This window comes from Anarhichas minor, unplaced genomic scaffold (genome assembly GCF_050575085.1).
Source record: "Anarhichas minor isolate MPS153535 unplaced genomic scaffold, ASM5057508v1 ptg000032l, whole genome shotgun sequence".
NCBI classification, from domain to species: Eukaryota; Metazoa; Chordata; class Actinopteri; order Perciformes; family Anarhichadidae; genus Anarhichas; species Anarhichas minor.
Genome location: NW_027466478.1, coordinates 829,288 through 973,466, shown reverse-complemented (window position 1 = coordinate 973,466; position 144,179 = coordinate 829,288). Strand labels below are relative to the sequence as shown.

Here is a 144,179-nt window from a genome sequence, read left to right as displayed (position 1 = left end):
TACTTGTGAAAATGGTACTCCTGAAATTGACATGCCACCATCTGATAGAGAGAAGACCTATCACTCTGTTGGATATGTTGGAACTACAGAAACACTCAGTTGTATGGTGGTGTTACAGAGTGAAGCCTCACAACACATCAGCTCAGACATCTGCTGCAGGGAGCACTTTGACTGCACAACACACAGGTTTCATTTTGATCCGTCATCAAGTCTCTTATTGAATCACAACACAGTACAGTAAAAATGTTCCCTTTATTAAACCCATACCAACCATTAACATATAACAGGTGTAATTAGGGGTTCAAAGTGAACCCCTAATTATCCCGATGGTTGGCCGTGGTAGCTTGCTGCCGCCGGTGTGTAAGTCTGTGTGCAAATGGATGAAAGAACTGGCAAAGGTCTTTGAATTCAGGCGCTATAAATGCAGACTAGTTTGATAATACATCAACAGGTTAATGTGGCCGAAGAAAATGCTAATGAATGTGCTTTTGCTTCCACAACTGTCATGTGAATGAATATAAGGAGTGTTTATCGAGATAAACAGCTGGTGGTGCTAATTCTCCTGTCGTCTGGCATTAAAACGTTGCAGGAGAAGAGGAGGATGGAAAAGAAAACCGTTGGAGGGAATCACGTTTCAAAGTATTCTAAAGATTGAATTTGCCACTGTGGTGCACGACTTTTCTTTGCTGCAAAAGTTGAGCCAGTTTCATTTTTTTGCCCGAACGTTCTGCCATGGCACCCCAACCCTAAAGTCAGTGAGCCAGTGTTTTACAACCCAGTGTTACCGCTGGTGAGCTACAGTATGTGAGCAATTGCAGAGTAGTCCAAGAGTCACTGTCTGTAATGGAGTGAAAAGATCACATTGACTTTGCCCCAGCATCTCGCCTCTAGCTGTGGTGAGGCCGGATGTTTTCATGTTTGTCAGCCTACAGGGTGTGTGGGGTGACACTGAACATTTATGAAATAGTGTTGACGTATATTTAGCCCCTACATTTAGGCTTGTTTTGATGGAGAGTAAATTGCTTCATTAAAAGCACATTAATTAAAAATATATTTAATTTGTTTTGCCATTTGAGGGCAGTAGGACTGTAAACATTATAACACTGTTATTACCCTGTGGAGTTCAGATGGGAAAGGTTTATAGAAATGAGCTAATCAAACACTAAGACTTGGTCAGTGGTTTTCTGAATTCTTGTTATTAGCATGCTGACTGATGGCAGCTGTGACATTTCACGGTTGAAAAGTGCCAGTGGGTCTGTTGAAAGAAGTCCTGTTGTTGATAGGGTAAAGGATTAGAACTTTAAGTAGACACAGTGTCAGCATGCTGTTTAATATGGACTGGCATCAGGTCTTGCAGCTCCTCAGGGCAGCAGAGAAACACACCTTTGGATGCTCTGACTTTCTGCAGAGCAGAGTATCAGGCTGTTTGATACAGAGCCATTGTTTTGCTCTGGCTCGGGGTCAAAGAGAGCGCAGTGGACGCAAACTGACAACAGGCAAATACCAAATCAAGTGTCACTTGTCCCACCTCCCCCTCCCTGTTGTCTAATGAAGAAGCTAAACGTGTTGGAAGCCATTGTGGCTGTTGGCCTTTAATTCACTCTCCCCACCAGCTGCCCTTTCTGGAACCTCTCAAAGCTTTCATCTCTGCCTGTAGCTGGAAGAACAGATTAGATTCTTTGTTGATGAAGTTTGAGTTTCTGCAGCTGGCACTGTTTTCATTGTCTGCTCTGCCACTGCTTATGCTAACTACCCAAGTCTTTTTTTTGTCCTTCTATTTCATCCAAAGAAATGTGGAAACATCACGCTTTGCTGGCTGTGCACCCGAGGATTTTTCTTGGTAAAGACTTCGCAGTGAAAATGTTCAAACTTTCATGAACAAGCTAAACTTTTGCTTCCATCAGTGGGAGAGCAGGAAAAACAGGCATTAATGGAAATGAAAAGGCCACGGCCCATTACTTTAATGTAGGGTTACTCAGTGGAAATACAATGTGGATCAAAATATCTGTTTTTGAAAAAGAGCAGAACGTTTGGGAAGAGACCGAATGTATAGTGGCTAAGGGGGGGCAACCATAGGCTTTTTTCTCTCTTTACGATCAAAATTGAACTGTCACGTAATATAATGAGTGAAAAGGGCCAGGTGAGTAAATTACAACACTTTATTTCTAAACCTCATACACTGATGTACAGCGGTATTAAGACCCAAAGGTGGATTTTTCTTATCAAGACATTTTATAGATGATTGCTTTTCTCTCACCGTCAGTCTTAATCCTCATACGCCGAGTTGTTAAAAACGGTGTGCATGGCCCCGTACAGGAAATGCATATATGCTTTAGGACAGCTTTGGTTGAATAAGTCAGAATGAGTTATGAACATATGGGTGCAGTGAAGAGAAATGCTCTCAGGTTGTGTATGTATATTTGGCCAGCGGCTCCATATGGAGAGGGGGATATCATAAATCCATTACTCAGGGGAGTATAGGGAGGTGCTGTGTTGGCTCCATGGCCACTTCCCTCAGGGAATGATTGTAGAGGAACCACAGTAATAGTGGCTGGCATTGGGTAATTGTGCCCTAAAGGCACATCATGTGTTTTTTTTATTATTTGATTTTTTTACTTCTGCACAGAGGAATCACACCAACACCCCACAGGCGTTGAAAATGAGCGTGGCATAGATGGCAATTGCAGCGAGATAGGATAGAGAAAAGGAGATGACACTGATAGAAAAGAGAATCTTGTCATGTCAGGTTTACAGTTTACAGGGAGACTTGAGGAGCCAACTGAGGAGCATTCATTCACCCCCTAGTGGTTATTAGAAGTAGTACATGTGTGGGTACTTGAGCTCTAAAGTCTGCTGTTTTAAGACATAAATATATGTCTTTCATTTAAAAAAAAGGTGCAGTGATTTTCTATGAAACAGCTGGTCACAGTAGTTTTTATCAAACAGAAGGAAATAGGGCATTTTTTCCGGACTATTTTCAGCAGCAGATTAATCCACAATTGGTGCTAAAGTGAGCAGTCAGCAGGACGGTGTATATGGACAGAGGATACGAGATATATCAGGCTGTGATATGTGTTCATAGATTCATTCTTTCTCTGCGTTGTTCTGCACATGTGTTGGCAATAAGGCCATAAACCTTGTTATCTAAATATGTGAACATTAAAACAGGCACAGTTTGCAATGGAAACAAATACGCTTTGGCAAGATCAGTGCAATAATAAAATAGAAATGTATCCCACATTTGTTTTTCATTTTCTCGCTAAAGACTAAGTTCATTTGAATGTGTACTTGGCCAGGTTCATATGAATAAATTCACAACCTCTGAACCCTCGCTATCATTGCTGCATGTCCGCTGGTGGCCGTCCGCGGACATAAACTAAATAAAACAGGAATAAAAACACCGCATCAACAACCAGGAAGAGAGCCTTATTTGTGTAAGAAGTTCATTGCCAGGCGTATGGCAAAATACTATGATAGACTGGAAAACACACAGATCAAATCCATCCATGCCATTTATTCTTTTGTGCGTATGCGGGCTGTCCACAATCTTGAGTCCACAGGTGCCAGCCATAAATTCCCCCCATTGATTTGTAGTATATATGGATTTTTGCTCCCCGCCCTACAGCCCCGGACTAAAATAAGCTTTGTTTGGCAGCTTATGCACTTGTAAATCTCCCTGTGACATTTTGATAGCGGGTGACACACTGAGGGAAGAGCAAATATCATTAGAATGGGACAGGATTAAAATCTGTCACTCAAAGAGTCTATTATCGGCGAAACCAGTGTAAGATGCTCGGAGCCAGCACTGGTTCAGGTTTAAGAGCGATGGGAGACGGAGAACTGGAGGGATGCAGTTTTAGGTAAAGAAAAGGAGGATCTCTGGTGGTGGTGGGTGGGGGGGTAAGGACTGTCAGTCAGGACGTCCCCGGTAAACAGAGTGGTAAATATTTCAGCCGTCACGGCCGAGTGTGGGCAGCTGGTCCCTTTTTGCATGGCAATGAGAGGAAAAGAGGAGAGTCCGTCTCAATGGAGCCCTTCAACCCTGGGAGCCCTCCACACACACAGGACAGTGCAGGTCTGTGCTGCCTCGCTGGCCTCTGTCTTATTCCCACACTCAGACTCCAACGCAGCTCCTCATCAAACCCTTTACAACCAGATTTCCAACTCAGTTTCAACGCAGCTGTCAATTCTAAAGTCAAAGTTATACTTTCGGTCAGTCCACGAGGGTCCATAAATCAGATGGCGTACGTGTAGGCTTGGCGTCTGTTTACCGGCAATGTGTGTTGGCCTACAAGTATTAGCGTAGCAATCTACTGCGTACGTATTGAACGCATCCTCCAAGCCGCACAAGTAATTCGGTGGTTAATAAAGGCCAAAATTACATCCTGAACCATGGAGGTTGTAAATCGTTAAGCTCATCGTCAGAAATGAGCTTTTGAGTCGTGAAAATTTGTGTCCGTCAAATTACATTACATGATTGCAAATGAGGCAACAGTTCGAGCTTGACAATGTTTCTCAACCTATTCAACAACTTATTTTGTCAACCATCTGGGTCACCAGGCTGAGGTCAGCGTAACCATATAAGCTGTATGACAAAGGTTTCTTACAGGAACAGGACATAGATCAAAGATTTAGTGGCCCTGTTAACAAATAAAAGCATTACAGTCCTACCTCAAGCACCCTGCAGACCAGTAGCCTGCAAAGAAGAAATCAAATAGAACATGAATACATGTCAAATGTTGTCCTGGTAGCTCATTGTGTTTTTCACATTAGAATTATTGTTTGGACCCAGTGTGCAACAAGGGACATTGAAGTTCACGGTCACCACCAAGGCGTCACGGGACATAATGAGGACTCAAATGCAGACAGTCAGAGTAGTGAACAAAAGGGTTTTAATAACTCACGAAACAAAAACAGGTAATGCAAGGACGAGACAAGGGGGGAAATCCAGCAGGACAAGGCAGGGCAAAAACAGGGCAGACAGACTGGGAAACCGGGAACAGGAAGATCAAAACGGGCGAGTAGGTAGGAAACAAAACAATGATCTGGCAGTGAGTGAGTGAAAGACAGGGGTTTAAATAGTGACTAGAACAGGTGAGGAGAGTTGTGCTGATGAGGGAGAGTGTGACTGGCAGGTGCACTGAATGAACTGATTAGGGACAGGTGAAGGAAGTGAGGAGCTACAGAAAACCACACAAAACACCCAAGGCAAAGCCTGATTGTGACACAAGGTGCATCATATGTGACAGCATTCATGCAGCATTTAGGAAACAACAATACCTTTGTCAGTAACACAGTATCTTATTAACAGTTGATTTAAATACAGTTTGACAGCAGCCTTTTTTATCCATTTGTAAGATCCTTTGTTCTGTTTGTACACAATTTATATAGCATGCTATTGTTTTTTTTCATGAGAGTAAAAGCGCACAAAGTTGCTGTATATTACTTTCACTCTGATGTCTTCTCTCCCAGTGAGTGGTTGAGGTTATGCTGTCTTTTACAAACAAAAGCTGCTAGAGTTTAACAACTAAATGTACAGCTCACACACTCATACCAATGTCCCATACACTAACTGTACATCCTCAAATGGTTAGGAACTTTATATGAAACATGTTACATTATCGACTTATCGCCCAATATGATGGTAATTATTAAGGTGATGCACATTACCGTGATCATTGTTTACATAGCGACTTATCATACGGTATATAGACATGACATTGATCATTTTGGGCTATTATTGTACTCTTAACTGTATTACTTGGTTATGTTTCACACAGTATTCCTCAAGGTGTTTTAAGAAAATGTATTGTCCAAAACTGTAGTATTAAATATAAAAGAATGCAAAACCTTTTTGTCAAGTAACTTCCATATCTGAAAAATAACAAATAGAATAAAACCAAGCTGCACAAAGCAAAAATAAAAAGGGACCTCAAGTTCAGCCGGACAGGAGGTTTGTTTACCCCAGCCGACTCAAACACAATCAAACGCTCAAAAATACAAATTCATTCAAAGCGATTACTCTTCAGTTACAGTATTGCAGGAATTGGCGTGATTACTTGTGCAAAGACTAGTCCAATATAATGTCTTGTGGCAGCATCTGAGTGTGCATGTTTACTTGGCCTTATTGCTTGTACTGTTAATACAATTCATTCTGGCAGCCAATAAATTGCATTGAAAAGTAAATTCAATAACAGCAGGACAAGACCTTTTCCCCCGATCCAATATACACAATAAATCACTCAAATCAGAAAATTACAAAATAAGTAGCTGCTCTTTAGTTACAGTATTTCAGGATTTGGTATAGTGCAAAAACATTACACTCAAATTACAAAAGTGCAACTGTAATAGCTCTTTTAGTCCAAAAACAAATGTCAACGTTACTGTTTGTGTTGTTGACTTACTAATAATTTATAAGCCAGGAAACCGAGTCTGTCAACTGTCTTCAGGGCAGATCTGCGGCAGGTCACAATGTTGCCACTAGAGCTGAAGGCCTTCTCTGAAGGGCCGCTAGGAACAAACACAAAGGTACTTCCTTGGCAAGCTGCATGTCTAGCAGGGTTATTATTTCTTAACTGTTACTCAAACTGGTTGTGTAAGCACATACAAAAACATACACTGTAAGATAATGTTACACATGGCCCATTTTGACCTACCGATGGCGAGGTGAAGCCTTTAGCCGAATCACTGCGGTCTTGAGGAGTCGTTCAGTGCCGGTGCTTTGACAGTGTTGGCACCATTGTTTGTGGTTGGACATACTTGCGAGTTTTCTTCAAGTCCCCGTGATTCCAGCGTCCCCTCGAACCGTGGTGAGGTAGTCAGGGAAAGATGAAGTCCCACTGGTGGATGACAAAGTGGACGGTCAGACTAATGAATGGCTCCATGGTACGACTTGACCACAAGTCAGCGGTAGTTGCATTGTGTGAGTTACTTATCCACTTGCTCACGGACCACTTGACTAAAGTGTTTGCTGCCAGGTACCACACATCTTGGATCCAGTGCCTTGATCATGTCTTTAAAGACCTTTCCATACACCGTTGGAAAAGGAACCATGCCCTTACACGAGCACACGGTGAGTGAATTTGTTGTTTCACCGCTGACTTGTTCTTGTAAGGAAAATGTGAATGTGATTCGCATTTTCTTCATATTCCACAACGTGTTTTGATTTTAGGTGATTGACTGAGTGATTGCTTGCATTAGCACCCCATGCAACCGCAGTCTTCCGAAATAATTTGCAGATTACCGTTTTCTGCTCTTAAACACAAACTGTCTGTAATGGAAGTTGCTACCAACTCCTCCTCCTCTTTGTTATGTGCCATTCATACGCAGTGTACTCTCTATACCCTTTATACCTTTTAGCCCTACTTACAACTGAGGCTGGTACTTTAAACACGTTTGCCTGTGTGCATGATGGCGTATCCAGCGTTCCCTCTGATTGTTCATTGTGCATGTTTCTAGAAATCAATGCTGTGACTGCAAGATGTAATTCAGCCCATTATAAAGGGAGCAGTGTATCAGTATGTAAAGTCAAAAGCAGACGGAACAAACAGCGGGAGGTTTTGCTGCTTCATCAACAATATATAGTAACTTCTTCAAGTTTCAACAGGTTGAGTTATGTTTACTTCGTGCTAAACCACACGTTTTAAAAGAAGGTATTCTGGATTCTGCCCTGATAGTAGTTAGTCGTTTTAATCATCCATATGCAGGCATGTATGCGAAGCAAAGTTACTCATGTTGTTGGTATGAATCAAGTATATTAAGTGTCAGGTTCCCCAAAAAACATGGTGCTGTCTTTATTCTCCAGCGATCAACAGCAACATGTTGTGGGTACAATATGATCCCCTCAGACCTGGAGCAGCAGTTATCTTGTCCCCTCCACTATGAAGGATTTGCAGGCAGAGGGTGAACATAGTGTAGCTGGCAGTGTAGCTAAGTGAACATACTGTTGTGTGCAATGCCTACTGGTACACATGAAGCCACTTTCTCATTGCTTTTTGCATCAGTCTTTTTTTTCAAGACAGCTGCTCATAATGTTGCTGTTTCATCCGCCACGAAGGAAAACGCTAAATGCTTCTTTAACTCATTCAATATTTAACCTTTTTCCAGTTTTCTTTTTCACAATGTTTCTCACGTGTAGTTTTACATTTTTTTCCAGAGCTTTTAGGTTATTTCTTTCCATTGGTACAGGAGCCTGCTTCCAACAGCAGGCTTCGTCAGCGCTACAAGTCTCACCGCCACATCATCGATGATCAATGGAGCTCTTTTTCTCAAGCACCACTACACCGGCTCCTTGTTTGTTTGGTCCGTGTTTGGTCTTACAGTAATAGCCTGGATTCAGGGTCTTTATCGCTGTGCTCCAGCAGAGCTGCTTGGCGTTGGTGCTCGCTGCACTCACACACACAGGCGCTTCACCGTATTCACTGTCGATACTGCGGTGCGGGACGCTGAAGTAGATCATAATGAGCTTGTATGTCAAACTAGCATGACTCTTGAGACCAGTAACATTTTGTGTACATGTTTCTGGCCATTATTTACATTAAGCTATGGGACATTGGATGCGTATGTTACGGTCTTGACTTGATGTCTAGTGGAAGGAGTGACTCAAAAGAAAATTGAGCCCACTTTTGCAAAAAAGATGGGACCAACACAGCAAGATAAGGATGCCGGAGCATCTTAAGTGGAACACTGGTTCTGAGAGAAGATAAGCAGCTTCACTGATTGACACATTCACTGGGTTCCAAATCACATTTTCACAGTCACTTTGTTCTTTTTTTCTTTAAGTACGTACTGTTGCATGCAGTTTGCATACAATTGGGACAATTTAACTTTGACCGTCTTGCTCACATAAATCTGGTGCGCAAAGGATTGTTGGTCAGAATAGACAGAAAAGCATGCTGGCTTGGAAACTACAAAATGTGACCGGATGAAGTAGGACATCATGGTATTTATGCCATACTGCATTTGACATACTATGTTCTGGCACATACTACATCTTTTTCTTGCATACTAAATAGTATGGTAGTATGGGTAATACAAGGCACTGTCTCAAAGTCAAGGAGTCTTCCTTGGTAGGACGGGTCCTTCCTAGAGAGTCTAGGCGGAACATAGATTTTGGTTTCCATTTAAAATCACGGTATTTTTCTCTCTCGTCAATTGTGAAACACACTTCATTTAAACTCGACAGAAACAAAATAAAGCTCACCAAACTGTCCTGGTTAGTTCGGTCTTTCACCCACTCTGGCATATTGAAATAAAGCCTTAATTCAGCAAGTTAGATGTTTAATTGCTGGCTCTACCCCGCTGGCTCTCTCTGCCGTTATCGGCCTCAGGGTTATTAATAGCTCGCCTCGCAGCGAAAGTCAGAGCAATCTTATGAATCAGGCTTTGTAGATGTAACATGAGTGAAGATTAGGTAACTGGATTGCCATGTCTTGCCACAAATTTGTTCAGAAACACAATTTGCTGAGGTGAAATAACTGAAAGTTTATTAGCATGTTCTCCGTTTCCAAATCAGGGGACAGGAAACGTGAAACGCATCATGCGCAGAAGGAAGAGGGTGTTTTAGGAGTGCAGAGGATACATACATGCATCCTTGTAAATGATCTGAACTTAGTACTGATTCCTCAGTAGAATTCGAGGGATCCTCAACATTGGAACAGTCGGCGGGATTCAATGACACTGCATCCTTGAAATTCAGTCGTCAAAGCCTGTATCATCTGCTTGATTCCGCGTAAATCCAGCATCAAACATGGAGAATTGTGTTTCACTGTAAAAATACATGTTTACACACAACTTATGTACATGGTCAGTAGCCAGGAAGTTGCTCTGGGACAGTTTTATTATATAGTTACAGTCATTAAGTTGATGTTAAATTTGGGGTAAATTTTGGGGTAAATGTTCAGGGAAAGGGTCTAGTGTGTGTGTGTGTGTGTGTGTGTGTGTGTGTGTGTGTGTGCACATGGCTACTGAACAAGTGCAGTCACATAAACTGATTCCCAGACGTTTTACGAGTGTGTGACAGGCTTCCTCCATCGTGTACCAGTGAATTACAGTGATTCATCCCCCCAACCCCAAAATAGAAGAGCGTTCGAAAAAAAAACAGGAACACAACCCGTGAAATCAGATTCCAGCACTGGAAATAGTTGAGTGTCTGCTCGCTCAACACACGGTTTTGTTCTCACGAGCTCTTTCGTCCTGCTATGAGCGTTTCAACGCGTAACGGTGTGAATCCCACACTCTCACTCAGTCTGCTGATTCCACTGTTAGTTTCTTCTCTAACTCTCACTGGCGTTTCCTTCTGCTTCTCCTTGCAGAGATGCACATTGAACGGGCCCTTTGAACGGCACACGCTTCTGGAATGACACTGCTAATATTTCAAAGGTTTTACGTTCATTCAAAATGTGTCAAAATTGTATAATTTCAAAGACTACTACTGCACATATTGAGTCTTTACACCACTTGGTAATTCTGCTATAAGCACTGAAACAACTTTTAACAATATTCATAGAGTTTAAAATGTGTAATATTGATCACTTAAAACAAAAAACAGTAACCTATCAAACAGAAACATTATTAATTCATTCACTCATTTGCTTACCCTGCATATTCATGAGGTGGTTTGTATTTGTGTAGACTGTTAGAGTTCATAGGGCTGGGATCCCACACGTTATGTGGTGCTGAAGTCTAATTCACTTTGTCAATGTTCATACTTTACCTCAACTGCTCCTGTCAACTGACTCTCTAATAAGTGCCAATGGTTGAAAATGATTTATTCCTACAATATCTGAGCAGGGTAACTAGTGTTGGCTCGAAGAAAAATTGTGCTTAATCCTAAGAAACTATAATTATAGATCTAGGTTATAATTATGGTTTAACACGACTAATGGCCCTCTTATGATTGCGCAGAGTCGCCGGTCTTAATAAGATAACAACAATGATAATAATAATAATAAACTCTGTTTACACAGCACTTTTCTGAACAATGTTACAAAGGTCTTGGGTGCAGGGACTGTGTGGGCGTCTCCCAGCACATCTGCTGTTTTGGTTGATACATGTGCAACAGCGCAAAAAGCATCATGGCTGTGTGAAAGTAAATATAGATCAGACGGAGTGGTGATTGATAAATACACTCATCTCATCTGAAACAGCTGAGCAAATCACAATGAAGTATGAAGACAACAGCATGCAGCCAGATGCAGATGGTGTGGTTGAATTAGTACAATCAAATCAAAATCAATATTTCAATACAAATGTCATCAATGTGCATTAATTTGATGCTACTTCAGTCATAATTCTCCTGTATTTCCTGTAAATGGTGACATATCTCAAAATGTGACACAGAGGGTCTCCCCTTAATGCTGACCCTGGTATGGTCTCCAGACCATATCATATGTTCTTAACATATGATTTAATGAACATCATCACAGTGAATACAACAAACTTGAAAATTGTCACCATCAAATCGTCCACGATAACAATGATAAATGTGTGAGATTTATTTTCGATTATGTTTTTTTTGCGTTAATTAGTTTCCTCTATCCACAAAAACACGATGTGAACATCCAGTACAGCGTCGGCTCTGCCGTAGACTACTCCAACGCGACTGTTGGGAGCGTAGAACAGGGAATAAATGGTTTTGAGTGTCAAACCTCGCAAAATGAGACCAGAAGAAGTCCAGAAAAGCTGCACCATTGAATTATTGTATCCTCATTTATGACAGTATAAACTGGAAGTTAGTCAGAAGTCTCTGGTGCGCATCCTCAAAAATAGCATGCAACAGTGAGATATATATATAGTAATCAGTAAATACAATAAACAACAATAAACAATACAACTATAACCTGGTGGTTTCTTTAGGGGGCTGGCCTGAGGAGATACTCTTAACTGTTGATCAAAAAATTGTATTTCATCCCATGTCACTATGTGAATGTCAATATAATATTTATGTATTTGTTATTATTATTATTAACATTCTTTTTATTACTATTATTATTATTAAATGATATCTCTAAAGCTATAATAAATAGCTGTGAACAATGGAGACACCAGAAACTGTTTGACATTTTTGGTTGAGGAGGTAAAAGGATGACTAATGGATTACTCAACACAATAGTTCCAGCACACAACATAATAACTACCAGGAAATACAGTTTAAAATGAGCAGACTAATGATGACGAAACTATAATGCATTAGCTCCATAGAGCGGCAGCGTAGAGCTGAGGTGTGCAGGATTACAGACACTGTGCGAGTCTTTATCGGACTGTGAGGTCATGTGTGGATGAAGAGTTGCCACGTCATCCTCTGAGGTCATTTTCACAAATGGCTGCTCCACTGAGTCATCGCTGCCCTTTGTGTGTGTGTGTGTCACACCCACGAACAGCATTGCTTTGGACAAATAAATATGTATCGTTTTGCACTCACTCACACATTGTTCATGAATGCATCTGTGTGTATGTGTGTGTGTGTGTGTGTGTGTGTGCGTGTGTGTGTGTGTCATTGTGCATATGTCTGCATCGGGAAGCATTTAACAACATGCATTTGGCACAAACAGGTTTGTCTCCCAAACATGGTGAATGACGGTGTAATGGACAGAAGGGTGTTCATGCTGCTTCTCCACTCGACAACACTTAACATTCAGCTTACCAGGAATCAGCTCTATTGACGTGACACAGACACATCCCCTATGGCAACGTCACAGGTGGTTGTACAACTGAAGGCTTTACAATGGAATTACAAACAATAAATGAATAAAGTGAATGTGGCAAAAATATCTTAAATAGAAGAAAGTATTTCAGCTGAGGCTGAGTTATTTTTTAAGAAATTAGAAATCAAAGAGTGTCCCATATATCATTTTAGGTGACTGCCGATTGGAGCATTCCCATCTATTTGATAAATACGACATTCTCCTGATTGAATCATCCATGCAAACAATGAGCAACTGCATCAAAAAATGTATTTCATTTAAACTCAAGTTTGGATTATGAATCAATTATGGTCCAATTTAGCCACTCTGGTGCAGTGTTTTGTTCCTCATCACCACACAGCTCCTTGTATGTTAGAACTTAGACACAAAGTCAACTCGTGGTCATGACGTGCAGATGGTAGACAAATACAACAAAAGAGAGTAAAGTATTTGATCAAGGTGTGGAGCCTTGTCTGAGATTCTCAGGTGGACGTCAGATTGACTTGACATATTGACATTGTGTTCATCTAACAATCCTCCCCTCCTGAATTAAATGTCAGTTTTGTCCCGACCAATCAATAGTGAGTGACATAATTATTCCACTGATGTCACTTTCAGCTTCAGAAGCGGTTGATCTGTTTCTTTCTCGATCAAAGAAATTTGCTGGTTCCGTCCACTCTCCTAAAAGTTGCATCTATATATTAAACTACAGATGTGCAACACATTTTAAAACAGACATCAGGGCTCAACAATAATGAGCCTGACATGCCCGACTGCCAAGGGCAAGTAAAATGCCACGTTGGACAAATACAGCTAGCGACTCATGTGTCCAGTCGGGCCAGTGTTAAAAAAGAACTGAACATATTGTGTCTTTTTTCCGGAGCTGATGATTGAAGTTGCTAAGGAGTGAGCCATCTCGCTCCCTGCTCATCTCTGTTGAGAGTTGCACATGGGCTGCATAGAATCACTGAAATGCAAATAAAATGGAGTTGTAGGCATCAATTCAGACCTCTGGCCCCAGACTCCGCTCACATTCTGCAACAAAAACAAATCCAGTGGGCAGTATGTTTTCCTTAAATTGTATTTGCTGTTGCAATATGTAGTTGTAGATGACGAATAATATAGATGATCCTCTGTGGGCAGGAACCCTAAGCCTCTCCTTGCAGACGTCAGGTCAACAGTAGAATTAAGTTCACACGGTCCGTCTGCAAGCCTATCTTTAATTTGTGGTAGCCAGTATTATGCCTGTCCGTATCTTGTTTTCTCTTTCTTTCTTGAGTCAAATTAAACAGATGTCATCACTTGTGTCGTCTTCCCTGCTCTGTTTACCCTTGAGCCGGACAAAGAATTCTAAGGGGACAGATTTGAGATTCTTCCATTGGTGAAACTCTCCAAAAGGGATGAACGACATTCTTCTGAAATATATTCCCATATTTAGTGTTGAGATGATGATCGAGAACAGTCTGTTCAATCTGGGCGGACTACAGCGTATAATTCACATCGTTGAGTGAACCCTGTCAGCTGGAAACACTCATTTCTGCCTGTAGTATGTATGTATCCCCATACAGTTGTATAGAACATAGCCAATTAAGGCTGTATTAAACTCTGGATCCACTTAAATGCAGCTGTCGCCTGTTGTGTGTTAAATACTTGTGGGGCTGCAGAAACTAATTGATTATTAAAAATAGTTGGCAAGGAATTTGGCCATCGTTTAGTTGGGTCTATGTTATGATGCAGGACATGCAGCATGGCAATGTCTCAGTGACCAGCCAATGGATGTCTCTCCTTTTTCTCTGGAGGAGGCGGCAACCTCTGAGAAATGAAGCCAATGTGGCAGTACCTTAAACCTGCCACCAGTCGATCGCGGAGGTAGTGCGAGTGGATCGCATGCCATTCAAAAAAAAATTTGATGTCCTCATGGCATTTGCCACTTGATTTTCTAACACACGGGTCACCACGTATGCGCGGTCAACCGCGCGAGCTACTGCAAAACCCCAGCGAGCTAATTAGTTAGCCTTCCAATTTATTTCTACTAAAGAAGCAGCGCCATGATTTGGGAAACGGAAGGCGTGTGCGTAACTTGACAGTGCGCGCTACACAGAGCAGATTGACAAGTGTCTGTCAGAGTTTGACAAACGCTTTCAAGACTTTGCTTTACATTACATTACATTACAGTCATTTAGCAGATGCTTTTATCCAAAGCGACTTACAATTCAGAGTCTATCACATTTCTACACCGTAGGCACAGCTACGGGAGCAATTTACTCAAGCCAGTCGCTACACTTATGTGCTGCACATTTGGGGAAGATATTGAGGTTGATTTACTCGCATCAAAAATTGCAACGCTGTTTCACCTGAACTCGTCTGGAGTGGAGGATGAGATTTTGACACTGCAAGCTGACATTCAGCTGAAGTCCAGGGCTCATGGACAGTTTTCTCACAGAGGAAAAGTACCCAAACATGAGGACATGTGATACCTTCTTGACTGCATTATTCGGCTCTACATATTTATGTGAGTCAGCCTTTTCCCACATGAAGAACATTAAGTCCAAACACCGTTCCACCATAACTGATGATCATTTGGAAGTGTGCTTGAGGCGGGCTACCAGCAGCTACTGTCCGGATTATGCAACTCTGGCCAATTCCATTCAGTGCAAGTCATCAGAATAAGGTAATGACCAAAAATGTACAGAATTGTATTGTGCCATAAGGGTTCATGCAGTTATGCAAGGTATGCCAACATATATTGTAAATATAAAGTATACTCAGTATATTTATATATAAATAAATAGATATTCAGCATTTTTAATGTAGGTAGATCATTTTGACTTGGTCATTTTAAAAGTAGCTCGCAAGCCGAAAAAGTGTGGGCACCCCTGGTATAGATGTCTATGAGAAAATGACTCTACTTCTCTCTTGATTTATTACCTCAGTAAACATTGTAAACATGAGTTTATGGTCTCAATCTCTAGTTTCAAGTCTTCTTCAATACAGCATGATGTTCATTTAGTAAATGATGGTCCATTTAGAGTCAAACAGACCATAAAGCAGAGTATGCTTTAGGGCGGGCTTACTGTGATTGACAGGTTGCTACCATACCCTATACGGCGTCTTCACGTCACTCCACAGCAGTCCTAATATGGTCACTTCCGTTCACTGGTTGCCAAAAAGTCAAGATGCAGAAGGCCAAAACGCCAAACTCAAGGCTTCAAAACGGCAGTCCACGAACCAATGGATCTTTTATACAGTCTACGCTCTGGAGTGAGCATTTGAAAAGTTTCAGAGGCAGACACTAACGATAAAGCGTACTGCAATGCAAACTCCTGATTACAGGTTCTAATTTGTTAACAAACTTAACAGACCTGACGTCTGTTTTCTTTCCGTTTAGTGATGGATCAACAGGGCCGGTTATTCTAAAGCTAACGTTCAATAAAGCCAATATCCGGCTACGCTGATCCATCACAAATTGGAAAAAAAACAGACGGGTGGTATTTCTGTCAGTAACGTTTTTTTTTAATTCACCTTTAATCTTAATCTTGCATTTGTCGGTCAAAACGGACACGAATTGGCCGGAGACAGCAGATTTAAGAAATAAGTTCAGAGAGACGCTGCTGTAATTCAACAATCACAATTGTTAACTTAACATTCCAAATATGTCCCAGCTGCAGTGTATGTGATCAGCTGACAGGGAGTAAACATGGACATGCTTTTGCTTTGAAATGCAATTATGTAGAAACAGTCTATGACGTAACATGTTGGATTTTTTGGAATATTTCATGCCATCAGTCAGAGACAGTCTGAAGTGAATCCTTTCAATCTGATCAAATATAATAATGAAAATAGTAACAATAAACTGTATTTATAGCGCACTTTTTACTGCTCAAAATGCTCGGCAAAAATAATGCAACAAATTTTAATGAGGGCAAATATATAATAAAAAGAAAAAATAACTATTTTTATCCGATTAATAATCAATTAATCTATGTAATTATCAACAGATTAACCCGCTTAAAAACAGTGGTTGGTTGCAGCCCTAAATAATTTCTCAATGTGTCCCTGTGTCTGTTTTCATCTCACTCTGGGCCGAGCAGCGTGCAGCTGGAGCTCTTCTCCTCCAGTCTACACACAGTCTGTACAGTAAACCTAATAATAGACATGTTCAATTACACTCATGGTGCTTTAGTGGCTCGAGTGTTACGGCGCTGTAAACAATGCCGACGTCTGTTTGCTGTCTGCACCCCTCACTGTGGGCTTTGACTGATGCACACCAGCAGCACAGCAGTGTTTCAGCTCCACTAGCGTTAGCATGACAGTGTCAGTCTGTCAGTGTCTCTGTCTGTCCAACACAGTCTGAAGCGAGACGACAGGACGACAGACGACCAGATTGTCATGAAATCAACTGTGGAAATTCAAGGGTTCTGGATTTCATTCACTGAATGGTGTCTTCGGGGATCGGTTTGGTTCGAGTTGCACCTTCGTTAGGAAAACACAAGACTCATCTCAATTTATTGTGCATACGCCATGATATTTACTGAACTCATTATTTGCTCACAAGGGAATGAATCTTTTCCATTTTGACTCCACCTTCAGGACCAAATGTCAACCGAATGGACAGGTTTCCATAAGATTTGCTGAGTCCCAGACCCTATGGCTCTTTCTCTACCACCATTATTTACAATCGTGTGTTTTCAAGCCTGCTTTGTTTCATGTTGGCCTAGACTAGCACTCCTTTTATCTGCCTTTTAGTGGTACAGTGCCTTATTTCTTCATGTATTATCACCATCAGTGGAATAGCACAAAACTGGGGGATTTCATGGAGCCCATTCCTTTCTACATAGGCCTCCTCCACTTCTTCCACTTAGCTGATTGACAGTTTTGGAGTTCAAATATTATTATGGAATGGAATGGCAGTCTATGGGCAATAATTTGTAGGCAATTGAGTCCGGCAGGGATGATGTTTTTTTCTTTTTTTAGAGCAACCAGGAAGTTACCATAGTATTGGTTACCTTGACAAAAATCCAATGGGATTTTGTCATTGGAAGTTGTACAATTGCTCTGTGGTAAACAAACGTTTCGGATACTTACGTGTTTTGTTCAGCAAGGTAATCGTCACAAAATAATACCACTTTTGTGTCTTTTGAACCTAGAATACAATCAGCAGTAGTAAAAAGCTAACGCTAGGCTAGCAAGGAAGTAAACATGGACATGACTTGACATAAGTAAAGTGCTTTTCACAGACATAAAGGGAAAGGCAAAGTTCTTAACAAGGGCATTATGACACACAAAATCATGGAAGATGAAGTGACCAAGCCAAAGCAAAATACATAGTGATACAAAAACACAATATACAATGCACAATAGATACATACAATGCAGACCTGGTGCATACAGGTTACCCAAATGCCTGTCTAAACAGGGATCCTGTGTTTAGCCGACTTTTAAAAGAATCCACAGAATGAGTGGACCGTAAGGATGTGTGCAGAGAATTCTAGTTATATAGTAGTTAACTGAACTAAGGCTAAGCTAGTGTTCTCATTTAGACACAATTCTAGATTCACAAGTGGGATATTTAGTGATACTTCAAAGTATCATTCCTGCAGCACTCTATAGGGGACTAAACTAAATGTTTATTCATTCTCATGCACATTTGAATTAAATACAGAAGGTTTGTTAGGAAAGATAAATAAAATAACTATTTACGGTTCGGCAAACACAGATAAAAATAATATATATTCAGATAGAGAGGAATCTAAAGAAACAGATGTTAGTTTTGCCCAAATGTGCCACTAAATGAGCACAGCACCTTATCACATACTGTAGGTAATCTGAAATAAGAAAATCACAGGAGCCCATTACTTTAACAATATGTCTGGCTTTACATGTTTGCTGTAATTTTGTCCACTGAGTACACGCCCATGTCTTACCATTGATGTAGTGTGGGTGGCAGTAGTTAGAGCCAAAATAGAATTATCATTATATGCAGCCAGTAAGCTGTTCTCTATTCTATAGCGCCATCAGGCATTTCTCCTGTCATATAATACATCAAGTCTAGTAGTAAATCAATGTTCAACAAGTCAGGTATTTCTGTATGAATCCTCTCCCGGTATGACTTCAATTTTGGACAACCCCCCCAAAAACGGTGTGAGTTTGATCTCCAACCTGTTGACAATCCCTCCAGCACTGATTTGCTTTACTCCTGTCATGTTTTGATACAATGAAATGAGGTCATAAATACAGCATTGTTAATATCCAGTTGAATGAATTATTTTCACAGTGGGCTATTTGTTACTTCATGTCCCCCTTCACACACTTCTACCATTGTTCCGTCATTGATATGACGGATTTCACTTTTTAATGGTGTTAAAATCCCCCTTCCTTTGATAAACATGGCCAGACTTTTCCAGTTAACATATACCTCCTCTGCATCTTGTTTCGTCTGGTCGTCTTCTTCTTCTCTTATATTATGTGTTCCTGTTTGCATGCACCACCCATTGGCTTTACCATCCTTTGCAGTTGGCAGGAATTTGCATCGCGTCAAGAAAAATGTTGCTCTGTAGTGTCAGCAGTGGTCAAAAATCCCTTCAGGATATGTTTGTCACTTTTACTCAGTCATCATGGGCAATAATAAACTTGGCATCTTTGGAGGCACTTTTAACACTCTGTCTACCGATAAGCTGTATTTTGTGCTGATGTTCAGTGCAATTGCTGTAAATGAATTGTTTTCATTTAAAAATCTCTACCGGTGTTCCTCTGAATGCTGCATTGCTCTAACGGTGGAAAGGCCTGTGAAAGAGCATATTAACCATCACTGGATGGTTGGAGGCCAGTTGAATGTTGTTTACGGTGGCTTATTGCCTCCTTCAAGACATGTTGCATTGCAGAATGTTGCGCTGTAATGTAAATTCCTCCCACACATTGCTGGTATGGCTTCTTTTCTCACTATGTAAAGCCTATGGGCTCTGTTTCCACAGAAGAAGCTTTGGCATTTTGAATTGTGCATGGCTTCATTCCTTTTACAGTTCTTTACTGTTTATTACTGTATTCTGAGTCGGTTCTCATCAATTAAACATTCCCCACTTTCACTCTTCCCATTGAGCTCTGTGGGACGTGTAATGCAACTTGTATCCAAGTGTGTGTGTGTTTTGTCTTTCCTCTGCCTATTAAAGAGGCTTTGACATTTACCGCGGTAAACACATTCATCAGCAGAGACAGATGATTATCTGTTTAAGTTTGGAGCCTTGCAAGACATCGCAGGCTTTGTTGTTGCAGCCAGGGTGCAGCCGTAGAGACCCAGCAGCAGTTTGTGGAGAGGAGACCCTGCTGTGTTTCCTCCAGCTTGTTTCTCCACTAACCCCCCCCGCTCAGGTCAGTCCACGATTCCATTTGTGTGTTCTGGGTGGAAGACAATTGTCATGCAAGAGGAATAACACTTCATAATAACCATCATCAATTATCAATTTGCCATTAATTAAAGTTAAGGTAGTTATTTTACTGTTAACAAATAACAAAATGATAATTAATAATGTTGACTTATTATCATTACTGGTATAATATTCTTTTTTTCATTAGCTTTTGTAATATGAAAAAAATATAAGATATAAGAAACAATAACGATTACATTCTGATGACATTAGAAAACTATCTAAACATCGAACAAAAAGTTCGGAAATTAGTGTTTGGTAGATTATTTCTCTGTTGTAACAATGCTTCTTGGCAATAAATGTTATACCGTTGGAAAGCCTGTTTATTTACCTTTCAAACGGTGCCCCAATTGTAAGGAACATGCATTTGTGGGATGAGCAGCACAGCTGAGTATGTAGGTTGCGCCCATGAAAAATTTGTGTTGGTCACTCTGGCACAAACAGCTGGTCCCACAAGTGTTCACTTGGGTTGAGGTCAGGAACATGGGCTCATCGCTGAACATAACGTTCCTCCACATGTTCAGGTTCCAGTGCAGGTGTTGCGGACACCAGCGCCAACGGGCCTGACGGTCAATAGCAACAGCAGAATAAGCTGTTTGGCATTGGCAGAGAAGATTTGGCAAATTTTTCATGGGCGCAACCCACATACTCAGCTGTGCTGCTCATCCCAGAAATGCATGATCCTTACAAATGGGGCATCGTTTAAAAGGTAACTAAACAGGCTTTCCAACGGTATAACATTTATTGTCAAGAAGCATCGTTACAACAGAAATAATCTACCAAACACTAATTTCTGAACTTTTTGTTCGATGTTTATTAACAGTTTATTGTTGCACCCATTATACAATTTGAAATACTATAACTAGTATTTGCTAATAATTATGAAATAATTTGTGAACTTTTAATTAATTATTTGTAAAAAATCTATAAACATTACACAGATAGATGGACTGTAAACCAATTGACAACGTTTAAACTATCTAAACAGGTTCTTCTTTCCTAGGTCCTTATGAATTCTCCTTCAGATCTTTCGTTGACCTCATGACGTTTTCCCATCAAAGTCTAGGACGTGGTTGAATGAGACATAGGACATGATTTTTTTTTACTATTGGACAGCAGCCTATATTTAATTACTCTCTCCTCCTAATATTTTAGAAGCTTCTATTAAATGAGCATATTTAGTGTTCTATTGGCCGGTTAGACGTACTGAACCTACATTTTCAATATTGTTGTTTTCATTGCTGTATCAGCTAATGTCCTTATTTGGCTTGAAAGGTGGCTGAAATGTTTGTAGGTTTCTCATTTATACCATACTCATTTTATTTTGTATTGTTTTTTTATAGCATAGTCCTTACATTTGTAATACAAACCTTTCCACTCATCTAAAATTGAATACATTTGTCTAGCTTTCATAGACACATTTTGACCCTTGATAACATCTAGTTTTGTGAATATTACACAATTTATAGTAAAAATAAAATATAAATTGCAAAAACTATATGATGATGCATTTGTGACTCTAACCAGGGACTATTGTGGCTTACCACATCTCTGTCTCCTCTCAGCCCACGTTTTCTACATGCCTCTACATTGTTACTATTTAATAGAGGCAAAATACAGAACATATCTTCAAGAAATGCTTTGCCTTCAATTCAATTTTACACAACGTTACAAACAAATGTAAAAACATCCCATTGATATTAGATGGACATACCCATTGAGTTTTTGTGCTACATGTGTCAAGGTATTGGTTTTTGTTTAGTCGGTTTCCTGTTTTATTTTGAAGGTCACTCCTCATTTATCATGTTTGGTTTTACGAGCTGTTGTGAGTTTCCCTGCCCTTTTTGATTGTCTGCTCTGCCCTGATCAGTTTCACCTGTTCTGCACTCACCTCACCTCCTGATCACCTGTTCTCACTTCACCAGTCAGTCACTGTGTTTGCCACCTCAGCTCCTTTGTTCTTTGTCAGTTCATCCTTTGTTATCACATGGAGTTTAGTTTGTTACCTGCCTGCTGATTGTAAGATCATTCTTCATGTGGTGCCTGCATGTTTCATCATATGCACCGACCGTGTAGCCTCCTCGATCAACACCGCAAACTGCTCGAACTGATGTCTCCGCTAAATGATTTTTGAAAGAATTTTGATGACGCAGAGGGGCAATTTTATGCAATTTGTACTTCAGAGAAGAAGGAATCCGTGTGCGTCTCACAGCCCCGTGGCTTTGTGCCTTGTAGTTCAATCCGGCAGAGTGTGGCAGCGGGTCCCTGTGTTACTCTGCTAATCAGCCTGTAATGCCTGTGCTGCCGATGTGAGAAGTGATGCTCCGTGTGACTCTATCATTTTCTCATCAGTGCGTTCTTTGTCTCCGTCTCTATCTCTCGCTCCCTCTACATCTCTGTCTGAGGGCCTGTTGCTTCTCTGTGATTGGGCCATTGTTCTGACTCACTCACAGAGCCAGCCTATTGGCCGTGTTTACATGGATCCATGCTTCTAGGCTGCTGGCTAATGCAACACCTTTGTTCTTTTAATTGCTTGCTGTTCCCGCCACGGGCTAAAAGGAATGAATAATGCCAAAGCTACAGAATACTAAAATTTCCACCCAGTGAAGAACTTCCTTACTCGGAATATGAATGTGCACAGGCAGCCTGTTATATGCTGCAGCTCCATATACAGATATATGAAAACTACCTGTACATCTTGTCAATTCATTATATACACAGGAATGTTTCTCTCAGAGAACTGAATTAAATAAATAGATTGGTCAGCTTTGGTTGGATTAACAGCTTGATGACAAAAATAACTTCAAAGAGCATCGGAGATCCCTTAAAGCTGCATTCATTTTTTTCCACTTGGGGGCATCCGGCATAATATCACCTTATGTTGTTGTGGCTAACACCTTACCAAGCAGTTGCCTATTATACATACAGCACAGAGCAACATTTGCACTGAATTGGAGTTGTGTTTCTGGCCACTTGGTAAATGAGGTGAATGAAGGTCCAATATACAGTCTCCTTTAGCTCTGTTTGGGTCTCCACCAACCCTTGAAAAACTATCTGACACCAGCAGTAGATGCTAACTTTGTGACGGGCACTTAGTGTACACAGTGGCTTTGTCAGAGCTTTTTTCACTAAGAACAGCTGCTGCTGCCGGAAACCAGGTTTGATTGTGAGAGCTTGTGTGCTGGAAAAACCCAAACAATGAACTACAAGAGTGCGTGCCTCCACTTGAAAAGTTCTTGAGCTGTTTGAATTCACATCTTGAATGCACTTGTTATCAATAAACAAAAAAGCTCTTGTTGACAAGGCCAGATGCACAGTTTGATTAAAGTTTGCTTAATTAACTTTGTTTGCAGAGGAAACTTCATTCTGTAGAGGCAATGCAGTGCAGTTTCCCTTAAAGGCCTGCTTTGGAAGGATTTCCTGTTCGATGGTGTTTCACTGTTTGTGACGAATTATCTTTAACTCCATCCATACCCACAGAAGTATACTGTTTCTGTCAGGCCTGCAGATCATTGTGATTGATCAGTGGGAGGCTTGACTATGCTGATGTCCTTGGCGACAATGCACACTCCGGCCATCATGCTCACTCCATCTGGAATCTATATCAAGGAACGAGACAGGGATCCACTGCTGTTTGTTGTCAAAGGTTCTGCCACATTTGCCTTGTTGTCATTTGAATTTGAGTTCAGCTGGAGCTAATCTTAGGAGTTGTTTCAGCCTGAAGAACTGGCTGAAAGACTGCTCATATTTTTGGAACAAAGAAGCCAAATGTCTTCAAGAAATTTACATCTTATACCCTTGGGCATTTTTTGTAGCTTTTTAAAATTATATTTCATTTAGTTTTGTCAACAACTCTGAATAATTGTTGGCTACCTTGTGTGATGTATTGGTTAGACGGGGCCACCACTCTGCCACGAGCAATCATATTTAACTATTATAGAGTGCTGTATGGATGATGTATTTTGTAGGATTGAGCCTCATGAGTGACCTCTTTCATTTGGAGTTATTGATTGATCAATGCAGCTTTTCATGAAATAAAAACATGGTATTTTAATATCAAAGGAAAGAGTATTTTCAAGTAATCAAACTCATTTGTATCACTTTCCGAAAACTTTAACTATCAATTTAGCTGTGGTGTACAATTACAACCTGTGTTTCATATTATTCTGTTCCTTTTCATTTTAAACCTGCACAAACCTTCTGCTGACAGACGTAAGCACCTTTTGTTTTTCTAACAACAACACACGACAATGTCCCTAAAAGCACCCATTCAAATCAATCAGCGCACTCGGCTGAAAACGGCTGAAAACTATTTTCCACATCATAGCTTTTCAACAAAGACACATTGATAATAACAACTTAAAACAGCAGAGCTACTCACGGGGAAGTAGCCCTGCATATAATGTAAAATAAAAAAGAGATGTGTTTAGTTTTGGCTTTAATATGCCAAAACTAAAAGGACTGTTGATCATGGCTTTCCTGTCTGGGTCTCATCTCTGATAAAGTGGAGTAATGAATGGCTGCAGGTGTTGCCTTTTGTAATTAATAGTCTTATGATTGGATAAATGAATGAGCTGGCAGATGAAATATGGGATCAGACATGTGAGGAACGCTGTTGTCTCTCAGTAAAAGACCAGTCTGAACTTGTGCAATGAAGAAAGACTCAACTAAACCACTGGCACCCTCACTCCATCGGATTCTGTCCGACTTGACTGCAGTCACTCTCAGTTTACAGAGCAAAAGAAAACAGCCGATAGATTGATTTCTCAATGTGGAGATGAATAGAATCTGTATAATTCCATTCCGTTGTCTGATGCAATATAAAGTCTAATTCATATCTTGTCTCCATTCCACAGGTTCTTGTGAATCTCGGGGTCGACTGATGCAGCCATGGGCCAATCGCTGGATCTTTGAGAGCAACCTTCCTCCCCCTCCACGTCCTTATCGTCTTCCCCCTACTCCTCCATCTTCTCTTCCTTTGCCCCACACTGCTGGAAGTTGAGTCCTCCAAAGCAAGAAACTAGCCATCGACCTATGATACCTTCTCCCTCCCTTCATCTGTGCACCATGACAAGCATTGTTCCTTGGAATCCTGGCCAATCACGGTGGCCTCTCTCAGTGCTGCTCTTGTATTTTGCCCCTCTGCTGCTGATGGAGGGCTGTTGCCACGCAGCCCCCTCGGGCCCAGAGTCTGACTCCTGCTCTACCTTAGTCCAGAGCCGCTTTTTCGGCTTCTTCCTGTCATCATCGGTGTTCCCCACCATGCCTTGCTCCTGGACCCTGCAGAACCCCGATCCGCGGCGCTACACCATCTTCATCAAGATCACAAAACCCACCGAGGACTGTGTGCCGTCCCAGCTCCGCACCTTCCAGTATGACTCCTTCCTCGAGACCACGCGCACCTACCTGGGCATGGAGAGCTTCGATGAGGTGGTGAGGCTGTGTGACACCTCTGCCCCAGTGGCCTTCCTGGAGGCCGGGAAGCAGTTCCTCCAAATGAGGAAGGGACCACCCCGGGCGGGAAAGGCCATCTCGGATGGCGACGGGGATTTCAAAACTGAGTACCTGGTGGTGGGGAAGCGCAATCCCAGCATGGCGGCCTGTCAGATGCTGTGCCAGTGGCTGGAGGATTGTCTGGCCTCCAGTACGTCCAACAGGCCCTGTGGCATTATGCAGACTCCATGTATGTGCTGGGAGCCTCCGCCTCAGCTCAGCGAGGGGGATAGCTGTTATCACAATGGAGTTTACCTGGAAAACTGTTTACCCAGCGTGAAAGAGAGTGGAAAAAAGGTTGAGATAAATGGTGAGTAGGAACGCTTTTACCAACATTTACCTCAAAATAGTATTTGCTAAGGCGATATAAACTGCACAGTTTCCAAAAGCATTGAAGTGCTGAGATTGACAATTATCTCTGCTTCTCTGTAAAACTAAGGAAAGACAAGCCTTGCCTTCAAAAAACTATGGGAAAAATTGAATTATTATTTTTTAGAAGGTCACCCTTGGCATTTAGCATGCTCTCAGCAAGATGACAGATAAATGGCATCTTTAGTAGCAAACAAGCCGGTGAAAATGTGTATGATTTGTGAAAAGTGAGGATAATTGTGTGACATTGGCTCGAAAGCAAGTGGAGTGATTTGGCTGAAGTAGGGGAGAAAAGGGGGGACGGAGGAAGGCAAGTGGAAGGTTTCGGGTTTCTTCTGATGGAAGCGAGATCTGTGACCTTGCGAGGTCGGCACCGTCTTCCATCCCTCCGCGGTCCAGGGAGGGACACTCGATCGGCTTCCGGGAAGCCTGTGGAGAAAGAGGAGAATCGAGTGCTGATATTGGATAGCTCTAGGGATAATCAGAGCAGGAGGGGGGGGGGATGTAAAGAGAGACAAAACAGGAAGGGAGAAGGTGAGATGCAGAAATGCAATGGAAGAAGGGCCTGTGGCTTGGGGTCTAATTGTCTGCTGCTTGATCCCCGGCTCCCCTCCCCTCTCCTCGGCAGACAGGATGTGGCCTGACATCTCTATCCTGGCTTCGTCAGGACTATGGCCAAAGGGGATGGAACATTTCTCGGCTCCCTTTTCCTCCCCCTAACCTTTCCACCATCTAACTCTCCCTCCTTCCTCTGCCTCTCTCAGTCAGCCTGTGGTCTCATACTCTCAGTCGTCCTCCTCTTCCAAGCCACCATCTCTGCCTCCCCCATCTCTCCCTCCCCAGGCTCATAGTGGGCTGACACTGAGCCAGTCGTGGGAAGCCAACCAAGCAGAGGAGATGTTGCGGTGGGTATCTCCTGCCTTATCCTCCTCCAGTCTCCAGAGCGGCTAATATCCCCTCGCCGTCCCAGCCTCCTCTCCGCTAGTTATGACGCTTATGTAATCCCACTTACGGTGCTCAACAGCAGGGTGTGGGCTGTTTGTGCCTTAAGGTGGAAGAAAAAATGTAAAGGAATATACCATCACTGTTGGCTTGTGTAGAGATGGAAAGAGAAGGACACACTATAGCTTTTCTTCTCCCTCTGTGTGCCTCAACCCACACGGGCAAAACGTCTCTCAGATGATAATCCTGCTTTCAGAGTGAACAAGCAACCCTGTGATGAGCTCAAATGGAAGAGGCAAGCCGCCAGTGAATATATGGCTGGATAGGTGACTGGGTGGATTGAATTGGTGGATGAAGATAAAAAAGAGGATGGGGAGGCGTAATGGATCCTCTGTGGAAATAGGTCGGTGGGAGACCGGCAGTTTTGGCCCACAGTGCAGTGATGAGAGGAAAAGAGGGGTGATGGTTGTGAGGGATGAGTGGAGGGAAAACAATACAGAGATGAGGTAGACAGAGTGGGGGAGTAGATTAAAGGAGAGCGAAGAGGGGGAGTTGTGTCGGGTGAACCGGGTTTGATAAGGATGGATAGTTGTTCATAGATTACAGTCTGTCTTACACTCCCTCTCTGCAGAGGGACTGAGGGTCCCGCCCAGTAGTGGGGGAGTAGACGGAGGGGCGAGACCTGCTGTCAGGACTCTAGCTCTGCTCGTGTCCAGCTGTTTGGGGTTAGACGTTGTCTTGTCCTCCTTATAGGCAGTATGGGAGCTTTGCGTTGTGCTCAATCTCATGGTCCCGTGTACCCGAATCATAAAAGTTAATGGAAATTTAACTTAAAAAAGGCAAATTTCTTCGTCCAAGCAGCTTATCACTGAGAGGGCATAAAAGAAAGTTTTGAATAGGAACTTTTTATCAAAACCACTATGTGCAGAATTTGACAGCTTTTCTCTGGTGCTCCTCAGAAGTAGCTCGATAATCAGAATGAATTGGCACTTTGTTTTATGCTGTCTGACATCATTTTAGCCAATTTCTCGGCCCAACAATCCAAGTTATAAGTCTGTATTGGAGGATCCGCTCATCAAAATGTACATTCAGTGCCAATGTTCTGTGGCACTGCAGGAAGTATCGTGCTCTTTATTTGGCGAGATTGATGGTTGAGAATGTTGAAGTCGGATGTGGATGGACGTGTACTGCTGAAAAGTCCAGATCCTGTCACAGACTTCCAATAACCATCATATTCATATCAACCATAATATCCTTGACCATACCATGCACATTATTTGACAAAAAAGGGATGCCCAGTTAACACAAGTACAAGTAAACATACTAACACTTGCCGATACCAAGGACCCATATGAGTAATACATAATACCATTACTGGGTTAACAGTGATTTCGATTTTTTTTTTAGATGACTAACAAATGAAATATACAACACAATGCTTTTGCTGACATATTAGCATTTTATTTTGTATTTTCCCGATACAAATGGAGCATAGTTTGCAGTTAGGATATTATTAATTACTTGTTAAACGACAATAATACTTTTGACCGATAAATGCCATGAGTTTAACATTTAAAAAGACATTAAAAATGAAAGAAAAGATGAGCAATACTCAGAGAAGCAGCTTGTCACTTAAAGGAGGACAGCTGGTCCGACTTAAAGGTCAGCCTGGACCATTGTTCTTGCTAGCTTCGGGCTAACCTCCTTCCCTTTAAATGAGCAGTGTGTAGGATTAAGTGACACCCCGTGGTGAGGTGGTAAATTGCCTCCAACTGAATACCCCTCCGTTCACCCCTCCCTTTCCAAGCGTGGCAGAGAACTACAGTGGCCTTAAGGTAAAACCTTAAAGTCTCTCTCTAGAGCCAGTGTTTGGTTTGTCTGTTCAGAGGTACTGTAGAAACATGGCAGTGGCAACATTGCAGACTCTGTGAAGAGGACCCGGTCCCTATGTAGATATGAAGGGCCAATACGTCCCCCTAAATCCTACACTGGTGCTTCAATCAGCAGGCAGCAAGCAAGACACAACACTTGGCTTAGGTCCTGGGGAGTTGTAGCATGTATTCACCGACAAATGAAACTGTTCTCACCCTGCACTGCTACGCTCACAGCTATAACGTTACTGCTGACTTCCTGCTCATCATCGCACAGACACTCTCTCTTGACTGACCACTCACTAATGTTGCACCGGGTTGCCAATAGACTTAAACCCTGACAGAGAAAGCCAGACTGACACAAAGCTGACAACCGCACGGCTTAACTAATTGATAGTAGCTGCATGTGTCCATGACAATGCATGCAGTGGTGTCGGGTGCAGTTGTATCGGAGTAGTAATTACGAGTACATGAGCACAGTATTGTACCAATACCCAATACAGGTAATCGCTGCATCCCTGAAAATGTCTTTTGTTTTGTAACATATCCAGGGTTTTGCAGAATTGTCCAATGTTGCCGTTCTAATCTGGTAATTGTTATGGGATATCGTTTTTTTTTCTTTTCTTCCTAACCAATCAGTAGTGATGTATCCGCCCCACTTACAATATTTTCGGTCGACATGGAAGTAAAGTTGGTAAAGCAACGAGCATTTAACGTTTTCCATGATGATTTAGAATTTTTTTTTAATTTTTTTGTCATTTTTTGTCAGTTCCTAGTAGGCATGGTGCTGATTAGTCAATCATTTTTTAAACAAAAATGATGAACCAACAATGTACGAAGATGAAATGGCAGTATTAGTGCGTTGCCGTTAATAATAAATGACACCCCCATAAGGGCAGGCTCTGTGTGCGTATGGGGTAAATGGTTAGATTAATGTATTGACATTCAGACTGATGCGCTCAGTGTTACCCTACTATGAGTAATACAACATCCGATGTTGCCGGGTGACCTCTGGTATGACAGATATGGTACAGCTTGATTAACTGTTCTCCTGTGTCAATCGGATGATCAATAGGACGCACTTAACCTACACTGATTCTATGTGACCTTTTGATCAAATTTAAAGGGGCACCAAGTGTTTTGTTGCGTTTTTTATCAATAACACTCTGGTTTCAATTAAGAGTCTCGGTGTCCCTGAATAGCAAGGAGGAAATAAAATCAAATATCCTAGAAAATGAATTTTATTACAAAAGATTTGCAAAGAGAAGCTTCATTGAAATGTCATAAAAATGAATAAAGAATTCTGCCTTAATATGGTGATTACAGTTGAGCAGTCTGTGTTTTATACCTCCATGGCTCGCTGTGTGAACGCAGGGAGAAATCTTTAACCTTTAAGATGAAGAGGACTGGTGATTTCAGGGCTATTTTTGGAATGTTCTGACATTCAAATGGTCAAAGTTAAAGGTTTTGGGGAAAAAAATATTGGCTGTTGGTAGCTTCAGTCCAGAGATATTGGCTATGGAAATCCATTTCGGTAGATCTCCGATGTGGGCTTGTGCATGTGTTGAAGGGTGTGATTTGTGTCACGAAATGTGGTGTGGCACGGAGCGGGAAAGGACTCATTTGTTAGCCGTCAGTGGACAGCAGGGGAGGCAGTGAGTGATTAAAGGATGGATGAGAGAGATGCGGGGAGATGAGAGAGCACATGACTCAATCTGAACAAAAGGGACATGTTTGTGATAGCTTTGAGAAAGGGCCGGAGATAACCAGCAAAGTGAAGTGTAGGTGAAGGGGACAGATACAACTTGCCCACAAAGCCGTGGGAGATCTGGGTGGGTGACCTTGGTTGCACATCCTGCACTCTCAAGTTTGGCTCAAGTTTGGCTCTGCAGTCATTCTCAAGTGTGAAATATTTAATAAAGCTTGGAAAATCACCACGCAAGGACGCAGTGTCACAGTCTAAAAGCACTCTGCACACAGACAAAAAGGCTCAGTTGTTCGCAGCTTCACGCCAAAAAAAGAAAAAAAAAGAAGAAAACTCAGGTTTGAAAAAACAACTTTGCTGTTCTTTACATATTTGTGTTTGAAAACCCCAAATTAGGCGTCGATGTGAAGGTGCATGTAACATTCTTTATGTGAATCTTTTGCCTTTCCAGACTGCATACACTATGAAACACCGACACGGTCTGGCCCATTTCAATAGCTCCTCCAAACGTGGTCAAGAAACACAGCTTCCTTTGGCCTGAGTTTGTATACAGGTATACTGGTCCAGTTGTCCATCATGTGTTCAAGTAAAACTTGATTGTGAGGCTGAGGATAATTCCTGAAATGCAGCTTGTGCTTAAAATGCACATTGTGGCAGTCTCTAGCATTTTGACCATGTGCTTTAATTCTGTATTGTCTCAATGTAGTGTGGGCACATATATGCAGCGATAAACACTCTCCAGCATTAGTTATTTGGCACTGTGAATCTGCAGTGGGAGGCTGCCTGAAGGTGCAGGTCAAGGTACAGCAGCAAACGGCATTCATAAGTAGTCAGAAGTGCTTATGAAGGAAACCCTGTACACCTGTATGAACATGATTGGGCGTTGCCAGTCAGCTTGTAGACAAGCACCGGAATACTGACCCAGTAATTGTGAGGCATGAATTAATGAAATGCAACATGAAACATTCACCAAATATATATTCATACTTTGTCAGCATTATGGTCATACAATCTGATATATGTCACTTTTGTTGTCTTCTTTGGAGAGAAAGTACAAATTCAGTCTTTAAGGCTTTAAGATCCTCTAAATCAGGGGTGCCCACACTTTTTCGGCTTGCAAGCTACTTTTAAAATTACCAACTCAAAATGATCTACCTACATTAAAAATGCTAAATATCTATTTATTTATATATATATATATATATATACTGAGTATACTTTATATTTACAATATATGTTGGCGTACCTTGCATAACTGCATGAACCCCTATGTCAATACAATTCCGTACATCTTTGGTCATTACCTTACTCTGATGACTTGCACTGAATGGAATCAGCATAGTCCGGACAATAGCTGCTGGTAGCCAGCCTCAAGCACACTTCCAAATGATCATCAGTCATGGTGGAACGGTATTTGGACTTAATATTCTTCATGTGGGAAAAGGCTGACTCGCATAAATAAGTAGAGCCGAATAATGCAGTCAAGAAGGTGGCACATTTCCTCATGTTTGGATACTTTTCCTCTGAGTAAGTTCCATAACTGTCCATGAGCCCTGGACTTCAGCTGAATGTCAGCCTGTAGTGTCAAAATCTCATCCTCTACTCCAGACGAGTTCAGGTGAAACAGCGGTTAACCGTGCATACGTGGTGACCCATGTGTTAGAAAAGACGTGATCTCAAACTGGCTGCCCTGTACGTCAATCAAGTGGCAAATGCCATAGGGAGGATGGATGATAGGCTAACATCTAATCTTTTTTGAATGGCATGCGATCTACCCGCACTACCTTTGCGATCGACGTATTGGGCACCCCTGCGCTAAATGGACCCACCATCATGAAGTGCATGCTTTTCATTTACACATGGCTTATGTGTTTGTTTAGGCGCACTAGTCCTGTGAAAGACTGTACGGTGGTACCCATAGATTGTATATAAGGTGTGGACGTGACATCACCCTTTGGTTTGTGGATGACAGTTTTGAAGCCTCGAGTTCGCCATCTTGGTTTTTGCCTGTTGCCATCTTGGTTTTTTGCAACCAGAAGTGACTCGAGAGGGTGGAACTAAGTACAACCGGATGACTACTGCCAATATGTTACAATTAATGAAGTGAAAACACACTGTGAAAGGGTTCAAGTTCAAAGAAGACAACACAAACAACTCCCAGACCGGACAACACCGTGTTAGTGACTTGTCAATCATAAGGTTCACATGTTCTATTTGACTCTTAATGGGACAATAATTTACTAAATGAACATCATGTTGTACTGAAGAAGACTTGAAACTAGAGATTGAGACCATAAACTCATGTTTACAATGTTTACTGAGGGAATAAATCAAGAGAGAAGTAGAGTCATTTTCTCATAGACTTCTATACAACCAGAGGAGTCGCCCCCTGATGGACATTAAAGAGAATGCAGGTTTAAGGTACTGCCACATTGGCTTTATTTCTCAGAGGTTGCCGCCTGCTCCAGAGACAAAGGAGAGACATCCATTGGCTGGTCAGTTAGACATTGCCATGCCGCATGTCCCGCATCATAACATAGACCCAACTAATCGATGGCCAAATTCCTTGCCAACTATTTTTAATAATCAATTCGTTTCTGCAGCCCACACAACAGGCGACAGCTGCATTTAAGTGGATCCAGAGTTTAATACAGCCTTAATTGGCTTTTACCAAGATGAGGGTTTATGATTATGTGTGATTTCAGATTACAGTCTTGCCACATATGGAGTCTATGAGACAGGCGTCGCCCCCTGGTGGACATTTGAGAGCATGCAAGTTTAAAACACTTCGGCATTGGCTTCACTTTTCAGAATCGAAGGTCGCCACCTGGGTGACTCTGGCCCAATGCACCCTGGGACAGGATTCAGGGGAAGTGGATAAAGAAAATTGAGGGTTGGAGAGAACTGTCTCTGCTGTCTGTCTGTTTTGTCGATTCGTTGTTTGCTATTGTTACTGATGCTTGAACAAACAAAGATGATCTTGTCTGGTCCTTTGACAAGAAATGCCAACTCGCCACAAAGTATATATATATATATATATATATATATATATATATATATATATATGCTTTCAGTTTTCTCAAATCCTGATTCCTGGCAGAAACTGTAGTGTGGGACTCGTGACAGTGATGCAGCTGTCAACAAGATATGACTAGTTGCTGTGTGTGTGCGTGTTGTAAAGGTCTCTGTCATGGGGAGATGTGTGTCAGATGTGTGTTTTCACCACTGACACAATCAGTGAGTGTTAGTATCCAACATGTAGAGTGTGACAGTATATATATATATATATATATTTACAGTCAGGGCCATAAGTATTTGGACTGTGGCACAATTTTTCTAATTTTGCCTCTTTACACGACTCCAAGGGATTTGAAATGAAGCAATAAATATGTGGTTGAAGTGTAGACTTTCAGCTTTAATTCAAAAGATAAAACTAAAATATCACATTAACCGTTTAGGAATTACAGCCATTTTTACACATCCCACTCGGAAATTAAAATATGGGCGAAACTGTTGTGGTTCTGGTAAACAGCTGATTTAGTGGCAAGCAGACGGGTAGTTCTCGTGTCATGTCTGACTTGTCAGTTTATTTCTACCCGCAAAACAGATCTTTCAAATAGATAATGCAACACTTTCAGCTCTTTGTTCACATTCCAAGACAAACTGATAGATGTATCTTTTCCTCCCTGTTACATTAACTGTCCAACGAATGAAATCCAAATAATCCAACCACTTATCTTTCCATTGATGAAATGAAATTGCACACTTTAGGATACTCCTTACCGGTTTATTACATATGAACATTAAAGGTTTGTTAGGGTGAAACTAACAATGTAAAGGGAAGAAGTAATGATAACGCCTTTCGGCTTTTTCCTGCTCAAAAATATTGTTATTATATACGCCATTAAAAATCCACTATTGTTCAACCTCTAACGTGTACAGTTTATACATTGTTTTTGTCATTTTTATTTAGGGATAACTGCATGGTCCAATGCCACATTCCCAAGGTTACTACCTTTATACATATAAACACAACTTCTTTGTCACATAGTTCGTCCACCAGAGAGCACTGACAAGTTACATTTTTCACTGGCAAATGTCTTAAACTGCATACTCAGCTGGTAGATATGTGTGTGTGTGTGTCTGTCTGTCTGTCTGTCTGTCTGTCTGTCTGTCTGTCTGTCTGTCTGTCTGTCTGTCTGTGTGTGTGTGTGTGTGTGTGTGTGTGTGTGTGTGTGTAATAAACAGACAGCAAGTGAAATAGCACTTGAAACTTGTTTTCCTTTTGTGCTTCAACTGCACTGCCTCCACTGGTCCAGTCAGTTCTGTAAATGTCAAAACAGCGTTGAGATACATCATTTCACAACTTTGATCACAGCCTACTCAGAGCTGTCTGACACACTGCTTGTGATGGAGGGGTAAAGACATGACAAAAGACCAGACGAAAGAAGGAGGAAATGCTCATAACCCCCCCCCCCTGACTTGCACTTTTTCCTCCAGTTTGCTGGCAGCCGGTTGCGGTTTAGGAAGATGAATGTGAGCGCCGAGTCTCTCCCTGCGAGCCCGGCCGGACCACATTGGTGCTAAACTAAGGGATTTCCAACCCGCCTCCATAAGGGAGCGCTGAGGAATCCTAAAGCAGGTCGAATGCATTAGCTCCTCTCCACACACTGTGCACAGCACTGGCGTACACACACATGGAGAAATATCCCACTAGAAAACAGCACACACTCACCGGTGCAACCATGCACTGGTCCCTCGTGACCGAGTGTGGGTGGCTGACCGAGGGAGAGAATAAAGCTGATTTTGTGTGTGAGCATGAGGAGGGAGCGAGGCGTGGTGCTCGCCACATGGGGCGCCGTGTGGGCAGGAGTGAACCGCAGAGAGTGTGTAGCGGTTGCTCCAACTGCAGGGAGCCGCTCAGCCTGTTTGAGGAGTTTTCACATGGAGCTTGGTTCTTTGGAACGGAAGCAGGGAAAACAATTATGAAACGCATGGACCTCTTTGTGGTGATGGGATGTCCAACCTGCCAATGATCGGTGTGATTATTAGACATCGGTGGCTGTGATTAAAAGCATTGTAGTTATTTTTACCCAAGTCAAATCAATTGTCACTGATGTATTTGAGTCAGAGCTGAATAGATCATGGGAGAATGATTCTGACATGTGCAATATACCGAGTCCAGCACTGCACCATGGGTCAACTTTTAAAAGGATGGAGCTGTGCTGAGCATTTGGCATCATTACTGTTGCTTTACTGCTGTGCTTCCTGTTAAAGGAACTGCTTGATGAGAATGTGCTGCGGCTGTAGTTGTTGTACAGAAGAAGGTGGCCGGTTGTAAACATGAAAACATGAAAAGGTACAGCATCCAGCCTGTAGCCACAGATCTGGGGTCAGCCATCAGCAGTAGATACTGATAGGCCTACATTCTTAAGCCCTAATCAGGCAGTGGGGTGGCTTGTTGTCATCATTTTCAACCAGACTGAAGCGTTTCGCTCGCTACTGCTGCGTTGATGAGTGCCTTTTTTTATTTTATTTAACCTTTATTTAACCAGGTAAAATCAATTGAGAACCAATTCTCATTTTCAATGATGGCCTTGTGTTCTTGCAGGAGCGGCTTGAGTGGAAAAAACTGAAACTCAGAGCAATAATGTCATTCTCGTTTTTTTCTTCTTCTCATTATTGGAACTGTTGCTTGATATGACTGTCAAAAAGTCATGACTGTCTGACTTTACCAACCGTAGTTACCATGATCCGATCAGTAAACAGCAGGACGCAAAGTAGTGCAGCACTTGAGATGTTTTTTAGCTTCTCATAGCTCATACAATTTGTTCTACTTTCATTGAAATGTTTCACCGTGTGTCTGTGTTTTTAAAGCCCTGCTGCTTCACTGTTGCTCTCCTGCTGCTTGTTGGCTACTGCATACAACAGCTTACAGGGTTGAAGTAGCAATTTCCTGACTCTTGAGCCAATCAGCAGCTTGTGAAATGTTCAAACAAGATGAAGTCAGATGTTTAAATGGCTAACTTCATGCCTTGTTTTTCCTTGTCATTTCTCTCATAAGCTTTTTTTAGTGTCTTATTATTATTATTATTATTATAAGGACAAATCTCTCTGTATTTATTTGTTTATTTGGCTCCTGAAATGATCTGCCGCCTTCATTTCTTCTATGGAAACACTGAAGACATACGTAGAGCATCACTGTATATTCAGCAATGGGCTGTATTAGAAAGTGATTCATTATGTTTCATGATAATACGGTGATTTAGCTACAGCTATAAGTCTGTTTCAAGCACCACTTGAAAGTAGCACAATAGCTACGGTAACATAACAGCTAACAGACGGGGCTGCTTGGGCTGATAAGACAAGCACATAAATCAGCTCTGTAGCGTAACGTTGACATTGATATGCGCCGCAGAATAATGCACATTATTTTCCTTGTGGTATAACCACTTCAAATCTCTCAAGAGTATTGAGATATGTTCTCACTGTACTTTATTTGTGTTAATAATGCAGTTTGAAGCATAAATTGCAACTCTGCTTATCAAACCAGAGCAGACAGACATCATATGATGCTGGACTCTTTTAAGTAATAGCTGTATATCTGATATCCATTAATGATCAATTAAGTTTCAGGGATAAATGTTTTAAATCAGAATCGCACCTTGGATCAGTTTATCATTGTCATAATGAACTATTTGGGACAATTTGGGACATTTCCAGTCGTGGTTCTTTCTAGCAGTTTGGTATAATTCTCTTAACAGCTGACCAATCCGATTTCTCAATGAGGTATTACTTACATAGTCATTTAGTGGTGTCGGTCAGTGTGAATTTGCAAGCATTCTCACCTCCGGGCTGCAGCAAAGGTCTGCCTCACATAATCCCAAATGGAAAGAAAAAATAAAGAGAATCAATAGGAGTTGCAAAATCCATGAAAAAGTCAGATTGTATAGAAGTCTATGAGACTCTCTGGAGCAGGCGGCAACCTCTGAGAAATTAAGCCAATGTGGCAGTACGTTAAACTTGCATTCTCTCCAATGTCCATCAGGGGGCGACTCCTCTGGTTGTATGGAAGTCTATGAGAAAATGACTCTACTTCTCTCTTGATTTATTCCCTCAGTAAACATTGTAAACATGAGTTTATGGTCTCAATCTCTAGTTTCAAGTCTTCTTCAATACAGCATGATGTTCATTTAGTAAATGATGGTCCATTTAGAGTCAAACAGACCATAAAGCAGAGTATGCTTTAGGGCGGGGCTACACAGTGATTAACAGGTTGCTACCACGGCGTTGTCCGGTCTGGGAGTTGTCTATGTTTTTGTCGGAGAAAGTTAATTATAAAACAAGATAGTGAATGCCAAAAGGCTGAACAACATGTCCACTATGGTTTCACATGGGACACAAAGAGCGTTCTCCTGGGTGGAAGTCCTGTGTGCAAAAAACCCAACCAACTTAAAAATGTGTTACTTACAACTGTTAGCCTTGCAGAGATAGTAATGCTGGGTGGTCAGGCAGTCCACTACTTGGTCCTTATTGACTCAAAATTCTCACTAGGATGAGTGGAATGACTTGTTCTCTCGTGCCACCATCAGGTCACAGTGAACCTATCCAGTGAAATATCTCAAACATCTTCCGAAATGGATTTCCATGTCATTTTGTACAGACGTGTGGTTTCCATACACTTAATCCTAAGGGTTTTGCTGATTTCTTGACCTTTAGCGCTAACATGACGTTGACATTTGTAGTTATGATCCAAATGCCTTCTCTATTGGATGGATTGTCATTTAATCTGGTGTTGTGATGTTCACCTCAGGATGAACCGTATTAACTTTGATGAGCCCTTAACTTTTCCTCTAGCTACCATCATGAGGTCAGAATTGCAATTTGTCAAAAACGTGAACATGGTGAACATTATACCTTCAAACCTCAACAGTCAGTTGATGTCATTTTTGGTAGCCTACAGGACAGAATATGGTGTGCCTAGTAGGGTTAGGCTGTCGATGATTGGCGTACATGGCTGGTTGTTTTTGTTTTGAGGGGACATTTTTTGTCATTTTGTTAAGCTATTTTAATAGGCTGTCTGTCTGTCTCTCTGTGTCTCTCTCTCTCTCTGTCTCTGTCTCTCTCTCTGTCTCTGTCTCTGTCTCTGTCTCTCTCTCTGTCTCTGTCTCTCTCTCTGTCTCTCTCTGTCTCTGTCTGTCTCTCTCTCTGTCTCTGTCTCTCTCTCTGTCTCTCTCTGTCTCTGTCTGTCTCTCTCTCTCTCTGTCTCTCTCTCTCTCAAAGTTAATATCAGAGGGTGTGTGGTTGTACTTTTTCCTATTTAATGAAGGTAGGTGTAAGAACATTTCCTTTTTTGTCATTTTGGCTGAAAGAGGCTGGTTGAAAAAAATGTAACATATCATCCAACCCTAGCGCCTATAATACATTTAGTGATGAGTCTGTATATAAAAGCAATCAAGCGAAAGCAGCCTGGGGTTAAGGTCACTGCATCAGCTCAGGAGCTGACACTCCCAGCCACTACAGAAGAGAACAACTTAACATTTGAAAACAGTCGGTCGCTCATGAAGTCTCTGGCCTTTACCAGCTCCACCTGTTCTCTGTCAAAGGACTCACTTGAACTTAAGAGTCAGTGCGAAGAAGTCGAGGAATTGTCCGTCCCCTTCCTCGAGGCTGCCTTGTCAATGGTCGGCCTATCTCAGGTCCCTCTCCACGCCGCCTGAGGGTTTATTAAACATTCATGCTTTAATTAAGCAATTTTACCGTCGCTACTTACGGCGGATGATAAAAAGCACCGCTCCGGGATGAGCACGGCGAACAGACAAATGTGTGTGTGTGTGTGTGTGTGTGTGTGTGTGTGTGTGTGTGTGTGTGTGTGTGTGTGTGTGTGTGTGTGTGTGTGTGTGTGTGTGTGTGTGTGTGTGTGTGTGTGTGTAAAAGTGTCCTACGCGAGAGGCCATTAATTTCCTGCCATAAAGAAAAGTGTGAGGATTAGAGAAAAGACAAGTTCAACTTTTTTTACCTCCCTCATCAGTCATGTGTGACTGCAGGAGAATGGTCGGCGGATGATGTTACGGCACGATAAGGATCCCTGTGTCTTCTGACAGGCGGCCCGTCACCATTCGCCTGCTCGCTGCTACTCTTTCTCTCTTTCTCTATTTTACACTTCATCACACTTTTTCTTTTTTTTGAGAAATCCAGAAGAGCCTAGGAGAATCTAATCCCTTTTCCACCTCTCAGAAAAGTGCTCTATTATGAAAGACTGCGTTGTGTCTCGGAAGGGTGAAGGTGTGTGTGTGTGTGTGTGTGTGTGTGTGTGTGTGTGTGTGTGTGTGTGTGTGTGTGTGTGTGTGTGTCAGTGAGACAACAGTGTGTGTTCATGTTGCCAGTCTCTTGGGTGACTGTCTCACTGTCGTTCTTCAGATTTGATGACTTGGACAATGAAGATGAATTACTTGGAGCACACTGGAATGTATGAGGTTATTGCTGCTGTGCATCAGAGCTGGATGGCAAACCACTCTATATATACATGTGTATGCGTGTGTGTGTGTGTGTGTGTTGTTGCATCTGCGTGCCTCTGTGTCCTTGTTAAGAGCAGGCGGTAGCTCTGTGGGACGGCTGTAAAGGCTGCTCTCCTTGGTGGTATCACCTGGAATGACACCCAGAGGTGACACACTGTCAGAACACACACCCACTCAAGACGTAGGACACACACACACACACACACACACACACACACACACACACACACACACACACTAGGCTGAGCAGATCTTGGCCATAACCCTGCCAGGTCCAAGAAAATAACTCATTATTGCAGACATGTTCCATGCGCTCTTGTAACAACACACACAAAATACACGGTCCAACACACACCCATCAGACCTTCCTCCTGAACTGTCACTGTCTAAATGTACTGTAAGGGATGCATCCTGATTGTTGGGATAATTGTCCGACCACAGACAGTTGCTTCTATCTAAAGCCTTGGCAGACGTTGCTTTGCAGAGTCAAACCTTGTAAACTGGAGCTTCTTGTGAGGGTCACCTCCTAATGTGTGTTCAGACCAAACAGATTTTTACCACCAGCTCCAAACAAGCAAGGCAATGAATGTGCAGAAGTTGGCTCCACTTGATTTCCTGCATTCTGGTGAATTTTTCAGCATCAATTCATGGAGGAAATGTCCTTATTCATGTAGAGAAAAACACCAAATGCAGGCGCCAGCGATTGAAAGTATAATGTAATATGATGCAGTAAGGATCTCAGGAGTTCAGAATCAGAAGTACGTTATTGATCTCTAGGGGGAAATTGTGTTACGTTATTTTTTTTCTATTTTATAACGCACAAATATTTAAATATAGAGAAGTTATCATATATATTGTTATTATATTTTTTCTCCTGTGGATCAACTTCTCAAATGTAATGTTATCTTTGCTGAGTCAGCACAGATGTGTTTATGCATGACTTACTCTCCCCTACTCTGTTGTGTCTGGTTTATGTGGCACCTGATCAATGATATCTCAGAAGTCATAGTATTTTGAGAAAAACGTCGTAATAATCTGAGAACGATGTCGCAGTTTGACAAGAATAAAAGTCGTAAAATGAAGGTTTCATGGTTTCACAGCCACCGGTTTCACCAACAAGCACCTGATCCTGTTATGAGAGAAAATTGAAACCATTTCCAGGATGAGGCAGCAGCTGGAGTCCAGCAGGGACCTGGTTCTGTCCAGACAGCTGAGACCAGGGCTCAGTCCTGATGATGTGAAAGCCAGCTGGACTCTAACAGAGCAGAGGTTTCTGCAAGGGGAAAGTCGAACTAACTGGAGGCTACAGTAGCTGGACTGTCAGGAAATGCTAAAACATGGACATACAACGGTCTATTCTATTATGACTTTTATTCTTGAAATGTCACGTTTTCTCTCTTTATATTGTATTTTAATTCTCACAACCTCTGATTGTTTACAGTACCACTAATACCTCCTTTTCGTGAAAACTCTTTCTCAAATGTGCGTCTGTATCGGAGGAGCTCACGCAGAGCTCCATACTCCTCCAATCTGTCCAAGAGCAACACCGCTTCTTCTTGTTTCCATTTAATGGCAACCATTGCTTTTGAGGTTGCACACTGCCCCCTACTTCACCGGAGGCATTGTTGCATTTATGAGTCGCATTCTAGTAGTTCTTGAAAAATAGAAGTACTCTGCTACTTTTGTGTTGTTATTTAGGGAGACAGATGCACATATTCCAATAATGAAGGGGGTGTGCCCACTGTCCACTGCACCTGACCAAACGCCTATGTGTACTACAGGGAGCTAACACAGCGTGTGTCTGTGGTCAGCTTGTGACTGATTTCAAAATTCACCTGGGCCCCGTTCTTCTTACGTGGATCACCAAGTTATCCAGACTAGAATGTTGATGACGCTGTATTTTCTGGTTCTTTGAGGCTGGTTTAATATTGATATGAGACTGTCAGAGCAACACGTCCTTAAACCCAAACGCATTTACAGTTAGCTGGATTAAGACAGAGATGTTTTAGGGTGAACCCCAGTGGCGGCTGGTGGAACATGTTCTCTGTAGGGCTGTGCCACATCCAATCAATTTCAGCAAACATCCCAGAATGATTTAATGCAAAAAAATTAAGGTATCATTACTACTTTGCAGTTAAATATTTAACATTTATTCCAACATGAAAAAAAGCAGTAAATAACACTTTGATAAACACGTCAGGTTAAACCAATGTATGAATTCCTGTGCAGATACAAGTGGCTCGCTTTCTTTGCTTTAGAATTAAATAATGAATCATAATAAAGAACCAATCCAAATGTCGTTTAAGATTAAAATAAATAAACTTAAGTCAAAGGCATGCCATTCACTTAACATGGAGAAGGGTCATTGGTAGACGTAAATGTACAAAATAATTAGCTGCAGAACTAATGATCAAAATTGCTGATGCTATTAAAGCTGCTTTTTGAGAAATGTTTAGTAAGGTTTCATTTCATTTCCATTTTCATTTCCACTCCTATAACTAAAAATGAAAAGTCTCTTGACCCTAACCCCAACCATGCACGCACTGCTCACATCTACCTGTTTCACAGTGATGGGAGCTGGAAACATCGCTGAACACACATTTTGGGACCTATGTCGATAAATCTATTTCCCCAGTGCGTGACTACTCAAGTTGCCACTATTTCAAATTAGGAGTAAATGTTTTCCAAGAAGTTTTCATCTTAGTTTCACAAATCAACCCATAGAACCACGTTAGCTGGATGAGAACTAACAGGGTTAGTTTGGCCTGGAAGTAGCCTGATAGCCTGAATTCAGGCCTTTTGAGTTTTCTGTTTAATTTGCACGTCAATGTGTATTTTTTTGAACTGACCCCGAATATTTTGCAGAAAAAAGGCAACATACTTTTTTCGGAACAATATTGATACTTCTTTGCAACGTGAACAAAAGCATCAACCAATCACGTTGTGCGTTTATTTCTATCGAACAACAACAAGGAGGATCCGTAGTTGGAACCAAAACTTGATTTCTCCTTTCAACCTTGACAAAGACGGCGTAGATCCACTCCTACTCTTCTTACCTTTCACAATAAAAGCTTTGTGCATAAAATATTCGTAGCTGAGTATTTTGTATTTCTGTGTTGTTTATTCGTCAAGGCCATTGGAGACTCATAGTCATTATTTCTACATCGAACCGAACCATGCCTCAGTCACACCAGTCAAACGTAATCACACATAACAGGAGAACAATGTTAGAAATGTCATGTCTGCATCTCAACTCTCTGTGCAATGCAGAGAGTTTATAATCGACTTCCAGGAGCTGCTCCTCTTTCCTCAGTCTTAGTTTGGATTGATTTATTTACTCTCATTTATTTCTCATCAAAGCATCACAACGTGATTAGGTTGTGCCTTTTCACAGTTTCTCATTCATGTGCTTGATAGACTTCATATCTTATCATTGCTTTCATGTCCGCTAAAGATTATATTGCGCAATCTAATCTCAAATGAAAATTACAATTCATTATTTTTGTCTGTTCCAACGAACACATTCTATTACTGCAGCTCAGACGCCCAGAGGCTCCACTGATGGTACATCTTTTTTCAGTCTGTTTCAGCGAGATCTAATTCTCCCTCCCCTCCAGATTGGAGCTCTTCTCTCAGCGTACTGTGGCAGAAAGATCACTGATGAATTATCTTTGTCTGAGGTGTTAGCGCCGCCGTGTTGTGCTAATGCTTCTGCTTTCAATTTAGGAGATAAATTAGCTTTTAATGTCGTGATAGTTTGATTGCTGAAGGTTAAAAACTATCCTTGGACTCTGCGGCTGCTGACATCAGCCAAATTCTGTCTGTTCTCTGTTCATCTCAGTGGAGGAGGTCTAGAAAAGGAGGGGGAATTATAAGATGATCACTTGACGCATCTTACTTTAAAAAGTAAAAATCTGTATAGTTTGAGGAGAGCATAAATGATTCGATAAACATATGTCAGTTGTTAAAGTGGGATTTGGCAGGTGGGGGAACTCTACCAGACAGTCCACACAGAATATTTTTAGAAGCCATTTTGACAACCGTCACTCGCACGTCTCTGTTAACAGATTAATTTCCATTGTATCACACGCATCACCACAGTTAGAGGGGTCACCAAACACATCCGCAAACGTATTGAGCCTTTATCAGACAATGCAAGTAAGAAAATAAACTGCTGTCAACATACAGTTAGTTAAAGCATGCTTTTATTGAAATATCATCACACCTAAATACTCATTTTCAACATTTCCCATCAGACAAAATCATATCTTGGTGTTTCGGATTCCCTTCATGGGTTTTCAAAACCCATTGTCACAAGAGTACGTGCAGACGGTTCTGTTGACTTTCACCATCTGATGCCAAACATCTAGAGATGATTCCGTGCTTGCTTTTCATTTTCTTTTGGGTAACATTTTATTTCAGCCCCTGAAAAAAGATAAAGCACTATTTGAAGAATGAAAACTGAAATAGAATACAAACACTCAAAGGGCCATCTAGGATGAGCTTAGACTTCTGAGCTAATACACTGAAATGTATTTATTTTATGTATCTATTATTTCTGTATAATCACTGTTCATGCAGAAATGTTATCGTGCAGACCACCGTTTGCCTCTAAAATAAAAACTTAAATGCAGACACCCTGTTTTTTTTTCAGCCTTCAGCGTGCTAAAAGTAGAAATGAATATCCATCCACTGTGGTGGGTCCCTATGTGGCACTAGAGCGTCTAGTACCAGAAGGCAGCGTAGCACTTCATCTGTTTTTAAATGCTCTTTAATAGCATGCAAAGGCCTGGCTGCTCCTGCTGCTGCTAGCAGAATTATACTTAATGACACAATGCAACACAGAGACAGGAGGGGTTCATCCAGGTGCTTCTACATACAACCAAAATGTCTCCAGACGCAAAACAGGTCAATCAGCATAAAGAACCAAGTGCGTGCCTGACTCCTCTAATAGCCCGCTCATTTCATACCTTTTAAAGGCTTACGCTCTGTGCCATCACAGGTTTCGACTGTGGCACATTCTGGCAGGAGACTTGTGCAGATATTAAAATTCCTTAGCAATGAAAAGAAATGTTACACATGCAGAGGATACAAAGCGTTGCATGCCAGCCTCCATTTACAACTAAATAGATGCACATAAATATAATTGGAGTGTTCCAAGCTTTTCGTTGCCTCTTTGGGGTATAGCAGGCTGCTTTCTTTTGCTATTTTTATTGAACACTGGTGACTTTTTTAAAAAGCCTATTCTCACGGTGCAAATGTTTCAAAATTTTTAAGCCACAAAAGCACTAGTGAGGTCCAGCACTGATGTTGGGTGATCAGGTGATCAGGTCTTTCATTAAACACACTGTGAAAAGGTTAAAGTTCTAAGATGATCATTCACGAGGTAGCCCCGCCCTAAAGCATACTCTGCTTTATGGTCTGTTTGACTCTAAATGGACCATCATTTACTAAATGAACATCATGCTGTATTGAAGAAGACTTGAAACTAGAGATTGAGACCATAAACACATGTTTACAATGTTTACTGAGGTAATAAATCAAGAGAGAAGTAGAGTCATTTTCTCATAGACTTCTATACAACCAGAGGAGTCGCCCCCTGGTGGACACTAGAGAGAATGCAGCTTTAAGACACTTCCTCATTGGCTTCACTTTTCAGAACTGAAGGTTGCCGTCTGGGTGTGAGTCATGTAGAAATAGTATTTCTCCACGTAACAATTGCAATACCTTAATTTGGAGTGTAACCAAAATCAACCTAAAACAACATGATGATAGGGAACTTGAATCCCAACAGCTGCCTGTGCAAGTCGCTGCCCAGTAAGTTATTCATGGCCGTCTTTCTTTAGCAAGATTTTTTTTTTTTTTGTCCAAACCATTCTTTCTTTATTTCTCTCATGGCGTTAACACTAGTCATCATTTGTTTGGGTCTCCCACTGTACTACCACTACTGATACTGCCAAATCGGTTTCTGTTTGCTGGACTTGATTTCACAATATAATCCTTTTTTTCTTAGTCTTTAAAGGACAGTTAAAACTGTTAAAATACAGTTCAATTAATGATGCGCCATAAAGCGGAACCGGCAGCTGCATGTGGACATTTCGGAGGCTCAACTCTGCTCATGATCAAATATCATGATTCTAATCCCGATCAGGTGACATGAACCAGGTTGAAAAGTTTGTGCAGTGAAGACAGTTGAAGGTTAATCCAATTTGGAACACTTGGAACCTAATGGAAAATACAGAGAGGTTTAGGAGTTTACTGCTCTGGAACTTAGAGATCTAGAACCCAAACCATGAAAAACACTCATGTGGACAAGGGGGTTATATACCTTTGGCCATATGTATACTGGAATGTGTTCAGCACACTTGGAACTACATGAAACTAATTTTGCCAAAGTGGAGGTGGGAGCTGAGAACTTCCATCAACACATCTACGGCTGTATGTCCATCACCCACCGTGACCTGCGAGGCTCTTCCTGCGTAGCCCACCAGGATGAACCCCCAGCGCCTCCCTGCCACCTCCTCATCCATCTCTCATCTCTGTTTCGCTCAGTCGCTGCCTCTGTCTCTGAGTCACAATGCAGTCCCATCCTACACTGTGTGGGGAGATGAGGGCTTCTGATGTATGAGAGTGTTCTAAAGCGTGGGAAGGGTAAACCGCATTGCTCAGAGATATGTGTGTGTGTGTGTGTGAGCTTGCATCTGTTTGTGTGTGTGTGTGCGCGAGTGGATGCGAGGCTTACAGGTTAGCGATCCCTGGACGCCTCTGAATATATTTCACATACCGTAGCATGCCGTATGGGTTTTAAATGGAGCAGTTAACTGTGTTTACCAAAGTAACTTGGAGAAACACTGAAAAGAAAAAAACAATGACGCATTCATCAACTGTGGAGTGAATGAAAAAAAGCTGGAGAGAGTTAAGGACACACCAGAGCACAGCGGGGGCGATTTTCAGTCTTAATAGCTGTGTGGGGTGAGGATGAGGGGGTGGGAATCCACTCAAGTCTATGGAGGAAATAGACATGGAGGTTCTAGCAGTTCCCATAGGAACACTGATGGCCAGTGCATCAGGGTTACTGGGAGCAAACAACATTAAGCTGCAGACAAAGTACTTCCCAGCAGCTCTCGGTTCTTAAACTGCTGCGGAAGTCTACATAGACTCAAGAAACTTTGCTGCCTGGCTGACAGAGACTCCCAAAATAATCGCACTTGGAGGTGGCGGCCGCACGCCAAATTGGAGTCAGAGCACGGAGGCTTTATCAGCGGTCGTCTCCTCCAAAGATGGATGTTGTTGAGAGAGACAAAAAAACAGTAAGACGCCTTATTTCTGTGAGCTGTCAGTCAGACTGGAGAAAAAGAAAGAAAAGCATCTGATCCCCATGCTGAGAGACCTTTTGAGCCATTTTCTTATCGCTCCCTCTGAAATGGGGCATTCATCTTCGGAATTGAAATGTCTGGTTGGCTGACCTGCACCTGAAACCAAAGAGCGGACCCATGATATGTATTTATAGACAATGGGGTTTTGGGCAGAGCGTTACGGAGACGGTGGCGCTGTGGAAGGTGTAATGGTTTGTGTCGCCTCGGCTGATCAGGCTAAAGAGGTGACAGATTTAATTTTTTATTTAATTTTTTTTAAATTTATTATACTATATTGATCCCTTTAAGGGGGAAATTTGTCTCTGCATTTGACCCATCCCTGTATATAGGGAGCAGTGGGCTGCCAATGATAGGCGCCCGGGGTTCAGTGTATTGCTGAGGTACACTTCGACACGTGACACGTCCCAGTCGAGTATCGAACCGTTCTCGCTTCCCAGACAACCCTCTTAACCTAGTGAGCCACGGTCACCCCCAATTTAAGCTGATTCGACAATCTTTCTTGTGTTTAGGATTAATAGTTTATATTTTACACGACAAGAATTTGACTGATCAATGGGTTTTAATAAAGCTCCTTCCTTACATACACTTAACTAACATGTTGTATTTGAGTCAGAGTCTGAGTCACATTTCTGTAAAAAATGACCAAACAGCAATCGGACTCAACCGATCCTTTAACACTTTCAACACCACTCAACTTTGAATTGAATGGCCTCATATAGGGATGTCACGTTACCTGGAATTTAGTAAATACCAATACAAATACCCGATGATTCAGGTTTTATTCATTCATTCCTGATGAACCGCCTCAAGTTTCTCGCCAAAACCTAAATTCTACTTGATTACATTTGAACCCAACACAACACATTATGATTTACCTTCACTCAATACTCTTTTTCAATAAATAGAACTTAAAAGCGGCATAAAATAAATTAATGCAACCTCCGTACATTAGCTGTTAGCGCCGTTATTTTATCAACACTTGTTTGTTGTTTACAATAACGCATTATCAGGGACGTTTTATATCTACATCACGTTTCCATTATTTTGGCATCGACTTTGTACCAAAGCATCGCTTCCTGTGACCATCGCTTCTTGTGACCATCGCTTCTTGTGACCATCGCTTCTTGTGACCATCGCTTCCTGTGACCATCGCTTCTTGTGACCATCGCTTCTTGTGACCATCGCTTCCTGTGACCATCGCTTCCTGTGACCATCGCTTCTTGTGACCATCGCTTCCTGTGACCATCGCTTCCTGTGACCATCGCTTCCTGTGACCATCACTTCCTGTGACCATCGCTTCTTGTGACCATCGCTTCTTGTGACCATCGCTTCCTGTGACCATCGCTTCCTGTGACCATCGCTTCTTGTGACCATCGCTTCTTGTGACCATCGCTTCCTGTGACCATCGCTTCTTGTGACCATCGCTTCTTGTGACCATCGCTTCCTGTGACCATCGCTTCTTGTGACCATCGCTTCCTGTGACCATCGCTTCTTGTGACCATCGCTTCTTGTGACCATCGCTTCTTGTGACCATCGCGTCCTGTGACCATCGCTTCCTGAATACATTTGAGCTATCCGAGGAAAACATCAGTAGCCGCAGTACCACGAGCTAAGGGGGTCCATCCGTCACTGATGCAGCTTGTATAGCTGAGTACACGCTCCTGGTATTTAGTCTTTGCTTTCCAAGTCATCACGGTGCCATTACTCCTTCTGTGTACCAGGTGCCAAATACTTTAATAAAACCATTGGGTCTCCAAAAGCCATTCGTTCTACGGCTTGATGAAGCCAACACTGTTGGGTATTCCATGTCTGAGAAGGGCTTATATGTTTTGATATTCAGTTATTGTTCCTCCCTGAGTTCAGCTCGTCACTTTGTTTTGATATTAATTGAATATGTCTGACCAGGGAAGTGTTTCCTGTGTGGTGGGAGGACGCTGTGTAAAACCTACAATAGAAGCTGCCTCATCCTGCCTGAAGGAACTGTTAACTCACTTTCAATGGAAGGATTCAGTGTCCCATGATGTAGCTGCTTCACCAGCTCTTTCTAACTGATGAGAATACAATACTGGAGGGAACGGGATAAGAACTTGCCATATTTCTATATTTTGTCATCTTTGATTTGAACAAAGGACACAGCATTTTATTGAAGGTCTTGTATTCATAAATCTGGCCATCGTTCCTATTGGTAATAATAACATTGTGCTCAGCTAAAATAAGTCAGGGGCAGGGGACAGGGCAGGGGACCCTGTAACATGATTCTATTCTATTCTTGCTTTTCAACACGCTTAAGCATAGATATATTTTCACCATTATTATTATTTTATTATGTACACTGTTGTTACATATCATTCTTTTATACATTTCTTATTTCCTTAACAAAACCCAATTTCCCGCATTTTCGTCTGAAGGGACGTGACGAGAACAGATGATTTGGTACCAAGTGAATGGCGACATGTTGATGCTTATTGTTCTATGGCACCGCAGTAGGTACCAGGATCAGGGCTGGAGACGAATGGCGTCTCGTTGTCCTGGGGACGATAGAAAATGTCCCAGATAAAGCTTAGTTGTGAAAGAAAATAAGTCATCGGAATTAGGAATTAGTAAAAAAATAAAGCAAAAACAGTCTGAAAACAGTCATAAAGTATGTTGACGTGCATGGGAGTCATTGTTTTGTTTTTCTTGTTTACATGGTATCGACTACGGTATCGAGGATTGTGGAGTTTCACATCCTTCTTGCCTCTGCAAAGAGCAACTATCCATATTTCAGTATTGCTCATGATAGGTTTGATCTCCAGATAAAGTGGTTTAGTTTGTTTCCCATTCCTCTGCAATTATTTCAGTAACAGCAATTTATGAATATCCAAAATATCAAAGCTTCAATAAAGAAATATATGTACTGGTTAAGAAACTGAGGTTACATCCAGAAGCAGAATGGTGGCGTGATGTGTTGGTGACTGCTTGCTTGAATGTCACCAATGGCCCGGCGGGGGAGCTGATTGGGTGCTGGGTGCTCTGTGGCGGGTTCACCCTCAGGTTAAGCTCCCCGCTCCACAGGAAGAGACTGATCCAGGCCGTTGTGTTGAGGTGCCCTCTTTTTGTATTTATCTATCTATTTATCTATTTACCTGGAATACAGAGAAGAAACTGCAGGGAGCACATTAGACACAGTTGGCATACAATAAAAATACAATTAGTATTTTATCAATATGATTTATATTAACAGGTATAATCATTCAACAGGTTTGTGTGTTTTAATACATACATGTTGTAATGCATCTCTCAGTCAGTCAGTGGTCTCAATCATTTTCCTGAAGAAATATCCCATTTTATCTTTCACTGCTGGAAACATAATAAAATAAATATTCTATATTGAATGAGGACACTACATTGTGATTGATGTAGAATTATAACACTCTGTTCACTTTGGAATAAGCCTACCGTTTATTCCCCTCTTTTCATTTCCCCCTCCTCTTATCTGTCCTAACATTTCTTCCCTCTTTCTGTCCCTGTCTCCCTTCATCTCACCCCCCCCCCCCCCCCCTTCTCTCCTTTCAGCGCCTGTTATCTCCACCATGCAGTTGACTGCTTCTGTCCTCTGGGTGTCAGCACTCGCCTTATCCTTCATTCAGCCATACAGCTCTGTGTGGACTAATCACCCCATTTCTGCCTGCATTTCATGTTTTCATGATTATTTTCTTCAGCGCTCTTGTCTCCGTCTTTATTTCATTTCCCTCACCCTCCTCTGCTCCCTTCCCAGCTGCCTGCGCATTTCCACAATGGTTGTCAACTCTAACATCATATTTCACCCATCCTTTCTTCCCATCACAGCTCTCTCTCTCACACACACAAACACACACACACACACACACACTAAGGTCTTATATATAGGGTTACTGCAGATGTATTGCTTGAGGTGCGTGTATGTGTTGTGGTGACATGAATGTTTTACACAGTGATATTGTGGGGAACTGCCTTCCTTTTGGGGACAAAATGTGAGTCCTCATAACATAAGTCATTACATTTTAGGGTAATAATTTGATTTCTAAGGTTTAAGGTTAGATTTAGGTGAAAGTTAAAGTTAGGTTTAGGTTACAATTAAGTTTAGGTTAAGGGTAAGGGTTAGGTTACAGTTGAGGTTAGGGTAAGGGTTAGGTTACAGTTGAGGTTAGGGTAAGGGTTGGGATTAGGCTGGTAGTAGTTCTGGTTAGGGTTAGAGTAAGTCTCCAGGAAATGAATGTCCTCTAAAGTGATGGAAACACAACTGTGTGTGCTTGATTCAGCGTGTGTGTGTGTGTGTGTGTGTGTGTGTGTGTGTGTCTGTGTGTAAGAGGGGTTAGTGGCAGCTATTGATGATTTCAAAGCTGCAGAAACTGGAGCTGTAACAGGAGATGCCCATCCACTCTGCCCAGCGCTCCAAGGGAAGGTGACTTTCAGGAAGTTCATTACACACACACACACACACACACACACACACACAATATGTAATATACATGCATGCACTCAGTGAACTGCAAAGCCATGCAACGCACACACAGAGTAATTGAAGGGGAAATGTGTATGTGTGTGTTTGTGTGCATGTGCGTGTGTGTGTGTTTGTGTGCCTGCGTGTGTGTTTGTGTGTGTGTGTGTGTGTGTGTTTGTGTGCCTGCGTGCTTTGGAGAAGCTGAAGGTCAAGGTAAAGCAGCTATTTTGGTAGGTGAAGCAGGACAGATGAGTTTAAGGCAGTGGCAGGCCGTGCATTTTATACCTGGGCCTTCTGTGCTGTCCTACTACACTTGAGCCAGCTCCTAATAACCTCATTATGACGCCACAGTTACGGTTATTTGTTTCTAGGGGTGTAGCAATACACGTATTCGTATTAAACCGTTCGGTACGAGGCTTACGAACCGAACAATACGTTTCAATAATACTAGTGCATTTGGAAAATGCAGAAGCTTAAATTGTGGTTTTCGGTGGACTGCGCTCACGTAACAGACAACGGGCTGTGACCTTTGGAACAATAACAAAAAACAGCTGAAGCTCCGCACTTCAGGGAGGCTAAGCTAAACTAGTTTAGCGGGGAAACAACTGCAGCACACAATGTACGAACTCTCCCCACAGCGTTAAGCTGTTCCCTACTGATTCTGACAGGGCTAAAGCAATCGCCACACAATCCTCATTTTTCCAGACAATCATGCTTGCTTTGTAAAAAGAAAACAAAAGCCTGAACAGATTCAATTGTCCGGACAATAACCCCACGCATGATGGGATGCTTCGTAATTAATGGACAATGCATATAGTACAAATCAATGTAATTAACTCAATGACAAGAACAAACTCACAAGAACCAGTCAGATATACTTATACTAGTACCACTGGCACGTCAAAGAATACGGCCACCATGTCAAACTAAAGATCTGATTGGTTGAAGACTATGACAATCAACAATATCGTCCCCATTTACTTAAACTGCAAAGGCTCTCTAGCGGGCATCGGGCCTCTCTCCTTACATAGAGACATAGGGGCTGAATCTGATTGGATAAGTGCTCTCCTTAAAACAAGCTGTGCTGGAAGCAGAGCAACTGAGGAAGACAGGAGCTGTGCAATGAGAAAGTAAACTAATGGGAAAAAAATTAGAATACATGTAGTGTATTTGTGAAAATGATTAAATGATAAAATAGCTATAACTTTGTGATTCTGTTTAGGCCAGCAGAGAAGGCTTAGCTGGCCCTGACGGCCCACCAGTGGTTTAAGGATTATGGAGGTAACTGTGGGTGGACTCGGGGTGCTACCAGCGGTGTTCTGACTAAAGACCCTCTCTGAATTATTGAGAACATAATGTAATGCCCTTGCAGAGAGAGAAAGACAACACTGCGTTATTCTCCTCCCATCATATTTGTTCAATATAAACCCAGAATGATCCCGGAGAGAAGCTGAAGGTTATACGGCAGCATCAGGCTCACTTTAGTCCCAGAAACAATGGAACTGGAGTACAAACAAGATGCACTTGGTTCACAATGGAATGACTGCTCTACGATGGTTGAATGGGAAAGCAAATTGGAGGCTAAGGGGGTGATTGTATTGGTAATAGCTGTGTACAACATTTACTCCACACTACCACAATTATTGAACTTATTGAGAGAAAACAAGTAGTGGTCAGCAGGGTCAAGAACCACAGTCAAGAACCACAAGACACAGAAGAATTGAAATGTGTTTAAGGAGGGCCACTCAAAAGTTCATCAAAGGTCCATATCTGAATTATACATAGGGTTAGAGGTCTGGAACAATGTGGGCTCATTGCAAAGACATGAATAAAGGTCAATAAGTTATATATACTGTATATATAGATTCAGCAGTCCATCATACAACTTAAGGTTAAGACTGGTGTTTTTCTACACATTTTCTTATCGTCAACAAATAACACTTAAAAGACTCAAATCAACAATGCTTCTTCATACTTCCTGACTTCTCTACCCTGTCTGCAGTACCAGGCTCACAAATATGGATTTTCATGAAAGAAAACGGCTCAGTAATGTCCTAGAACTGCTGGCAACTGTAATTATTAGAAGATCTTCCCTGAGTCTGGCTTTTCAGGCTGTCCTTACCCTCCGATAGACCAGGTTCCTCATGTTTTTCCGAGTGAAGCCAATGCAGAACTGTCTTAAAACTTGCATTCTCTCCACTGACCAGCAGGGGGAGACCCCTCCAGTTCCAAAAATAGGTCCGATTGCATGGAAGTCTATGAGAAAATGACTCTACTTCTCTCTTGATTTATTACCTCAGTAAACACTGTAAACATGAGTTTATGGTCTCAATCTCTAGTTCCAAGTCTTCTTCAATACAGCATGATGTTCATTTAGTAAATGATGGTCCATTTAGAGTCAAATAGACCATAAAGCAGGGGATGCTTTAGGGCGGGGCCACACAGTGAGTGGAATAGACATTCCAAATATTGTAACTTCCGTTCATTGTTTGTCAAAAATTCAACACGGCGACGGCGAAATCGCTGAACTAAAAACGTCAGTCCACAAACCAATGGGAGACGTAGCGATGACTACTTCCACGTTTAATTTACATACGTCTATAGGCTGGACACATTCTGATGAGAAACTTTGCTAACACCACTGAGAGCAAGAAAAACCTTCTCTCCCATTTCAGGAAATATGGAAATAAATTCATAGTTTTTATAGTTTTGTAAAAGGCTCCGTTGTCTCCTAAAGCAGCTGGTCATTTTCAGCTGTCGACCAATTCACAGTTGGAGCTCTAGTGAAATTTGAGCTGGCACTCTGTATGCGGGATTAACACTACTGTTTCATGGTCATCAAGGAACATGTAAAGCCAGTGTAACAGTGTGGTGTTTTTTTATATTTTTGAACAATAATGGAGCTTTATCAGATGAATAACATGTCACAGCCATTGCATACACCAAAAGTACTTGTTTGTTGGGGTCCATTGATGGTTTTGGTCTGTTAATGAGATTTGTTGACAGTTAGGAAACCACAGAATACCTCCAGATTTACCACTTAACTGAGACTACACACATTCAACAAGAGCTCACATGTTGAGTCAGGTTGAATGTATTTCTTTGTGCTTTTTTTACTCCCTCCTCTCTTCATTAACTTTAAAAATGACTGTGCATCACTGAATGACGATGACAACTCGTTGCCATGGTAATGGAATCATGCTTCTGGTGACTGGATTGGCATGAATGTGAACAAAGGCACCTCTCTGTAGTCTTGCACTCTAAAATGCGAGTCACCTTCTTTGGACATGATTACACTAGAAAATATGTCCCTCCATAACGTAATAAATCACACATTGAACCGCACATTGGTCCAGATCTTAAGTTTTTTACAATTCACCATATGGAAGTGTTCCACAGAACAGTCAATCACCAAGCACCAGTGAGTTAGCTATCCCTAGAGCCTCAGTAGTACTAAATGTGTAGCGTTTATCATGAAGGAAGTGTTGGAGGTCATTAAAATCTGAATGGTTTATCCCACGGGGGGCATGAATTTGCTCAAGAAATTTTATGGCAATCTGTCTATTGGACTATGAGACATCAAGGTCAAGGTTACTTTTAATGTCCTCCGTAAGGGAAGATGATCTTGGTTTCGAGAAATTGCTGCATGAAACAACAAAAATGTCCATAAAAACACACTTTATAAAAATTCAATAAAAGCACACAAACACAAACAAATCAAACTATCAACAAAAACCTACCCACTGTACCTAAAACATATACATTTCAAATAACTCAGCTTAAAATCTGTTAAAACCAGTTTCCAAATGTAACTGATAGGATAATTCTATGTTTGTGCTTACAGAGTGGGACCCTGAACCAGAATTATTTGAATTAGAACGGTCAGATAAACTAATGTTCTGAAATTGGTTCCATGGAAACCTGGACATTTTATTTTTTATATTTCATCGGGGGAATAATTATATTACAAAATCAGTGTTTATCGATCTAGTAGTTGTGGTATTGGATGGACCGACCAACAAATTTAACCAATGACAAATTGTCCATGAGACCAACAACCTCACACTTATGCCAAGTCGAAAACAATTCTCATCAAGCATTCAGCCCTCGGTAAAGATATGATCTGGGAAAAGTCTTAATCCAGGCCTAAAATAGCATTGTACTTCTGTCAATATGCTTTAATGTGCTTAAGTGCAACAACAAACAGCAACATTTCAAACCATGTCACTGACTCTTCTGACTTAATTGGAGTCAGCACCTAAAATGGAACTTATGTGCAGAGGACAATTATTAGCAAATACAACCACTGTATTTGCAGCAGTATTCTTCCCCCACATCGGTCGACCTGGACATAACCCAACCTGATGTGCACATGTTGCTTGTGTTGGTGGTTGGGCGTCCAGTAGATAATATTGTCCATTTCAGTGTGGTCACAGACGCATGATAAAAAAAACCCATTTCACAGCCATAAGCAAACACTTGGGCCACGGTCTGCTGACAACAAAGAGATATTGACTGTGATCACTGGTGCCTGCTAATTTCATTTCTCTACAGAAAATAATTCACGGACTGGGACTTTCTGTCCAAAGAGAATCTTTCAATCCATAAAGTTTGACTCATCACACTGACATGGTGCGATTACACACAGCTGTAGAGGAATGGTGAATGTGTGTGAGTGCTTGCATATCTGACTCTTGACTGAATCAAGTGCCCTCCCTCATCCCACGCCCTCAACCCCAAATTAAAATGACTTGAGAGTAATTAAAAATGCGTGTGTCTGGATGTCGGCCAACTTCATGTTCTATTCATGCAGATTAATACATATTTGTCGTTGTTCGTGGGGGCTGAAAGGCATCTGTATTTTCTATTAAATATTCATGAGTGAGCGGGACGAAGAGAAAGAGAGCCTTTCAGAGCGGCTCTCTACCTGCTCCTCCTCATACCAGCACACATCTTAATGGAGCGCAGTAAATCAGAATGGCCAAACAGGGAATTTTACAAAGGCAATGTCATTCTCCACACCTCTGTTTTAAAGGACCCTGTTACGGCCTATATAGTGTGCCTAGGGGTACACTGGAAGTAACATAAAAGGTGATGGAAAACCTTGGCAAAAGTTTAACAAAAACCAAGAGGATAAGGCAGCGGCAATTAGACACATTTATTAACAGTATAGATGAACAGGAACAAACCAACCAATAAGGAAGCGTAGCCGTCAGGGTCTCTAAGGCCAACATAATAAACAAAACCCCCACGCTAACTGGACAAGAAGAGGTCAGCTGGCCTATGAACAAACAAACACAATACTGAACTCGCTAACTAGTCACAAAAACAGGAGAAAACTTTTCAAAATAAAAGGCAGAGAACCCCTACAAAGCTTCCATTATTAAGTTTGAACCCCAGTTATGGCAGCACAAATGCTCTATAGCAGCAACAGCAAACCCACAGCACCACAGGCCCAGAGTGAACAAATGGGGGCCGGGAAACACTGGATTCGGGGGTTGATATGCAGCTCCACTGATGAAATGAGGACTCAGGTGTGGGCCCTTCAGTGATCGTCAGGGGGTGTGGCAGACCTGAAAGACAAACAGAGCTCTTACTAGAAAAGAGGCATCGTTAAATCAGGGGGTGTAACAGACCCCCCCACCCCCACCCGCTTGTGTAGCAGGTAAAGTCTGCTTGATTTTCTGCATTAGTTTGTGTTTCTGTCTTTTCTATTTATATAATACATGTTTTAGTCATTTTTGCATTGTTATAATTTTTTTGCAATTGCCAAGTCACAAAAACTGGTTTTAGTGGCACAGTTATTGACAACACTAACTCATGCAGCCTCTCGATTGACCAGGTGTGTTGAACTATAAGCACATTGTCTGCATTGCACTTACACTTATCACCAATTAGATTACTAAGAAATCAGAACTTGAACAATATAAATAGGATCCAGGTTTGCTCTTTGGTGTGAACAACAATGGATGCCAAATTTGGAGAGAGTTGTAAGACTGAAATTGCAATATACTTTGTTGACAATACAATGCAGTAGCTATGGTCATATGTATGCGTGTGTACGTGTGTGTATGTAAAAATCAGATGAAATTCTATTTGGTTTGAAGTATCTTTATGATGCTTTTTTAAAAATGTAATGGGAGTGCAATGGGAGATGGTCCAGGTGAAAATTGAGTCAGTTTGTAGTGAAAAAAACACACTTAAACCTGCATTCTCTCTAATGTCCATCAGGGGGCGACTCCTCTGGTTGTATAGAAGTCTATGAGAAAATGACTCTACTTCTCTCTTGATTTATTCCCTCAGTAAACATTGTAAACATGAGTTTATGGTCTCAATCTCTAGTTTCAAGTCTTCTTCAATACAGCATGATGTTCATTGAGTAAATGATGGTCCATCTAGAGTCAAACAGACCATAAAGCAGAGTATGCTTTAGGGCGGGGCTACACAGTGATAGACGGGCCGCTACCACAGCGTTGTCCCGTCTGGGAGTGGTCCGTGTTTTCGTCTTCGAACTTTAACTCTTTCAGTGTGTTTTCAGTTCATGAAATATGAATAACTTTTAGTGACCTAAACATTTTTCATTCAGCGGTCTGTCGTACTCAGCTGAATGTACTCAGTACTTTATTTAAGTACACTGTAAACTGTTAACAGTTAATATATTGTTCATAGTTTGAAGTTAAAAAGTTTGAAGCTGTAGTTTGGAAGCCAAGTGTTTTGTATTTATTTATATTTATACTATACTTTAAACAGTTAATATATTGTTCAATTTGAAGAAAAAAGTATCGGTTCAGGCACCGTTTAGGCACCGGTATCGTTTTAAAAGTATCGTTTTAGCACCGGTATAGGAAAAAACCCAAACGATACCCATCCCTACTCTCGTGTCACTTCTGGTTAAGATGATTCCAGGAAAAAGAAAGACAAACTATATTTCTGATCACACACATGCGTTTCTTTCACCTGACTATGACATTATAAACCTCTTTGACCCAGTGAGACACGCTCTGATCAGCGCTTGACAATAACGCACTGCTTTATAAATGACCATCTCACATTTGTGTTTGTCTCTAGGAGGCTGGAGTGTGTGGGGTCAGTGGGCACAGTGCAGCAGCGAGTGTGGAGGCGGGATTCAAACCCGGACCCGGACGTGTCAGTCGCCTCCGGAGGAGTCGTACCTGTGTGAGGGTGTGTTGGAGGAGGGCCGGCCCTGCAACTCACAGCCCTGCACCACCGGTGAGCTCCTCATTCTCTGTGTGTGTGGGCTTGTATTCACGTTCCTACACAGCCATGTCTGTCAGCGAGTTCCCTTTTACGCTTGCGGTTAAATATGAGCATCAGGTGTGTGCAAAGTGTTGTGTGTGTGTTTCCAGCTATTTTTTCAATACATATATTTTTTTACATGTTTTTCATCCACTATAAGTCAGTGTTTTGACTTAAGGAGTGCATGTTGGAAAGGGGACTTTGATCGATGACAAATATTAATGAAAAGGACACAGGAAATTTACATCGGTGCACTATTATGTAGAAGTTATTTACCAAGAAGCTGCATTGTTCTCCCACTCAAAGCTTTCTTCATTTGTACATAACTAGCAGTATTTCTCTGTCTGACAAATAACTCAAACAGTAGATTGTCATTACTGCGGATGTGTTTGTGTTTTTTCTCAGTCATGCCATCAGAGGGCATGATTAACATCAAATACAACATTATTATACAACAGCTGAACACATAAAACGAGCATTGCACACATTCACAGCATACTAATACCGACAGCACTACAAAAGTCCCAAGTTTGGCTGATGCTGTTCTGGGTGACCAAGCACGTCACGGTTGTGTCCCAAACATGAGCCATTCATGAAGGACCTCTGGTTGCTAACCCCCCCACCCTCCCTCCTCCCCCCGGCCTTGCCTCACCCTTTTCAGGCAACGGTCGCCATCCCTCCCGCAGCCAATCGCTTCGCTCGGTGGACAGCCGCAAGCGTGACGACGTAGACAAACCCCGAGGCGGACAGCAGAGCCCTCAGACAGGTAAGACAACGGGACGCAGAGGGATCCCATGCATCAGTCACTGTGGCAGCTTGGGTGACCACCACTACACACACGATAACAACAGCAAACAAGACAGTTGCACTCATTTTATTTCATGCACACATCTATCAAAATCTCCCAAAGTAGTGCCTCGTCCACAATGGACAAATTCCAACATGGACCCTGACTGAACATAGTGAAGTTGTATTTTTTTATGTGAGATCATAACAGGCCACTGTGCCCTGTCTGCAAAACACTAAGACAAATGGAGTCCTCCCTCTCTGTTAAAGTGATACTCCACCCAAAATCGTGAGTAGCAAGCAGTCAATCCTCTGTAGGCTGAAAGACGTAGTTCAACACATTGGGACGTATGCTTATTCGTTACTTTATCTCTCCAACAGTTAGATAGCTTTATGTCTCTGCGCTTAAGAAGGAGCTCAAATTCGGGGCCGGTTTTACAAAACACCTTGAGTTAAGATTTTTCTTAAAGTTTGAGTCAAGCATAAAATAATTCGCTCAAAACATTCTGAATGCTTCTTCTTCCGGTTTTCTTCAAATATTCAATTAAGTGTTCAAGGTTTTGTCTTTATTTTGGTTTTTATACTTAACGAATCCCTTAGAATTAGCTAAACTGTTGCAAAAAGACCTTTGCAAGTGGACATCCACCGATAACTATACGGGTATCATACAGCTCGGAATTGAAAATAACAACTCAGTAAATTTACATCTATGTATTTATTTGTTACATTTAGTTTAACAAAGTTAGAAAAGCAATATCTTAGTCAAACCTGATGTTACCTGACACATAGCGAGGCTAATTGTGTCTCAGCCCCAGTTTCGTACTTAACGCACAGACAAGACAGCGGTATCAATCCTAACTATTAACGCAAATCTGCATATTACCCAACATGTTGAACTATTACCGTATAAGGTGTCTGTATGAGGTAACGTCTTCCCAGAGACAAGAGGCTGTGATCAGCATGGATCTGTGTCAATATTTAGCCATATTTAAGATAATATGCAAATGGGTGGACTGAGGAAACGTGGACTATGTTGCGAGAATCGCTATTATGGATATTTTGACATTTGTCCACCACAAGAACTTATCGAATCCATTGTGACTGATATGTATCGAAGCTGACCACACCCAGTGCTCTTTGCAGAGAAGTCAAGTACCAACCTTTCAAGCCTACAAGATGTGTAGCTTTGATACAAAGAATACGTTTTTGTGTGAAGCATCACTTTAATTTGCGAATTGATTCCCCACCTCCTGTTTAGTTCTCTTTTCCCTGCTTACCCCGGCGTTGACTGCTCAATTTTCCCTTATTATGGGTCAAGTGATCCATCAAATCGGCAGTCATGGCCATTGAAGAGATGACTGACATATCCTAAGCCAGTGGCATTCACTTCTCCTGGAAGTGAATGCAAAGGATATGACATGAGAGCCCCACTCAGATGAAGGACAAGCAGAACAGAAGCTGGGGTCCGTTTCAGGGGCCGCCTCCTTTTGAAGGACGCAGTGTATGAAGTTTGACAGAACATTAGATGGGCTGAACCTGCAGCTCTGTTCCAAATGAGATGGTCTGCAGGATTAAGGCCTTCTGGCAAAATCCTATCATTGTCATTTTAAGTGAGCAGTGTGCAATGGTTTGGAATACTGAGGCCCATCAAGGACCACCAGCTATATGTGTCTCTTTTATCAGCCACATTTGGAGGAACCTGTGGAATGGGACAGCATCATCCACCTGATTGGAAATATTAGAGGAGACGGCCCCTAAAATGTGCCATGGCTAGAATCTACCCTTTATCACACCACGACCCTTCCTCTTTTGGCCACAGAGGCTGCATCCTGCATGATAATTAGTTATGGCCCTCTCCTTTTCCCTTCTCCCTCTTTTTTCTCCCTCCTACCCTCCTGTCCTTTACCCACCCCACCCTCCTCAGTAGACTCAGCTTCAGGTGAGGAGTGGTCAGCGTGGAGTGTGTGTTCTGCCACGTGTGGGGAGGGCTGGCAGAGTCGCACTCGTTTCTGTGTGTCCTCCTCCTACAGCACCCAGTGTAGTGGGCCACTGCGCGAGCAGAGACCTTGCAACAACTCTGCCGTTTGTCCAGGTAAGCCCCACCCCCCGCCCCAGCCCCCTTCCCCTCCACCCCCATTGCCAACTTCCTGCGCTCGCCCAGCCCTCTCCTGGACCCTGCCTCACCCATACAAGACCCACCTGACTCCCCTCCTCAGGCACTTAGCAAACCCGTGAGCCCCCCACATTGATTTCCACCCTCACTTTTGCCTGCAAAGGACTCCCACTATCATAAGAGAGATTCCACGGTGTTCTTAGGCTCTCCTACAGAGGGAGACTACAGAGGGAGACTCCTCAACTTCAAAAGCGATATTATCCCAGGACAATGGATCGGCATATATGAACCCAGTAAAGCTAAACATCAGAGTTATTTATACCAGTCAGTCCAGTTCAGAGTCTCAGTTAACTTCTCAGGTGATATTTTGGCATATTAAGGGTGCCCGCTGTCTGTCTTTGAATCATACCCTAGCTGCTCTGATTGCAGTGCACGGAGCTTGGGATGAGTGGTCGCCGTGGAGTTTGTGTTCATCGACCTGTGGCCGAGGTTACAGGTCCCGAACGCGATCCTGCGCCCCCCCACAGTTTGGGGGAGATCCCTGCGACGGCCCAGAAAAACAGACCAAATTCTGCAACATAGCAGTCTGTCCAGGTAAGGAACACATTCATTACTTACTTTAAACTATGACAAAACTAAAACTAAAACTAAAAATGTATTTAAAGTTTCCATGTGGCAGCGAGGGTGCACATGACGTGAATCTCCGCGTGTCCACGAGTGTCTTGCTGTTGTGCAATCCCAAATGTATGAATGTAGGAACTTTACACGCAGGACCGTATATGCTGACAATCTGACACCTAATGTAGAATAAACTGTATCCAGCACTAAGACATGACTGCATAGAAGACGTGGATGTAGTTACCGTGACGTGACCCACTGGTTTGGACCACGGTTTTGAAGCCATGAATTCGCCATCTTGATTTTGGTTCTATCCAGAAGTGACACAAGAGGGTGAAGCTAATTACAACCGAACACTGAAAAATATTTTTTTCAGGCGACCAAAATCTTAGAAAATGTTAAAATTCATCAGGTGAAAACACTGAAAATATTAAAGTTCAAAGTCGAAGACAGACAACACCTAGGGCATACAACGTTGTGGTGGCGACCTGTCCATCACACGGTTGCCTTCTATACAATCAGACTTTTGTCTTATGTGGACAGCCGTGCAAACACCAGGAATGACTTTGACATTTATCTGACTTCGTAAAGGCAATTCGGTTCCAAGCTCTCTGAACCCATAAAGCTGGTCCACACATGTTACTACAACATTCCAAATAAACAAAACACTGAAGCATCTCATGAACATTACACATAAATAAATGGAAGACGATTTGACATGTCCGAGTAGAAATATTCAGCAGTGAGCACCATGTGCATATGGAAAAATTGGTGATAAAATGTCTTTGAATTAGTACATAATGCACCACGTGTACTGTCTGTTGTGTTTGCCTGTTGTTGGTGACCCTGGCCATTCTCAGTGGATGGAGTATGGAATGAGTGGTCCAACTGGAGCTCCTGCTCCACCTCCTGCTCCAATGGGACCACGCAGAGAACCAGGGAGTGTAACGGCCCCTCGTACGGAGGCTCCGAGTGCAGGGGAGAATGGCTGGAGACGGTCGACTGCTTCCTTGGGGAGTGTCCGGGTATGAAAGAGGCTGAGACGCAGCCAGATCAGAAACATTTACTCTGGGCCAAGAATGTATTTCTTGCAGGTTTACACGACCGTTTATAAACTAGGTATTTAATCATACAGAAACTAACTCCGATCTTTTACAATGTATTTCATTGTAACTTACAGCAACAGTAACTTTCTGCTTCTATTGTGTGACATGGCCTGTCACACAAGCAAAACACAAACGATAGATAAGACAGGAATACAACAAAACAATCATTTATTCAGCTGCAGGATGACATTTAGACATTGAAATAATTCAAATGTGAAAAAAACAATGCAGATATTATAGAAATATATAACTCCCACATATGTCATATGTATGTTCTTAACAATAAAACAGTTATATAGAGTATTGCAAAACGTATTAACTACTCAGTATCAGTATTTTTTTTTTTTATATAACAATCAAATGTGTCCAAAGCCCAAAGAGTGGAAAGCTGACATTGACTGTGTATATACTGTATATATATATATATATATATATATATTTTATTTTTTTTTCATTTTACAGTTGTTTTCCAACAAACTCCACATTTACTACAAATCACATTTCTTACTAGTGTTTCATAGTTGTTTAAACTGATGAATGTGTGTTCCAGCCTTTCTTTTATGCACATTTTGAAATATCGCTTTACAGAAGAAAACGGCAAAATTCGATAAAACTCTCGACCTCTCTCATTTTTTCTCTCGTAGATGGTTAGATGGCCGATGTGACTTGCTGTTGTTTCTGGTTTGCTTCTTTTACTCTGTTTACTGGCAGAATAGAGCCATGTGTAGCCTGGAGCGCCAACGTCTTAAGCCGAGTTAATTCCCTCCAAACCAGTTGATAGAAACATGCCTTATTTGCATTTCCTTTCATGCAACATTTCTAAAGTTTGCTTAAAATTACTTTTACAATAGAATGGAAACATGACTACTGAATTGGATTAATCAAGTTTCAAGTATGTGCTAGTTCATTGTAATGCTCGAGGTTAAGTCATTCGCAAAGACTGGGATTTTATTTCATTTATTCCATAGTCTTCTATTTTACATTATTATCTACAGTTTACCTCCGAGCCACACGGGGGAGCCTGAATGTTCGTTATGATGTGATAATTGTAGCTAATTACAACATTGAATATAATAAGGAAGGCTAGCGGACATTCAGGTTATTTAACTGTTGAGAGGAAATAAAACAAATGAGACAGCTTGTGAATTCCTCCTAAAAAAAAGTGTATAATATGTGTATGTATGTTTTCAATAAAACATGCATGACAGGAAGTTATGATTCATCAAATGTGTATCTCTTCTAAATGGCTGGTTCACCTCTTCAAGATCATTTAAGGTGATGTGGAAATGATGGAAATAAAAAAATAAAAAAATGATCGGGGATGTTCATTCACACACATATTTGCTCTTCTCACAACTTACAGAGGCCTGTTGTGAAGTGGGTTGCCATGCTTTGTCATTTTAAAAAAGTAGGAACAAGTTTGGGATACACTGGACTAGAACGTGTAGAAACACTGATATGATCTGCATGTATCACTGGTGTGTGCATGTGCTTCATTGTGCTTGATAGAGTCCATCTAACACTCTCTTACTGTATGCATTCTGTCAGTGGATGGCAAGTGGCAGCCGTGGACTTTGTGGTCGGGCTGCTCTAAAACCTGTGGAGGGGGGAGCCAGCAGAGAAACAGGATTTGTTATGGGCCCTTTTTTGAAGGGCAGGCCTGTCCTGGAGAGCAAGAAGAGGGCCGGGGCTGTAATGAAAAGAGATGCCCAGGTGAGTGGAAGGGAACATAGTTGGCTTTGTCAGCAGGATTTTCATCAGGGATGGAGTCACTTAGACATGTTTGACCCCTACCTTGACAAATTGTACATGATTATACATTACATGACACTCATTTATTCTCCTTCTGTGAACAGAACCTCATGAAATATGTGGCGAGGACAACTTCTCCAATGTCGTATGGAAGATGACCCCATCTGGGGATACAGCAGCAGTACGCTGTCCTCCCAACGCCATGGGTGAGCTCACACCTCAGTGCCCGTAAGACGGGAACATCCACTGGTAGTTTTAGGAGTTGGATTAGAGACACACTTTGGTGACATGGATCCTCTGTGTCCTCACACAGGGCTTATCCTGCGCCGCTGCACCCTGGACGAAGAGGGCGTCGCCTACTGGGAGAATCCCACCTATATGAAGTGCATTTCCAACGACTATCGCAGTATACAAACTTTGGTGAGCATCAAAATGTTATTCTTTTTACACTCCTGGTATCAAAATAACCATACATAGACACTAATGATGATCAAATGTACCTGTCAGGACACAAAGGTGTGAATTTTATTTCATTTCAGGATATTGAGTCGAAAGCGTTGATCGCATACTGTGAAAACTAACAGAATCCGCTTTCTCCGCTAGACTCGGGAACACTTGTCCAAAGCACAGCGCGGCCTTGTGGGAGATGGCGTTTCGGAGGTGATGACCAAGCTGAAGGTGACATCCAGCGACGGGACCAGCTACAGCGGGGACCTGCTGGCCATCGTGGACGTGCTGAAGAACATGACAGAGATCTTCAGGAGGGCATACTACAGTCCCAGCAGTGCAGACATGAGGGTGAATTGACATATTGGTTTACTGGTAGTGTGCTGTTGTTTGTAATGCAGCTTGGGGGGGTTAAAGCCGAGTGCGTAAGTCGATGCACCGATCCGATCACGTTCTCATATAACTTATCAGCTCATTTATAGCTCATTCGCTGTTCGATCCTTACATTCTGCCATCTTGCTTCTTTCTAATCTCTTTTGAGAGAAACTGCCAATCAGGCAGATGCGAGCGGACAGTGTAGCCAACAATTTAAAATGTAAAATCAAAAAAAAGTTATTTGGCATCCATTGTTTTTATTAGGCACATGAATACACTTCCCATAATGCAATTCCATACTGTCTTTGGTTGCCTTGAATGGTAAACACCCATGTCTTAAGCCCCTTAACTGGACACAAACACCACTAACATCTGACTTTTGTCCCCAGTGGGAAAGTTTACGATCAGCATGCATTCCCACGGCAGTGATGGAAACATGACAACCAGGTGGAAATGCTCATTTCTGCCCCTTTTCTGGCGCAAAGCTGTGTGACGCTTTGACGTGAAGTGAATATGTAATACATTAAATTGTCAGGAGTTTGGACATTTATTAAGGTATAAAAAATGCAATTAATATGCTCTCCTCAAAGCCACCAGACTCCATTCAGAAAAAAGGCATTTTATCTCGCTGATTCTCTAGACGCACTTCGTTCAACCTCAACAGAGGTTAGTTGTCAGTTATAATCATCAAAATTAAAAGAAATAAACATTTGAAATATATCAGTCTGTGTAATGAATGAATATAATAGACAAGTTTCACTTTTTGAATGGAATTAGTGAAATAAATCAACTTTTTGATGATATTCTAATTATATGACCAGCACCTGTATATGCTCATATTTCTGCAAAATAATTGCTGAAGTTTGAAGCTGTAGTGTGTGTGTGTGTTTATCTATATTTATTTAAGTATACTGTAAACTGTTAACAGTTAATATATTGTTCATAGTTTGAAGTTAAAAAGTTTGAAGCTGTAGTTTGAAGCCAAGTGTTTTGTATTTATTTATATTTATAGTATACTTTAACAGTTAATATATTGTTCAATTTCAAGAAAAAAGTATCGGTTCAGGCACCGTTTAGGCACCGGTATCGTTTTAAAAGTATCGTTTTAGCACCGGTATCGGAAAAAACCCAAACGATACCCAACCCTAATCATCCTGTAACTACTTCCTCTACTCCTGACTTCAGAATGGAAAGCTAACAGTGTGACGTCATGTCAAACATCTTCTCTTTGTCTTTCCAGAACTTTGTGCAGTCAGTCAGCAATCTGTTGATGGAAGAGAACAGGGAGAGATGGGAGGAAGCACAACTGGTTAGTACCGCCCTCTCTTTGTACAATAAAACGGGATTTACATAGTCACCTCGTCTGTAATTACATCTCCAGTAGAACGGTAATAATAACAACCCTGGAGCTGCAGAATTGACGAGTTGGACACTGTGACAAAGACACAGGTGGACCAACAGCCCACCTGTACCTCTTCAGGCTGACAGAGGTAGAGGAGGAGGAGAGCTGCTGAAGGACAGAAATATCTATAGCTAATGAGTAGCCGAGTCAAAGCACACACCCACTCATCCATCTGCTGCACTCGTCTAAGCTTCCATTCAGCCGTCCAGCTGTCCGTGCTTTTCTCAGCATGCAGGCGCCAGAACAACGACAAACAAACCCACCTGGGCTCCTCAGAACAAGCGCGCCGTCTTAAAATGCAAACAACATGCTTTGTGTACAAGAAGTAGTTCCTTCACTATGAAAGGATTATATGTAGGATATTATTATTATCAACTTCAACTGTGGCAAGCCAAGAACTTTTCACTTTCAGGAAGAGCTTCTCTTATTTACAGTCACATGACTAAAATACAAAGGATCATGGCTGACCATTTCTTAGCGTGGCTGCTATATTTTTCTAACATGTAGCAGCCAGAGGTTTCCATTGTAGTATCTTCAGTAAAATCATTAGTAACTTGCAGTGACTTGAACGTTGGGACAGGGGATTTCCCCCAGTGGGCACCATGTCTGCTTTTAATGTTAGATTTGAAGAAGAAAAGTGTTTTATCAGAAAAGCCAAGCACTCAGTCTTCAGACCTTTATCGGGGCCAAAAGATGGATTATTAACCAGGTATATCTGCCTTCATGGGACCCAGAACCACAAAGGGGGGGTCAGAATTACACTCAGTTTCAGATTGATTTCTTACTTTTACACAACTACAACAGATGTTTAATCTTAAAGGGGAACACCACCTAAATGAAGAATGAAGAGTTATTTCTAGGCCCGAGGCAAGTTCAATCGAGATCTCTCTCTCTCTCTCTCTCTCTCTGTGCTGCCCGCCGGCTGCTAACAGCTAACGTTAACTCTCCTCTTGTTTTAAAACGTTAAACGAATCGGTTTTGATTTCCAAGTAAAAAATGTTCCACTTTTTTACCATCAAAACCATAATTACTTGAAAGTGTAATAAAGTGACTGTGCTTATCATTTACTCATCATTTAGTGTCAATGTACACTTAAAGCTGAGGTGGAGAAAGGACAGGGCGTGGGCCAGCTGCCTGCTTTTAAATGGCTTGCTGTGAATAAGTCTTAATAAATTGCACTGTATGTACGTTGCACATCAGAGTTTAAACACTAGATGTCGACTCATTTTAGTGAAAGTATCTTACTACTTGGGACAGAAATATTTGATCATTTCTGCCCAGTTCTGTTTGTTACATCTTAATATTAATATTAGACTCACACACTTCCACATGTGATTTTGTACATAAGATTTGCATCTTATGTTTACATTTGTGTTGTAATATCTTAAGTGGGCCCTGAGGCCATGTACAGAAACCAATATTTGTGGTTTGGGTTGTCTGGTCTAAACTAAACACAGATCTTCTTACAGTGTAACTGGTAGAAAACTGGACATTTACTACTGTTTGTCCCGTGACTTCTTATACAGTGGGTACGGAAAGTATTCAGACCCCTTTAAAGTTTTCACTCTTTGTTTCATTGCAGCCATTTGCTAAAATCAAAAAAGTTCATTTTATTTCTCATTAATGTACACTCAGCACCCCATCTTGACAGAAAAAAACAGAAATGTAGAAATTTTTGCAAATTTATTAAAAAAGAAAAACTGAAATATCACATGGTCATAAGTATTCAGACCCTTTGCTGTGACACTCATATTTAACTCACATGCTGTCCATTTCTTCTGATCCTCCTTGAGATGGTTCTACTCCTTCATTGGAGTCCAGCTGTGTTGAATTAAACTGATTGGACTTGATTCGGAAAGGCACACACCTGTCTATATAAGACCTTACAGCTCACAGTGCATGTCAGAGCAAATGAGAATCATGAGGTCGAAGGAACTGCCCAAGGAGCTCAGAGACAGAATTGTGGCAAGGCACAGATCTGGCCAAGGTTACAAAAGAATTTCTGCAGCACTCAAGGTTCCTAAGAGCACAGTGGCCTCCATAATCCTTAAATGGAAGAAGTTTGGGACGACCAGAACTCTTCCTAGACCTGGCCGTCCAGCCAAACTGAGCAATCGTGGAAGAAGAGCCTTGGTGAGAGAGGTAAAGAAGAACCCAAAGATCACTGTGGCTGAGCTCCAGAGATGCAGTAGGGAGATGGGAGAAAGTTCCACAAAGTCAACTATCACTGCAGCCCTCCACCAGTCGGGGCTTTATGGCAGAGTGGCCCGACGGAAGCCTCTCCTCAGTGCAAGACATATGAAAGCCCGCATAGAGTTTGCCAAAAAACACATGAAGGGCTCCCAGACTATGAGAAATAAGATTCTCTGGTCTGATGAGACCAAGATTGAACTTTTTGGCATTAATTCTAAGCGGTATGTGTGGAGAAAACCAGGCACTCATCACCTGCCCAATACAATCCCAACAGTGAAACATGGTGGTGGCAGCATCATGCTATGGGGGTGTTTTTCAGCTGCAGGGACAGGACGACTGGTTGCAATTGAAGGAAAGATGAATGCGGCCAAGTACAGAGATATCCTGGAAGAAAACCTCAAAAAACCTTCAAAAAGTTTGGCCAGCCCTGCTTTAAAGCAAACACTTCTTGTTTTAACTGAACCTACACACTTGAACTTGCTTCACTCTGCGAATGCAGCTGATCAATTTGAGGTGTACTCGCTATTGTCGAATAATGCTGTCATGGAGGAGGACAACAGTCTTCACATTATTCAGGTCCACAGCGCTCGTTATGTGTTGCTCACTCCTCTCAGAGTTTCAGAGTGCATCCCCAGAGTTCTAAAACAGAGACAGAGTTAATTGCATATACTGTCGGCATCCAAATGAAGAGTTGACTGTGATGCACCAAATGTAATATTAATGTTGGTCGTAGCTGTGCAGAACAGGAGAAATGGTTGCACTCAACTGGTATGACAATGTTTGCCACAAATACAGATTTTCTATAAAAAGCCATAATTTTGTGTGTCATACATAAATATATATATACACACACACACAGTATTGTATTCACCTGGCATCCATAATCCTTTTTGTTCATTCTACTTTCATGTGTCTCTGTTTTCTCAGCTGGGGCCAAACATCAAAGAGCTGTTTCGTCTGTTGGAGGACTTTGTGGATGTCATTGGCCTGAGGATGAAAGACTTTCAAGACATGTATGAAGTCACCGATAACCTAGGTCAGCCTTATCTCCCTCCAGGGGATCTCCACAGCTATCTCTGCTTCGCAAAACAAATACTCTTATCACAGCTTTGTATTTCTCTGAAGATGAATCTTCATATCTCCAATAGCGACACAAAAAAGAGAGGACAGGGTAGGGTGACCCGTCGGTGACTCTCAAGTTTAGCTATATCTTAGTATAGATAAAGTACAATACCGACAAAGGGAATCATTAGTGATAGTTTGCTACATAGGCTCACCTTTCTTATCCCAATTTGATATATTTTAGTTATATTTGTGTTGTTTTATTTCCAGATATTTTTTTTCAACTGCATCGGTATCTTTGCTGGTTGAGTCACATTAACTGTAGAATATCTTCCTTTATTTGGTCGTGAATGACAACACAAGGGTAACAAATCTTCAGAAGTTGGAACATAATTTCAGTGTGTTTGACAGCCTCCACTTTAATTCAGTGTCTAGAAATACAATAGATGCCCAACTTTACAGAAATACATGAAATGACCATAACTTGCTACCAGCGCACTACGTGATGTTGGCACGGAATGTGTTCAAATTGAGTGCAAGCACCACAGAAACAATGCTAATGGGAAGTCAATTATTTTCATGATGGACACACAAATTCCCAGGTTCAAAAGTAATATTAATCAAACTCCACATAGGGAGGTCCGGATGGATGGATGTGTCAAACACGAGACTTTCACCTTGGAGACCGATGTCTGTGTCTTGTATAATGTCAACATGGCGTCATTTTAGCTTATGTAGGCTACATACGGAGTTATGTAACAAATGCAAATATTTGAACCCTAAACATGATGTTTACTATCCTAAACCTAACAACATAGTTTTGTTAAATCTTAAATCTAAAGTTAAATTGTTTAACCTATCAAGGTAGTTTTGTTGAATGTTGTCTAGATTTTAGGAAGCTAGTCTTTAGTCATGGAGGCTCTGTGTTGACAATGTCTGGACCTGGATTGGTCAGACTGGGTCCTACTTTGGGTCCTTCCTCTGTTTGGGATTTGCCCATCGTCCTTTGTTATGAATTCAGCTAATTTAATATTATTGTAATGAGGCATGGCACAATCTCTAAAGCATTCTATTTCTGTATCCGCACCAAGAGGACGAACCCATGAATATAAGCACTCTCCAGGGCCGCAGGTCCAGCAAATCCACATTCATAACTACCTGCTGCCTCCTTCCAATTCCCAGTGACTATAAACACTCTACTTTTTCTCAAATAGGGGGAAAGAAATGTAGTGTAGTCATCACAGAGACTCTGCTGCTCTCTGTGACCTCCAGATAAAACCGAGGCAGAGCTTGAGTTTAGTCAAGGGAGAGTATGTGGGAATTGGGGCCAGATGAGAGGTCCTGTTTATAGCGGTGCCACCTCGCTGTCTAGAGCCAAATAGCTGCCCACACCAGCAGCGTACCTCCCCCGGGGCAGCTGACCTCCTCTTCCCTCCCACACCTCTAGCATGAGCAAGGCTGCACACATCATCTGCACACATCTAGTTAGATCAGATCTTCTTTCTCCAAACTTATCAAAGTAGTCTGTTGTATAGGATGAGGGAATTCATCCGACTCAAACTTCATCATACTAAGTAGGTATTTTGAATTTTTGTTATTCTATTTTGACTATTTAGCTTTTCTTTAAATTAAACATTTCAATTTTTTGTTTATTTAGGAAATCAAATAGATAATAATAAATAATTAAATAATCTTTTCAGATTTGTTACTTCTCTTTGAAGGTGAACTACTTCGTGGGCATAGAATATAAAATAACCTATAACAGCGCACACATTGGCAGCGGATCACGAGCATCAAAACACCTGCATCCATCATCATCTTTGTCAGCTCACGTGCATGTTATTTGCAGTCAACAATCACTGAACACTAAAACAAATTTAAACAATTTAAACAAATTGTTGGCGTATGAACTGTTATGCGTATGAAATGGGCGATTGTGGCTAAGTGGATAGCAGGGCCGTCTTTCAATCAGAGGGTCGGCGGTTCGAACCCCGGCTCCGGCTCTGCTAGTCGCATATGTCGATGTGTCCTTGAGCAAGACACTTAACCCCAAAATTGCTCCCGGAGTTGTGCCTACGGTGTAGAAATGTGATAGACTCTGAATTGTAAGTCACTTTGGATAAAAGCGTCTGCTAAATGACTGTAATGTAATGTTATGCACAATATCTACTGATATGATTAGGGCTTTAAGATGGGTCCTGTGTTATTGTCTGACGTGGAGGCCTCGTCTTCAGGAGGGTAGAAATCCAGTTTTAACACCCTCATTATATCAGTTCTGTGCTTACATTTTATGCATTCTTTAATGTCTTTTAATTACACTACCACGCAGCTGACCTGGGGCCAGGTATAACGCTAGTGTGGAAGAACAGAACACTGGATAGAAAAAAGTTGGCTTCTAGGGGCCCAGCAGCTAATCTTTACCCTGGGGCCCTTTAGCAGGTTCATCTGGCCATGCTGACATTATAACAGATACACTTGATTAACACTTGATTAACATTTTTCTCTTTGCAGAACTTTTAAATATATTATCTTCCATATGAATGTGAAAACAGGACTTGTGTTTATTCAGTTCAAAAGGAGGACCAAGGCAGGTAAAGGAACAAAAGGCTTTAGTAACAAATAGCCAATCCCTAAAGACAAAAACAGGCAGGACACAAAAACCAAGCAATAGACTGAGGCAAATCCAAGTACAAGGAATTAAACTAAACTGGTGCCATACCGAGGAAGACGTGCAGGAATATTGACAACGGACACAAGCAACCAACGGAAGAAAGAGGGAAAAGACAGAATAATACACAAGAGACCAATTAACTAATGAAACACAAGTGTTGGGAATAACATACGTTAATAACATACACGGGGCACCAATATGTTGGGAACGTAGAGGAGCGTGTTTGGGTTATCAGCATCTAAGAAACTAAATTCTTGACATCAATAGAATTATTAATGTCAGTAACAATTATTAATGATTATTAATAACGGGGCACCACCCTGCGAACAGGGACCAATAACCAAACGATAAACTAAGTCTCATAATTAGTGTTCACTCACAATGTCAATAGTCTGAGTTATATTACACATTCAGAGTGAAAGTGAAGGTTTAAGTTCGAGCACAGACCACATATACAGCTATTATTACAATACATGCACAAAGTAATCACAGACAGCTGCTCTTTAAAATATAACAGTTTATTATGTTCTAATACTAATGATCTAGTCAACTAATATCTAAACTAACAACAACTATACATTTCTGACTATGGACAAGAGGGGGGGGGGGGGGGGGGAGTGTGTGTGTGTGTGTACATGTAGTGCGTATGTGAGTGTGCGTATGTGTGCGTAGGGGGAGGAGCGAGGGAACAGCTCAGCGACGTATGACGTAGTTGTAACGTAGTGACGTCTCTCATGCGCGAGACTCAAAATGGCGGATAGCCCACAGGAGACCCGGCGTCTATATGTGCCGGTAGCCGTTTAGCACGTAGCTACATTAGCTCAAAGCTGTGTGTGTGTGTGTGTGTGTGTGTGTGTGTGTGTGTGTGTGTGTGTGTGTGTGTGTGTGTGTGTGTGTGTGTGTGTGTGTGTGTGTGTGTGTGTGTGTGTGTGTGTGTGTGTGTGTGTGGATTAGTAAAAGAGAAGGGAAAGGAACAAAAGAAAATGAAATAAAACAAAGATTGAGACCCTCCGCGTCGCGCTGGAGTTCGGTAAACTGTTCTCCCAGCCAGAGGAGCAAGAACCGGGCTCTTTGTCACAGACGCGGTTCCGACCTCTGACCTGAGACGCAGTCCCCGACCTCACTGCGGCAGTCTCGACACGAATCACAGTAGCATGGAATACACGGTAACTTCTACACAACACTAGCAATTTCAGGGGCCAGTGTCGGTGATCATAAAGCATACACCACGTTATAAAAATGAACAGTACTTTAAGCACACAAACAAGATAAAATAAACACAAATTAAACTCTCTCTAACTCTGCCCAGAATCTATTTCGCCTTACGGTACGATGCGATCGTGTTGATTGAGGGGGGTTCTTCTGAGCTTCGGTGGGCTCAGGCAGCACGGCTGCGGGCCGCGGGAGGTGTTCTCTCGGTGGGAGAGAATCACTTCGTCTGGATAAGGGACGTTCGCGTCCTTATGACCGGAGCGAGCGAGGCACTTGGTGGACAGTGGAGAGTGGAAGTTCTCTCTCTCTCTTTCTGAAGAAGTCTTGCTTCTTCACTTCTGCAGGAATAGAAGGGTTCGCTTCGTGGATACGAACGAAGATAAAATAGACAGTTTGGTGAATTCGGCCAGCGAATATAAACTGTTAAACTTTCCCTTTTTGGTTAAAAAGGGAAACAACGTTGGTGTGCTCCCTAGCTCGACGGAGGTCGAAGGGAAAAAGCATTGAGGTGGGGGTTGCTGGTTGTTTTGTAGAACGGTGGCTGAACCACAGGGGTCCTGGGGTGTCTTGGCTCTCGGCCAATTAGATTGCAGCTCTGCTTTCAGGTAACTTCAGGAACACATAGTTTTTGGGGGGGAGAAAACTCACACCCTAATGTGAATTTCTTCAGAGTTGGGGGTTTGGTGCTCATCAAACTACAATCAGGATGAAACCTTTGCTTGCAAAAGGGAAGGCCTGACTCTCTTTGTTCCACAGCACATGTCGAAGCCATATAGTCAGATTCCAACACAAGTATGATATGAAACAGGTGGGAGAAGACCAAGGTAGGCTGCACAACAAAACAATTCACGTGAGGAGAGTGAACTTTCAAAATAAAACAGGAAACAAAATCCCAGGACCGTGACATGGGACCACTGGTCAGGTCAAGTTGATTTAATCTATACAGTCTTTACAGCATATGGGTTATGCCTGAAATAAGGACTATGTAACAAACGTTTAAGAGATTTTAGGGTGTTGGTCTACGCTAAGTGGGCCTGTAGAGACCCCTCTGCATTGTGAAGCTTCCAAAGGAAAAATACCATCGTCGAGTCGAGGGAACCAGTCTGTGTCAAGTGAACCACTGCGATGCTAATCATCTCTGCAGCACGCTAACCCCAGGACTGTTATCAGATTATGATTCAAAGGTTGTAAGATTGTGATTGGTGCACAGACACTTGTTTCCAGATGATCTCCGCCCACTTTAGACCAGAGAAAAACACATCTCTCATGTGAAATCACTAACTAACTCTGGCAGAACATTTTGTGTTCACCTGATGCCCATGAATTATAGGAAGAAGCTGATTGAGGAAAAACATTTTCAGGGCTTTTGGTAGGTCGGTAAAATATAGAGCAAAGATCAGTTGCAGTGTTGACAGCAGTAGAATATTGCAAATATGGAGAAAGATAATGTAAATATTGATTAAAGTAGGCGTATTAAGTGAGTTTCAGTCGTCCTTTTTCTATGTTACAGTTTTGAGCGTCCACAAGCGTCCGGTGGTGGGTCACGCAGACATCAGCTTCCCCATGAAGGGCTGGAGGGGCATGGTGGACTGGGCCCGCAGCTCTGAGGACAGAGTCACCATCCCCAAGAACATCCTGTCTACTGGCAAGCCAGGTGAGAGCTGTGACACACCTCTGAAACACATCTCACCTATTCATCCCACTGAGACACTCCTGTGGACACTCATGTAACATCTGACAAAAATGATGAGTCTCTTGGATTATTTATAAATGTGTCCTTTGAGAGCAAAACATGTTCCCAGGAATACTGATTACAGCCGGCCTGTCAACCTTCTGGTTCTGGATTCAAAATGTGTGCACTTGTGTGTGTGTGTGTGTGTGTGTGTGTGTGTGTGTGTGTGTGTGTGTGTGTGTGTGTGTGTGTGTGTGTGTGTGTGTGTGTGTGTGTGTGTGTGTGTGTGTGTGTGTGTGTGTGTGTGTGTGTGTGTGTGTGTGAGAGAGAGAGAGAGAGAGACGGGGCAGTCAAGAAAGAAAAAAGCAGAAATAGTGAACAGGAGTTGATTCATAAAACAGTGTTTACTGACATAAATCTGCAAAGCAAAGCGCCCCGCTCAGACAAAGGCACGCAGAGATGCTGTATTTAATGTTGAGAATAAAACACGCAGGAGAATAACATCATTTTTCATCACGCACTGCTCAGCAGCTTTACAACGAAAAAGGCACGTGGTCTTCCATGAGGCCAGAGTTTGTTTCATAAATTGTTAATACAAAGCCCATCTGCCTTCATAATGTGCTGGCGCTGAATTGCAAACGGGAGCATTTCCATACTTATGTGTTGCTTACAGACAAAGTGAATCACACAACTCTGTGGTCCTACAGCAGGGGCGAACTGAGGAGAACGAGAATGTGTCTGAAAATGTTTCAAGTATAAGGATTTACCGCTCTCTTCCATTTCGTGTCATTGTAAATTGAATATATAGGATTTATTTTAATCACACTCTGGAAACCAGTGCTTAATTGACACTTGAGAGCTCCTTCAAAACCTCAGCAGCAACAACAGTCTCTGGAAATATCTTTGATGATTTATCACTTGGAACAATCACTAAAAAGCTTACGATGTCCAGCCGTATTCATAGTTACAACTGAAAAACATTTATTCACAAATATGAATACAGAAATAAACAAATACTGTTGTGGTGTTTCCCCTTATAGTCCGCGGTTGTTTCTGGCAAGGCTTTCTTTTATTGGTGGCACTGTTGCAAATGTTCCATATAGTGCAAATGCACTCAGCTGCAAAGCTTACTGTTTGCGCTGTAATATCTTCAGCAATGTTTTGGCAATATCCTTTGTGACGGGGCAGGTAGCGGTTGCAAGTGAAGCGCAATTCACGGTGCCCTTATCCATTCTTTGTGAATTTGCCTATCAGTGTTCTCTTTATTAGGTACACCGAGCAGTCTAATGCGATCCAACACAGTGCTTCTGTCATAAAGATTACTTTTATGATGCTGGAAACATTCAGTTTTTGTTCACCCTGTTATAAAGGTTAATCAAATTGTATGTTCCAGCACATAATTAGTGATGGTCTTGCAGTGGACTGCATTAAACTCAGAGGTGTTGTATGTATATATACTGTATGTGTGTCAACGGGAAGGACAACGCATTGGAAACACCTCTCAGCATAATGCAGTCCAGTACCGCATCACCTCTGACTATGACCTCATTAATAAACATCATTGAACTGACACATATCCGACTATTGTCCCCAGAAGCTGAGCATTATAAACGTTATGAAGGTAGAACAGATGACTGATTGTATGTGTGTAAAACAAACAATAGAGAATACTGAAAGAACAATAGTACATTTAAATAAATTCATATTTTATTTGCACAGGCCAGATACTTTGTCTATAGAGAGGATATATGCCTGTGTGTGGTCGCTGCAGAACTTTCCCTCAAGCATTGGTACACCTTTACAACATTGTTTCTCACTCATGTTTAGCTGTATGTAGCCACGTAGCTTCCTTTTAATGGCAAGGTTCTGAGATATCAGTCTGTTTTCACCCTTCCAATATGATGGAGTTTAGTTTCTGGAGCGCAAATAACCGACATACCACATTTAGCCAGATAACATGGACAGCTTTCATTGGACCACTTCCTACCAAAGAAACATTCCCTATTAAATCTGTGGCATGCTGCAGTTTATCCCGGTACGTGCAGTGGCAGCAGGTTAGGCAACGTAGGAGCATTCCACCAGCTTGTCCTGGGAAATCCCTAGACGTTCCACAGGCCAGATGGAATACACAGTGTAATCTCGCCATAGTGTTCCGGGTCTGCCCTAAGGTCTTCTCCCAGGTGGACGTGCCCAGAACAGCTCCAAAGGCAGGGGGGTGCATGACGCGTTCTTATCAGATGCCCAGAGAGTGTCTCTCAGGGTGAGCCGAGCCGTCCTGAAAATGAAACTCATTTCAGCCGCTTGTATCCGAAGCCGTATTTCGATCACTCTCTCAAGCTTGTGGCCATTGGTGAGGGCAGGGATGTAGATTAAGGGCTAAATCCAGAGCTTTACCTTCAGGCTCAGCTCCTTCTTCATCACAACACTCTGGTACAAACGCCTGGATTACAGCTGCCTATATGCTACAGTTAGTTCTTAAATGGTATTTTTCACAATTATTCTTAAATCATACTTCCATTCACATTCACATATATGAGTGGAGGCTGAAGTCCAAGGAGGATGGTCGTGTAATGCCCTCAGATTCAATGCTGGAGAGAAAGAGTTCATGGCATGAAGTTATATTTAAAACATCTTTTATCCAACTTAATTTCTGATCATAACTACAAAACAGGCATTCATTTACAGAATTCAAACCCTTTAAATGCTCATTTCTTTGCAAAATGCAACTTCGGGGGTTGCAGTTCCCGACCTGTCATGGAAGCGTAACACCCAACCTCTGATTCCACCTCAGGTTAACACTGTTAGCGCTGTTAGCACTGTTAGCACCTTTAGCTGCAAGCCGCCGGCTCAGCCATCACCATGTTGAGAGCAGTTGAGATGTAATAGAAATGCTTCCAATCTCATCTATAGCACCTATAGGAATCGGAGGGTCTGTATTTTGGCTATGCAGTTTATTATAGACTTATTATAAAAGCTGATTTTGAACTTCCAAAATAACAAAAAGAAAAGAAAAGAAAAGAAAAAAGCCAAAAATGTCCCCAGTGAGGCACAAGGATTACAAATGATTACAAACTATCGGTGGTACACACACAAAAACATTGTCACTGAATATAATCTGGATTTTCTCCATCAAGTGCATTATGATGTATTAAGAGCTAGTCTTCTGTCTGCATGGCAGGTGTTAGATACACAGTCTTCAGTAGCAGTATGGGTTATTTGTCAGTCGGGATGTTTTCGACCATTAAGACAGTCCTGTACCGCTAGCATGCTAATGAGGCCGTCACTCCTAATCAGGAGTCAACAGGAGCCAATCAAGAGCAATTAGAGGCGATTCCCCCAGCTGGGAGATGTGTCTCTACGGTGGCAATGTCACACTAGCAGCCAGCCCTCTTTATGCATACAGCTTGGACCCGCTTACATGGATTAAAACGGCTCTCTGATGCCTTGTTTGCACTGATTGATTGGTTCCCTTCTCATATCTCCAGAAATGTTGTGAAATACGCATTTTTCTCAGAATAAAACAAAACAAATGGCACGCTTTGTGTGCTACAAGAGAACGGAGATGATTGTGTTTTGTCTAATGCTTCTGAAATTGTAATGAAACAGTGTTACCCAGACCAAATACAATTTGCCTCCTCTTTGCAGTGTGCAGACATGCAACCGAACAACAATCACCTTCAATTCAATTTAGTGAAAGAAAGAAAATGAATTAAACGGGATCAGCTGAAATTGCAGCTTGATTTTTATTGAAAGTCCCGGTGAAACGTACGCTGGACTGCTGGAACGAAATATTTCAGGGATTTAAATCAAATCCTTTGCTTTTGACTGCGGCGATAAAAAGGAGGCGGGCTTAGAGTATTAGAGTATGGTTCAAGTTGCAGATTGATGGACGCATGGATGTCATGATATTATTAGCACTAGCTTACGTAAGTTAACATCATATTTTGTTTTACAAGAAGAAAAGATGATTGGATTTTTATATAAAAATAGGAAGAAATATAATTTTCTTTTAATTTAAACATATATTTGTATGTGTGCACAGTATTACGGGAGATGTGATCTAAAAAGGTTAAAAAGGCTTTTTAGATCTCGACTTTAAAGTACAAAAATATAAACTGTGACTGTGAAAAAAAAGTTTTTTCTCGTAGGCCCCTAATGAACGTTTACATGCAATGAGGCACAAACACCCTCACCTTAACTTAAAGGACCGTACTGATGTGTTTGCAGTGTTCTAGCCCCGTAAACCACACGCAGGACACAACAAACACGTCTCCTGGTGAGGCTTTCTTTTCTTTTTTTACATTCATCCGTAACAGACCAGTGTTAAGTTGTGTCCATTCAATGATTTACTCAATTTTCATTTTTGCTGTTGGTATCCTTATTGTAACCTACACGTTGTGTAGACGTTAGAAAAAACAAAAAACTTCTATTTTCTCTGTTATTTTCCTCCGGTGTCTCTCCACATGGAGTCACACTCACAGAACTAGTATTAAAGGTGCCCTGTGGAGGTCCTTGCAAATAATTGTTGTGTTACTCACCAAAATGCATTGTGGTTATCTTTGAAGTCTGACATTTGTGGAGGACGTGTCCTTTCTCGTAAATCAAACATTGCTTACATCCACGTTTACCAGCTAGCAGTCTTCACAACCCTTGCTGGTGCATTGCAGCATGACTTGTGTTACTGTCACCTGTTGATCAGTAGAATAGTGCGAGACCACCCAAGTGCCTTCCCGTGCAAGTGCACTCGATAAACAAGACGGGGACCCACTCATAGAAAACACACTGAGGAGAGAAGGCTCCTCATTAAACAGGAAGCAGGACACAGCAAGGAGGCCAACAGACACCTCGTCTCCTCGGATGCTGTTTCCCTGCAATAATAAAGCAAACATATGTAATGATACAAGCCAAATGGATTTAGAGACAAAGTGTTTTATCTTCCCCTCCACATTCTGTTTTTGGTTAAAGCCTCCATTAAGAGGCAAGATACCGCAAACGCTGATGATCAAAATAATACCTGACGGGGTGGCGAGAAGCAAGTTAAATTTGCATGATGTTTACCCCGTTCTCTGCACGCGCGTAGCTGTTCGGAGATAATGCAGTATATAAGGCGGGCACGACTGCACGCTCGCTTTTTAAATGAGCTTTTCTAGTCCACTTCCTCTCACCGCTAACTGGCCAAGAGGAGACGCCGCCGCTGCGAACTGAAGCGCGTCGAAGCAGGAATTAGACCGAGCCACGTCATGCGTTTCTGACTTCCTGCTTGTGTCATGAAATGTAGCTTTGCCCGTCGCGTTACACGTGACATGTCATGTGAGTGAAGAAGCCGCATGTGCACACTCACGCACAACAAGTGCAAACAGACAGTCAGCACATACACTGAACGATCAAATGTATATGGACAGATTGTTGGCTCTGAACCGTCTCTCACAGACACATAACGTATCGAATCACTAGTTAAAGTCCCTGCAGGCTTGCTCTTGTTGGGCACAGACAATCTGGCTGAGCATATTGGATGGGCCAGCCAAAGAGTGGATGAGCAGGACACATAATACTCCATCCTCCCCACACACTCACACACACTCACACACATCTTACCCGGTTCCCCCCTGATGCCCATGGGAGCTCAGCTGTTGCCCTGGAGCTAGGCCTCTGCATGCTGCCTGGCACACTGCTTCCGTGCTCTTGTGCTGCCGATGTTGTGTTGCTGGAGCAGAAGAGCCGGATGTCTTCAGATGGCTCGGCAGATGGAGTTGTGCTTTTTTGGACTTTGACACTGCAGCCGGAAAGAGAGAGGCTTCTCGTCGCCCTGGGACTTTATCAGCCTTTATGTAGTCCGGCAATTTTTTGACAAATTTCTTCTGATGTTGGCACCACTCTGTTGCTTCAAGACTGCAGCAGGGGGAGCTCACCCACAGAGAGCTGTCGAGAGCCACAGATCAATATTATCGGATAGATGTCCCACTGTAAGTACGTATGACGTTGGATGACCTGAGGGCAAAATGATGCAGACCCATCTCTCTAACTTATTTCATGTTTGCTCCGGCCAGGAGACAAGCTTCTCCTTGCTGCTCCGCCGGCACCACGCTGCTGGAGGTCCAGGCCGTATTGCTGGGCCCGCTGGAGGGAAGGGAGGCACGGCAGAACCAGAAAAGACTGTTTATTAAAATAAGAGTTTTTCTAAAGGGACTCTGGTGCACGGAAACGCTACCACTTTTGTGAACAGGCACCACCAAAAAATCAACACGAAATGAACTTCAACTAAATGCAGACCATATACACCACACTGCAAGGCAGATCATGGTCATGTCGCCATGGTGGGCCAATGAAGCACCGCGCTCCGATCAGAGACTTCATATCCTTTTCACCGTCCTTCAGCGGGGTTGTGGATGTGATGTCGACTCAGTCGAGTCCATCTCTTTGTCCAGCACTCCCGTCCACATCAAGACACTTTCATTCTACTCGCACCACAAACCAGTGGGTCCAGCAGAGTTTAAAGTCAAACTCAATCGTGTCCTACTCCTCGTACTATGGCTGACATTTAGCCATTTGTTGCATTTGCATTCTGTAATTGCTTCTCTACATTGTACTTTTCGTTGTTACTGGTGACGTTATCACAAAGGATTTAAACTGTGCACCTTTGGATTCACAGGACAAGATGCATGCACATACAGAAGACACCAGTTGTGTGTGTATTTGGATCATGAGTTCAGTACTACCATGTGGCATGTTGACTGCCCTCTTCAGTCTTCATTAAAACAAACATGATGCCAGAATCCTCCAGGGCCACAGTTTGTTTGGCTGTGCTGTAAACCATTACTCAGGTTGATTTTTTCTGTTGTATTTCTGACAGAGTAGTTGTTCAAACTGTGTTTGGCGCCCCTAGCAGTTGATGTATGTGTGATTTTAGCCCAGCACTATACAAAGTGCCCTTTGTTAAGATCGAGAGACCCACAAACAGAGTTTATAGAAGGCAAGCCAAGGTCATTTATTTATAGAGCACTATTGATGCACAAGGCAATTTGAAGTGCTTTACAATGGAATAGAAATACATTAAACATATTCAACTTGACGTTAAAAAAAACTTTAAAACTGCATTTAAAAGACAGTAAAAATAAATAAAAGCAAATAACTATAATTAAGAATTAGGAACAAATTTAATTTTTGAAAAGCAATAAAAAAGTGTCTGTATAAAAGTGAGTGTTATGTTTGACTGCATGTATGGTCCACGTTTCCTGTCCTGCACAGTCCTATATGTCGGGCTGCACACCAACAGACCTCTCGCACATGATGAAGCTAACCACTGGTTTATTTGTTGTTGTTTTTTACTACATCTACAATCATTCCTAAACTTTGTGTGTAAATTGCTTAAGCTTAAACATGCATTAATCTTAGTTTCATATAACTGTGCCATAAATATATATATATTTTTTGCCATAACCATAATGTTTCTCTGACTTTTAAAGTTAAAACATGTTGGCACTGAAAGTAACATAACATAGAACTGTGTATAATCCAATTTTGAAGGTGTAACTTTGTTAAAATGGCGGCTTCTTCATGTTGGATGGTGTCACTACATGCATCTACCAAATCTATTTCCTCCCGCAATATGGTGACAGTTCTAAATAAGGAAATAAACTGAACCAAACAAAACATGCAGACTGTTTCGATGCAGACTTTCCGGGAATACCGAAACACAATTGTGAAACGGAATGAAAGCACAATTCGGGATACATTTTTGGGAGACCCGGCTACAAGCACACAACAGTGATTCTTAAAGGTTGTCATCAATCAACGAGCAAAAGCACTTACAACCAAGTCCTTACTTAATTCCATTATGTTCCATTGGCCCATATAATACGATTTTGAAATAGTAGTTGTTGTCATTGTTTTTGAACATAGGGTAAGAGTGAACCCATCACTGCGATTGTACAGAGCACATACTATGATGTGATGATATATGATGTCACTGTGACATCACGTTCATCCCATCTCCCTGAACACAATACCTCAGGAATGCTTTGTGACCTCAGGCAATAACTCAAGCATACAAATGAAATCAAATGATGACATTTTGCACAGACATGGATGTAAACTAAAACTTTTAGTTCAACTGTTTGGTTGAGGCATACAACCACAAGGCGTTTATTCTAGGGGGGGGGGGGGGTTCTGTCTTGTTTTATTTTTCATTTTTTAGGGAGAAGACAGTGTCAGGCTGTGGTGCTGTCGGTCACTATGGAGATTGTGTGTGTGTGTGTGTGTGTGTGTGTGTGTGTGTGTGTGTGTGTGTGTGTGTGTGACCATAAAGCAGTGTGAGAGAGTCAGCGTTTATAGCTGACTAGTCATGTAGGCCAGCTCCAGTGTAAAGAGCTCTCGGGGGCTGGAGGAGTGGAGGCAGCATGGCTGATCTGCATTCTCTTCTCCAGGCCACCGCACTAACAGAGACTGAAGCATTCAGTCTCTCCAAACACTCCTCTAAAACACCGCTGTCCTATTTTGACTTTGACCTCCCTGCTCTGTGTGTGTGTCTGTTTCTTCTCCAACACAGACGCAGACGAGTCCTCGACGTTTGTAACCGGCATCGTCTTGTACAGAAACCTGGGCAGCATTCTGACTCTGCAGAGGTACGAGCGTTCTACAACCGCAACTGGAAGATTATAGAGGCTTTGTCGATTTTTGCCCATGTTCCCCTCTGGTCATGAAATAAATCCATTACTGTCAACAGAATATAGAAAGGTGTATTCAGATATGAAAATCAGTGAATGAAAATGAATGTAAGAAAATGTATTTAACAGGTTTTTTTATCTAGGGTATTTGGCCATTAGTGGTACAATAAATGTTCCAAGAAAAATGTAAAAGTAATATTGATTAAAAAAAAACACAACAACATGCATACAATATGCAGTTTGTTTAGTTATCATGGTGAATGACACGATAACTAGCAGACCATGACGGAGACGGAAATATCTCAGTTAGAGAAGCACAGAAATAAACACTCAGGATTCAATTCAATATTTTTGTATAGCCCAAAATCACAAATTTGCCTCAGAGGACTTTACAATCTGTACACATACGACACCCTCTGTCCTGGAACCCTCACATCGGAACAGGAAAAACGGGATGAATGTTAGTAGCTTTAGTGACTTCTACTTCTACTTTGGTTTATGAACAGATACCTGCGAAACATCCCCATCAACCTCAGCAGTTATTCTGCGTACTGCTAATTAAAATGCTGACTGATTAGACTAAGATGGGCATGCTAAACATCATCATGTTAGCATCATTAGCATCATTAGCATGTTCACAGCAGCAGGACAGCATGGCTGCTTGTTCTGGTCTCGCTACCTTTTATTGAAGAAAAGCATAAATCATAAACTCATTTTCACATAGATTCTTCACAATAAAAGTCCCCCGTTATTTTGTTATTTAAAAGCTTTAATTTTGAAGCAGCAAAATCACAAAATGTTGGGTTTTCATCAGGCATTGGCATGTTAAGGCCAGGTCTGAACAGGGCCTTTGTCTTCCAAGAATTTCTCCAGTCAAGGATGATACTTGAAAGTTAACTGAGAGGCAGCATCCTTAAACCATAGAGTATAAAATCACTTCAACTAATGCAAAGGAGCCACTTTGGTGATAATTTAAATGAAAACACATCCAATTAGTTTTAGAGTATTCTAGTCACTCGACTACAGTACTTGACAACAATGATTACCCAATATTGGATTGTGTGCATCGCCTTTATTAACCAGCTACACATTGAAATAGTCTCTGATGCTGTGAAACCATGTTCCTGGTTCGACTGCGGCAGAGTCGGGAGCATTTTACATCAGTGCTGCAGCTAATGAAGTAAAAGTCACTGCTGATGATTAACATACATTTTAACATAGCAGTGTGCGTGTAGCTCTGAGTAATTCTGTGTATGTGTGTGCATACTGAATGCATGCTTCTGTGAGCAGTATCTATGACCGCGGTTGTTTTGGTAAGAAGCTCCTCATTATGATAATGTCTTAAAGCACTTAATGAACTGGCAATATACGGAAACAGGGACTTGAAGCAGACCCTCGCCCCACCAGTCCTCCCACTGATTCTTTGGATTGCTGCTACTTTCCATATTTCTCAGCTCCACTTCACTCTCTTTTCTTTTCCTTTTCATCCTTTTTCTGCATTTGAATCCCCCCCTCAAGAAAAAAAGAGATGAGTTTGAAGCAAGAGACTAGACGACACAAACATTTTAGTTGACTGATTGTGTTTTGGAATGGTGAGAGGGCGATTGTGCGTATAGGATACAGTGAGGATGTGAGGAGCCGGAGAACAGAGCATGGGCTGTTGAACATGTTTTGGCCGACTGGAAGCTTTCGGTGTCAGTACTTCCAGGAGCAATTCACTTTTTCCCCGATTGTCTCCTTCCACATGATTGATAGCACCTAAAAAGCAGAAATTGCAATGCATACTAAACAGGCAGGGAGCATGTAAAAATAGAACCCCCCCCAAAATGTTGAAAGATAAGCTATTGAAAGACAATGTGGACTGCTTCAGATGCTACAGAAATCCATAAACTCTCGAGGGTTTACTCGGCAGGTAGGATTATATGTCTGCTCTGGAGCTGAGCACGGCGATTATGACGAGCTCATCCCAAGCAGATGAGTCAGTAATCTGTTCCATATTTTATTTTTTTATTCAGCAATTGAGGTGATATTGATGCTAATTTATAAGCAGACCAGACACAATGCCATATTTTTTGCGCCCTCAAATCCAGGAACTGTAAATTGCTTGATTTGTCCGTGTCAGTTTGACTTTAGCATGTTAATATACTTATAACTGGTATGTTAACTCACATGTTAAACATTGTACCTGCTAAACATCAGCAAGTTAGCATTATCAACGAGATGCCAATGCTAGCATTTAGCTTAAATAGGCACTATGAGAATGTCCAGATTATCCACTGATGTTTTCTGTGTCTCCCTGTAGAAACAGCACAGTCCTAAACTCCAAGGTGTTGTCAGTGACCATCAAGCCCACCCCTGCTTCCCTCTCTGCACCAGTTGTAGTTGAGTTCTCACACCTGTACAACGTAAGTAACTTTCATCTTGAAGCAATTTCAGTTATTTAGCTATTATTATATTATGATGTATAATTGTCACTCTTTCATGGTGATCATGTGTGATTTTTTTCTGCTCCCCATCCATCAGGGCACCACCAACCAGACCTGCTTATCCTGGGACGAGAGCGACAGGTGAGATCTGACCATGATTACACCCTAACCTGCTTATGTGTGGACCTGCAATGACATGACCCTTTGTAAGCTGTTTAGTTTACAATACAGTTGATTGTATGATCGCCATATTAGGGATATTTTAGCCCCTAGTGCACAATTTCAATCTATCTTTTGTGATTAATTAACCTAATTCAGAATTCTACAGTACTCGAATGCTGCCAGTAACTAATATTTGGTTAAAATGACTAACTGCCATCCATCTGACCAATACTAAGGTCCTAAGCCAGATATTGTAGGAAACAAATATCAGATTTCTCTGATATGCACATTCATCTTCCCCAGAGGATGAACATCAATGAATTTGGTAACCTGATTGTCATCCTTTTAGTTTCACTATTAAATCAAAGGTTTCCACAATATTAAAGTCAGATTAACATTAATTTGCTGTCAACATTTATGCTCCTCAGAAGACAAACCTCTCTGACCTCTGTGGCCCTGTGGCCTATCTAGCCCAGATTTTGAGGACTTACAAACACATTTGATCCCTGACACAAACAAAGACTCCAAGAATAGCAACAAAAGTCAGGATGTATGTTTCCGCCCACATGTGTTCATGTGTATTCTCAATATGCGCATTCAGCAAAAACCTGGGTTGAAAATTCGAAAGAAAGAAAATATGACAGAAAATGTTGGACTATAGTGATGAGTTAAACATCCATTGAGCTTCCTCTCCACTAAAAAGCCCAAAAATTGCAGCAGACAAAACCATCATATCTGTATGGATGGATATTTCTTACATTAATACATGAAACAAACATAAAATCATATTTCCATCATGCTTTGTTACTTTGTTTTTCATCATCTACAGTTTACTGGAGCTCTTTTAACTACGTCACATTATTGCGTCCTCTTCTACAATAGTAGTAATGGTACCTGACTGAAGAATTAGGACCTCCAACTCTATTTCTCTGTACGCCAACACGTCATTTTTACAAACACAATAATCTGCAATTTTCTTTGATGATTTTATGGAAATGTGTGTTGAATTTGGATGGGAGATGTTCCATTCAACGTTTTACATCATGTGATGTAGTGAACATAGAAACTTGTGTAGCTATACCTACGAGAAATAATGCACTGTAAATCGCAGATTTCCCATGAAATCAAATCATGTAATGTAATCCACGTAAAGATGAACCAGATCTCTAAAGCCCACACAGGGCGGGCTGGAGGAGCAGTGGATGGGTCAAACATTAACCGATCGTTGACCGCTGTTCGTTCCCTGTGTGAAATGAGAAGTCAACATTGATTTATTTGTCATGTAACTTGTGTACTTGAGTAACGCCACTTCTGTCGTTATTTGAACCCAAACGAAGATCTTTTCCTCAGTATTTCAGGATCTTTTCCTAAACCTAACCAACCTAACTAGGTTGTTTCCTTTGAAGACAAAAGTTTAATTTCAAAAGACCGTATGCATGCTACGAGTGGAAATGAACACGTATTGCTGGTTTTCGTAGGAAAATGATGAATAACTTTTCATAAGATATCATAGAAAGAAGCCTTTTACTAGATATGTGAAACCTTTAAGAGCAACTAGCTGAGCTTCAGACACACTTTAAACATTTGCTATGTTTGGTTTTCTTTGGATGTCAGGGTTAATAAACAGTATCAGTTCAAATGATCTCTCATTCGGTTAACTTCCCCCACAGACAACCAGTCAAACGGCTTGATTCTAGCAAGCAGAGCTGACGGTGGTCCAGATTCCATTTCTAATTATTCAATTTAGTCTACAAAACATAGTTCCTGGTACACCAAGTGGATGTTTTACAGCCACCATGTTCCCTCTGGAAGTTCCATGGCTGGTCACTGTGTTTTTTTTCTTCTACTTTATATCTTGACAAAGCCAGTGCACTGCTCCCCAGTGAACGGTGCTGAGTGTGTTGGACTGCTCCGCAGCTCTTGTCTGGGAAACAGCTAACCCTGCGCTATCACAGCTACGACACTGATGCAGCATGTGGAAAATTAAAAGTGTCGCTCACAGCTTTCCTCCCCCTCTCAGCCCACGCACACACATCAACATGTACGACAGAGAGCAGTTCGGAGTCTACTGAGGGAAAGAGAGAGTGCGGCGAGCATGACACAAAATAAATATTAAACCGTTTAACTGCTTCTGTGGCCACATTCAAAGCGCTGCTCGTTTGCTCCTTGCTCTTAAAGTGCCTTACTTGTTTAAGACAAGAAAATAGTGTGAGCATGTTAGATTGTGAGCGTTGAGCGAGGGAAATAGCTATGGCGAAGGAAAGAGGCAAACATTTGGCCGCCTTATTGCAATGCAGGTTTGGACATTTGCATTTAGATGGGTGCGCACACTTGTGTTGCAGAGACGAAAAGCAGAACATTCCTGGCTGCAGTCAGAGGATTAAAAGAAGTTTGGTTTGGCACATATAGACCTTGAGCAAGACAAAGAGTGAAGCTCACAGATAGAGGCCATTTGGGGATAAAAAAAAAAGGACAGAGTGAATATTGAGAAATGGAACAGATGTTAATGTGGCAGCCTGCCCTAACAACCAAAACGTATGCGTGCAGCTTCAAAGTGACGGTTGAGACCACATGCACCTTTATTTGATTATACTAATTACATTAGTTATATTTGCTCAAATCTTGAGTTGAGTTTAGCAATCATAGATGTAATGATGATAGATTTAAGTATTATATTATTTTACTTTATATTAATATTAAGGCCCATTCTCAACCACAGTAAAAGTCAGCATGTGCTCTGCAGATTTATACTTTTTTTATTTAAAATAAACAGTTTATACAATTAAATATACTCATATGTTAAACATAAATCTGGTAATGTGATCAAATACCCTTCTGCTGCTGTGAGATTATCTCTTAAATTCCAGTCCTTTCTACTTTGCCTTTTTTTTCAATTGGTGTTAACCTTACATCACTGAAACTCATTTCCTGCAGACAATACTCATTAAAAGCTTCACGGGGCCGTAGCTCAGCGAGGACAGTCCCTCCCTTTTCTGGTCGACTTTTATTTTTAAGTAGCTGCAGGAAGTGTTGACATTCATCCAGAGTAGATTAACACGTATGACAAAAGCAGTATAGGGATTGAGAGCAGCGGATTGGTGAGTATCACTAGATAGTGTTGTTGAAAAATACAGGATACAAAATGAACCATGTGAGCCATTACTCCCTTTTGTAATTTCTTTCTGGCATATTATTGAAATCTTGTCTCATTATTTGAATACTAGCTCGAATCAATTCATGGTATATATTTATTATTATTTTAAAACCGTGTAAAATGAGAATGTTGCCATGAAACGTATGTGTTTTTTGGGTATTTTATTTTATTTTATTTGCACACACATAAAATAATGAAAAAACGTTTGTCAGCTGATAGCGCCGTCCCTACCGACAGCGTCTTCACTAAACCCACCCTCTGGTTACCCCTCGAGTAAACACTGTTAGCTCTGTCAGCACTTTAACCCGAAGTTTGCACTGCTAACTTTGTTAGCACCGTTAGCTGTGAGCCATCGGCAATTAACAAAAACTAAGCTAAAATAATCATTTTTAAAAAAGACGCACACAAAACGGGCAGAAAAAAACAGCGTGTCTTGATAGCTTGTACTTTCAATATCTGTACACCACGATACCTGAGGCAGTACACCACGATACCTGAGGCAGTACACCACGATACCTGAGGCAGTACTGGCCATGTTTGGTTTGACAAAAAGGAAGGTGGAGATGATCAACATGTCTAGTATTATATGAATGAATTTGGGAATTGAATTTGAAGAAGTTTCTTTACAGTGATGATAGAGAAAAAGGCAAGAAATATATCTATACATGAGCAATGACTACAAATCTGATGAATATGTATTTCATATACTGGGAGAATATTCATTCAAAGGAAGAGAGGCCTTGTTATAGTTCTTTTAAAAATTATTTTTGCAGCAAAAGAAGTTTCTGAAGATTGGCAGGGCATGCATTTTCCAAAACAATATTACCATAAATCAAATAAATAAATGGAGAAAAATAAAGTGAATAAACAATAAAGCTTTGGAGTCTGCTGACGATCCTCAGTGACTTCGCAGTTTTGTTACAAATGAAATGAATATTTTTTTTCCCCAATTTAATTTCTCATCAACTAATATTTCTAACAGAAATGTATTTTCCATTTAGTCACACTCTCATGAAGCACGCCTCCTTCCTCAATGTCATTGAGACAACACAGCAGCAGAGACAATGACAGAAACAGAGCAACGGCAAAGAATGTAATCTCCTGGTGTTTGGGTGTGGGGTTGGGGGGGTTGTGGGGGGGAGACATGTTCAATGCAAAATTAAAATCCACAGCAGCTATGATTAATGAGTTAATATTTGGGAGAGAAATTGGTATCTGTGGAGGCGTCCTTGTCATGTTGATAAGAGCTGTGAGGCAGCCAGGGCCTTCACTTGCTCCACACTTCAATCTTCTGAAATCAATAAGAAGAACATCTGCAGTGTCTGTCTCTTTGTCACTCTCACTCTCACTCCCACCGACATTATTACTTCGGTTTATTTACAGGACGTCTTACCTGATGCACTATAAATACATGAATACATACCAATCGTGCATGGTCAGGACCCCTCGGTGTCACTTTCTAACACACTCGTCAGCCGAGCGACTATGAAACACACTGTGGATTCAAACAAAAACACTTGCTTAGGTTTAGGCATAGACTGTATATTATAAGTCACCCATTGGTTTGTGGACTGCCGTGTTGAAGCCGCAAGCTCAGCATTTCGCCATCTTGGATTTTTGCAACCAGTGAACGGAAGAGACCATATTTGGAATGCGGAGGAGTGACGTAGAGACACGGTCAGGCTTTGCCTTCTGTGTTCTGTGTGTGTCTTTGTGTAGCTCCTCCCTCCTCACTCTACCTGTCAGTCACTCCCTCAGCACCAGCCTAACTCCCTTCACCTGCCTCTGATCACTAATGAAGCACTCCCTCATCAGCACAACTCCCCTCACCTGTTCAAGCCACTATTTAAACCCCTGCGTCTCAGTCACTCACGGCCAGATCATTGTCATGTCTACCTGCCCGTTTGGCTCGTCCTGTTCCTGGTTTCCCTGTCTGCCTGCCCGCCCTACCTCGTCCTGCTGGATTTCCCCCCTCGTCTCTTGTCTCGTCTGTGAATTCCCTGTGTTCCTGTAAGTGTCCTGTTGTGATTTAAGTTTTCATTAAATTCCACTTCACTCTGCTTCTGGTCTGGTCTGCGTTTGAGTCCTCCATCATGCCCTGTGACAGTATACGGCTCTGGTTGTGGCCTGTCAATTCAATTCAATTCAATTTATTTTTGTATAGCCCAAAATCACAAATTACAAATTTGCCTCAGAGGGCTTTACAATATGTACACATTTGACATCCTCTTGTCCCGGGACCCTCACATCGGAACAGGAAAAACCTCTTTAACGGGGAGAAAAGAGGAAGAAACCTTAGGGAGAGCAACAGAGGAGGGATCCCTCTCCCAGGATGGACAGAAGTGCAATAGATATCATGTGTAGAACAATCACAGAAAGCCCACCCTAAAGCATACTCTGCTCTAAATGGACCATAAGTTACTAAATGAGCATCATGCTGTTTTGAAGAAGACCTAAAACTAGAGATTTAGAACAAAACACAAAGACAAACACGTTGATGGTTTCACACAGGCGCAGAACATTCATTCTGACTGTCTAAGGCCCTGTCCACATTACTCCGTTTCTCCTTGGATGCAGATTTGTCAAATAGAAACGATCTCCGTCCACACGGGAGTTTCAGCATCATTCTCGAGTTGATCTGCGTCCACACGGCAGCCTTCGAAGGCGGACAGCACGTGACCGTTAACGTACACTGGGCATGCGCGTGACGGTGTAAACAGGAAGTGGATTGCTTGCTTAGTTTTAAAAAAAAGAAATACGACAGAGTAATAAAGTAGTCTTTAATAATGAAAGGTTGTATTTGATACTTAAGATCTTCCTCTAAAATCTCCCTCTATAAACTCAAACAGACACAGTTCGTGGAAAGTTTTAGAAGTTTTATTTTTCAGACGTAGTTACAGCGCTGCGGGTCTCTCTCTCTCTCTCTCTCTCTCCAAATTTACTTTAACAACACTTACACATAAACATTTACTAGATTATGGGTCCATCAATGTGGTCGACACACGTCTCTCACTCGTTTCCTCCGTGTTGTTGATGTCTGTTCTCACTAGTAGCTCTGAACATCATGTCCGACTAGCTAGCTTCTAAGCTAATTTTAACATTACCGCCAATGGAGAAATGCTAACCGCGATTAGCATTTAATACAACACAAATGTTATACTAAACACGCGAATAGAATATATCTACGTACATCTTTTCATGCTAGACATAAAGACATAAAGACATACTTACAGACTAAGGTCTCTCAAGGCTACCAAACGGAAGAAGTAAAACGTTAGTGCAGCGTGTCTTCTCATTAGAATCTAAAAACAACGCGCTGCTCCATAGGGCTGATGCTGGTCACGCCGCTCGCTAATCACTCCAATAACAGCTGCTTCCTCCACAGAAATGCAGACTTTTACTGCACAACAGCTGCTAACTGCTGCTAGCTGTTGTGTTAGCAGCAACATCATGTAGCTGTTGTGCTAGCAGAAACGCTTGCAATTAGTTATCCATGTTGAAATGAATCGCTGGTAGCCCAGTTTGTTTTCTTCCGGGTACGGGTCACGTGATAGTGAGTGTGACGAATCAGGGACGGAGACGTCATGGTTGCCAAGAACCAATCCAGTAGCGAACACGGGTGTGGGCTTAATTTTTTCTAAGCACATCCGTATCCGACCGTCCACACGCAAACGCAACCCCGGAGTTCTCAAACACCTCCAACCTCGGCGGAGTTTTCAGATTCCTCCGTTTAGGGTGCTCCAAAACTCCGGCGTAGTGTGGGCGCTCAGTGTAAACGTAGCAAATACGGAGTAAAAACGGAGTAATGTGGACAGGGCCTAATAATCACGTGGATGGCTTTGCATTGTAGCTAGTTGAAAGCCCAATGCGTCTCATACAGGCGCTAAAGCAGAGGTAGCCAACACGGTGCCCGCGGGCACCCTGTCGCCCGCAGGGACCACGTGAGTCGCCCGCGAGACATGTTCTAAAAATAGCACTAGTCACCATTGGAGCTCCGTCTAAAATTGTAGTTGCTGTTCTTTTTTAATCAAAAACGCTTGCATTAGTGTAGATTTTAAAATGACAATATTTCTTGTCATAAGAGAGTTGGGTACCCGGAGGCGCACGGTGGACAGCCAGGACGAGGCCGCCGCACTAGGTTTTCAGGTTCCGAATCGCGGGCGCTTCCCGTTAGCGCCAGACGCACGCCGCGAGCGCACCCCGTCGTCAGGTCTGTAAATCCTCGGAACAGGCCGCGGGGCAACAACTCAGGGGTGGCGGGGGTAGAGGCGAGGAAACACAATCCGACCGAAAAGGCCCAGACTAGAGGTTTGAACGCCGGCGCCCGAAGACGCTCGCACGCCTCGGAGGGTTGGATCCCCCGCTCGGCTATAGACGAGACTAGTTACTAGTTTCTTCGTGGAGAAAAAGGTACCATTGGAAAAGCTGGTGTCGGTGACAACAGACGGTGCTCCCGCGATGACGGGCCGGCATGCAGGCTTCATTGCGCAATGCAAAGGTGACCCAGACTTCCCAACATGTCTACATTACCACTGGATCATAGCAGACGCTATGTGCAAAAGTAACCGGCTTTAATCATGTGATGATACAAAAATATCAGAGATGTGATACCTCTGACTTTCAAATGTTGAAACAGATTAACAGAAATAAAAGTTGCATGTTTAAATATGTATGCGTAGCTATACCATCATTGTTGTGGAAATCATTCTTAATAATTATTGTGAGTAATAATTAACTGACATGTGATCAAACAGTCTCTTCACATATATTATTATTATTAAAAGGTGATCTGTGCAACTTTGTTATTCAGGAAGTTTGTATCAAATAAGTAGCCCTTCGTACTACTCGGTACCCTTGAAGTAGCTCTCAGTTTAAAAAAGGTTGGTGACCCCTGCGCTAAAGGGTGCTGTGTGTGTCGGTATCAGGCGCCGAGGGAGGTGACAAAGCGTCTGGCTTGACAGGAAATAAGGAAAGAGAGAAACATGTAAATATACTGTGAGTCCCCTTTCAGACACCGCAGACGTTTACAATTGGATTGCAATCAGGTTAGACAGACTATATCCGTATTGGGATCAGATTTTAGCAAAGAAAAATATGTAGAGCCCATACAGCAGCATTGATTTGGGAGGCTCTTCAGGGACCTACATGATGACCTCTATGATCATGCACTGCTCTAGACAACATGGGGCCCAGCTTAATAGGACCATTGTGGGTAAAAAAATATATATTACATTCACGGTTTTGCACTCCACTGTTTGTTTGTTTTTATATTATTTATTGTATCTTTGAGTTTTAATTATCACATATTTATGACTTTAGAATCTCCCAAATTTGTGAGTTTTACAACATTGACTTATTTCTAGGAATATTACCCCCCTCCCCCAGGTACTTAATAATTTTTGTTTTTTTACATACAATGCGCCGTTCCATAGTGGGAATCCAATCACAATGCAGGCACAGTCAAGACAACAGGAAGGCTTATTAGTACCAGTTGTAAAATCACACAATATATGTTTTGGGGCCAGTCTTCCAAAAATTTGCCAGACCCCATTAAAATGTCCTTCATTTCTAATCAGTGTTGAAAGCCCATTGACTCTTTGTCATATCCTATTCTTTGTTGCTTCAAGCAAGACTTCTTCGCTGTGGCTGAAAACATTGTTGGATCACCTGCAGTACTATTCTAGCTGAGGCAGCATACTGATACAGAGATGGTTGTGTACTAAAGGGACATTTTGCAGGACAGCATGCACATGCAATTCCATTAATCCCTCTATCTTGTGGTTGGAGATTAACTTTTGAATATTTTCACGACAGCCGTGGCCAGAGGCATTATGTTTTGAAGTTGAGCATCAGTCTGTATGTCCATTGGTTGGTCCGGGACATTCTTGTGAACTTTATCTCAGGAACACCATTCTTATAATTTTGGGCACAAACATTCACTTGCACTCAAGTTTGAACTGATTAGAATTTGGTGGTCAAAGGTCACTGTGACTTCACGAAACACATTTTTCACAAAAGTCAAGAATTGTTCTGGTAATTATGACACATTTACACAAAGGTCTTAAGAGGATAAAATGATAAAGTAATGACATTTTGTACAGATATGGATGTAAACTGGAACATGAATATACGCAAAGCCCCTAAGAAATTCCATTATGCTACCCTGTTTTACAACTTTGCCTCGACATCCGCACAATGCTCAGTGCTGCTTGTAGACAAGAGCCCTGCATTATAGCATTCTGTCAGCGGTGGAAACAGGCCAGCAACTTTGAAAACTTCTAATCCACATTTGGGTGGTTCTATGTAAAACCGAAAACAAACCAAACTTGTGTGACTCCAAACAGTCACCACCGGGCAGATCAAACCAGAGAGAGAGAGAAGTATTCCTGCATAGGCCAGCCATTGTTTACCAGACTGCAGTCACTAACCAGCCTCCCTTCTGATCATGCAAATCAATCTCGCTGTCTCAGTTAATTTACAGAGTCCGTGCTGATGTTGAGGAACTGCCTCAATTCATCAAAGATGTTGGAGCGGACGACTGTGGACTTGAATTTTCATCAATTGCTGTAATACAATTATAGAGGAGGAGGTGGAGTTCAGTGGGCAGGGGGCATGTTTGTTTACAAGTACTCCTGAATAGTAAGTGGCTGCATTACAAGCAACAGACTGCACACTTCCTTCTGTATTTATATTCAAAGCATGCTTAACCATTCTAACTCGTATGCCAGCCAACTCACCAGCTATTGTGAGAGCACAGGGCAGTGATGAATGCCCTGTCATCTGACTGGCTTCAGCCTATGGACAGTTTCACCCAAGTATCTGGTCACAATCCAGCTAAATCCTCTTGTTAAATAAGAGTTATGCTCACCTAGAGTAGGCCATGACATAACCGTACAGTGTTGTGGAATATTTTGGCTTTCTAAATAATTCAACCTATGACGATCTTGGTTCTCCTCTAGGGTCAGTTTTGGACTCGGGGACGGCGTGCCAGTGTCCGCTGGTTACATGCATAGTCTCGCTATAAACTTCCAACGTAGGTTTATTTAGCGTTCAGGTTTAGGAAACAATACCACTTGGTTAGCATGAGGAATCGATCATGGTTTGTGTAAAACAAGAAATGTTTTTTAAGTAACTGGCGTTAGTTAAGTACGTAACAAAACTATCATATAAGTTGACGTTGACATGGTTTCACACTGAACACGAACAAAGGTCTCCTGGGTGAAAGTCCTGTGTTTCTTTGACCCGTCCATTCTCTCCTCACATCCGCCGCAATACGCCTTTCTCACTCTTTTTACTACAGTAGTAACAGTGACGCGGGTTGGTTTACACCCAAGTGTCGGTATTTGACGAGTTTTGATGAGAACGGGTTGAATAATTCGGTTCTTAAAGAGAAAACTTTCTTTTTTCGCTGTACACACGATCTCAGAGATTCTTTTTGGCGTGTGCTGTTGATAGAAAAAAACGCTTTTATTTTGCTCTGGATTATCTTGTGTGTCTGCTTGGATTTAAAAGTCTAACCGTGACCAAGTGGGTAAGACTCTGTGGTCCATGTTGACTGTGGAAGCAGCTGCCACATCAAGTATAGCCCAAGTTTGTGCCACACACATATTTTTGCTGCTGGTTGCATCATTTGAAAGCTGTTTAGCGCTTTGCAGGTAATGTACAGGGGGTGAGACTGGATTAAAACGAACTGCTGCAATCCACAAAACCTTAAGAATGAGCTTAAATATGCTAAAATGCTCCATAGATCTGAGGGGAACTGCAGAGTTGATGATCATTTTCTGTGGGTTTGTTACTCCACATCACACATACTCAATTGATCTCATTTTATAATAGAACATGTATTGTGCTGTAAATTGTACTTACTTTCTAATTCGGCACTAATAAAAACTTAGATTCTAACAGTAAGTCAATATATTCATTTACATTTTTACAGTAAAGATGATAAGCAGTAGGCTGTATGTTCATATATGTTTTATGTTGAAAAGGTATATTTATAGGGCTACTCAAACATTCTGGTTTTACACTTCAATAAAGTTGGGGGACTTCCAATAGAAAGATAAAAAAAAAACTGAATAGTTCAAATTGAAGCAGCAGAGGCAGAGAAATACTGACTGTAAGTCCCTGGTATATGGGTCAAGTTTAAAAAACTCTGGATCCTACAACTCCCATAATGCAACGTGACATGTCCCTATAGTGCATGGTTTCTGTTATAGATGTGTAGTCTCCCAAACTCAAGCTGAGAAAACCCTGTTGACTTCATCAGTCTTGTTTAGCTGTGTCGTGCTCCCCCGACTGTTCAGCTGATAAGTAAAATCAATGGACTGATTTTATAGAGTGCTGCAGGAACGAGTCCTAAAACCAGGAAATGAGTCAGCATTTTTTGCACTTCCGGTCCCCTCGTCTCAAAGTCAATTTAGTGGAGGGAACCAGTGCGAGGCCAACTTTAGCTTTGGCCACAAAAAAAGTCATCCATGCAGCACTCGAAATGGAACATTTGATTAAATATTAAGACTCATATTCAGGGTGCATACTAACATGGCAATCAATAAAGCTACAGCAATGTTAAAACATTATAAGAATTATAAAATAATCCCTGTACATGATCTTATAAACCAAACATCAAGCTGGGCTCCTCCTCGTGTCTTTTGACATATAAGCTTCCTATTATGTCCTCTGTGCTGGCAGACTGCTTTTCATCCATGTGGCCTGTTCTTGGCAGAGGACATTCTTCCATGCAGGGCTGCTGGACCAGCTCCGTAATTATCCAATTAGACGGTGGGGCAAGACTGTCTGCGGGCCACTGTGAGGCTCACAGAGAGGCCTAATCACGTCAGGCGCACAGAGAAACTGCACTGAGTCCTAATATATTGGATTTCTGTTAGAGGTGATGTGCTAATGTCAGCACTGAGTCACCTCCCGGGGCTAACTCTCTCACACCCACACACCCACACAGAAACGCCACACATACACACGCAACCAAACACAGTCTATGAAGATGTGAGACCAGTGGATGTGTGAAGGCTGTGATATATCCTCGCTTATCACTCTTTTATTTAGTCACTGAGGTTGTTGCTGTTGTTGGTGTGGTGCACAGACAGGTGACAAATGAAAGGAAAACGCCTGTGGGAAATTGTGTTTTGTATTAGACGTCATTTAAACACCAAATGAGGTGAAATATGCCGCTCATATCATCAGTTGAGCCCCACTCACTGGGAGAATCTCTGACTGAGGCTGTTCTGGAGGCTCCTGATGGAACTACACTCCGTCACATTTCGGTCGCGATACCATTGTCCGCTGCTAGCATTAGAGAAGCAGAATGTCCTCAAACAGGCTGGTGTTGTGTGTGCGATCATGGACAAACGTGGGCCTGGAGACTCCTAATGTGGCAGCAACTACCACAGAAGAGGTTTTGGGGTGTTTTGCCACGTGTTTATATGTCTCTGGACAGATTTTGTCACAGCGATAGCACCACAACCGTACAAGAAACTTCTTACAGATGTGTAGTTGAGATCAACATGAAATTTTGGAGATGGACGTGAACTGCCCTAAATAAGAGAAAGTGATGATCACATACTGTACCAGCAAATGCTGTGTAAGCGATGTATCATCCTCTATGATATGACATAATTATATGATATGATAAAATCAAAGCACACTTCCCCCAGAACTTTTTTCATAATAGGACATATTCCTATGAAGCCAAAGTTAGAATGAAATGGAATTCCCTGAGTCAGACCCCAACAACTGTGACATAAATAACCGACCCATTGCTTTATCCGTTATTTGATTCGTCTATATGCCTGAATTGAGTCTGTAGATTCCTTTGAGCTTCTTGCGAAACACCATCATGTCTACTTACACTGGAAGAGCTTGCTGTTTGTCAGTGCCTGACATACTCATTTAGGGTTCAGTGGCCGAATGTACAAGTTTGAGTCAGAAACCTTCGCTGCAGCTCAATCAAGTCAATGTAAATTCAAGTTGATCAAGTGGATGTCGATTTGCGCGAGGAGAATTGAAATCTGTCGCCCGCTTCTGTCATTACAATTCACAACACTTGGCTGCTTTTTCATCAATTTTGACTTATTTGCTTAATTTCTCTGTGCACTGAAGCAGAGCAGTGTGAGGCCAGTCTGTGGCAGGGGTCCAGTCAAATGGAGCTTTTCTGCCAAATTGCGAGAGGTGTCAAATTACCAAACCCTGCAGCAACAGTGTGTCAAACCGCTTTGATTCACCAACAAAACATCTGAAAAAACTCTTCACACCACTGACCAACATTTTTGCTTTATTGGGTGCTGAAAGAAAACTCTGTGTCCCTTTTCCATTTAACCCGCTCTACAATATAAGAACTGTGATAGAAAATTGTGTCACTTTAATGTGTAATATTGTTTACTAGAAATAATAATTTGTAATTTGGAAGCTACAGAAGCTCAGTCCACCAGGAGAACAGAAAGAAAAATAGATATTTGGAATGAAAGCAACAAAAATATACTGTTGGCTCAGAATGATGACATCATCAGTCATTGATGAAGTCAAAATCCGGTCAGAATTTGACACTTATTCCTCACCATCCCTAACGTTCCATCATCGCTTTTATTTGTTGTTGGTGTTAAGTAGCCTCCAGTCCAAAACTACATTGTCAATTACATTTCAACTTGGGAAACATATTTTTTTTGACAAAACATAAATGCGTTTCTTATCTTTAAGCGTAAGGAGGATGGATGGGTCAAACAAACACAGGACTTTCAGCCAGGAAACGTTGAACCATTTCCAGCGACCTGAAGTTTTTAAAACACATTTCCTTCGTTAAATGCATCAAAACATTGTGAGCAAATCAGGAATTGAAATTGATCTTTAATAGACCTTTGTGTTGACTTGTAGCATGCGTCCATTCCATTTGAGTGTCTCAGTAAGACATGCCAGTGAACCAGCAAGCATAATACTGTAGGCCTATATTCTGAAACTGGTAATTATTAATTACACCTGTGTTTTTGTTTTATGATATGATCAGATATGGTCAGTTGCCAGCAGGTGTAATTGTTTTTTTCCATGGCAGCACAGCTGTAATGGGGAACATTTGTAAGTTTTCAGGCTTGGTCTTTGTTAACTGCTCTACCTGACAATATAACAGTGATAACCATTGCAGGGACCCTGTTTGTAGCACCCACTCCCAGTGAGCCTACATCATACACTGTAGTGTGCCACTCATTTTTTTTAATAGTTTACAAATAGTGTTATTATTATTATTATTTGATATATATAAATATATATATGGGTATAAAAGTAAAATGTATTCATAAATATATATAGTAGTAATTATTTTTAGTAGCCTATAGCCAATTTACTAATACTTATCACTACTACTATTTAATAATACCACTAATAATAATAATAAGAACAATAATAATACTAATACTAATATGATAATACATATTTGGGGCTGGTGGCAGTGTGTTGGGAGCTCTAATGTATCCGGGCAGAGAGCTGCAGCACGCCGCCTCGCAGCCTCCTCATCACCGCCTTCACTTCGCTCTCTGCGCCTTCACCCGCGACCGGCGGAGATGTAAAGTGGATTAAATAGCCGCAAATGCAACGCGGTGGGATTTAAACCGCTCTCTTTTATTCTTTTATTCCGGGACTGTCTCTTTATTCACCGCATCGCTTCTCTCCCCGTGTGCGTGTACGTGTTGTGTGTGTCCGTCCGTGTGTGTGTGTGTGTGCTTGTGCGTGTGTTTTTTTTCTCCCGTGCAGCTCCTCTCTGCTGGGATCCTGGTCTGCCAGGGGCTGCAAAGCCGTGCTAGTCGACTCATTCAGAACCAAATGCGTGTGTGACAGACTGTCCACCTTCGCCATTTTAGCACGGCTAAATCCAGAAATGGTAAGTCCGACAACCTCCCTTCACTTCGTAGGCGTTAAAAGGTATCGGAGACGTGTGTTTTTTTCTTTTTTGGGGTGGGTTTATACGTGAATGCATCAGCTGTTTTTTGGGGGGGATTTTTTTGCTCCAAAGGGCGTCATTGTCATTACATATCAACAGATCCTCCCTCTCTCCCCCCCCCCCCCCTTACCTTTCTCTGTCTCGACATGCCAAAGCCATGCTGCAAGGTTATTAGGTTATTCTAGCCTCGCCATGGGTGAGGATTTTCTTTTCTATTGTGTGTGTGTGGTGGCGGTGGGGGGTGTGTGTGTGTGTGTGTGGGGGGGGGGGCTCTTTATTCATGTTGCACCTAGAAGGAGATAAACTGCTTGTGTTCCAAGAAGAAATGCACACAGGAGGGGCAGCGCTGTGCTATCCTGTGCATTAAGATGGTGGTCATCACTGTCAGATGCACTGACATGGCGAGTGGGATTTAACATCATGTTATAGCTGGTGCTGATCATACCTGCATGCAGCCCCCCCCCCCCCCCCTCACCTCCACTCTTCCTATTCCATCTGAAACACCAGCAATTGTTGTTCACATATTAGCATATTTTAACATATTACACTGTCAACGGCGTCTCCATGGTTTCCATGCACCCATGGAGAAGGTGCTGCATGACAATCCGTGTGTGTGTGTGTGTGTGTGTGAGAGAATGGCACATGTCTGTTAAAAAACACAGCAGTGTCCCAGTGACTCAAACCTGCCCCAGTTTCTTTGGGGAAAGGGCAGTGTCTTTGTGGGAATTTTCATTCAGCGTGATTAGTTATTATTAGACTGGAAATTGCCTCGGAAGCAGTTTGTTCGCCAGTTGCCCTGGTAACAGCATTGGCACCGAGGCTTTCTTAAAGACACAGGGGGCAGCGCGCTTGCTCGGCCAGAATGAGACAGCTCTGGTTTACCACCTCAAGCCCGAGCATGTTTCATTGTTTGTTGTTCGAGATGGTTGCGGGTTTTGATTGAAGCGTGCGACCAAGAGGGAGGGATGAGAGGGAAGGTGTTGTATTCTTTGCTTGTGGAGGCTGCACTGGTGCGTTCCATTTGTGCTTTGTGCTCTCGGTGCTGAAATGATCGGTTCATCGATGAATTGGTCGACTGAGGAGTCAGTGGCAATTTAAAGGAATAGTTGAGCATTTTGGAAAGTACTGATTAACCTAGCATAGCAGGGGGGGGGGGGGTAGAGTTGTTTGTTTAATGTGCACACAAACGGAAATGTAAACATGTCGATTTGTGGTTTTGGATGAAGTCACATGCTGGAACTAGTTCTTGACAAAACACAGTTTATCCATCTGTCTTTCTGTGCAACATCTCCAGCTATGGCGCGGTTGATTGTGAAAGCCGAGCATAGCATTTTACTACTGGTCCTGATGATACCACACATGGCAACGTCACCGTGACAAGACGACTCTGAAGCTGCACACTGTGCCCGGCTGTTGTTGGCCAAGAAATTGTTCCAGATAGCAGCATCCCCTGAAACCACCAATGTGTAGGCTCTTTAGCTGTTTCTCCCTGCCTCCAGTCTTTATGCTAAGCTAGGCTAACCACGTTTTGTCTCTGGCTTCAGCTTCATGCATACTCTACAGTCATGAGATCAGTATGGTCTTGTCATTAGGCTTTCTTTGAATTGTTACAGCTGGTTAGTTGCTTGTTATCAATGTACAGCGCTACATCGATGATGTGGTGTTTTAATGTTGGGCAGTCATAGTTACTGTAAACAGTGATTTTCAGACACTGCTGCATGTCGAATGTAGGATGTTTGATGTCCTTTTTACATCTTGTGCGCTTAAAGCTACTATGAGGAACTTTCGTTTTGTTTTGATTTTGGCGGTCCACCTGGTTCCCTTCAGTAAACCACTCATTTTACTGCAGCAGGGTCTGGCAGTCTGCCCCCTTCAGTCATGCTTCTGGTTCTTTCATGCCTCCCTTCCCTCCAGCAGGCCCAGCAATACGGCCTGGGTCTCCAGCAGCTAGGTGTAGTTGTTGACTCCCACCAGAGACCAGCGGAGCAGCCAGGCCGGAGGAGGAGTCACTGCTGCTCCCGGACGCAGAGCTCACCACATCCTGCCGGAGCTCCAGCTGCAGGTCCAGGGCGGCAGAGATGCCGGACCTGGGTCTGTCCACTGCGAGCTGGTCGCCGCCGGAAGCCCTGCTGGAGTCTGAGCTGAAGACCTTTATAGTGAATCTGCATGATTGTTGTGTTTAAGTTCAAAGTTCCTCATAGTAACTTTAACTATTAGTAAGATTATTTTGAAATGAATCAATAAATCATTGAATAATGAAGACAGACTTTGGTCACAGTCCCAATGCCCTTCTCCATCCCATGGCTGATGTGCAGTTCAGTTATCCGAGCAGTGCCTTAGTTGAGGCTGAGTTGGAGGCAGGAGGTCACACCTTGGCAAGCTGCAAGCTGACACACTGGACAGCTTCAGCAGCGTCACTGACAGCAGCATGAGCGCCAAGCAAATGGAGTGAAGCATATGCGCCTAATGCAAAGACAATAGAACAACATGCAGCCCCTGATAAACATGTAGTACCAATAAGTTTCATTTTATAATTTAATTCTGGTTGATATTTTAGATTATACTGACATTTCACTGACCAAATCATGAATGAATTATTCAAGAATGTAAGGCTAATAATGAATTAGCTAAACACTAATTTATTAGGAAAAGGGCCGATGCCAATTTTACGGTATAGAGATGAGACGTAATAATGCTGGACCTGATCATGTCATTAGAGCTTGTGCTTATTCCCAAATAAATAGGCCTTGGCTGCTATTGAGGATTATTTAAATGTTCCATTAATCTGTCTATTATATTCTTCTCAAATGTTTGGTCTTTAAAAAGCCATTCATATCAATGATAATTATTTTTTAACCTTTCAGTATTACTTGGTCTAAAAATGTGAGAAAATACTCACCAATGCCCAATACAATTTCTAATAGCCCAGGGTGACTTCAAAGTATATATAAGTAGTTAATTATGACATTAAAAAAGCTGGGCACAGTCAATGTTTGACACAAAATTACTTTGATTATAAGTCAATAAAGTAAAATAGGTAAAATTGTTGGTAACACATTTTCTGTTCATCAGATAATGGGTTAACATGCTAACTATTTTAGCTCTAGTCAAACAAAATGGCCCCAAATGGATGAGTTGCCATCGACTTTTCAACTGACATTCATGGTCCTAGGAGGATGTGCGTGGTGTTCCCTGGCTTTTCATTTAGGGCCACCAGCACATCAATGTCGTCACCTTTCTAAAAATATTTAAATACCTACTAAATGGATTGGCATCATATTTTTGAAGCTGACTGACATTAACGATGTTTGTGGTTTTAAATGAAAACAATTGCATGGATTGCCATGATGGTTGGCTCTTGGGTTATAAATGCAAAATTACTTTTGCGGCGTGGCTACATTATGATGGACAGGTAGGTAACATGGCATTGTCTGTGTATTTTCATTTACAATTTAAACCCTTTTACCGTGTGTTTTTAGTTTATGAAAGTTCATTGTAACCATTTTGGTCACCTAAAAATGCCTTAGCTCCACCCTTTTGTGTCCAAAAAACCAAGATGGCGACAGCCAACATGCTGAATTCTAGGCTTCAAGCCACAACGGTCCACAAACCAATGGGTGACGTGGTCACCCATTGGTTTGGTCACCGTGACTAAGTCCAATTCTTATGTGCAGTCTATGTGTTGAATATCATAAACATTATGCAAGCAGCATTAGCATTGTCGTTTTGAGCATGTTGCCATACTAGCGTTAGCATTTAGCTTAAAGCACTGCTGTGCAGCTTCATAGAGCCACTTGCATGGCTGCAGACTCTTAGTCTTGTTCCGATCCAGATACATCAGTGAAATATGAATACGAGCTAATAGTTATCAGTGGATAATGGGGCGTCCACAGTTTGCTGTCTTCCCTGCAGCCTGCCTCCACCTGTGCAGACGACAGCCTGTTCCCAGCTCAGTTGCAGCCTGGAGGCTTAACAATGCCCCCGAGGAGAAGGCGACTCTTCTCCTTCCTCGTTGTGCTGTCCCCTTTTCCCCATGTCCCGTTATTTTGCGAGACAGCCTCGGATACCATGCTAATTATTCCAACTGCAACACATAGTAGCTTCTAAATGGCCCAGTCGCTCTGTCTGCAGCCCAGCCTCCTACAGCCCCAGCATGATAAACACCCCAACCTCTTTTTCTCCTCACCGCCCCCCCACCCCCTCGCTCCTCTCTCCCTTCTAGCCCTCTCCTCTAATCTCTACCTACTCAGTCATTTCACCACACCATTTTTCACCCTCAGTGGCTGCATTATATTTTAGCTCTCTCCCTCTGCTTAGTACTTCATTTACTCTCTCGCTGCCACCCTTCGTGTCCATCTTGCTCATTCCAACTATGCTGCAGGCTTGTAGAGGGGAAAACGGAGGGGGGTAAAATGCACTGCAGTCAAAGGCAAAAGCTCCAAAAACCTGAGCCCAGTTTACTGCCACTGCTAGATCTGTGGGTGTGTGTTGCGGGGGAAGAGGATGAATGAACGTGCTTGTGCTTGTATCATTTTGGATGTTGTAAGCCTTTTTCTTCAGTTTGAATGTGCTGTCAGGATAGATGCAGTGACAAGCCTCCTGGGCTAATTAGCCCACATTCTAAGAGCAACAAGTAAGTAAACAGGCATGCCTGAGGTTTGCAGGGCGACTGGCCAATGGAGTGTCATCATCATGCTCGGATACCAGGATGTATTCATCTTTGGAGGGTACTCGTAAATATACAATATGGATTCATTTCAAAGCCGAAGCAGATGTTTTATAGAAGAGAAGTATTGGTTGTGGCCTGAATGCTGTATTCAGCGATTTTAGGCCAAGTTTAACATTGTGTGAAATACGCTCATATGCTTTCTTGCTGAGAGTTAGACGAGAAGACTGATACCCCTCTTATGTCTTTGCAGTAAATATGTAGCTGGAACCAGCAGCCGGTTAATGTAGCTTAGCATAAGAACACAGAACACAGGGAAACAGAATCCAGCTAACAGCACCTCTAAAGCTCAATGGTTATAATGCCTCCTTTGTTCACTATGGATCCCGATATGTGGGTTAGCTTGTTGAATAGATACACATATTCACAACTAGAAAATATCTTAATTATTTAAAGTCTATTAGGCCGATGGTTTATCCTGTGAAGGAAAAAAGTTGTACACTTAAAAAAAAAAACCATCACAGTCCTTTAGTGATGCCTGCAAATTGCTCATCTTGTTCTCTGAAACCCAAAGATATTCAGTTAACAATGACATTTAATAGTATTGCAGCACTATTCATACTGTGTGCATATTTGGCATTCATGCTCAAAAAATTACAATCAAACAATTATCAATATAGTTGTCAGAGGCTGCACGGTGGTGACCCTTTTACTGTCACCTCACAGCAAGAGGGCCCGGGGTTCGATTCCCGAGCTGGAACGCCCTTCTGTGTGGAGTTTGCATTTTCCCCACGTGACAGAGTGGGTTCTCTCTGGGTTCTTCCCACTGTCCAAAGACATGCAACTTAGGTTAATTGATGACTCTAAATTGCCCGTAGGTGTGAATGTGAGTGTGAATGGTTGCCTGTCTTTACTGCCCTGCGATAGTCTGGTGACCTGTCCAGGGTGAACCCTGCCTTCGCCTAATGTCAGCTGGGATCGGCTCCAGTCCCCCCGTGGCTAATATACAGTTGTGTGAAAAAGTGTTTGCCCCCTTCCTGATTTCTTATTTTTTTGCATGTTTGTCACACTTAAATGTTTCAGATCATCAAACAAATTTAAATATTAGACAAAGATAACACAAGTAAACACAAAATGCAGTTTTTAAATGAAGGTTTTTATTATTAAGGGTGAAAAAAAATCCAAACCTACATGGCCCTGTGTGAAAAAGTGATTGCCCCCTAAACCTAATAACTGGTTGGGCCACCCTTAGCAGCAACAACTGCAATCAAGCGTTTGCGATAACTGGCAATGAGTCTTTACAGCGCTGTAGAGGAATTTTGGCCCACTCATCTTTGCAGAATTGTTGTAATTCAGCCACATTGGAGGGTTTTCGAGCATGAACCGCCTTTTTAAGGTCATGCCACAGCATCTCAATCGGATTCAGGTCGGGACTTTGACTAGGCCACTCCAAAGTCTTCATTTTGTTTTTCTTAAGCCATTCAGAGGTGGACTTGCTGGTGTGTTTTGGATCATTGTCCTGCTGCAGAACCCAAGTGCGCTTCAGCTTGAGGTCACGAACAGATGGCCGGACATTCTCCTCCAGGATTTTTTGGTAGACAGCAGAATTCATGGTTCCATTTACCACAGCAAGTCTTCCAGGTCCTGAAGCAGCAAAACAGCCCCAGACGATCACACTACCACCACCATATTTTACTGTTGGTATGATGTTCCTTTTCTGAAATGCCGTGTTACTTTTACGCCAGATGTAATGGGACATACACCTTCTAAAAAGTTCAACTTTTGTCTCGTCAGTCCACAGAGTATTTTCCCAAAAGTCTTGGGGATCATCAAGATGTTTTCTGGCAAAACTGAGACGAGCCTTTATGTTCTTTTTGCTCAGCAGTGGTTTTCGTCTTGGAACTCTGCCATGCAGGCCATTTTTGCCCAGTCTCTTTCTTATGGTGGAGTCATGAACACTGACCTTAATTGAGGCAAGTGAGGCCTGCAGTTCTTTGGATGTTGTTCTGGGGTCTTTTGTGACCTCTTGGATGAGTCGTCGCTGCGCTCTTGGGGTAATTTTGGTCGGCCGGCCACTCCTGGGAAGGTTCACCACTGTTCCATGTTTTCGCCATTTGTGGATAATGGCTCTCACTGTGGTTCGCTGGAGTCCCAAAGCTTTAGAAATGGCTTTGTAACCTTTTCCAGACTGATAGATCTCAATTACTTTGTTTCTCATTTGTTCCATAATTTCTTTGGATCGCAGCATGATGTCTAGCTTTTGAGGATCTTTTGGTCTACCTCACTTTGTCAGGCAGGTCCTATTTAAGTGATTTCTTGATTGAGAACAGGTGTGGCAGTAATTAGGCCTGGGTGTGGCTAGAGAAATTGAACTCAGCTTTCCAAAGATGTGATAAACCACAGTTAATTTATGTTTTAACAGGGGGGGGGTAATCACTTTTTCACACAGGGCCATGTAGGTTTGGATTTTTTTCCCCCTTAATAATAAAAACCTTCATTTAAAAACTGCATTTTGTGCTTACTTGTGTTATCTTTGTCTAATATTTAAATTTGTTTGATGATCTGAAACATTTAAGTGACAAACATGCAAAAAAATAAGAAATCAGGAAGGGGGCAAACACTTTTTCACACAACTGTAGTTGTTGGATGACTGGTCACTTAATCGACTAATTATTTCAGCCCTAATATCAGTTAGCCTTCAGAGTTTATCAATAAGCTGTTTGTCTTGGGTAACGATAGAGATTGAGTGTATTTTCTATTTTATTAGCGTCATTCTATTTTAATTGACGGATTAGATTGACAACTAGCCCCACTTAATAAGACGCATGAATCACCTTAGTATTTGGATCAGTAGTTTTATCATCCAGCCTCTCCATTTACGTTTCCATTGTGTGTAATTTATACCAGCACAACTTTTTTAAGCAATCATATTTGTTTACTGCTAATATTGGCAGCAGCTTCATCTGATAGATTGCTGAAGGAAATTACATCCGGTGGACCTCCTCGGTGATGGTAGCTGTGTCTGCTCATGTGGAATAATGCAGTCTGGTCGCTTTATTTTGGATGGGAGTCGCTCTCGTTTGGACGCTGCATGAGGCTTCCAGCCGAGCCCTTTCATTGGCTGAGTAGGAAGGTAAAGTTTGTCTGTCTCAGCAGACGCCTTTCCATTCCACTGCACTCGTAATCTTTTTCTCCCCCCTTTTACTTTTGGAGAAGGAACTCACTGCAGTGCAGATTAATCAGAGGGATTTAATTAACTTGGCCCCGGCACACACATCAAACCTGGAGACAAGACAGGCTATAAACTCAGCCAATTATCTTCTGTTAGAAGGGGAGTGGGGAGGGGGTGAAACCCCCTCATGTCCTGGTCCCTTCATGTTCACCCACCCTCCACCCCAACCACCAAACACAATGCTTATTTCATTAAACTGTCCCCTCACCTCACCTTGGCTCTTTTCACCTGCCCACAACGCCACACACCAGGATGAGGGGAGGTGTGTGGGGCTGATTTTGGTTTTGGACGGTTGGATGAAGGCACATAGTGTTTTGATGATTACCCCTGGAGCTAGCTTGAGTATTGTTGGCCTCCGATTATTTCTTGCTTTCTTTTCAAGTCATTTTTAGCTACTCTATTGGCGCAAAGGATGGCAATGTCAGGTCTACAAATTCCGGACAAGGTCCGGACTGAAATATCTCACTAACTATTTGATGGATTGCCACAAAATTGTTTACAGACATTCATGGTCCCCAAAGGATACATATAACTGACTGTGGTGAACCCCTGACATTTCCTCTAGCGCTACCAAGAGGTTGACATTTGTGATTCAGAGTGAAATGTCTTGATGGATTGTCATGAAATGTGCTACTAATATTCAGATTGCTGTGAAATTTGGTAAACACATTCATGGTCCACACACTGTGGGCAGTATGACCAACAATTTGTATCACGATATTTTTTAAGATTCCTGCGGTTTCACGGTATTTTCTTTTTCCTTGACTGTGTTTTTATATGTGTTTATAGTGGCTTACTCTACTGTCAGAAGTACATAGAATATAAAAACATTTGAATGTCATCATGTATAAAGGCTTTGCTGACTATAGGGTGTGCTCATTTGTTCGTATAATGTTGGGATAGCAGTTTGGCTGAAGTATTTTTGCCCCGGTAAGACATACCTTGAATCCAGTGTTTTAATCATTGCTCTGAGCACGTCTTTCTCGACGTCTGTAGCGGGACCATGTCCTTGCATAGCTGGATCGTTATTGCGTTTGTAATGTCACTCCACCGCTTGCTTTTCTTGTCATATGCAGTGCCTCGAGCAAATGCCTCTTCAAGCGATGTCTGACCCTTTGGCTTCACTGTTTCACTCGCGCTAACGTTACTGGTTGACGACCTCGAATCCGACGGCCGTCATCACATACACTCTTGGTATTCCAACTCGTGTTTTCTGCTGAGGTGATGGAGTAAGTTGCTCGTGTTACCACCAGCGGCAACAACACCTCTCCCAGCTGTTAGCAGACTGTTGTTAGCGAGCTGTACCTAGCATGCCGTTTGGCGGAGTAATTTTATAAATGTACAATTATTAGTGTTACAAATTGTTTATTTGTCACAAACTGTTGTATCGGGGTGTTTTGCCCTGTTAAAGAACGTTAGTTGTGGGTTATTAATTGTTGTGTTATAAAGTTATAACCATGATTAGGGGTCCCTCTCAATACACATAAGAGAACTAGCTCCGACTGTAGCGCTGTTAGCGGCAAACAATATATTTAGCTGCCTGTTGAAGAGTGACAGCAGTTGTTTTGGTATGACGGTGTGTGAAAAATGAATATCATACGGGAAATTAAAACCGGTATCCCGGATACTGCCCAGCACTAGTCCACAGTAAATACATTTTGATGTTATCAATCCCCTGACATGTCCTCTAGGACCATTGTCATTGTTTAGAGGTAATTAGCAAACTGTAGCATGCTAGCACGCTCAACTAATTTGGGGAAACTGGTAAACATTGGACCTGCTAAACATCAACATGTCAGTGGATTTGTGGACTGAAGTGAGTAATAAAATATGGCATGTGCCATACAAGTTAGTAACAATGAAGAGAAAGGACATCATTTAAAACCAAGCAGATGGAAGTCATTCCTTTAGAAAGATGGAAAAGACTAATGGTTGAGCTGGGGCAAAGTTTCTTTGAAGATGAGAATTGTTTTTGGCAATATTTGTTTGTTTGGTTTAATAACAGTAACTTGTAGCTGTAAAAAAAGTTGATTTTGGCAGAATTTCCTCGAAGTTCTCCAGAGAGTTTTGATCATTTTGTTTTCAATAGTGTGAAGCTAACCAATAACAATATAGTGTTGAAACTCAAGCTCCTCATGTCACATTTAGAAAAAGACATTTTATTAAACTAAAGCAGTCAAAGATAGTTAAGTTTGATGGTGATCATTGAAGTAAAGAAAAGTAGAAATCTGAGCAGCCATTTGATGTCTGATTACAGTCATTTCTGCTATGTCTCTAAGAATACATACACATGTATATGTGTGGTTGAATGAAATTGATTGGCCAATGATCATCCAGATGCTAGAAAACGGAGTGCCCAGACCAAGGTTTTGGACACATTACAGTTTTTTTTCGCAATTGCTAAAACACAATTTCTTACACTAGGGCCCTCGCTACACACAAAATATCTATCTCTTGCAAAAGCAAACACTTTATTAATAACTATATAAACTCCACATGAACACTGCACACCGAAGTGATAAGTAACACTGTTGTCAAGAGTCTGGCTTTTTTATTTGTTGCATGCTGTAAATAAGGACTATGCACACTATACACACCTACAATGTGTTTATTGTCAACATTCATATACTCATAACAGTATCAGACACAATTACCATCTAACTCTCCCTCCACAATCGTCTCCACCAAAAAGCAAACACAAATCTTATTCATAGTGTTAAAGCTCTGATTTTTAAGTGATCTAAGTGATTACAAGTACTTTCAAAGGTGCATTCTGGGTACAGGTGATTGATTATTGAGTGTGGTATTTCAATCGCAGTGTTTAGCAAACAACACATAGGCTTTTAGTTTTGAATGATGTTTCTAATGTACCCAACCATGTGTTTGCAAACTGTGCTTTAAAATGTCAAACAGTGTAACACAGACAATGTTAGTATACCTGGTCAATAGATAGACTACATCAGTGAGTGCCTTCAATAACCGTGCCATAAGTACCAATACGAGTAGCAGCGGGGGGCGGGGCTTAGCAAAGGGTCAATTGACAAAAACTGTATGATGCTGTGTTTTACTTTTCTTTTATACCAAAGGAAACATTGTGTCAGGATGCAATGCTGCTGTTGGTATTAAAGGGCTTTAATAAGGCAAGGGATGCCACATCATTTAGCCAAGGTTACATCTTTCCATGCTCCGTGTGTACATTGATCGTTGCTTTCCTTCCCTCTGCTCTATATTTGTTTCATACGACAAAGCTTCATTGATTTTTAATTAGTTAGTGTTGGAGTTTTTCTCCTCCTTGCGAAGCTCTTAAAGAGTGTTGGGATAAAGAGATGTATGAATAAATTCAACTAGAACTTTGAATGTTGTTTTAAATATTGTAAGAAAGACATTTCTTTCATTTAAAAGTACGGGAAAAAAACGTTAATTATTGTGCCTATTTTTAGAGCTCAATATTGGCAAACTCAAATATCCCAAGCAGCACAGGCATAAACACACAGCCTCACACCCTACTGCTGCAGCTGCCATGTTACAGCGTAGCCATGGCAACTAAGACAATGTCTGCTGTAGCATGCAGGGTATTTAGCTGTCATTCTCAAGGATAGTAAAGATTGTCAGTCCTATATCATGTGCATGTTTGTTATGTGAAGACATGCATCACTGTGTGTGTGTGTGTGTGTTTTGGAAGGCAGCATGGTTTATTCATGAATCACCTTGAAGTCACCTTGCTCTGCAACCGGGGCTGCCGACTCCTCGCCAGCCTTGGATCCCAGACACCTGCATGTGCATCGTGTGTGTGTGTGTGTGTGTGCGCATTATTCCCCACATCATTTTATTCATGTCAGCGTGGCACAGCCTCTCACTGAAAGCTATAGCAGTGAAATTATTTTTGTTGAGTTCACAGCTTCCCTGAGGCAGTGCTGGGCTTCCTCTGGTGTGTGAAGTCATCCCGCTAACCTTTACAACTCCACTTACCACCATAAACACTCCACTATACAGCCAGCCAGCTGGGGCCGGCCACTTAAACTCACTGACTCCAATCATCTATCTTTGAGTCTCCAGTCAAATCACAAGTCTTTCAAGTTGAATTATCAAATGGCCATTTTCTATCGTGTTCACACGTCATGAAATCCTCGGCTGACATTGCAGTTTGCCAGCTGAGTGTTTATCACACCAAGTTGTTGGCGCTTTTACTGGCAGTGTCACTTCTGACCTCGCTGCTGTGATGTAACTCGCATCAGCAGGCCGTGACATCTCTGTTGCAACGCAACAGGGCGCACCTGTCAGTGATGCTGGCTGGCTGTGGTCAGAGGTGCAACACGTTTGAAACTGAGCCAATGCCAGAGCAGTGAAATGCTGGGTTTCCATCATCATTTACAGTTATTAGCAGACCCAGCTTTACCTTCAATGATACACATCTCCACCTGGTATGAACACCGGGATATCTTAGGTGGATAGTTGGGGCCTTTGTGTTTACCCCTGGCATTAATAAGCATAGTTGCCCATATTGGATTATGCTAAAAAAAACAACAATGCTGTTTACATGCTAGTAGTTATTCCTTTTTCTATATATATATTTCTATAGCATTATAGCATTATTACAAATGCTGCAGTCATTTTTCTTTTCAAAACATTATTTTAATGCTTTTCATTTTACAATGAGATAAATCAACAAAAAAGTCAAGTAAATTCAGTACATGTCCAGAAGGAAAAGTAAGTAAATAAATTAAAAAGAATAAATAAATAAAATAGAAATAAATAAAACAGTAGAAAAAAAGTCGTACATTGTGCTGTGCTTTAGATCTCGACCAAGGGCCATGAGAAGTTCACCAGGTAAGAAAGAAATAAGTCAGACAGTTGAAAATGTATTAATCGAGTCTTTCCATCTCTATTACTGAAATCATGTCACCCAATTGTCCCTGGAAAGAAGGGGACAAGGGTGATTTCCATGACAATCATTCCCAGCATCAAGGACTTCAGGAAGACACAAGGTGGATTGTTAGCAGTGAGTCCAGCGTCTAAATGGAGGGTTCCATTAGAGTCTTTTGAGTACCAGTTAAACATTTTGGGCCAGTCAGTGAAGGGCTGAACCAGAACGTGTGCATATGTCAAGTAGTGGTGAGACAGAAGGATGCAGTCTGAATTTACAATGGTGGTGATGGTGGACAAACTTGAACTGGATCAGCTGGTGTCTACTGGTGAGCGGGACTGTATTATATGTCGCTGGGTTTTTAAATGAAGTTTTCTTCCTTGAAGTTTAACTGTCTGCAAAAATATTTGCACAAATGTGTGTTTTTCTTGATCTAACTAAGATATTTAGATCACAGATTGCATGCCAGCACAACATTGAAATGGGGTATTGAACTTGTCTTATTAACCTCGAATCCGTTTCAACAAGGAAAAGTCGATTTTGGGTGCAGCCCTGAAGTGAACAAAGTTACTTTGTTGATTTGTTTTTGTTAAATTGTCCCACCGGTGCCAGGATGACTGGTACATATCAGCAGCAGTTAAGATCCGCTCAAAGATGGGTGAGATTAACAAGTAAACCTGAGCTTTTGAGCTACTTGTCTGAGTATGTTGGCCTCCCGAAACGCATCAGAGAGTCTGAAGTGATGGTCAGGAAAATCCAGTCCACTACATTTGAACCGCCAGTGACCCAGTTAGGAGGTGAGCTCTCAACAAATCGAGTCACCGGGGGAATTTTTCTGCGTTTGTATTCATGTGCCGACAGCTCCTGTCAAAGTCTTTACACATATTTCTGCAGGACTCGGCCGAAGTTTCTCTCCCGCTTTGTTTTCAGCTCTGCTTTCGAGCCTTTTCACGACAGTATTTCTATTCATCCTGCAGTCGATAGGCAGCGATCATCTGATGATTCATGATTGCATTAAAGGCTTGGAAACATTCTGTTTTTCTCCTTCTTTTATTTTGCAGAACATGGATAAGACACAGCTGCCATCCGTGACGCTGATCGTGGGCTGTGGAGTGTCTTCGCTGACATTGTTGCTGCTCATCATCATCTATGTGTCTGTCTGGAGGTGAGATGAAGCATCTTGTTTTGTGACACAAAAGAGAATGGCGTTGTTATTAAGAGAAAGTTGGAGATCACTCTCTTAGCATGTGCTTTCAAGAGAGCTTTCAGTTGGAGTTGTTCCGTTACCAGTATCATTGTTAGCAGTTCATCCTGCCATGTGTACTGCGCATGTGAAGTATTACACTCCCATTTTTTGCCCTGACAATGCTACATTGTGAACAGCACATTTATATTGAAAGCAGCAGTGGGCAGCACAGCCCTACTTGCCTGAATAATGGAGCTAACAGCTAAAGCTAAAGGAGGTTGCATTGAGTGACATTATGATGCATTCAAGCCCTATTCAGTAAAAATGATATTATAGAATTATAACTTAACGCTATCATGATATGTTCAATTGTAATCTTGTGAAATGTAGTTTTTGGTGAGTAATCCAGTTCTTTGAAGCAGATGTTTTCACAGCAATATAAAGTAGATATTAGAGAGGGAGCTATGACCCGTTTAACTACTTAACACTAGTTCTCAGCAGCTTATAATACTTAAAACTGATTCGATTTTTCTTTTTAAGATTTTATTTATTATGAATATTTATATTATATTAAGAAATGTTCTTGGAACATCTCTAATTTCAATATAGAAGATATAGATAATGTACCTTCCTTTCATCTGTAATCGTATTTACCTTATCTCTTCAAATTGAACTTGAGCATTCATGTGTGTGGCATGGGAAGTCAAGTACACAGTATGCTGCTGTTTAAGAAGCAGTTCAAAGCCATGCTGCACAAGAGAGGTTAAAAAAGTTAATGACAGTTGCGAATGTTCCTATGCTGGTTAATGCATATGGACCAGTAAACACCAATCTACTTGAAAGCACCATAGGGACATGTACAGTAATAGCTTCATCCCATGATTTATGCACGTGACTCCAGCTGCATGGCTACTAAGAGCTTTCTGAAGGAACAAGACAATATAGACTGCAGATATATGCCCTTAATTGGTGGTATTGTTGTAGTACCAATTTAATAGATAAAGGTCCAACTCGTGTAGCCTGGTTCCAGACCTCAGAATCGCCACTCGTATCTCCTATTTATTCAGCTATTCCAATATCTGTGGTATAGTTCTCATTGATATTGGTGGTGTATAATGAGGGTAAAAACACCCATTGTTTGCCATGTGTCCTGCACCCTGGCTGCATCTTTGACGCTTGCCATTGTGGGTTAACGGATGTGGCTATTGTAAGACACTTAACCCTAAATTGCTCTCGTAGGCTGTGCCTGCGGTGTATGAATGGTTATGAATGATTACATAGTCATGATGGGCAGATGGCCCCTTGCATGGTAGCCCCTGCCATCAGTGTATGAATGGGTGTGAATGGGTGAATGAACATGTAGTGTTAAAGCGCTTTGAGTGGTCGACAGATTAGAAGTCTGTCGAAGCTTTACAAGTACAACTTATTTACCATTTACCATGTAACTTCACTGCTACTTTGGTTGGTAGCTGTTGCCACGGATAACAATATCTGCAAAGCAGCGATGTGCGTTGGACATCATCTTCCTCGCTAATTCGCTACCTCGCTACATCCATTCAATTACGAAGCAAAAATGGCCACATAGACAAGCATAGATGACATCTATGCAGATGTGCAGGTTGCTGAGATCATTTCCGTATTACTTCGATAGTTGTGATGAATCGGAACCTAACTGCTCCCCCTGCAGCATCCTTTTGCACAGCGGAACGGAAACATATTGCTGCTGATTGGAAGTGACGCACTCCCATATGGGGACCATACTCTCTTCCTATTGATTGGGACCATCACAATCTTGTCTATTGGTCTGTTGCGTTAGAATCCCCAAAAGTAAGAATTATGTGAAAACCACAATCAATTTTTTTGTTTTTCTATCTCTGTCCTGTCGTTTTCCTGCAGATACATTCGGTCTGAGCGATCAGTCATCCTCATTAACTTCTGCCTCTCCATCATCTCCTCCAATGCCCTTATTCTCATCGGACAGACTCAGACACGGAATAAGGTGAGAACCGATCCAAAGACCAACATGCCGGTTTATCTCTATTAGTATTTAATTGATAGCATACGATCACAGTGTCCGCCTGATACATTTAGAATCTCACTCGTTATTTGTTTTTCTCCGCTTCTTTTCCTGTCGTTTCAGGTCTTGTGCACCCTGATCGCTGCATTCCTTCATTTCTTCTTCCTGTCCTCGTTCTGCTGGGTTCTGACGGAGGCGTGGCAGTCGTACATGGCGGTGACGGGTCGCCTCAGGAACCGCATCATACGCAAGCGTTTCCTCTGTCTCGGCTGGGGTGGGCCCCTCCGTCCGGTGTTCTTCATGTCATTCATCTGGTCTCTCCCATTTGGCCCATGTTAATTTCCTAATTTCCTCCCTTCCTCCCAGGTCTCCCTGCACTAGTGGTGGCCATCTCAGTGGGATTCACCAAGGCAAAAGGATATGGAACACCAAGCTAGTAAGCATGCATTCCTATACCTCCATAATGTCTATACCCCCCTCTTTAACTATTTATGCAGGGATATTACACATGAAATGGGGGTTTGGGTTTGCAGCATAATTAACCTCTCTCTTTCTCTGTCTCATTCATCTTTTACCATCCTCATTCTTATAATGTTCTCTGCCTTTCACCTCGTGTCTCACGTCCCTCCTCTTTACAACCATTAATGTTTCCATCTCCCTTCCCTGCCTCACTCCTCCATCATTTCTCCTTCTTTTATCATGTCTCTCCACGTCTGTCTTGTCCTGCTCCTCTCTTGTAGCTGCTGGCTGTCTCTGGAAGGAGGTCTTCTCTATGCATTTGTTGGACCCGCTGCAGCTGTTGTCTTGGTATTTCTTCTTTCCTGTTCAGTCCGTCTTTGCCGGTTTGCTGTTAAAACCTCTGCCCTAATTCAAATTTAGACCAATATGTATGAACAATATGCAACATGTAACAAAAACATATTTACTCTGCAGGAATTTATCACAGTAATAATGTTTACGAAAACACAATTATTAAAATGGGAAAAATAAATACATTAAAGCCAGACAGCAGTGATTGTAAATAGAAATCTCAAACAGTAGACAAATGAGATCATTGCAAAGTTAATAACCCATGTCTCCTGCCTTCTCCTTTCCTTTTTAACATCTTCCTTTCCTTTCCTGTCCCGTTTCCTTCTGCTCTTGCTCCTTTGCTTCTCTGCCTCCTCCATCCCTTGTCAATATCCTCCTTTACCTCCTTTCGGCCCTTTTCCTGACTTACTTTCATCTTTTGCTTACCGACCTCCTCCCCTCGTCAACTTCCCCATTTACTTCCCTGCCTTCTCCTTTCCTTTTCAACTTCCCTGCCTTCTCCTTTCCTTTTCAACTTCCCTGCCTTCTCCTTTCCTCTTCAACTTCCCTGCCTTCTCCTTTCCTCTTCAACTTCCCTGCCTTTTCTTTTCCTTGTCAACTTCCCCCTTTACTTCCCTGCCTTCTCCTTTCCTTGTCAACTTCCCCCTTTACTTCCCTGCCTTCTCCTTTCCTTGTTAACTTCCCCCTTTACTTCCCTGCCTTCTCCTTTCCTTGTCAACTTCCCCCTTTACTTCCCTGCCTTCTCCTTTCCTTGTTAACTTCCCCCTTTACTTCCCTGCCTTCTCCTTTCCTTGTCAACTTCCCCCTTTACTTCCCTGCCTCCACCTTTCCTTTTTACTTCCCCCTTCACTTCCCTGCCTTCTCCTTTCCTTGTTTACTTTCCCCTTTACTTCCCTGCCTTCTCCTTTCCTTGTCAACTTCCCCCTTTACTTCCCTGCCTTCTCCTTTCCTTGTCAACTTCCCCCTTTACTTCCCTGCCTTCTCCTTTCCTTGTTTACTTCCCCCTTTACTTCCCTGCCTTCTCCTTTCCTTGTCAACTTCCCACTTTACTTCCCTGCCTTCTCCTTTCCTTTTCAACTTCCCCCTTTACTTCCCTGCCTCCACCTTTCCTTTTTACTTCCCCCTTTACTTTTCTGGCTGCTCCTTTCCTCATTTACTACATCATTTCCTCTCCTGCCTCTTATTATCCTTATTTATCTGCCCTTTTCTTCACACTTAATTATTTATGATTCCTTATTAACATTTCTACTGTGTCAGGTTGCATCTTTGGGCTTTTGCTTAGCTAAAAACATGTACAACAATAATGTAATAGTGGTTTTGGTAAATGTCCACGGTTAATTATTATTATTATTATTATTATATTAATGAAATAATTATTTAATCCTGAAACCAGCAGAGAAGATAATGGAGCTACATGATTGAATATCAGCATTGTTAGGTTTCCATTTTCTCCTTTCTTGCAGCTGCTGTTTAAATTAGAACAAGGGCAGTGTTACATTAACCATCAAAATAATACAGAGACAAGTTTATATATAAACTGTCATCTCAACCCTTCTGGTATTCAACCAACATAATCACTGAAGCAACACAGTGTCCTTGTTTCACTAATCAAATCCATTAGCTTCAGTTTCCTTGATTCACTTCCCAGAGCTTCTCCCCCACCTAGCAGAGAACAGCTTGTGTGGGGTGTCCTTTTAACACAAGCTGCTTCTCCAATAAAGAGCTCCTGCTCCAACTGGCACCAGTAACTGGAGGCCCGGCTGTGAATCCTCAAAGCAGTAACATTATAGGAATCACTGCAGTCCAATACCTTTGATTTCACACAGCTTATATTTAATGTATGACACTATCTACATTGAAAAATGTGTTAATATGTTAGCTATCCATCATTTTAACCATGTTTAACTCTCATGCTTCATTGGGTGGCTGATAGTCTCTGTCACTAACATTTAAGATGCTACAGTCTAGTATTTACAGTGCAAAGCCTAAAGTAAGTACAGATAGTGTGTGTGTGTGTGTGTTTGAAATGATATTAACTTGCATGCTGCCATTATCTTGTTGTGACGAACATCTCCATCATCATCATCATCACAGTAGATCTGCATGTTCTGAAGTGATAAAAAGTGTCTTTGCTCTGCTTTAATCATGTGCCTCTTCTCTTCGGCAGGTTAACATGGTTATTGGGATTCTCGTTTTTAACAAACTGGTGTCCAAAGACGGCATTACAGATATGAAACTAAAGGAGAGGGCGGGGTATGCCTTATACCACACATCCATTTTACACAGTGACCTATAACCAGCCTGGTAGCTCAGCTAAGGGGAGGGACTAGCACAGTTATTGGCTATTTGCCTGAAACTATCCTCGGCCATCATTTCAGACTTTTGATTGAAGATGGCGCCAAATTTTTACACCAGGGGGATGACAAGCAGAAGAAAAAAAAAATTGATAAATGTGACTAATCAAAAATAAGAGACCAAAAGAAAAGTTTTTTTTTTCTCATACGGCTAAGACTGCAATCAATGTTTCTGGAGGATAGAATAACGTTAGAAAGGAGAAGAGAGATGTGGGGAAGGCTGTCTGGTTATTGGTCCTGCACAGACTGAGCAAGATGATGACTCATCTCATTGCTTTCTTTTAAGTTTCAAATGTGTCACATTTTTCTCCAGCTGCTCTATGTTTGCAGGTGTTGCTATTGATGTAAAGTTCTGTAGATCCATCCGTGTCTTTTTTCTCCTGTTTGGTTATTTCTAGTAGAGGGAAGCAGGGCTTTAAAACAGCAAGCTCACACACACAAAAAACACAGTTCATCACAACTTTAGTTTGATTTTGGTAGCTTTGGCCATTGGTTCTGTTGGTTAGGATAACATTGTACTCAACAAAGTGACCGCTGAGATTGCTTTTTTACACTGAACCAAAAGGACCCTGTTTAAAGAGTTCTGACAAGATGACTCAGCACTTACTTTGGTAAATACAATGTTATTATCACCAATGGTATTACCAACAGAGCCAATGGACAGAGTTACAGAAATCAAACGTAATCTTCTTTCTTGCTACCAAGCCAGTGTTTTTTTCACTTTTACCCCATGTAATTGTTAAGTTGAGTTGAGATAGAGTTGAGCTGACAAACCACTATGCTGCTTGAAGGTGTGGGGCTATTATTAGCTATTATTAGCCTTTAATATTAACACTCCAACATTTTGGAAAAAACACTACATTGCTTATGAAACACAAAGCAAACTTTTCATGTGCCACGATTACATTCAAAGTTGATGCAAAGATGTAAGTAAAAGCAAATCGCCTTTGTTGAATCTTAAATGGAGGAAAAAAATGATGTAGCCATCCGTGGGCACCCAGAGCCCTACAATAGCATATCATATTTGTACAGAAACCAGACAGAACTATGAACCAGAGACTGTCACTGTACAATGTTAGCGTAGCCTAGCACTATCCATCCAAACTGCATTCAGAAAACAAGCCTTTCAAAGCTCTCTGCTTGTCATCTTGCAGAAAGACATGACAAACATGACATCAGAGTCTTCTTTTCAGCATCTTTCTGATCTGTTTATTGCAATTAAATCACAGCTAAATATGTTTATTTGGGGTTCACAGCGCTGCAGCACGCAGAAACCAGGTGAGATCAGCCAATGTGGGATTTGCTAGATAGAGATAATATAGTGAAATTCCCCATGTGCGTGTCTGGATGATGTTATGAATGCAGACAGGCCGCCGTTTAGTTTTCTGACATATCTTGGACTTCCACAACATGTACAAAGCAGCAATAGTGGTAATCTCGGCCATAGCAGATGAACGTTTTGTATCCATGGAGGTAAGCCCCTCCTCCTCTCCCATCTGACTGCGGGTTTGGCAGCAACAAGCATATTTTCCAAAATGGTTCCAAAGTGCTCCTTTAAATGTTATATATAAGAAATGTGGCAACAAAAACGTTTCTTTGCACATTGTTAAACTATTTTTTTGTAAACACGAATAGGTAAAGAACACATTAATTTTTTAGCATGAACACTGTCACCAATTGGCGACTTGAGTCTAAAAATGCCATTGGGCTGTTGGTATCATTTTCCAAAAAGCCATTGGTCAAACCACAGAGCACACATGCGCCCTGCTCCACTTTACCCCGCAGGCTGTTCTGTCTCCATTGGCATTGTTGGTGCATTCAGATGTTTTTTTTTTCTTTCTCTCTCTGAAAATGTTTGCTTTCTTCAATGATCTCTCTGTTCAACTGTACTTGTTTTTGCTGTCTGATATGTCATGTTTGAGTTTGCACAGAATCCCCTCTCTCTCACTCAGGGCTCTCCAATCAGGAACACATCAGTCTCAGAAGCCCCCTTCCATGTCATCAGTGATTGGGTAAAAAATACCTGCCCACCCCCCCACCCCTTCTATTAAAAGTATGGCTACCAGCCCTGCCCATCACCAAATCTGCTGAATCCTCTAGCAAGCACCTCTGATTGGCTAACTATTACTTCCTGCCTATTTACCTCACTTTTCCACTATTGACCTTGCATTTGATGCTACCTCCTGTTAGCTGGATAGAACATAACTCATCACTGCCTCAGATTCTGACCATTTCTGGAATGCTTTTAGATAAGCTGTGACTGTTTCAACAATAACTCTTGCTAGTTTTAATGCAGTAATATTAATATTTTCAACTGACTTAAATGGCGTGGGCATGTGTGTGTGCAAGGTTAGTATGGCCATGACGTGATTGCATTTCTTGAGTGTGTGCTCTGCGTCTGATGAAGTAACTTGTAGAAGGGTAGATTGTCTGACAGTAAGGACTGGTCAGGTTTGAGCCTTTCTTCGGTCTCAGACTTCGTCTCGCGATACAAGATACTTGGAGATCGCCGCCTACCGATCATTTGGGGATTTCTAAAAGCAAGTAGTCTCGAAAACGGCCGCTTGCAAACATAAGGCTGACTTTGCAATTCATTTTTGCCAGCAATATATATTGCAATATGAAAAAATGCATGCCTACATTTTGTACAATTTTGAGTGAAATGCGTCTGGTTTGGTGAACTTTGAGAGCCAAGTTAAGAGGTTAGATCTATGAAGAACTTTGTGTTCTTTGTGAATCATAAACGCACTGGTTGCATAGATATAAGTGATGATGACATCAAAATCTCACACCGACAAAGCATGGTAAACAAGACAGGCTCCGTGTTTCAAGAAGTGTCGGGCGGGTTTCTGACAGCGCCGCAGATGCCTCGCACTGAGGACAGTCTGCCCCGGTTGTACCTTGAGTCGCTTCCCTCCGAGGGCCAACACTGGATTAGTCATGGAAAATGAGAACCATGTGAGTTTTTGTTTTGTATCAAGCAGCAAATGTACCCCAATGAAAAGGAAGGCGTTTGAATCCAATAACGTTAGACATATTAAAAAAGAAGGTATCAAAATGGATGCAGCAGAGCAATAGATGCTGTATTTTTCATTCCACCCGTTTTTCTTCCTTGTCAAAAGCGGGCACCTACCTGACAGGTAGAGGGGTGTGTTTTGTTTTGCTAGTAGTGGCTAATGTAGATTTCTTTCATTTTCAAACTTGCTGCATTTAAGCCAGTTTATCAGACTCTACACAGCTCAGAGACAAGGAAAGCTTTCTATGACTTATTTCCCTAAGCACTAGTACTCCCCCTCCAATGTGTTCTCATCCCTACTTCTTTTGGGAAGAAGCTGGGGCAGCCTTTTGCGTAGTATCTTGTTGCTGATGGTTCGGGCTTGGTTAACGTTGATGGTCGGCTCAGTTGGTGAGCACAGTTGTGATGAACAATATTTTTGACTTTCTCCATCCGTATTCCTTTCTATCCTTGCGGAACTGCAACAACCGAATTTGTTTCCCCCTTTGGGGATCGATAAAGTCTTAAATGATCTTTTACATCAAGTCCATCTTTAGCAAATAGTCGCTGCTTTGATCAAATGACATCTCAAAACAAAAACAATTATTTTTAACATAACTAGTTTATCAACTAATTTGTACTTTCATCAACTTTGTACTTCAAATCATGTAATTTAGTGAGGTTCACCACTCACAGTGACCTTGGATCTTATCTTTTCCTCCACATACTATTCATGGTAAGCGATTACGGACTTTTCAATGCGCCATGGGGAGATTTGAGAATGCAAATAGTAATGTTAAGGCAGCTCAGGCTTGTTGGTTAGTGGTTGAGCCATCTGAACGTGATTGGACTGGTTTGAAATGAAGCTTTATCTTTTGTGCTAACCATGTGGTGATTAGCCTGTTTGTAGTTTTTTCTGTCAGAGACAAAAGAAGGAAATGAAGAGGCTCTAATGCTTTGTTGTTGTTTTTCTTTTGGTAACCTCCCACCACCTTTCACCCACTTGCCTGTCCTGCGGGTGGTTCTCAAGGTTCAAATGCAAAACATGTTTAAAGAAGCTAATTCATTTGTGCAGTATCCAATGAAGCGCGCAGCAGCATCTGCACCAGGCAGGTCTGCTCACACCTCAGAGACGAGTCTCCTTTCCCCCGAAAGATAGAAGCTAATTCTCAGAGAAAATTAAAACAGACAGCGGAGGCCCAATTCCAACCAGTTCTGGAGTTTGTTTTGTCCTTAACGAATGCTTAAATGGTCTCAATCATCAAGTCTGTATTTACAGATTGTGATAGAACATTAAGCTTTCAGATGAAAATGTTCTTTTGTAGTTTTAACAAGTTCTTCCAATCCCTAGTTTTCCATTTGATGCAAAGTCTACCCAAAGAAGGTTTACGTTTGACTCGAGGACTCGATCGCACCAGATCCATTTTGTGTTTTTCTATATTGGATATTTATATATTTGCCTCAATGCTTCTGTACCCACCTTACCAACCACCCAACTGTTGCCTCTCAATCCGTAAGTCCTCGGAAATGGTGTTGTATTTCAAAAAGTCTTGATTGCTTTTTAATATCACTGCCCACGGCGTACATTTAGCGGCCGTATTGCCCTTTTACTTTAAATTGAATTTCTTCCATTATGTGATTTTTAATCCAGGTGTCCAGGGGCTACAAAAATCGATTCCCTCGGCTCTTCAGCTTTAATTGTTGTTGTTTAGCAGGAGGCCAAATGGTAACAGATTAGTTTGTTATTACTTGTCAATACCTCCAGTGTGGTAGTCCGTCTTTTTGAAGAACTACACTGGAGATACACAGTTATAAATGGAATTCTGGTGGTTTCAGGAGCTTTTTTAGCTTTGGGTGTTGGAGGGAAATTGAAGTCATGTTCTTGGTGATCATACCTGGAAGTGATCCGTTATTGGCTGTATACTGTTGGGAATGGGTATATAAACTTAATACGAGGTCCTTCAGTAAGCTCATTTAAAGCAAAATGCACACAAACAACAGCTTTCTGCTATGATCATCATTGGATCCATATTTTTCAATTGACAGGGGCAGACAACTTGGCCTCACACTGAGATATGTCTGGTACTGTAGCTATGATTGAATCTGGAGAGATCTGTCCAATCATAAGGGCTTTTGAATTGCCTTCGCAATCTTGAGATTCAATAGTGAACATCAAGTTTTGGTGTCAATGTGCACAACCACAATGTCTTCAGAGTGACATTTAGGGTACTAGAGAATGAATTAGACATGAGAATGATGCATGGTGACAAAAGGTATCTGGAAACACAGTTGTCTCCTGTATAATTCAGTGATGCTACAGGCTTATGGTATGGACATTGATCTTTATTATTTTTACATAGTTTTAGAGAAATCATGTGTTTGGTATGACAAAGGGCTGGAAACATTATTTTGCCCATGAGTGTCTGGCACTTATGCAAAAGAGAAAATGCTAATCAGCTACTTTGTCGTCGCAATTTGATACAAAACATTGCACCATAGTTACCGAATTCAAAATGTACCCAAAAGCCAAAGGGCTATTATAAGAATATTAGGAGAAGGTTTCTATGAAGTGTAATCTTTCTCAGTGTTCGCAGCACTCGCAGTGATAGCTTGTTTTATTTTGGTTTAAACTAACGCCTCTTCAGGTTTGTAGCTGAATTCTCTCCTCAAAGAAAGACTACAGTTGATTACATAGGTTTTATTTCCGTTGCTCTGACCATTGGTTCTTTCTGTTATTTTAACATTATTATGTTAACATTTACTCAGCAAAGTAATTTGCTGATCTGGTGGTGACATTGTTCAGAACAGGTCAGATGGGACCAGCAACAGGAGCGTTCTAACGTCAACAGCAACAAGAGTTACTTCAGCTTATTTGGAGGAGAAAATAAAGAAGAACTGTAAACTCTTTAGCTTCAATCTGACCGTCTGAACACTCATGTCTCTTGCTCTGGTAAAATTATTTTCAGCAATGTTCTCAGATCTCAACAATTACTTTCGTGAGTAATTTGACATTTAATCAAAGAGCCAGATCTCTTTTATAACAAATTGTATGCTGATGATTCAGTGCTGCAACTGTCAGTCACTTAAAGTTGTCTATATAGTAAACGTAAAATGAACTTGACTTTATCTTCCAGGACCCTACATCATACCATCAGCTCCATTGGAGGGGGAATTGCTAGTTGAGGAAACACAGAGAATTTATTAGTAACCTAATTGCTTGTCAGAAATGAACACCTGTTATATACTGAATATATTGATGTTATGTAACTCTTTCATTACAACCTTTGGAAGGATGTTTCCTTTATGAACGGCGACTGAAACGACTGACGGAGCCCGTTGCTTGTGCACGTGTGTTTGAAATGTGTCTGTGTGCGTAAAACCTTTTGCTTTAACTCTTGGCATTGCCCGTAAAAAGCAGTTAGCACAAATTGAGATGTCCATGGGTGAGGCACATCCGGCACATCATCATAATCAGAGCAGCAGAGGTGGAATTCCTCACCCGGCGTGCGGAATGCTCGAAATCAGGCGTTGAGATTAAGCCTTTCAGCAGATCAATGGTTGAGCAGGTTAAACGCCGAGAAGGCAGAGAGGACTCTCGGTTCCTTCAGGCCAATCAAAGCAGTCATCAGAGAATCAGACACCATGTGTCTTGGCCCCACCTCCCCTATCACCAGAGTCACACACAGGTAATCCCCCCCAAAAAAAATAAAACCAAAACAACAAACACTCACACACAGCACCGGTTGGACTGTAGCCCTGAGAGAGAGATTGTGCGAGGAAACACTGTGACTCACTGAATGCGTGACTGTTTGTGCGTGCCCGGCGTGGGTATGCGCATCCGTGCGAGTCTGTGTGTGTGTGTAGGGTGCATTTGTATCTGTTTGTGTTATGTTACAGCGTGTTAATTTGACTTTGCAGTCAGATGACAGTGCCACTGTACAATATGACGCTCAAATGTGCCAAGTGCGGAGTTATCTCTTCGGCTGACGTTTCCACCACAGCTACCAGTAACGCCATGTTAGTCCCGCTAATTATTTTTCCTTAACTCACTCCTTGCCTCTGTTCTCTCCTCTACTGTACACCTCCCTTCTCCTCCCTCACTTCCTCTTGTCATTTTTTCTTCTCTCTGACGCCCTGGCAGGCAGGGTCTCACTCAGAATGAAAGGCTCCTGAAGATGTTGTGCCAGTGTGTTCACTGTATATATGTATATAATAATTATAATTATCTGATGGACGATTTTATAAGAGTGTGTGTGTGTGTTTGATCATCAAAGTCACAAGGCTGATTGGAACACATGTTGTGGAGGCCATGGTCATGTTTGCATAGAGGCAATACATAGCAATACATTTTATTTGTCAGTTTGTGTGTGTGTGTGTGTGTGTGTGTGTGTGTGTGTGTGTGTGTGTGTGTGAGTGTGTGTGTGTGTGTGCGTGTGTGTTACTGTGATCTATGAGTGCCTAGATGGATCATTTACATTACTATCAACCCAGGCCTTTTTTGCTATTGTGCTAATAGAATCATCATTTTTATAGAAATTGATGGTGGATCTGCCTATTTTTTTGTTTTTGTTTGCTCTCCGCTACATTCCACAAAAACAGCCTCTGAATAGCTCCTCTATGTTTTAAATAGCTGTGACTGAACAATACTCATCATTTCACGTCATAATTTGTAATCTGACATTGCTCACACACTTCACACATATTGTTTGTTCTGGCTAGTGGCTGTGACGACTGCAACATAGGAAAGAGTTTAAGGTGTTAACAATGCAGCACATCTTTCACTCTAGAGTTAGTCAGTATATACATATATATTTATATTTATTCTCACTTTTACTCAAAATCAATAGATGGTATCTTTTAACCATTCTAATTATGTGTTTTTTCTGTCCCGATATTGGTTCTATGACCTTTGTTGTTGCCAGCTCATAACTTTTGCTCAATCCATGTATTATCTGTTCTTGATCTACGTCAGTAGGATACCGAACAGTTTTAAATATACTAATCATTCTCCCAGTGCATTATGGTCCTCTATCTTTGTCCAGACCAGATTTCATTATGCTCAGGTTTATTATGTCCGATGATGACTACAGAGTCTTTTACCTGAATTATATAAGAAAAGATGATATTTCTTTAGGTAAATCAACCTTCCAGTACAAACAATTGAATGGCCTTTATTTAAATCATTAGGTCCTAATGGTTGTTAAATGCACTAATAGTTGCATGTGTTGATATGAATGAGCCCAAGACTGAATGTCTGGGAGGTTTAGTTAAAGGAATTTGCTCAATGGCCCGATGGATGCGGAAGTTCGCTGGAAGGTTTATGTCATTTTATCATTACATTTGTTGCTGCATGTGTCACTGAGCAACTTTTACTGGAATTAATGTGGCCTCCAACGCTGTACCCAGTTCTCTTCATACACCCATGGCGGGAACAAGTCTTGTTTCGTTACTCCAAAAGACAAGACTCTTTCCCCCATCTCCTTAATGAAGCCTGCGTATGCGCATATTGCTTAATACTAATGCAAAAAGCTGGATTTAGCGTTGGTACAGGTTGCTGATGTTGGCTACTTATTCATTTGCCAGAACATGTCATTATGCCATATGACCGTCAACACCTAAATCCACCTCCAATCTAAACACAAGTGTTGTCATCACGTTTTTTGTTCGAACTTAATGTTTCCTGTCCAGTGGATTGTATCGGAGAACAGATCTCCCTGCAAATAGAGACGTTTGTTGGGCTACAGTCAAATCATTTTGGTCATAAACGCTGAATATGGAACATAATGTGCGGACCGAAAATAACTTGGATTATCCTTTAGGGAGGATTCAGCCATTCGTTCCATTTTTTACAGCAGTACTGATACGTTGTACCTATTTTCAGCATTTTTAACACTAACCGATTTTATATCAAAACTTTGGCTGAGTATGTCCTCCAGAGTATTACTGTGGGCAGGGTGGAGAAGCCTCTGAAACAGGAGTTACATCATGAGACACATCAAGTAAAGAAAATAATGACCAACATCAGCATTTGTGTAGCCTATCTCATACCAGAGGTGGAAAGTAACTAAGTACGTTAACTAAGTAAGTTTATAGAAATACATTTGTCCAAATCCAATTTTACTTTCCAGAATACCTTATCAATTGCAAATGAGGATGAGTTATAGGAAATGTGATGCATTGATAGCATTTGAACAAGACAATCTGAGAAATAGACTACGGCTGTGTCCAAAATCATTTACTCCCTACTCACTATCCAGGGAGTTCCATGTCGAGTGTGATATAGTGAGCTCATCTACAAAGTGAAAACGCACTGTCGGGCACTACTCAGGTTGTTTCCACTGTGTATGTCATTGATGTCGTGCAGTTACAACGTGCCAGATCAACGTCGACTGATGGACCATCCATGATCAATACAGACATCAATTTTTTGTGATAAATACATAATGAGCTCTTTTGTTAAGTAGCCTTTTATCGAGATGATCTGAGTGAATTTAAGTTCCTCTGATAAACAGTGATGCAGCCTATATGTGTAGGGCTTTTATTGTGAAAGGAAAGAACGAAAGGAGCAAAGCAGTATATGCTGCCATTGTCACTGTGGGGTGAATAAGCATATTCATAAATACAAAGTACTTTGTGGCTGTTTGTGTTGTGGTGCTCGACCCACGTTAAATATATTATGTGTCTCAGTCGCGTTGCTCTCTCGTCTCATCCGTCTGCCTTTTTTACTTCAGCATGATGGTTTATAGGTATATCATTGTCCACTATTTTGCCCCGATGCATTGTGGGATACTTTTATAGGATATGATAATTCTCACTATACATCCAGACAGCACAAACAATAGGGAACTTACTACACAGTGCACTAGATAGCGGCTGAGTAGTCAGTGATTTTGGACACGGCCTATTTCATTCTCATGACAATTACTTCAAAACCTTGAAAGTCTGAGTGGTTGGCTGCAATGGCTTTTTATATTTTATATTTTATTCATAGTATTATATTTTGAAATCTCATCGGCAGCAACATTGTTAAAGTCTCCATTAGTGCCTGATTTGTAGTGATTGTATCATCATGGCTTGATTAGTAATGTCATGAAGGGAACATGTGCTCACCTGTCTCACATATTCGTCATAGTCACTATTTGGATATCTTCATAAATAGTTTAGGTCAGAATGGACATTTGAATGTGACATGAATGCAGCATAAGAGCCGTGTGCCCTTTCAGTTCATTTATTCATTTTAAAGAGTAATTGTGCTCTTAGACCAGCTATGACATTATTTACTTATATACCCATTGATTGATTGATTGAGTTTTTTTGTTCGGTGCTAAGCTGTTGTCAATGAAAATCAACGCGTCCTTCACACATAAACCTTAGAAAGCATTCTAGCAGCTGAAGGGCCAAAACCGCTCTCTTCTCCGGGCTTTTAATGTGAAACTGCTGCATGAGTTGTTATTGACAACAGCTAAACACTGATCGGAAAAAAAGAAACCTAGAAGTAATTGGAAAGAGTGATTGAGAAGAGTATTTGTGTTCCAAAGAGCAAGTCAGAGCAGCAGAGTGGTTGGTATGACGTGGTTCTTGTAATTAATGCTGTGGAAATGTATAATATGCTAAATTGAAAGCAAACTTGTGAATGCATCACTTTTGCTTATGATAATAGTATTATTCCATTGTTGCATGTACCGTAGAATGTTACTTGAGTAAAGTACTTTTATTCCACTAATGGAATATTATCCAACTTCAAATAAATGTTAGCACCCATTGAATAGGTTAGGTCAGGTGATCTGAGTGAGTGTCCATTCCTGATGTGCACATTAGAACATAGAATGACTCAGAGAGAGAAAAAACAAGAACAGCAAAGTGGGAGCAAAACTAGGGGCTCTTCCTCTTCCGTCTCTCTGTCCTCCTCTGCTCTGCCTCTGTTTGTCTTTGCATTCTGTTTCAGCCTCATCACACTTGTTTTCCCCCACTGCTCACCATCCCTCCTCCTTCTCTCTCCTGTGGCACTCTATGGTTTGACTGAACCATCTTAAACATACATGCATGTAATATATGTGAACTATCAACATATATATCTGCAGATAATGGATGTATGTTTTTGTTTGTGATAGTAGCACAATTATTTGTTGTGACGTTATGTATTTACGCATGGTTAGAGCTGAAGGCTGCTGCCAACATGGGCAGTTATCAGGTTATCAAGCAGATTGGTTAAAGATTATGTTAAGATTCTCTGCTGTGCTATTTATTTAAGTTACAAAAGAACAGACATCCAGTTTATCTCCTGGAACTGTTGTATATCAAAAGCCTGCTTTAGATGTTAAACATGTAATTGTCTTAGCTAATGACAAATATGAAATATCTGTTAGAGACATTGTAGGCTTGACTTCTGTGCCATGTTGACCGAGGTTGACACATGCTGTCCTTGACTGCCGTTCCCCTCCCGTCCTGCAGGGCGTCACTGTGGAGCTCCTGTGTGGTTTTGCCCCTACTGGCTCTCACCTGGATGTCAGCCGTCCTCGCTATCACAGACCGGCGCTCTGCGCTCTTCCAGATCCTCTTTGCTGTCTTTGATTCGCTGGAAGGCTTCGTCATTGTCATGGTGCACTGCATCCTGCGCAGAGAGGTACCTCCCATCACCGCAGACTTTATACATGTAGGCTACCGCTTCTTGGTTTAGTTTGAAGCTTTACATCTCCCACCTCCCACTGAGATTATTTGTACAGTGATGTAGAACTCCGTATATGAATGGTTATGTTGCTATGCAAGTTTCTTTGGCCATTCACTCAATCAACACTTTGTGGGGGGGTGCAGTGGCCATGGCATTCCAAAGGGGTGAGCCATTTGGATTTGAATGAACCCCCATGAACTTCAGCTTGTCGTTTCACCATCAGGACACCCCGACTACTTACAAGTGTAGACGAGTAACATATGTTGTTCGCTTGACTTAATACGTCTGTTTTTGTTATATAATGAACATTCGCTTCAAGAGCTGCCCTCTCATTCACAGTAGTGTGTGTTGTGAATTGATGCATCACACCAGTGCAGAGATCATGATCTGTACACTCGTGATTTGCTTCAGGTTCAGGAGGCGGTGAAGTGCCGGGTGGTGGACCGCCAGGAGGACGGCAATGGAGATTCAGGAGGATCTTTCCAGAATGGCCACGCCCAGCTCATGGTATGAATATGCATATGCTATTTTTACCTCTCAGGATTTATTATTCAATATTGGTCAGGGTGTGTACACTGACTGCAATATGTATTGTTTTCTGTCCTCAGACTGACTTTGAGAAAGACGTGGATATGGCCTGCAGACCAGGTAAGCTCCCGGTAGAGCGCGTTTGATTCCGTATGTATGAGTGTGCGGCTTTGGGGACCGCTGCTCGAAAGCTACAGATGTCTCTCTGTGCCTCCTCTTTGTATTTTGACTGCTTATAATTCCTACACGTAGTCGGAACAGATGTGAGGCGTGTTCCCCCCCAGTTCTGCACTTGTGTCTTACAATCAACATCACAGCAGCCTCCGTTTCGCCAAGGAGCCGATTTGACAAGAAATACAGCACATTACTGCTGCATAAGGCAGTTTACACCAGGCTGATGGGAGGGGGGGGTGAACGTGTGCTGAGCAGTTATATGCAGATAAATAGGGCTGTCGGAGTCTCTCCTACACTGCCGCTGTATAATTAAGTCCCGTCCCGACAGTGCCGCATCAGATACCGGCTCTGCTCTGATATCCGCTGGGAGTAGAAATCTGATTATCTCTCGAGACAGGATATCAAGAAAAGCATCTGGAGCAGAAAAGCTATTGAGACGCAGGCACGCCTGATCGAGAAAAGACAGAAGAGAACAGAGAGCGATAATTGTTTGTTGTTCTTTTTATATGTCAAGTAAGAATGGGGGAGCGCAGCAAGAGATTGTGAGACATTTAGTGTTGCAGATAGAGCATTGTCTGATGTTGTTCAGCCATGGTATGGGATACGCATGCTGCCATAAGCCAGCAGTTGTTCTAGTGAAATGAGGTTGGGTCACAGGGTCAAGACAAGCCGGATTCAGCCGTGTTCTCCCTGTAGAGATGATTTAACAAACATTGGTTTTTTCTTGCGGTCTCGTTTTTCCGAACACTCAGCAGGTTTTGACTGAGATGTGTTTGAAGGTTGACACTTTTGATTGTTTTGGTCACAGTTGTAAAATCGACTTGTCAGTGCTCTCTGACAGAGTGACAGTGGCAATGGTGACACTGGCACAGATTTAATGTTGCCTCAAAACATTTGAACTACTAAAGCAGAATCCAGTATGAATCCAGTCCATCCTCTTAAGGCGTCGGAATAGCTTAACTGCTGGAGGACCCCAGATCCCAAGGGCCCCAAAGGTCCCAGTTAACTGTTTGAAGATTTGCAGTAAATAACTAAGAGAATTTCTACATCCGTCATTACCTTGAGACGCTGTCTGGCTGAGAACACCTGCATCAAAATCTAGTTTTACACAGAGTCTTTTATTAAATACATTAGTATTTAATGTGATTACTTGAAGACAACATGAGGCATGTGATATTAATGGATAATGGGAACAGGGGCCCTCAGGGCCCCCAAGCGGGTAAATCCAGCCATGTTCCAACTGTGTCTTTCTTTTGCCTGCAGGCACTACGAAGCGCTCCTCTCTCCAGGGGGAGGAGAAGGCCTCCTCTGCGACCCTCACCCTTCAGAAGGGTTCAAACTTTAACACCATGCCGGCCAGCATGGCGAAGGTTCACCTCCAGAACGTGGCAGACTACACCAGCCACACTCTGACTCTGCGCAGGGAGAAGGGCCCCGCCAAGGGAATCAGCACGGAGCTGCCGGGCGCCAAATCCATCTATATCTGTGATGGCGAGCTCTTCAAGCAGCTAGACGGAGAGCTGCCTCGAGGAAACGGCGAGGGCAGCAGCTCCGAGGGCACCGGCAAAGGTCCGGGCTACGTCATCCTGCCGACCAACAACACAGGCACCCTGAAACTGGCCAAGGGCAAAGAGGAGCAGACGGCCAAGTATAACATCGGCATTGAGCAGCTGCCTCAGACCAGGCTCATTCACCTGGCTAACCCTGCCAACGGAGAGCCAATGCCTGGCTTCGGGCTGAAGAGCCTGCCTGCCGAGCAGATCAGTGTGTCGTGCTCTGACAGAGACTCACCTGCACACAATCTGCAGAACATGCCCAGAGACTCCCAGGTAGCCAACAACATGTGTGACGGGGGAGATTCCGGAAACTCCGGTGTGATGTCCAAGAGTGAGACCGTCTCCACGCTGTCCATGAGTTCACTGGAGGTAAGACCACCAAACTGATCAGCATATTCTTTTTTATCAGCCTCACACTTCATACTTAAAAAAAGACATGCATGTTGTGTTATTACTGCTCACCATACATTCTCAACCAACCAGGCCTTTATTTTGAAACTGCTTTATATCAGAGATGAGTATTTCATTATTTTTAGAAAGAAGCCTCATTGTTCTCTGATCTGCTTTTTATGCAAACTCTACTCTCGTTTACTTGTCTTGATAAATTCACGATACTATTAAAGACAGTACCATTCCTATTACAACAGAATCACATACTGATCCTTCTGCTGATCTCACTTTCTCTTTTTATAGTACTTCTAAACTTCTGTCAAAAAAACGTAACACTTCCTGCACAGATGTTACGCTGCTTTCAGACGACACAGTACCAGCCCCATAATAGCTCAATCTGATAGACGTGGGGAGACGGGAGCAAAAAACGTGCGCCTACCATCGCTTCAACAATCCGACTGTGAAATTAGCGGTCAAAAAAGTAAAAGACGAGTGTTCAGGGTCACCCCTACTAACGTGTGGAATGACACATTCCACGACCTGTTCTGTCGACCAATAAGAACTCTTCTGCTTTAAAACGGCAAAGCGACAGAGGAATGATGTTGTTGGTGCTGCGAGGTAGAACTGTGAAACAGAGGAAAAGTCACAGTTGTCCTTTCTTTCTTGTTTTAGGTTACGTAAGCCCGTATGATACACACCGCTTCGGATGCCATTGTTCGTTTACATTCTTCTTTCTAGAATCCGGTCGCTAGCACTGCCTTCTCGATAGCATCATGTAGTTCATGAAAGACGACAAGCTATGATTGGTTGGGAACAAATGTGTACAACATGTTCTCACTCCCAACTTGTCAAATATGGCAGCTTGGTCAGTGTCCCTAGGCTTCAAACTATCACACTCTAGGTGCCCTTCTAGTGTCGGTTTTGGACGTGTCAGGTACAGCGTTTAAGTTTACACTCCTTACATGCATAGTGTCTTTTTAAAATCAACTTCTGTTTTCACAGGAATACATAGAGTTTACGCTCGTTACGTGTAGACAGTCTGTTTGCATAAAAAATGTCCATGTTTGCTTAGTTTTTACAGTTATTTGCACAGCTAAACTACTTGGTTAGGTTTAGAAAAAGATTGTAATTTGGGTTAAAATAAGTACTTCTAAGTAAGGTACAAAAGGTATGTGACCAAACTCAGGTAAAATTAGTCAACAGTGACACAAACACACGGGACACAAACAGCAGTCTCCTTAGTGACATCCTTTGTTTGTTTGACCACCCATCCACCAAGACCTCCTGCTCGTGACTCCTAATCTTACACTGTGACCATATTAACAGACATGAATGTTGTGTAGTCTCAACCTGGCATTACACAATACATTAAAGGGCACAATCCTGTTCTTTCCTGGAAGGCTTTTAATGTGAAACATTTGCAGGAAGTGGTTAATTTCATTGACAGAATCAAAAAAGCGTCAAGTAGAAGTGAGTGCAATAAACGAGTGAATAAAAACAGTATTCATTTTGAAGGGTTGCTATACTGATTGAAGTAGTACTGTGGACTCAATTCTGATTGTACATGAGATCCATTGTAGTTAGTAATTCCACCCCTCTCTATGTTTACAACTTTAATGCCATTACAACATTTGAATACTGGCCTTTGTTTGAGAAATGGTGGCAGTATCATCATGGTGAACATTCCTTTCTTCTCATCTTTATTATCACTCTCTCAACAGAGGGACATTTGAACTGCTCTGCTTCTTTTGTTATCCATAAATCAATGTGACTGATCCCATATATTATGCCTGCTTATTCCTTGGTTCACCATCTACTATTTTGCAAACTGTATACTGCATACATGTACTGCAGCCATTCATATAGAAACACTATAGCTACCATTGACATTGTATTTATTTTTCTCTAGAATCCTCTATTTGCCATGTAATGTGCCACAGGCTGTGTTTGACCAACACAGCTTTAGCCCACTCTCTGTGTTGGAGGAAATGATTAACACGGATGATCGGCTAGGGAGCCACATGTTAATAAACTGGATATTAATTCACAACAACTAAATAAAAGGAGCATTAGATGAATTAGGTATCCACAGGGCAGCACTGTGCTACATGTCCTGCATGCTTAGGTCTTTCCCTCTCTGATGCTAAAAATACGATAACAGCCCTCTTATTTCATTCATTACAAACACTGCATAACAACAAGTACCCCAGCCTGTTTTTTCTGGCCCTATGTACGGAAAGCATCTTTAAAAAGGTTAGTTTTCACTCAGCTCCTAGTGCAAGATGAGACGACACAGTGGCATTTGCCTGCTGGTGTCTTTTTCACTTCGGAGCCAAAACACACTTCCATGATGCCGAGCGAGGAGGCAGCTGCCACGGCAACCAAGCAGCCTGAAGGTCAGCTTTTCCTTCACCCACTCCGTGACGGAGGACTTAAAGGTCATTCGGTCGCAATCTGTTAACTGCAAACTTGTGCCAACAGGGTCAGAATGACCAGCAGCAAACCTTGTTTCCTCCCTCGTGACACTGCTCTCCTCTGCGTCCCAGAAACACCCGTTTGTTGACTGGCCGACGTGGAGATACACAAAGAAAGAGTTCAAAAACACTCGAGCATTTGCGTGCTCACAAGGCAAACGATATCAAGACACATCTTTAATCTCTCTGTCTCATCTCCCCCCCAGAGACGAAAATCACGCTATGCAGAGCTTGACTTTGAGGTAATTTTAGTGTCTTTGATTCCTACAGAGCTTATTTTAGATTTAGACCAAAAAGCTGATGTCTCTTAGCTATTCAGACCTCTAGATGCTTGCATACATTCATCAGATTTATTTAAAGCTTGGGTGTGACTGTAGTGTTGGGATTCGAGACATCACATGTGAAAGGGGGTGAAGTAGGATTGATGGTAGCCTGTGCTGTTTACCTTGTACGTTAACGTGCAATGTCCCTGTGTAGAAGATTATGCACACCCGGAAACGCCACCAGGACATGTTTCAGGACCTGAACAGGAAGATTCACAGTGCAGACAAGGATAGAGAATCTCCACCTGTTGACGCCAAAGCTGCCAAAAGATGGAGTGTGTCCTCTGCCAGCAGCGACAAGACCAACATGAGTGTAAAGAGTTTAACTTTATTCTGTTTTGCCCCCCCCCCCAACCCTTCCTCTCCTATATCTAATGCTGTTTTCCTTCCATCATTAGCATAAACCGCTACACTCGAGTGGAGTTTCCTGTTTAATTATTAATGCAGCCATTTTAAAGATTGCATTATTCATCTGCTTACAATGTTAATGCCAGGAGAAATTAGCTGTGGGGACATCAAGGGGCGTAGTTGTGGGTGAGCATACAAACTACAACTACAAATTTTGCCAAGTACAAATGAAATAAACAGATATCTGTATAATGAATACAGATTCTTTAGGCAACATGATTTTGGTATCGGATGTGTCTGGTTGCCATTTGTAGTCAGATATTAGTCCGATTAGAATGGACCAATAACATTTGAGCGGGCTTTTGTCGTATGCAGATAAACAGTACGTGTTGAGAGCAGAAGAGGCGGAACACATTGGCCGAATACCCTTCTGGCTCTGACAATAATTGAGCTTTTTATTAGCTTAAAAATGTAATCTTCTATAAACTGGCTACTTGAGAGACAATCCGGTCGTAAACGTCACCTCGTAATTATTAGTAGTAGTGGTCTGAAGTTGCTAATCGGAACACAAACAATGACCGGTGCTCTGAATAGGAAGTTTTGGCCTGGATATCCGCTGCTACACCAGCTCTAGAAACCTAGAATCAGTCAACAGACTGATAGCCGATGGGCTCTAAGATTGCTCCAAATGTGACAAATACTTAAAAGCTCTTCCAAATCATACCTTATTATAGCTTGTTCCATAACAAGGCCTCTCAAAAGACATATAATCTAGCTATGTGTTGGGCTAGCAGCGTAGCCTCTGGATAAGTACAGGCTGAGGTTCTGATACCCGACACAAAGGCTAACTTATTTAGGTTTGATTATTTTCAAAAGTAATATATTAAGAAATGTCTATTCTTTTGACTATCTGCATCTATGTGTCATGTGTTTCAAGTAGATATGCAATATTAATTAATTTAGAAACAAAACCGCTGAGTTAGGTTTCGTAAAAGATCGTGGTACATGGCATTAGTGAAGTCCAGAAGTTAAACAACAATACTGATATTGAATAAGTCCACTTTGACTTGGTTTTACAAGGGACACAGACAGCAGTCTCCTGTGTCAAAGTGCAGGGTTTGTTTGACCCATCCATCCTCATTACCCACCCTCCCTACGCAGACTTTCTACCTCCGTATACCACGTTAGGTGCTCTGAACGTCTGATAATGACATGGATGGGTTTACGTTGGAGTTAGTTGAAAGCCTGGTGCGTCTCATACAGACGCTAAAGGGTGCTTTGTTGAGTCTGTATCAGACACTGAGGACCACTGACCAAGTGGTAGTACTTGGCGAATTGGGAATGAGAACCGGTTTACATATTACCATACCCAACAAACTCAATGACCATTGCTACAGAGATAAAGCCAGCCAACCTTGGGATTGGATTGGCTGGGAACATGTCCCTTAACAAAGTCACCAACAGCAGGTACAAGAGGGGGTTCCATGTTGGCTTTGTAGCTGCGGTCGTTCCATGGCAGCAGATGATTTCTATTTCTTGTTGCTACAAAAGCTCCATTTGTTTCACAGCTTTGGAGGCAGGTCTTCTCTGACATAGCGCCATGTCCAACTTCACAGATCAAGTGCAGCAATTTGACACAGATAGTGTCAGGACCCAATCAAATATTTGTGATAGCTCTGCAGAATCACACAGCATTAGCTTCTACCCAAGGACAAAAAGCCCAAACATTTTGATGTAAGAGGCAGAGAGATTCACTTCTTCAAGATGTGATTTGAGGATGTGCCTTAGCTACGATCATATTTGCATCCCAGTCCTTATTACTCTATGTAGCTTGCTTTTTATGCATATACCCAATAAGAAGTGTTGAAAATTGCTAAGGAAGACAGATAAAAAAAATTCAGAGCAAGGTAAAGTAGGTCCATCAAAATAACTTACAATATAACTTCTAAAATACATCACATATTGTATCGTTCCTGAGAAAACAAGCCTTTTTTCCCTCTGTCCTCTTCCCATCAGGACAAGCAGCAGACCCCCAGTAAGAGGGCATGGGAGGGTATCAGGAAGACCCACTCCCCCCCTTCCTGGGTCAGGAAGGACCTGGAGACAGTGGCAGCATGCCCTCTGGAGCTGCAGACGGTGGAGTGGGAGAAGACCAGCGCCACCATTCCTCTGGTGGGCCAGGAGATCATGGACCTTCAGACGGAGGTGTGACCAAGATTCCGACATCACACCCACAACTTCCTTCGTTTTCCAATCCTCTCAGACGAACATGCTGACACACCACATACACTGCCCTGATCTGGATATCTACTCAAGCCCACTGTGACAACGTGATAAGAGAAGGAGGGAAATTAACTCAACCAATTCTAGCGAGAACGGGAAAATAGCGTGTCTTTCTATGTTGTTTCATTTGATGTTTGGACGGTGTTTCTGTCTGCCAAATTCTGGTCATCTTCTGGTATGTGGTGTCAGACACCACATTGGCTCACATGGTAGACAGATTGCCATGGTAGCAGATTCAGCGACTATATGTGCATCATATAGCCATGTAATAAGCAGCAAAGCATAGGTAATCATGCATTGTTTACCCCTGTATTAAATGAATACAATGTAATAATCATGATTATGTCTCTTTTTTTCCCCACTGTTGAGAGTATCGTTGTGTCACTTTTCCGCTCTCTATTTGTCATGATGGACGCTGTTTAATACGGCTCGAGATGCCTCTGGACTTGTTTTTGTTTTTCTCCAACATCAATCTCGAAAGAGAAAAGGAAGGAATGGGGCAGACTACCAAGCATACACCCATGTGGTCCTCAATGCAGTACCCCCCTCCCCTACAACTCACACCAATTATTTTGGCTCAACCGCTTTATCCCCCGAGATCCTGAAGGGGCTAGGTCGGCCCTGCAGTGACAAGTGAAGGGAACGGAGGGGGTACAAAAAATATAATCGAGACGTTTCCCTGAGCCAAAATGGCAAGTTGCCTTCTCATCGACGGACACCTCAACAGACGCCAGAGTCCGGGCCAGCGGGCTTTGCGCTTTTATCGGCCCTCAACCTCAATGCCGCCCACTGAGGGACATGTGCACAGCGTCAGTGCATCCAGAAGGAGGCCACGTTCAACAAACACATGCTGTTTGAGTCAGTTTCTCCATGTACAAGCAGACTTGGTATGGTAAATGCAAAGTATGATGGCGTTTCAAAGATGAGAAGGAAAAACAAACTTGTGTGTACGTTTGTGTTTGTGTGTGTGTGTGCTGATTAATTGAAGACGAGTAAATGAATAAATCTATGAATATATATATGGTATGATGATTAAAGGTGATGATAGAGACAAGGCAGAGTTCATCAGAGGGACGGTGGTTGCACACAGAGAAAGCACAAGGCTCATTTGGAGTCCTGATGTACAGCATTGTAATTATTTCAACAGAGTTCTACAGAATGGATTTTAGCCTATAAATATCTTTCTTACTGTGCTTGGGGATAGTTGTTATGATAATTATAAATATGACCATGATTATTCTGATACCGATCCTCCCATTCCCTCCTTGTCCTTTCAGGGTACTGGACTATACGAGTGTTCTGTATCGCAATGTAACAGTGTGTTTTGATATTACCGCCAGTCACTCCCTCAAATCTGTATTTGTTGAAATCCTGACCTCCGACCTATGACCCACTGATCTGCGCCCCACCCCGCCACACAAAAACACTCCTCCCACTTCCCCTCACTCCCCTTTTTAATTTACTTGGGTCGCCTCTTTGTTAATGTACAGTTTTCAGAGCACAAAATGAATGTGTCTTATTTCTAATAAAAGCATATCTATATAATAAAAGAACAGGAGTCCTCTTGTTTACTCACATTTAATGACAGAGAACATACAATTCATCATGATACATGCAGCATTATGTAATCACAGCAACTCACTCAGTTGTTTAAGTTACACAGCAGTACGTGCCAGAAGTTGCCCCAAAAAAAGCTTAAATTAGCCTCAATAAGCTACCAGTCTAATGCCGTGTTCACACTAAACGCGGGGCGAATTATTCGCTCGAGTAGATTACATACAAAGTCTATGCACAGGCGAGATGAGACTGGAGTGGCGCGTATTCGCGATGGCGCGGCTGACGTGAATGGCCCGGAGTTGAAATTTTTCAACTCGGGCAAAAAAAGCGCATGACGCTGCAGCGCGATAGCCTATCAGCGTTGAGATGCTCCTTCTGTCATCACTGATGTCCTGCGACTCACGTGACTAATGAGTAACAAATTACTCATGTGGCTAACAAGTGACTGACAACTCATATGACTAAGAACTTCCTAACGACTCATATGACTAAGAAGTTCCTAACGACTCACGTGACTAACAAGTGACTGACGACTCACATGACTAAGAAGTTCCTAACGACTCAAATGACTAAGAAGTTTCTAACGACTCACGTGACTAGCGAGTGACAAACGACTCACGTGACTAAGAAGTTCCTAACCACTCATGTGACTAAGAAGTTCCTAACGAGTCACATGACTAAGAAGTTCCTAACGACTCAAATGACTAAGAAGTTCCTAAAGACTCACGTGACTAGCGAGTGACAAACGACTCACGTGACTAAGAAGTTCCTAACGACTCATGTGACTAAGAAGTTCCTAACGACTCACGTGACTAGCGAGTGACTGATGACTCACATGACTAAGAACTTCCTGATGACTCACGTGACTAAGAACTTCCTAACGACTCAAATTCACGTGACTAAGA

The 144,179-nt window shown here is 41.9% G+C and overlaps 1 protein-coding gene across 1 annotated transcript; it reads left to right on the top strand.

Annotated features, from left to right (window-relative positions):
* The first annotated feature begins 25,138 nt into the window (after positions 1-25,138).
* Positions 25,139-141,645, top strand: adgrb1a (adhesion G protein-coupled receptor B1a). The gene is made up of 31 exons (XM_076105404.1): positions 25,139-25,907; positions 58,909-59,070; positions 59,759-59,863; positions 61,808-61,975; positions 62,426-62,590; positions 63,475-63,639; positions 65,269-65,433; positions 65,577-65,678; positions 65,786-65,892; positions 66,076-66,270; positions 67,535-67,603; positions 70,817-70,925; positions 76,345-76,488; positions 85,052-85,127; positions 87,472-87,574; positions 87,693-87,736; positions 102,663-102,789; positions 116,673-116,776; positions 118,694-118,796; positions 118,938-119,088; positions 119,181-119,250; positions 119,555-119,621; positions 121,792-121,877; positions 128,892-128,990; positions 133,425-133,596; positions 134,053-134,148; positions 134,250-134,289; positions 135,607-136,268; positions 138,970-139,005; positions 139,241-139,399; positions 141,451-141,645. Exons 1-31 carry the CDS (start codon positions 25,139-25,141, stop codon positions 141,643-141,645), a joined length of 4,815 nt encoding a protein of 1,604 aa, XP_075961519.1.
* The last annotated feature ends 2,534 nt before the right edge of the window (positions 141,646-144,179 follow it).

Bases quoted from the DNA above. Each gene is read 5' to 3' on its own strand.
- adgrb1a (XM_076105404.1), top strand. From the start codon at position 25,139: ATGATACCTTCTCCCTCCCTTCATCTGTGCACCATGACAAGCATTGTT. The intron at 25,908-58,908 runs GTGAGTAGGAAC...GTTTGTCTCTAG, and splicing joins AAAAAAGGTTGAGATAAATG to GAGGCTGGAGTGTGTGGGGT. The intron at 119,251-119,554 runs GTAAGCATGCAT...CCTCTCTTGTAG, and splicing joins GGATATGGAACACCAAGCTA to CTGCTGGCTGTCTCTGGAAG.